We start from the raw sequence: 144,179 nt of genomic DNA, 5'->3' as shown, positions 1-144,179 counted from the left end.
CCCCTGCCCTGCTGGTCAGTCTTAGAGCTCCGAACTTGGACTATAAGCTCATTAGCTGAAAGGGTCAGATCGCTTAAGAGTATACCCCTCTGGGCGTGGAGAGCCCCTCCCTCACAAACCATTTCCCCTATGCGAAGGGCCCCAAAGAAGGCTATGGAATAAGCGGCCGAGAATAGGCGAGCTTCGTATTTTGACCAGCAAATTTCACGTAATTTTTTGTGTATCTGGGTCAAAATGTCGAAAGTTATGGGCCTCCTCCTGTCAGGGGTGGGGGGCTGAAGCCGGCGCCACCCTTCTAAGGTCTTACGCACTATAAATTTTGCACACGGGTCGGTGGCGAAAAAGGTTTTACAAAAATATGAAATCCCTGCGGAGTGAATATTAAGAGTCTTAGGTGCCCTGCCCATCTCTTTCAGGTGAGCTAAATAGTGGAGGACCTCCCTCGTTGAGGGAACAGATTTCTGTTTCGCGCTGGGAAATTTATTGCGGAACTTTAGGAAGTCCGCCCATGCTTTTTTGTAAGATCTCATTGTGGAAGGGGCGACTGCACCGAATACTCCCTTCATCACTTCTTCCTCCCAAGACTCCAAAGATGCTCCGGGAAAGGCATCGATGATTGTTCCGCATCCGGCGCTAATGAGCGGAAGCGCTCCATCTGAAAGCGAGACAGAGCATCCGCAATGTCGTTATTGATACCAGGTACGAATTTGGCTGAGAAATATATATTGTTCTCCAGACACAGGAGGACGAAGGACCGCAACAAGTTTCCCACCCTAGGGGTGCGCGCGGACTGCCTGGAAAGAACCGCTACCACTGCCTGGTTATCTGTGTTGAAACAGACCCTGTGATTGCGAAACTCCTCCGCCCAGAGATGTACTGCCACTAGGATAGGGAAAAATTCCAAGAATGTAAGATCCCGGGAAATGGGCTGGCCCTGCCACTCTTCCGGCCATTTTCTCGCACACCACTGCCCCCTGAAATAAACTCCAAAACCCAAGGACCCTGCTGCATCTGACTGAACTTGGAAGTCAGCATTGAGTGACATGGAGTCCTGTCACAGGGATATGCCATTGTATTTATCAAGGAATTGTAGCCAGACTTCCAAATCTGCCTTGACTTCCTTAGAAAGGCGGACCCTATGTTGCGGAGCTCGGAGACCAGCCGACAGCCTGGCCAGACGGCCACAAAAAGGTCGGCCCGGTGCCACCACCCTACAAGCGAAATTTAAGTGACCTAGCAGGGATTGAATTTGCCTTAGAGTCACCTTCTTTAGGGGCAGCAGCTGATGTATCAATTCCCTAAGGGCTGCCAGTTTTTCCTGAGGCAGTCTGGATGTTTGGGCTACGGTGTCTAACTCGATGCCTAGGTAGACCAATGACGTAGCTGGCCCCTCCGTTTTTTCCGCGGCCAGTGGCACCCCCAGCTCACCTGCCAGGGCCATGAAAGCCTCCAGAAGGGCGGAGCATCGTTGTCTGCTATCTGCCATCAAAATAAAATCATCGAGGTAATGCGACACGCCCGACGATCCTGTCCTGATGCGTTGGGCCCAATCCAGAAAGGTACTAAAGGACTCAAAAGCTGAGCAAGCCACGGAGCAGCCCATAGGCATTGCTTTGTCAATGAAATACGCCCCCTCGAATCTAAAGCCCAGCCAACGGAAATCCGCTGGATGGACGGGAAGAAGGCGAAACGCCGACTCAATGTCACACTTGGCGAGGAGTGCCCCACGCCCAAATTTGCGGATCATTTTTACTGCTTGGTCGAAAGAGGCATATTTCACTGTACACAGCTCCTGGGGGATCGCGTCATTGACCGAGCCTCCCCTTGGATAAGAGAGGTTGTGGATCATGCGGAATTCCCCTGGGGTCTTTTTAGGTACAATACCCAATGGGGATAGGTGAAGTCCTTCTACTGGCGGCTCGGCAAAGGGACCTGCTACCCTACCTGCGCTGATTTCCTTCTCTATCTTTTTCCTTACTATCTCTGGCCTTTCTCTAACTGATTTTTGATTTTGTGGGTCCCCGGTGTTAGGGGGAAAGGACACAGGGATTCTGAAACCCGTGGAGAAGCCCTCCCACAGGTACTGAGCGGATTTCCGATCGGGGTATTGATCCAGCAAGGTTTTGAGGGGCTGAAGATGGATAGGGGAGAAGGCCAGGCCAAGATGCAAATTACTGGCGGCTACTGGTCCCTTGATGGGAGGATCCGGGGGCGCCCCTGTTATTGTTGTGGAAGAACCCCCGGCCCCCACGAAAGGGCTGCTGTTTGTTCTTAAAGCACGCAGAGGCGGGGTGGTTGCCCCAGCACCGCTCGCATTCATGAAGATACTTACAGGAGGGACGTGAGCATACACCCCTGTTGTACTCCCAGCAGTGGCGGCGCCGTCTCGCCTCTGTCTTACCCGCCTTGGCTGAATCCTGGTTTTTCTTTTCAATGTAAGGATTGACGTCCTCGCCCCAGTAATTAGGATCCGTTAGATCCCATCGGGTAGAAGGCAGGAGAGAAGCATTTCTACGGAAATTCTCGTCATAAGTTAAGGCAGCATTTGGCCCAGCTAGCGCGTGTGCCCTCCTCACGTGAGCCAGATAGGCAACCAGATCCATGGAGCGCCGCGGATAAGCCGCGCAAACGACTCCCATGAAAACCTGGAACCCGTCCAGCCAATTCTCAAAAGTTCGCTCCGCCCTAGGGGTCCTATACCTCCGCTTACCGAAAGGGCGCCTCTTCTCACCTTTTCCTGTTAGCTTAGTCGGGGGGAGGAGGGTGAAGATGTCCACGTAGTCCCCATTGAGGATTTTATTCCTCTTCTTCTGGGACAAATGGTTCCCCAATATAAAGTCGGTGGACTGATTGGTGGCAACTTTTACATCCTCCACTAAAGCCCCATCTTTCCAGTCCAGCACACCATTAAAGGTCTTACGATGGGAATTAGCCCTCCTTTCATGCGCCCAAAGTGGGATCCCGTGATTCGATTCACCCAGACCCCAGTAGCTATCCATGGGGCCCTCGCTATCCGAATCCGAGGATGACGTACCTGAATCGTCCTCAGTCTCGGACCGCTTACTTCTTTTCTTCTTCGAAGAGGTGTGCTTTTTCTTGGCCTTTCTTTTCCCTCCTTGGGCCTCGACGTTGGCTGGGTTCACACTGTCGGCTGCCCGAGCCCTTTGAGGTTGCTCATGCTCCTCCTCCCAGGCGGAGCCCGCGCTGTCATCGGTAGAGCTGTGCTGATGCTGCTGCTCCTGGAATACACTAGGAATGTCTACAACCTGTGAAACCGTATTGCTACTGGTCCCTTTGGCTATAGCCTTCCCCCTGGTGTGACCTTTAACTGGTGCCTTGCCCTTTCCAGCGCTTTGGCTGGCTTTCTTATTAATGGCTGCCTGGGCACGGGTATTGGGGCGACATGCGTTTGAGGTTTCCAATTGTGCGCCACCCACTGCCGGAACTGTGATGCCCGGCTGGCACTGATTGTTGGGGGGGTGTCAGGTATTACATCCTGTGATGGTTCCGGGGCCGGAAGAGCCAGAGCCCCAGGCCTGCATTGCCTGTAAAATGTTTCAAACGCCCTAAAAAACTGAGCAAAAGCTTGAGGATCGCAGGGCATGGCCATAACTTGGGCGCTACTGCCACTTGTGGATGGTGCCAGCTGGTTGCCAGAAGTGGATGGCTGCTGGTCCCCGCCAGAAGCCATTGCAAGCTAAATCAAGGCCTGCTAAATCTCAAATTAACAACCCAACCAGGAATGCACCTGCTTCAAATCGGCACGCTGCTGCGGGTTTCCGGCTAGTTCAGTATTGTCTACACTACTTTAATGCACCTACTCAAATTAAGGCGCTGGCAAAGGAGTCTGCCTAGTTCAGTATTGTCTACACTGGTGAAGGCCCGCCAATGATTTAAGATGCTGTTAAAATTTCTAGAGGTTCTACTTATAAATTTACTCCCTCTGCTTATTTATTAATTCGCAACAACTACTGAAGAGTAGATGCAGCGGTTGACAGCCGCAACTAGAAGAAGGGCTATTGGGTGTAACTTAGATTAACATACAAGAGAAAGTAATTAATTGCTTCCCCTTTATTTATGTATTTTATTATTGCTATTATAATTATTCTTATTACAATGTTCTCTTAAAGAACAAGAGTAGATTGAATGGACTTCCCAGCCAAAGGCAGCCCAGTGGAAGATGCTGCCTCCTTGTCTTCTTTATTTGGCACCCCAAAGCCACCCAAATACGTGACCAATAATTAGCAACTCAAATGACAAAAAACCTATAGCTGATCTTTAGCGTTGTTATAGAGACCAAAATAATATAGCTATCCAATTATCCTCTATGCAAATAACTCCCTCTGCATCCAACCACGCTCACAGCAAATGAAAAGCAGCACAAAATTTTCAGGCACTCGGCGCTTTAACCCCCACCAAAATGAAATGAAAAACCTATAGCTGATCTCTGGCGTTGTTGTAGGGACCAAAGTAATCTAGCTATCCAAGTTATCCAAAATGAAAATAACTCCCTCTGCACGCAACAACGCTCCCAGCAATTTTATTCTATTTTATTTTATAACAGTCAAAAATCCGAATTAGCTTTCCGCTATCCACTGTTCCAGTAATTGCTCAAAATTAGGCTGCAGCTGAACCAAACCCCAGTGAGAACAGGCACTTATTTTCCCAGATGGCTATTTATTAACGTAATTGGTTATAGGCAAATCCTTATATTATATCTATTTTATTTTATAACAGTCAAAAAACAAAAAACAAACCAAAAAACAAAGAACAAATCCAAATTAGCTTTTCACTATCAACTGTTCCAGGAATTGCTCAAAATTAGGCTGCAGCTAAACCAAACCCCAGTGAGAACAGGCACTTATTTTCCCAGATGGCTATTTATTAACGTAATTGGTTATAGGCAAATACTTAATTATCCACAAAACCTTTACCTTCCTCTGAACCAAGCACTGAACCCCAGGAAGAGAAAAGTAACGTGAAGAGATTCAAGCACTCAGCACTTTAGCCCCAGCAGAATAATAAACCATGTACAATACAAGCAATAAACTCACACAGCCTTCTGTCCTACTGCCAAGAATAAACACACACTGATCCTGCTAAACTAAACAGCGAAAAGGAATAAATGCCTTAGTAGTTAGCAAATTATTCCCAGATTAACTAAGTCACGAGAACTAAATGAAATTAATTCAGCGTCCGTCTATCCTCTGCCCGATACGATCTGAATGAAAATGCGAAGCTTGCGTTCTTAATGTATTCCTGCCAGTGAGAGCCTCACCCAAAATGGCCGCCCGGGCTACTACACGTGGACCCTACCAAGATGGCGACCGCTATGCCCTCAACCAAAATGGCCGCTCCCGCGACTCCCACGTGCGCCCACAAAGATGGCGCCGACAATTTACCTTTATCAATGCCCTTTAAAGAAATGGACGCTGCAGCTTCAACCCACGCCTAGAGGAGGCGGGCAGCAGCTCTATCCCGGCAACCGGGCAAACTATACTGCAAGAAAAGCAAGCGAACCTGGAGAGCAGAAATGCGAGGACAGCAATGCAATTCAAGTCAAAGGCTAAGGTAAGAGAAGGCTAAGGAACGGGTGAAGGCAGCTCGAGGCTGGTGCTCTATGAGAGTCTAACTAAGGCTAGAGAGGGAAGAAAGGGGGGGGGGAGCAGCGAGGACGGCAGAGAAGGACTGCCGGGAGTAGAATCCCACACACCGCGAGGGGAAGGGAGAGGGTGCGAGCTTAGGGCAGGGGCGCTCCCCTCGGTTACTTTACCCCTCTTGAGCCTTGAGTACACTCGCGATGCTCCTCGTGGTATGGTTATTCAGCTGCGACCGCAGAGACTCAGAAACAAGAAACAAGAACAAAACCGCTCAGCTGGAAAGGGGGCAAAGAGGGCGGTCCCCGGCCGTGCCTAGTCTTAAATAGGCTAGGCTACGCCTCCCCGGCCCGCTGATTGGCGGGCCGGGTCGCTGACACGCCCGGGGATTCCCTAACCATGCGGGGGCAAGGGCCAGCCCCCGCGTGTGAGATGTGGGAGGGATTTCTGCCCGCAACCCCCTCTCCTCCCAGGTCGGAAATGGCTTTGCGGTATGATTTGGTTTTAACTCTACAGGATCCAGAAACCAGTGCATTAAAAGCACTGGAGATGATTCAGGAGTTTGGGCAACTGGTAGGATTTAAATTAAATAAGAACAAAACCAAAGTTTTGGATAAAAACTTAGATAATGATGAAAGAAAAATCCTTATTGAAAAGACAGGCCTGGTCTTTTCGAAAAAGGTTAAATATTTGGGTGTGAATTTAACGGCGAAAATTTTAAATCTATACAAGGATAATTATGGAAAAGTGTGGAATGAAATTAAAAGAGATCTAGAGATATGGTCAAATTTAATATTATCACTTATGGGCCGAATATTGGTGGTTAAGATGAATGTATTGCCGAAAATGTTGTTTTTATTTCAAACCTTACCTATTATTGACAATGTTAAATGTTTTAAAGAATGGCAGAAGGCGCTCTCCAAAGTTATCTGGCAGGGGGAAGAACCTAGAATTAAATATAAACTACTTACGGATGTAAAAGAAAGAGGGGTTTTTTCCCTGCCTGATTTGAAGATATACTTTGAAGCTGTGGCCTTCTGCTGGATTAAAGATTGGATTAAATTAGACAATGAAGATATTTTGGACCTGGAGGGATTGGACAATCAATTTGGTTGGCATGCATTGTTAGGATATTTCCGTTCCTCCTTAAAAAGGGAACAGGCTGTTGTGTGTCACATGCCTGTGTACTTCCTGCTCATTGGGAGTCTCCGTTTTGTATATAGCTTTTGTCCTTGCTGTTTTCCTCGACATGGATGCAAGCAGTCATGTTTTTCCTTTGTTGAATAATGTTGTAAATATGCTCTCCTGGGTGAATCTTCCGTTGTGGAAACTCTGCGAAAAGGGCGTTCATGGGTCTTGGAATGTGTCTGAGGCTCGTGTCGCTAATTGACTGATGCTGTTCTACAGGAGACCGAGAGATTGTCTGGAGACGACGTGTAGGCCTGCCTGATGGCCTTTGTCTCCCTGGCAGTATCCCAACAACAGGTTACAGGCCCAGATTCACAGCACTTACAGGAGAGTAAGACTGCGAGAGGTATGTGGGGAAAAGCAAGACTTTTCTGTGCCACGGCAGAGTCTTTGAAGTCTGGCAGACTAATTAGGCCGGAGGAGAGCAAGAAGGCCTCGTTGATTTACGAGCTGCCAAAGATAAGGAGCTTTTGAAGTGAATAAGGCTCACGGCTGAAGTAAAGAGCTGAAATGGAGCTTTTACAAGCCTCAGATGGTGCTCCGTGCCCAAAGCTCAATGGCCACAATTATCAGACCTGGGCAAGGTACTGTGAGGGCCAGATGAGAAGGCTTGGTGTGTGGAAAACTATTCCTGAGGACCCCCCAGCCCCTTTGACAGATGAATGGGAGGCACAGGATTCAAGAACCATGTGAATAATTTTGCTCTCAGTAGCTACTGAAGAGTTAATCACCCTGGCTGGAAAGGCCAGTGCCCGTGAGATGTGGGAAGGGCTTAAGGCCTGTCATCTCCGACAAGAAGCTGGGTCTGTGTTGCTTTACTTCAGAAAGCTGCACAAGAAGCGTTTGGAGCCAGGGGAAGACCTTAGAGCCCATGTTTTACATTTGCAGCATCTCAGACAGGAATTGACTCATAGAGGTTTCAATATGCCTGAGTCTCTGTTTGCAATCCTTATCCTGGACTCCCTGGATGAAAGCTATAATGTTGTGGCAAGCCAGCTGGCAACTCTTCCTGCGCAGGACCTCACTGCTACAAAGGTTTTGGCGACCTTGCAAAACGAATATGATAGGAGGAATGCAGCTGAGTCAGCTTGTGTGCTTCAGGGGGAGCAGTGTGGGACAGCAGTCCAGCCTCCAGGAGGAGCCAAGGCGTTGGCAGCTGTGAAGTGCTGGAACTGTGGGAACCAAGGGCATTTTCAGAAATTTTGCCCAAAGACTGGAAATAAACAAAAGAAGAAGCCTGCAGGGGAGGGCTTCCGGTCAAGATGGCGGCAGGCTAGGCAGGCAGCTCCAGAGCTCCACAAATTTTAACTGAGTTTTAATTGATTTTATCTCGTTTTAACTGCTTTTATTTTTCTTAATCACAACTGTTTCTTTTAACTTGGAGCTTGAGAGCAGAAGAATGTTGAGCTGTGAGCAGAGAAAGTGCCGGATGAGTCAGCGCTTTGCAGGAATAATAGACGACACCATTAATCTTGAAAGCCTGTGACTCCCACGGCAAAGGAGCTCAACAAATTGGTTTTAATTATTTGCGTAGAGCAGCAGCACCCTTGACGCTGCCCTGTCCGCCCGTCACTCGCTCGCCAGGTCTCTCCACAGTCTCACGACCACCTGAGACTGAAAGAAAGCGGCGAGAGTGGAAAGCTGTGAGGCTGCGAGGCTTCGGGTTGCTGCAATTACACTCTGAGAGGTGAAGAAGAAGTTTTCGGCAGAGAGGGGTGAAGAGAGAGGAGACGGAAGTTTAAATCAATCAAGCAAAAGCCTGGAAGTTCACAGAGCGGTGAGACCTTCTGTTCCAAGTAAAGCCTGCCTGCACTTTTCCCGGAGACCGAATAGGGGAGGGATGGGGGACTGGATAAAGATTCAAATTGAGAGCCCTTCCCTCGAACAATTGATCGTGAAGAGGGCTGAGCTGAGATGATCTACTTGAGCCCTCAACAGGGGTAAATCTTTATCGGAATTTGACTCTTAATATAGCTCTTCAACGAACTGTGGAGAAATCCCTGGAGTTAAATACTCAGCTGTATAGCTAAATCATTGACTGTGGTAGGAAGTCCCCTTCTTCTCTCCTGTATTATTTACATTATTTAGCTCATATCTACTGCAGCTATGGGCAAGAGGAAACGCCTCAGAGAAGCAGAGGAATTACTGCTTCTCCCTAGCCCTAAGCTACAAGCGAAAGAAAGAACAGACCAGTCAAATTTTCAAGCAGCAGTTACTACATACAATAGATTTCTTCCACTAAGTGACTTGGATGTAGCTAATAACATTCCCAAGTCCCAAAATACCACCTTACACACTTGTAATCTAATGAGCACTCCCATCAAGGGCGGGCCCGAGGTGGATGGGAAAAAGATCCAGGATAAAGAAAACCAGCTGGGAAATGAGTCCTCCCATTTACAACTAGTCATTAGGACACTGGACTGTATATTTAAAAAGATAGACTTTCTGACGTGCTCAATTTCCAAGCTAACGGAAAAAGTGATGGATATGGATGCCAAAATTGCCCTCAAAAATAACTACCAGAGGGGACCTCCAGTGATACCCCCACCAAACTCTGGGGTAAAGGGGATGGGAAAATACAAACTAAACAATCTCATGTGTAAGCAAAATCTAACATTGCAACCTAAGAAGATATGCCTAACGATAAGGTCTGAGATATGGGACTGGTCAAGCTTGGAAGGAGCTAAAATTGCCCTAAGTAAAATCCTGAGAATAAGCATAGTTCATATTGATCTTTATGCTTTACTTCCGCTAACTCAATCAAATGGCTCTTACAAAGTTATTTTAGCCTTCCATTCACTGAGACTACCCTTATTAATAATAAGACAAAAATGGAAATTTATAAAAATAAAAATCATACCCACAAGGGTTTTTGCGGACAGCATAGTAAAACCACTACTTGTGGAAAAAGAGAAAGAGATATTAGATTCAGAAACAAGCTCTACAAAATCGTCAGACAAAGAGATGTTGCTTTCCCCACAGAGAACGGAGGAGATTGCCTGCAGTCCACAACCAGGAACGAACTTGGGTGGTTCCAGAATATCCATTGATGAAAGCGACCTTATGAATTCATTCGACGAATTACAGTCACAAGAAAAAGAAAAAATAATAAATAAATTAGACAAATTAAGGGAGAAGATGTCTCAGGCCAAAAGCAAAATAGGAAACAAAGAAATTCAAACCAACAGGGCCATTGGAGGCTCAGTGGACCTTCTCAAATTTAGCCCACAGCCTCAAAATAGGTCCATAAAATCCAAGGCAACGATACAGACAACCGTCTTGCCACCCCTATTAGTTAATCTGGAACCAGCTCTTCCTGCACCTGCTGGAATGGTTATACCTGCTAAAGAACAGCAAAATGTAAACAAAATTTCGACACATTCCTCAATGCCTGACCTGGAGTCATCATTATCGGACGGAGAATCTCTAGCCGATGATTTAGAAGCTCAATCCGCTACCGATATGGACTGGACAGAAGACCCCTTGGGCCACATAAATAAGATGATATACCCACGGAAGGAAAATCCAATAATAGTTAAAACTTGTACTGACTTAATCTCTGCTCCCCTAGGTGATAAGCTCTCTGATAAAATAAGGGATTTCAGAGAGGAGACTAGACCAAACCAGGACACTACCCCTATAGGATCGGGCGAGCAGAGTATAATTACAAATAGCTCAAGAAGCACACCTGTGCCAAAAGGAGAGAAGTCATCTACTATTAGGCAAAGGAAAATTACTGACTTCTTTAAATTTGACAACCCACCAAGATCAGCGTTCCCCCCTTCTCCACTGTGACTACCCAAACCTCAGTCAAATCCTCTCCCGTTCTCCCTTTTAAGCTGGAACATAGCAGGCTGGAAGGGGAAAAAATTTGACCCGGACCTTGTAAAACTAATAAACTCACACCAAGTAATTCTCCTGCAGGAAACATGGGAAGAGGGGAGAGTAGATATTAATGGTTTTGATGTTACATCATTACCGGCATGCCCGTCCACTAAAGGAGGCCGGCCTAGTGGAGGATTAGTTATAGCAGTTTCCTTGAAAATACAGGCAAAACTCACGCTTGTAAATGCTTCCGCCTTTGCAATTACAGCCCTGATTACGGGGAAAAACTTCGAACTTGTTATAACAAATGTTTATCTTCCTCCTGGAGGCAACATTGCAGACTTATACAATAAATGGGGAATCTTGGAGGAACATCTTACTCTTTGTCACTCCAAATACCCCAATATACCCAATGTTATAGCAGGGGACTTCAATGCTCGCATTGCAACAAACTGGGAGTCCTTAATCAAAGCCAAATGGTGGATAACCCCAGAATTCATTAATGACCTCTCCCTCCATAATCAAAGACTTTCCAAAGACAAAAGGGTAAATGAAGCAGGAACCCTTCTTTACCAATTGGTACTACGTCTAAACTTAGTGATTTTAAACGGGAACTGCCCGCCCGACGTACCGGGTGAGTTTACACACATAAGCTCCTCTGCAAACAGTGTCCTGGATTATATGTTAGTATCTCATGACATATTCCCCAAATTTTCCCACTTTAAAGTTGAAAATATTCAACTGAGCGACCACCTACCGTTGGTCGCCACAATGATTATAGACTGGACCCCAGATGGAGATAGACACCCAACACATTTGATTACGAACTCAGCATTGCAAATCAAAAGTATAAAATGGTCCGAACTATAGGCCCAAAAATATTCAGCATATTTCCAACAACGACTAAAACAAGCGTACTCAGGCTTAATCGAGGATTATTATGATTATGATCAAACTCTAAGACTATTCTCGAACCTGTCGGCAGATCTAACGTCCTTTTTCTCTGTCCCGATGCATAAAATAAATCAAACACAAAGGAAGATAGGTGCACTGTGGTTCAATAGTGCTTGTAAACAGGCTAGACAACTTCTTGGTAACATATATAAAGAGTATAAAGCCTCCGGAGCAACGGTCCTGCCAAAAGAATATTTCCAAGCAAAATCGGCCTATAAGCAAATTCAAAAGGGAGCCAGACAGGAATGGCAAGTGAATCAATGGCGGGCAATCATAGAAGCCTCATCATCACGGAACTCCAGACAATTTTGGCTCCTGGTAAATAAAAGAACTAAAAGATACCCTTTAACTATTATTCCTGCCCCGGTTTGGGAATCTTACTTAAAAAACTACTTTGCCACAACTGACTGTATTGTTAACACAAGAGATGAATCTCAAGATCAGCTTCCTCTCTGGCCCCCCACCGATCCGGAAGACATCCATGACTTGATCGTTAAACTTAAAACAGGGAAAGCGCCTGGACCAGACCTGATCCCGGCTGAAGCTATAAAATACCACGCGGACTGGTGGGCCAAAGCCCTGGCAACCATCTTCGATGCCGTTAACAACTCTGGAATGATTCCGGAAGTATGGAAGGACGCTGTTATCGTTCCAATCCACAAAAAGGGCTCACCAGATGACCCGGGGAATTACAGAAATATCAGTCTGCTCTCAATAGTGGGGAAACTGTATGCCCGCTTCCTGTTGAACAGACTTATTCAATGGGCCGAAGAGAAAAAATTAATTGGGCCCGAACAAGCTGGATTCCGCCCAAAACAGTCAACAATAAATCATATTCTAATTTTACAGCATCTTGCCTGGAAATATTCCACCCCAAAGGGTGGCCAACTCTGTGTGGCATTCATTGACCTAAAGGCAGCATTCGATAGTATCTCCAGGAGCATCCTCTGGGAAAAACTCACCCGCTGGGGCATCGACAGAAGGCTTCTCTGGCTAATAATCAAACTCCATGAGAACTCAGCGGCTAGAGTGAGACTCACCCCGGAGGGTGATCTCACCAATTCAATTCCCATTAACAGAGGTGTCCGACAGGGTTGTATATTGGCTCCATTCCTGTTTAATTTGTTCATAAGCGACATGAGGACTCCCCTAATAGAGGCTCAAGAAAGGATTCATGCACCCCGCCTAGCACTTTATCGCTGCCCTTTGTTACTATATGCGGATGACGCAGTCATCCTTTCTTTTTCTAGAGTAGGTCTTATGAGGGCCTTAAAAATCTTTGGATCATATTGTAACGCAAATTCCCTTACAATTAATTATGAGAAATCTAAAATTCTAATTTTCTCAAAGAGCCGGAAACTCCATATTTGGAGAATTGATGGGAGAGTCATCGAACAAGTCTATAGATTCCAATACTTGGGAGTTTGGTTACAGCATAACCTTAGATGGAAGGCCCATGTAGCCTATGTTACAAATAGAGCCAAAGCTATCTCCTTGGCGATCTTGCGATTTTTCTTCGCCGATGGGGCCCTTCATATCCCATCGGCGTTGAAAGTCTTCAAGGCCAAGGTGATCCCGACAATTGCTTATGCCATCTCAATTTGGGGGACTTTTGTCAACTTATCCCACCTAGAGGTTATTCAAAATCAGTTTTTAAGAGTGATAATGAAACTGCCCAACTGTGTAAGTAATACAGCGTTACGCATGGAACTTAATATTGTATCCCTGGAAAACGCTCTGTGGAAGCACATACTTTGTCACTGGTTATCTCTGTGGCACAATCTCCCAAACTTGTACTTGATACAATGCATGTGGAGAGACGATTTCCAGAGCCCATGGGTAAAAAATTTACAACTGAAAATTACGGCAATGGGAATCTCCCCATCCAAATTACTAGAGCAGGATATAGTTCCAGCTAAAAGAACAGTAACCTGTAAACTAGAGGAGATGGACTTGCAGCAGAAAATGGTCTTGGGCAATGGTACCTGCTCACCTCTAAATCTTGGTTTATTACCCCTCTTAAGGCTCCCAAACTATTTGAGTTCCTTAACTTCTTCGGCTCATAGATATGCCTTTATAAAGGCAAGATTCAACACCTTCCCATCGAACGTGCTGAGAAATAGATTCTCCAATGGACAGATATCGCTCTTATGTGATTGTAATTGTGGGGCACCGGAATCGTTGCATCACATAATTTTTGATTGTGCATTTCACTCATCGGCCAGGAGCAAGTTTCTTGCTCAATATCTAAAGGGAATTGCCGATGATACGAATGAAGCCAAACTGAGATATCTATTAAATGATGATGACCCCCTAAGATCACTCATGGTTGCCAGATTCTTGATCAGCGTTCTATCCCTAAAGAAGAGAAACGGACTCCTGTGCGGCTCGGATAATCCCTCTAAACTATGATCCATGTTTTAGGATGTAATTAGGTGATATCACCATTGATGTCTTCTACTAATTTATGAGTAGAGGGCGATGTTTATGTTACAGATTTATTGTAATGTATGATGTTGGTCTGTTGTTTTTGTTTTGCTTTGGTTCTTGTCTGTTTTTTGTAGTTTTGGCGGTTTTAAATTTGGAGCTTTAAGTACATTATGTTGGTATGGGAAACTGTCGTGTGATGGGCCAATGGCCGTAATAAAGTTCAATACAAAGCCTGCAGATGGCCAGAAACAGAAGGGGGGTGGAAAGCCTAGGCCAGTGAAAAACAAGGCTTTGTTTGTTAGCACTGCTTCTCCAAAGGCCAAAGGAAAATTTGTCGTTGATTCTGGAGCGACAAGGCACATTATGAAGGATCGGCAGCTGTTTATTTCCTTCACGCCTCAAGATGGAGAGATCCAACAGGTTGATGGAAAGACGTTGAGAATTACAGGAGTTGGGACAGTGAAACTGGCAAGTCTGCACTCAACCATCAGCGAAGTACTTTATGTTCCAGATGCTGCAGACAATTTGCTCAGCGTCCCACAGCTGACTGGGTGAGGCTTTGAGATTTCCTTCAAGAAGAGCGTCTGTGTCATCAGGAAAGCCAAAGAGGACATTTCGCATGCAAAGTTTATAGATGGTTTGTTCTGTATAACTTATGATGACAATGGTGTTGCTGTGTCTAATGTTGAATCTTGTTGTGTTGCACAAACTAACAAAGTTCTTCATGCAGGATGTATTCATGAGGCGAACCAAAAATTTGGTCACATGTCTTGGCAGGCACTGGCCAAGATACCTGGGTTGGTTCAGGGTTGGAACATCAAGCCCTGTAAGTTTCACATGAAATGTTTATCTTGTGCAGAAAACAAGGTGAAGGTTGCTCCAAAAGGCAAGGTGTCTAGCAGGCAGGCTTCCAAGCCCTACCAGCTAGTCCACGCAGACCTGGTTGGTCCACTTGCGCCCTCTTTGGCTGGAGCAAGGTACTTCATGGTTTTAATTGATTCTTTTTCCAGGTACATTCATGTGTTTATGCTCCAGCAGAAATCAGAAGCGTTTCCTAAGTTCAAGGAGTTCTGTGCTTGGTTGGAAAATGCTCACAACAAACGCATTGGTTGTTTGTTTACTGATTGAGGGGGTGAATTAACTTCTCAGCAGTTTGAAACTTTCCTGACTGAGAAGGGAATCCAGCATAGCCTCTCAACTCCTAGATCTCCATGGATGAATGGACTTTGTGAGCGAGCAAACGAAACTTTGCTGCAAGGCCTAAAAACCTTGTTGCATGATGCCAATCTCCCTGAGAAGTTTTGGGGGGAGTCTTTGAACACGTTTGTTTATTCCTATAACAGGAGACTGCCATCACCTATTGGTTGTACTCCCTATGAGAAGATGTTTGGTAAGAAACCTTACATCAAGCACATGAGAATCTTTGGTTCTGACATGTGGGTCTACACCCCACAGAGCAGCAAGCTTGGGAAGCGTGGGGCACATGGTTTGTTCATGGGGTATGAAAAAGGTGCATACAGGGTATTCATGACTGACTCTAAGTCCAATAGGTTCACAAAGAGTGTTGAGTACAATCCTAAGTGGGGGGGAAATGTGGGAATTTTCCATAGTCACTAAAAGGAGGATGAAGATGATGTGAAAGAAGCAGATGTTGTTGAGGTAGAAGAGGAAGCTGAGGATGATGATCAGAGTTCGGATTCCAGCTCAGTGGGCAGCGCTGTTGCTGTTGTGTGGGAGTCATAAAGCCATGGCAGAGGTTTGTAAATACTGCAGGGTACCTCCGGACCTCATGACCAGCACTCTGAGCTTTACAAGGTATTGGAATGTAATGACCTTATATGGCATGGGCGCAATAAAGCCATGACCGGATGAGGTAACGTGAGACATTGGAATGCAGCCATGCGGCTGGGGAGAACAAAGGATAATAAAAGTGACCGGAGAGGGAGAAGAAGTCTGAATGAGCTGCCCTCCGTCCATGGAAATATTGCTGGCTCTCGGTGTCTTTATTTTATGCTAAACAAGCGCCATTTGTAACGGCTGGCTCCGACAAGTGGTGCCCCGTATGAGGCTGAATAAAAGGATACGGCTGAGGTTTTTAAAAGAGAAAAAAGAAGCAACTTAAAGCAAACAGTCTGAGGCAGACTAAGAGGATTTTAAAAGACACTGTGAGAGGATTTTCGATCCAAGCAGTGGATATCATCGGCTCACTACGTCCGGCAAGGGTTCCACAGCGCTGAAGCATCTTAAAAAAGATCCCAGTGAGTTCGATCCCTTTTCTTCTTCTTTTTTATATTGATTTTAGAAATATGGGCAGCTCCCTGTCTTTTCCCCAACAGAAATTTTTAAAAGACTTAAAATTTCTCCTCTCCTCCAACAAATTGGAAGTTCCAGAGGGTGATTTGATACAGCTCATTCTGGCCATCGATGAGCATTGCCCCTGGTTTCCTCAAGATGGAACTTGGGAATTAAAACATTGGGATAAGATCGGGACGCATTTTCATGGGCATCCCAGCATTGGTGTTCGGATTTTAAGTGCATGGTGCAAGGTTCGATATGCTATGGGTTCTTTATCACCAAAAAATATCTCCATGGCTGCATTGCCAATACAACCTTCAGCTTCTTTAATTCAGCCTGCTGTCCTGCCATGTGTTCCAGCCCTCGCTTTGCCTGCAGCCCCAGATCCCAAACCTCCGGACTACAGTTCCTCACCAGAGGACCCAATCCTGCAAAAATACCGTGGTCTGGCTGGAAATGACCCTGCTCTTTCAGCAGCAGAACCAGCTACTCCTTTTCAACGTGCAGTCCTTGCCTGTTCCTTATCTCAGGATACTATGGTATTCCCTGTTATTGTGCCCCCTGCTGGTGCTCCAGCAGAAACTCAAGCCCAGCTGTTGGTGCCAGATGACATCAAGCTTTTGGCACGTACAGTTTTGCCCCCATCAGCTGGTGTATTGTTTGCCCATGAATGGGAAATCGCCTGTCGTGCTTATGCTCCTGCTTTACTGCAACAAGCAAGAGGGAATAATCCTAATCTTACCCTCGCAGATGTGATGGATGCTATGATGGGGCGTGGGCCCTTTGCTCAGGCTTCAGTACAAGCCACACTGCTGCAGATCTTATTGAGGGATACTGCTCTTGCTGCTCAACAAGCAATGAGAAAAATCCCGGAACCCACCAGTATCCAGTCTAGGTGGGGTTCAATCAGACAAGAACCTAGAGAATCATATTCTTCCTTTATGGACAGGCTGATTACAGCAGTGAGTAGACAAATTGAAAATCCTGAAGCCAAACAAATAATTATCAAACAATTGGCCTTTGAAAATGCCAATGAGGATTGTAAAGCTGCATTACGACCGATTATACACCTTCCTGCCACTGACACAGCTACGATGCTACGCATTTGCCAGTCTGTTGGTACAGCCACCCACAAGGCTCATTTGCTGGCAGCAGCACTAAATAAAAACCAGCCTGTAGCCATCGATACAACGTTTCCAGCGTGGCAAACCAAGATCACCGATACCTCAGTGTGGGTAGAACAGTGGCCTCCACCAAAAGAAAAATCCGCAGCAATGTCACCATCTCGTTTCTGAACAGCTTATTTCTGAACAATTGACTTTCGGCCACATTGAACCATCTTCATCCCACTGGCTCCAGCAGACAGGAACGGCTTGCTTTTACATTGCCAGTATATAACAATTTGCAACCCACCCAGCGATATCAGTGGGTTGTCCTGCCTCACAGCATGCGGAACTCCCCTACACTTTGTCAGCATTTTGTGGATGAAGCATCGAAACCTTTCCGCATGCGCCACCTAGAGGTGCTGCACACGAACTGCATCTGGCAGTGTTTGCCTTCCTAACCATTTGCCTTGCCATCCTTTCCTGCACCGTTATACAAGGAAGAGAAGCAGATGACACAGACCAGTTGAAACCACCATATTTCACCTTATCGGCTGGCAAGCAGCTGTCGCCTGAATCCTACTCTGGCTGGCAGTATCCACGGCTCAGCCACTCTCGAACTAGAAGAACAGTGTTGTTGAATAAGACTTTTAGGGGTGAAAATTATCATAAGATATGGAGGAATAATATTTTTGTACAAGATATGATTAAGTTTACTAGTTTATTGCATGCTTCTAAATGTTGGTTATGTATGCACATGCCGCCCTTTGCCAGTCATTCAGGCATAATGCTTCATGGTGTGCCTGTCAATGGATCTTTTCAATTTACTAATATCATATCCCCTAAGCAAACTTTTTGGCCTCCAGTACAATTGACCCTCCATGAGCCTGCCCCCATTTGTTTTCAAATTAAAGAGGGGAAAGAATCATGGGGCATGTATCCAAACTGTCAATATACATTGAAATTCACTTTTAATAGCTCTTGTTCTCTTACAGGAACATACAGTGACCAATCTCAGTGCTATAGAAGCGACACCAGTGCATGGCTAATAAACTAGAAAGGAAGCCTACCATGCAGCTTGGAATCAGAATTCTTATATTCTTGGCTTCCGGATGGAAGTTGGCTTCGACATTTATTGATTATAGTGATTATTATAGTAGTTATTTGCATTATTTTGTGTTGCTATATACAATGTATTCCTTCTTTAATTTCTGTATGTACTGCATGGTTCTCCAGTCTCACAAGAGTCGCTTATCGTGCTCGACATAACCGTATTGGTACTGATATATATGGCTCTGATTAAAATATAAAGAAAGAGGGCATGTGGGAGTCATAAAGCCATGGCAGAGGTTTGTAAATACTGCAGGGTACCTCCGGACCTCGTGACCAGCACTCTGAGCTTTACAAGGTATTGGAATGTAATGACCTTATATGGCATGGGTGCAATAAAGCCATGACCGGATGAGATAATGTGAGACATTGGAATGCAGCCATGCGGCTGGGGAGAACAAAGGATAATAAAAGTGACCGGAGAGGGAGAAGAAGTCTGAATGAGCTGCCCTCCGTCCATGGAAATATTGCTGGCTCTCTGTGTCTTTATTTTATGCTAAACAAGCGCCATTTGTAATGGCTGGCTCCGACACTGTTGTCAGTGACAGTGATGACACAGCAAACTACAAGAGCGCAAAGGCCTCAGTCAGACTATCTGATGCGTCTGACACTGAACTGGAAGAACCACTGTTCACCATTGGTCACTTTTCTCCTAAGAAGGAGGAGATGAGTGCAGAAGACTTGCATCTAGTACGCAGATCTGAAAGGGCCACAAAAGGCAAACCTCCAAAGAGATTTACTGATGAGTTTGCTAAGACAGCAACTGCTGTTCTTAGTAGCTCAGAAAAGGTGTGGGAACCTTCAAGCTTCAAAGAGGTTCAGGAGTTAACCTCTAAAGATGCTGAGCCATGGCTTAATGCCATGAAGGCTGAAGTTGATTCCTTGGATAGGAACCAAACCTGGGAGCTAGTCCCAGTAGTCCCAGTAGTCCCAGGAATGAGACTGGCTGGCAGCAAATGGGTCTTCAAGGCCAAGACAGACCAGACTGGCAAGGTTGTCAGACACAAAGCCAGATTGGTTGCCAGAGGTTTTTCACAGGTACCAGGACAGGATTACCACGAGTCCTAGTCACTCACCGCCAAGTATGAGAGCATTATGCTAATGCTCAAGATTGCTGCAGAGGAGAAACTGCACGTTTCTCATCACGACGTGAAAACAGCTTTTTTGTTCAGGGTTTTGGGGGAGGAGCTGTATATGCTTCCACCTGATGGAATGCAGATACAGAAGGGAATGGTCTGTAAACTACGGAAGTCCTTATATGGTCTCAAGCAGAGTGCCAGGTGTTGGAACACAAAACTCACTGAGACATTGCTTTCTCTAGGTTTTCACCAAGGCAAAGCTGATCCATGTGTGTTTGTCAAGGAGGAGGGGCAAAACAAACTGTATTGTTTGTGTTTTGTTGATGATCTTCTTCTGTTTTGGAAGAATCAAGCTTTGTACCAAAGCACCCTAGCTCAGCTAAAGGAGCACTTTGACATGAAGGATTTTGGTGAGGTATCCAACTATCTTTCTCTGCGGGTGGAGAGTGACCAAGGAGGTAATTTTCTGGTACACCAAACACAGAAAATTGCTGATGTATTAACCAGGTTGAATTTGGTTGATGCAAACCCAGCAGACACACCGATGGTGACAGATTACCAGGTAGATAGTACTGCTGAAGCATTTTCTGACACCACACTGTACAGATGCATTCTAGGCAAGCTGAATTTCATTGCTAGATGTTCAAGACCTGACATAGCTGTAAGCACTAACCTGCTTAGCAGACATGCCAACAATCCTACTGGCGTCGGTCTCTACCACAAAGGGTTGAGAGGGATCAGGATGTTGCAAGATCAGCGCTCTCTGGAAACAGGCCTTCAACCCCTGAAATGCCTCCTCTGCCTCCTTGTCCCAGGAAAACGGCGTCTTGGGGCGCAGTAGCCAGGTCAACGGGGTGGTGCGATGAGCATAATCTGCAATGAAGGTCCGGTAATAGTTGGCGAACCCCAGGAAACGCTGTAGGTCCTTGCGGTTCTGAGGTGCCGCCCATTCCCGAACCGCTGCCACCTTCCCAGGATCCATCTGCACCCCATCTGGAGAGAGTCGGTGACCAAGGAAGCCCACTGACCGCTGATGGAACTCGCACTTGCTGAGCTTCGCATACAGGCGGTGCTCCCGCAAGCACTGCAGCACGGTCCGGACATGACCCTCGTGGCGAGCTGGGTCACGGGAGAAAACCAAAATATCATCCAAGTACACCACCACGTACTTGTCTAGCAAGTCCTGGAACACGTGGTTGATGTACCGTTGGAACACGGCGGGCGCGTTGCACAATCCGAAGGGCATAACCAGGTATTCGAACTGCCCGTACCAGGTCCCGAATGCTGTCTTCCACTCATCCCCAGCTCAAATCCGAATTAAATTGTAGCCCCCCCGGAGGTCTAGCTTCGTGAACACCTGCGGCCCTTGCACCCGCTCCAGCAACTCCGAGATAAGGGGCAAGGGGTACCGGTCTGGGATGGTAATTTTGTTCAGGGCCCGGTAATCATGGCAAAGGCGAAGCTCCACACATTTCTTCTTAACGAAGAGCACTGGCACAGCGGTGGGTGAGGTAGAAGGCCTAATGAAACCACGCTCCAGATTCTTGCGCAGGAAGTCCTGCAAAGCTTCGCGCTCTGGCTCTGTTAGAGAGTATAAGCGACTCACCGGTAGGGGCGCTCCGGGCTGGAGGTCTATGCTGCAGTCAAAAGTCCAATGCGGTGGCAGCTGGTCTGCCCCCCGTTCCTCGAACACGTCTTGGTAGTCCCGGTACTCGGCTGGGAGTGTGGATGCAGCCTCCTCAGTGGGTGCGGCTGCTAGCATCTCGGACTGAGCATGGGAACCTGGGTCTGGGAAGTGCACAGTCCATTTAACCCAGTCAATCTGAACATTGTGAGCCTCCAGCCAGTCCATCCCGAGCACCAGGGGGAACCGGGGCATGGAGGCAATGTCCAAAGTTCGCATCTCCCGGTGCTGCTGGAGACACAGGACCAAGGGCTGGGTCTCCTGAGTAACGGCACCTGAACGCAGGAGCCGTCCGTCAATTGCCTCCACCTGTACCTGTTCTGGCTTGTTCTGAAGTGGCACCTGATGATGGGCAGCAAAAGCAGCGTCCATATAGGAGCGGGTTGCCCCTGAATCTACCAAAGCATGGGTAAGAATCCAGGGCCCACCTGGAGGGTATGGACGTACTGGGACCATAAGGTGTTGCAATTCCATCGGTGTGGGCCCATTCTGCGCTGTTTGGGACCCCCGGTAGCCAGGGCCTTCAGCTACTGGGGTTGGTGGTTTCCCTGTGGCTGGCGTTTTTTCAGGACAGGACCGGGCGTAGTGTCCACTTCCGCCACAGTAGAGACATAGATTCCCCTCCCGACGCTGCGTCTTCTCCGCGGGGGAGAGGCGTGGCCGCACTGCCCTGAGCTGCATAGGCTCCTCCGATGACTCGGCTGTGGCCGTGGAGCTGCTGATAGAAACTGGCGCCGAAAACTGGAAGTGCCGGCGGCCCCGGGCCTGACGACGGTCCTCCAGCCGATCGTCTATCTGTAGACTCCGTTGAATGAGGGCGTCTAACGTGGTGGGGCGTTCCATTGTGGCCAGCTGGTCCAGTATCTCGTCTGAAAGTCCCTCGAGATACTGGTCCCGAAGAGCAGAGTCATTCCAGGTCAAGTCCTGTGCCAGCAGCCGAAATTCCGTGGTGTATGCGGCCACAGTGGACTTGCCCTGTTTCAACCGCCTAATTGCCCGGTTGGCTTGACTCCCCTTCTGGGGGTTGCCGAATGCGGCCTCCAAAAGATTGCAAAACCCCATATAGTCTGTCAGCAAGGGGGAGTCTTGCCTGAGCAGCGGCAACGCCCACTTGGTCGCCTGGTCCTTTAACAAACTAATCAAAAAGTGCACCTTGGTGCGGTTGTCAGGGAAGTTCCGGGCTCGCCCCTGAATATACAACTTGGCCTGGGCAAGGAACATGGGAAAGCTGGCCGGGGCCCCATCAAATTTCTCTGGCAAGGCCACTGGGTACTTGCCCAGAGCCGGGGCGTCGGCCCCAGGAGCCGGTAGGGCGTCCAACCACTGCTGAAGTGCTGAAACCGCATTGCTGAGCTGCTGCACGGTGTGAGTCAAGGCCTGGTTCTCCTGGGTCAATGCCACCAGCGTAGCTGCTTGGTCGGCCATGGCTTCTGGCTCTTCCCGAACGCACCCCAACGAAGAGGGAGTGCGGGTGTGGCGGGAGCAAACTGGGCCGGTGAAACGGGTGTCCAACTTCCGCGAAGGTCGAGAGGGGTGGAGGTGGCGAGTGGAGAGCCATACCAGGTCACCGACGTGGAGTTCCGGCCCCACCTGGCGGTGGCGGTCGGCCTGGGCCTTGTACGCCTCCTTGGCCTGGCGCAGTTGCTACATCAATAGCTGTTGCTGGGACTGGAGCTCCTGAAGCCACTCCGTCACCGCAGGGACCGCGGATGCCGGCAGCACATCTGAAAACAGCCATGGATGATAACCGTAACTGGCCTGGAACGGGGTCTGCATTCACCGCGTTGTTGTAGGCGAACACCGCCAATGCTAGGTGGTCGACCCAGTCATCCTGCTGGTAGCTGCAGTAACACCGGAGGGACTGCTCCAGCACTGCGTTCGCCCGTTCCGTCTGGCCATCGGTCTGTGGGTGGTAGGCTGACGAGAGACAGACCTCTGTCCCGAGGGTCTGGTGCAATGCTCGCCAGAACCGGGATGTGAACTGAACGCCCCGGTCGGACACCACACGCTCAGGTAGGCCATGCAGGCGGAAGACATGCTGAAGGTACAGCTGAGCAGTTTCCTTAGCTGTGGGTACGGATGGGCAGGGGGCACAGTGCACCATCTTAGTGAAATGGTCGGAGAAAACTTGAAGGCAGGTACAGCCACGAGATGGGGGTAAGTCCACTACAAAGTCCAGCGAAACCGTGTGCCAAGGACGTGGTGGGACTGGCAATGGCTGAAGTAGGCCGGGGGGTCGCCCGGTAGGGCCCTTGGCCCGCCGGCAGACATCACAACCAGCGATGTAGCGAGCCACGTCAGCCTTCAGGCGGGGCCACCAAAACTCACGGCTTACCAGATGGGGAATCCGATACCGCCCAAAGTGCCCCGCTGCTGGAGCATCATGGGTCATCCAGAGATCCTCAGCCCGCAGTGGCCCTGGCGGGATGTACAGGCGACCGTGGTGCAGCAGAAGGCCCTGATGCAAGACTACCCCCGGATACTGAGGGCATGACCCTTCGGCCAGTTCCCGGAGTCGTTCCTGGGCCCAAGCGTCGACCCGCTGCTGTTTCCGCACCCGAGCCTGCAGTGGCTCAGCCTCCTGGGTGGCCAGGAATGCAGCCGGTGGTAGGATCGTGGTGGGTACTGCCTGCTGTACTGTGTCTGCGTTGTCTTCAGGTTTCCGGGACAGGGCATCCGCCTTCTGGTTTTGGGAGCTAGGGATGTAGCGGATTCGGAACTGGAACCGGGAAAAGAACAACGCCCACTGGATCTGCCTTTGGTTCAGCTTGCGGGTGGTCTGGAGGTACTCCAGGTTCTGGTGGTCGGTTCTCACCTCCACCAGGTGTCGTGCCCCCTCAAGATGGTGGCGCCAGACCTCAAAAGCCACCTTGATGGCCAGTAGTTCCCGCTCCCATACAGTATAGTTACGCTCCGCTGGAAGGAGCTGGTGGGAATAGAAGGCACAGGGTAAGAGTGGCGCACCAGGTCCGTACTGCTGAGACAAGACGGCACCGAGAGCCGTACTGGATTGGATTGGAAAGCTCTGAAGCGCATAGCCCGCTATTTGAAGTGGACTTTGCACTACAGGCTGAGGTTCACCCGTCAGAAGACTGGAGGTCTTGAAATCTTTGCAGATGCTAGTTTTGGAAGTGACACCACGGATGGTGCAAGCACTTCTGGAGTATGCTACATGTACAACCACTGTCTGTTTGACTGGCTGCGCAAAAAGCAGACGACAGTAAGCCTAAGTTCCTGTGAAGCAGAACTCAATGCTCTGTCATTTTCACTCATGGATTGTGAATGGTTGATGCAACTGTTTTAGGATATCAGAATTTCTGTGAAATGTCCTATACAAGTGTATCAAGACAATAGATCTTGTTTGGCTTTGCTGAACTCGGAGAGTTGCAAGCAAAGAACCAAGTACTTGCAGATTAAGCTACATCGTGCAAGAGAGTGTATTCAGAAAGGACTCATTCAGGTGTCCTACATGCCAGGAAATGAAATCCCTGCTGATCTGTTGTCTAAGGTTGTTAACAGAGAACAACTTAAGGTTTATGTACAGAGGTTGCAATTGGGTTGAACCACAGGTACTACAGGTTACACGGAAAGGGGGAGGATGTTAGGATATTTCTGTTCCATCTTAAAAAGGGAACAGGCTGTTGTGTGTCACATGCCTGTGTACTTCCTGCTCACTGGGAGTTTCCATTTTGTATATAGCTTTTGTCCTTGCTGTTTTCCTCGACATGGATGCAAGCAGTCATGTTTTTCCTTTGTTCTGACCGACGTTGAATAATGCTGTAAATATGCTCTCCTGGGTGAATCTTCCATTGTGGAAACTCTGCGAAAAGGGCGTTCATGGGTCTTGGAATGTGTCTGAGGCTCATGTCACTAATTGACTGATGCTGTTCTACAGGAGACCGAGAGATTGTCTGGAGACGACGTGTAGGCCTTCCTGATGGCCTTTGTCTCCCTGGCAGTATCCCAACATGCATATCTATGGTATGATAAGATAAAGGCCCATAGTGGTTTTAAGAATCATATCATTAGAAAAGCGCTATACAATGTATGGAGGATCTCTTGGTATGAAAAACACCCAAATGGATTTCACCAATGGAAGCACAGGCCCAAAAAGAGCTAAATATGGAAAATAAATGGTTGAGATATTCAGATTTATTGTTAGAGGACAATGAAGGAGTTAAATATAAAACCATTTGAACAAATCAAAGATAACGTGAATTGGTTTCAATACTATCAAATTAATGAACTATTCAAGATTGATAAGAGAAATGGTTTTGCAACAGAAAAAACCAAATTGGAAACGGAGTTGTTAGACACTAATGTTAAGAATATGTCTAAAATGTATAATTTGTTGTTGGAGTGGCATACAAAGGATGAACAAGTTAAATCGGTTATGATTGACTGGGCACAAGATGTGGGACACAATATAATGATGGAGGATTGGGAAAAGTTATGGAAGAAAGGGGTTAAGACTCGGAAACTACAACTAATCCAGAATGCGGCAGCTAGACTGGTGACTGGGGGCGGCCGCCGAGACCATATAACACCGATCTTGAAAGACCTACATTGGCTCCCAGTACGTTTCCGAGCACAATTCAAAGTGCTGGTGTTGACCTTTAAAGCCCTAAACGGCCTCGGCCCAGTATACCTGAAGGAGCGTCTCCACCCCCATCGTTCTGCCCAGATGCTGAGGTCCAGCGCCGAGGGCCTTCTGGCGGTTCCCTCATTGCGAGAAGCAAAGCTACAGGGAACCAGGCAGAGGGCCTTCTCGGTAGTGGCGCCTGCCCTGTGGAACGCCCTCCCATCAGATGTCAAAGCGATAAATAACTACCTGACATTCAGAAGACATCTTAAGGCAGCCCTGTTCAGGGAAGTTTTTAATCTGTGATATTTTAATGTATTTTTGGTTTCTATGGAAGCCGCCCAGAGTGGCTGGGGAAACCCAGCCAGATGGGCGGGGTACAAATAATAAATTATTATTATTATTATTATTATTATTATTAAGTTTACTGCATGTACGATGTTAAAGGAAAATATTATGAAAATGATGTCTAGGTGGTACTTGACCCGTTAAATTAGCTAAGATTTATCATAACTGTGATAATTTATGTTGGAAATGTAAAGAAAAGGAAGGTACCTTTTATCACATGTGGTGGACCTGTCCCAAGGTGAAGGACTTCTGGGAAAAGAATTATAATGAATTTTTAAAAATGATGAAATATACATTTATAAAAAAAAACCTCAGAGGCCTTTCTACTTGGAATAATAGGTTTTGAACTACCCAAGAAAGATGTAAAGTTATTTTTGTATGCCACAACTGCTGCCCGAATTTTAATAGCCAAGAAATGGAAAACACAAGAATTACCAACTGTGGAAGAATGGCAGGTGAAAATGATGGACTATATGGAGTTGGCTGACCTTACTGGAAGAATCCGCGACCAGAAAGAATAGGAATACCAAGAAGAGTGGAAGAAATTTAAAGACTATTTGAATAAATATTGTGATATTAAAAATTAGAAATTGCTTGAAAGTACCAAATAGGCCTAGGATTAAATTAGGAGTTAATTAAATAAATGAGATCTAGAACTCTAAGAAAAGTTAAGAAATTGGACTTTAATTGGAATACTGTGTTTTAATAATGATATTAGAAAACTGCTACATTCAAATACAAGGAAATTCAGATGGGAGGGCCCAGAGGAAGTCCAAAATATGTTTATAAGGTTAGATGTTTAAACAACTAATTAATTTGTGTTGTTTATGTTGTTAGGTGTTTGTTGTTACGTTTTTATGTTTTTATTTTTTATTTTTGCCTATGTTTGTGATTCTGTTTCTTTTTTCTTTGTTGTAGTATGTGCTATATTTGTAAAAAACCTAATAAAAATTATTTTATTTTTTATTTAAAAAAAGATTTTACATACATGGCATCTGTGCCAAGATGCTGTTCAGAAATTTAATCCAGCAGAAAGACAGCCTTTAATTTCCCTGATGAATCCACCACCCACACCACCTATGGTATCAAAAATAAAGGTAAAGGTAAAGGTAAAGGTACCCCTGCCCGTACAGGCCAGTCTTGCCAGACTCTAGGGTTGTGCGCTCATCTCACTCTATAGGCCGGGAGCCAGCGCTGTCCGCAGACACTTCCGGGTCACGTGGCCAGCGTGACAAGCTGCATCTGGCGAGCCAGTGCAGCACACGGAACGCCGTTTACCTTCCCGCTGGTAAGCGGTCCCTATTTATCTACTTGCACCCGGGGTGCTTTCGAACTGCTAGGTTGGCAGGTGCTGGGACCGAACGACGGGAGCGCACCCCGCTGCGGGGATTCGAACCGCCGACCATGCGATCGGCAAGTCCTAGGCGCTGAGGTTTTACCCACAGCGCCACCCGCATCCCTGGTATCAAAAATAGTTTCTCCTAAATCAGATTTAGAACTTTCTGACATTAATCGTCAGATACCTCCTGGGCTTCAGCCTAAGATTTCTAGTAACAATCCTTTCCAGTTACTGGTACTAGAGATTTCTCACTCAGGCAGAAAAGGATCTGAGTTCCTTAAGGCAGGGAAGGAAACCCTCTCTGCCGTCCAGCACATGGTTAAAGAGGCAAAGGCATCTCCTCATTTAAACCTAGAGGAGCTTGCTGAACTTATTGAAGTTTGTCCCGTTACTTGGACACCAGATAATCAAGGTGGCCAGGTAGGCCACTGGGACAGCCTTCCCTATTCTGTAATTAGGGAACTCAGGAAATCAATGAATGGTTTTGGTCTAACCAGTACTTATGTCAAATGACTCTTGGAAGGCACGTCATCAGGCTTTGCATTAATTCCATTTGATTGGAAAGCCCTCATGAAAATGATTTTAAATCCTGGTCAATTTGTGATATGGCAGAGTGAATTTCACGAAACTGCCAAGCACCAAGCCACCATTCATGCAGCCCAGGGAGTCATTTTTATCATTTAGTAGGTGAAGGTCAGTTTGCTGCAATAAATATGCAGACCCAACTGCCTCAAGCCTATTTTCCTTTCATTTCTGCATGTGCCTTGTATGGCTTTAAAAAGGTTCCTGAAACTGGGAAACCTGCCAAGATGTTTGCCAGAAGAGAAGAAAAGAAATTATAAGAGAAAATCTTTTGTAATATTGAAATATTAATTGGAATACAATATGGCGTTAAAATTATGGACTTGGAATGTTAATGGAATGAACGATAAAAAAAACGAAATAAAATTGAACAATATTTAAAACAAAAGAATTTGGACATTATATGCCTACAATGTTAAAAAGACGCACAGAAAAATTTTGATAAATAAAAAATTAGGAAATGAGTTTGTTTCATCTGATAAAAGTAAAAAGAGAGGAGTGGTATTGTACATAAAAAATAAACTGGAGGCGCAACAAATATTTAAGGATGAAGAAGGGAGAATTATAGCAGTCCAAGTCAATTGGCAAGGCGAAAAAATGATAATCATTGGAGTTTATGCACCGAATGGAAATAAAATGGAATTCTTTAAGGACTTGGAGGAAAGATTATTTGAATATTTGGATCAAAAGATCATAATAATGGGTGATATGAATGGTGTAGTTTCGATGGAAATGGATAGACTATGGGCATCTGGGAAAACAAAAGAAGGGAAACTTCCAAAATCATTCTTTGAAATGGCAGAGACCTGTAATTTGATGGACATCTGGAGACTAAGACACTCATTAGAAAAACAATTCACATTTATTTCAGAAGCAAATCAATCAATGTCAAGAATTGATCAGATATGGCTATCCAATGAACTAACATCGAGAACCTTAAAGATTGAAATACAACCAAAAGTCTTCTCAGATCATAATGCAATTAAATGTATTCTAAAAGGATATGAAGAAAAATCTTTCAGATGGAGAATAAATGAAAACCTGCTGGACGATCAGAAGATAGTGGAAAGGGCACAGAAATGCCTAACGGACTACTTTGTAAATAATGTGAATAAAGGCACAAGAATGTGTACGGTGTGGGACGCTAGTAAAGCGGTGATGAGGGGTTTTTTTATCCAGCAAAATGCAATTAAAAACAAAATGAGAGAAAAAGGGAAAAAGGAAATCCTAAAACAAATTATGGAAAATGAGAAAAAATTAACTACTAGGCCCAAGGACGAAAAAGTGAAACAAAATATAAAAGTGCTTCAAACTCAATTTGCGATGATAATTAATAAGGAAGTGGAATGGAATATTTAAAAAATGAAGCAGAGGAATTTTGAATTTGCAAATAAGTCTGGAAAATGGCTGGCTTGGCAAATTAAAAAAAGGAAAGAGCAAAATACAATAAACAAAATAAAAGTGGAAGATCAAGATATTGAAAATCCGAAGGGAATTATGTTGGTACTAAAGGGTTAAGAGGTAACAAGTCGCTCTAATCACTGAGCAGCTGGAAGTCATTAAGCATCCAGGAATGTGAGTTAGTTTGTATAAATAGTCAGTTCACCCGTGTGTCCTTCCCCTTCCCCCCTTTGACCTGACTCGCAGACTCAGTTTGTGGCCATGGGCGTGTTTGCTGATATGAGTTAAGTTTAGAGTGAAGTTGTTTTTCTTTTTGCCAGAGATAAAAGCATGCGTGCTTTATCGCCAGGGTTTTTTTCTTTTGTAAATAAAGTTTTTCCTGAGTTCCAAAGTGCTTGCTCTAGGATTCTTCATTGAAAGGTACTGACTCTCCTGCCTTCTTCAACCGCTGCACGAAATTCTCTGCTGAAATAAGATTTATGGCGTTGGAAGCACACTGGATGTTTACTTAACATTAAACTAATTAAAGTTTAATGGACAAATTAGGAAAGGATTTGTAGATTTTTATAGAGAATTGTATAAAAGAAAGGGGAAAGGTAATACAAAAGAAATAGAGGACTATTTAAAGAAGAAAGAGGTGCAGAAAATATCGAGTTGCAATAAAAATAAATTGAATGAGCCAATCGAAATGGATGAAATTATAAATGCAATAAGAGAACTTAAAAGTGGGAAGACACCGGGACCAGATGGATTTAGTGCAAGATACTATAAAGAAATGAAACACACCCTGTCTGTACCATTAAAAGAAGTGATGAATAACATTTTAAAGGAGGAGGAAATACCAGAAACATGGAAAGAAGCCTATATAACTTTTATTCCCAAACAGGACTCAGATCTGACCCAAGTGAAGAATTACAGGCCGATCTCATTATTAAATAATGATTACAAAATGTTCGCAAACATTTTGGCAAATAGGATGAAAAGAATTTTAAAGGAAACTATACAGAAGGATCAAGCAGGTTTCCTTCCTGGTGGACAGATGAAAGACAACATAAGAAATATAATTGATATAATGGAATATCTGACTAACAGGAAGGATAAACAAGCTATGTTAATTTTTGTGGATGCGGAGAAAGCCTTTGATAATATTTCTTGGGAATTTATGTTAAAAAACCTAGAAGTGATGGATATGGGCCAATCTTTTCTAAATGGTATAAAGGCAATATATTCCGAACAAAGAGCAAAATTAATTGTTAATAACATAATAACGGAAAATATTGCAATAACCAAGGGTACAAGACAAGGGTGTCCTCTATCACCGCTGCTATTCATATCGGTCCTGGAAGTCTTATTAAGTTCAATAAGAAACAATGAACAGATAAAAGGGGTATCAGTTGGCCGTAATCAATATAAAGTAAAGGTGTATGCTGATGACTTGGTTATAATGATAGAAGATCCTATAAAGAGTATTAAAGAAGTACTAAAAGAAATGGAAGAATTTGGACAGGTGGCAGGGTTTAAATTGAATAAGAAAAAAACCAAAATAATGGTGAGAAACATAGACCAAGAAATTAGTGAAAGAATACAGCAACAGACAGAGATTGAGGTGGTAATGAAAGTGAAATATTTAGGGATTGTATTGACTTCCAGGAATATTGATTTGTTTCAAAATAACTATGTACCAGTATGGAATAAAGTTAAACGAGATTTAGAGGTGTGGGGTAGAATGAAATTATCATTTTGGGGAAGAATTGCAACGATAAAGATGAGTGTGTTACCGAAAATGTTGTTTTTATTCCAAGCAATTTCAATAATTAAAGGAGTAGCAATATTTAAAGAATGGCAAAAAGTAATTTCAAGATATATCTGGCAGGGCAAAAAGCCGAGAATAAAATTTAAGCTGTTAACAGATTTAAAAGAGAGGGGAGGCTTTGCCCTGCCAGATTTGAGGTTATATTATGAAGCATCATGTATATGTTGGTTGAAAGAATGGATGAAATTAGAAAATACAGCTTTGTTACATTTGGAAGGATATGATAATAGATTCGGTTGGCACGCGTATTTATGGTACGAAAAGAAACGAGTGCATAAAGGTTTTGAAAATCATATTATTAGAGGATCTCTGATCGAGGTATGGGGTAGGTATAAAAACCTACTGGAACCAAAAATCCCACATTGGCTATCACCATTAGAGGTGATGAGTGTTAAAAAGATAATAATAATAATAATAATAATAATAATAATAATAATAATAATAATAATAATAATAATAATTTATTATTTATACCCCGCCCATCTGGCTGAGTTTCCCCAGCCACTCTGGGCGGCTCCCAATCAGTGTTAAAAACAGTACAGCGTTACATATTAAAAACTTCCCTGAACAGGGCTGCCTTAAGATGTCTTCTGAATGTCAAGTAATTATTTATCTCTTTGACATCTGATGGGAGGGCATTCCACAGGGCGGGCGCCACTACCGAGAAGGCCCTCTGTCTGGTTCCCTGTAGCCTCACTTCTCGCAATGAGGGAACCGCAAGAAGGCCCTCGGCGCTGGATCTCAGTGTCCGGGCTGAACGATGGGGGTGGAGACGCTCCTTCAGGTATACAGGACCGAGGCCGTTTAGGGCTTTAAAGGTCAGCACCAACACTTTGAATCGTGCTCGGAAACGTACTGGGAGCCAATGCAGATCTCTCAGAACCGGTGTTATGTGGTCCCGGCGGCCACTCCCAGTCACCAGTCTAGCTGCCGCATTCTGGATTAGTTGTAGTTTACAAGTCACCTTCAAAGGTAGCCCCACGTAGAGCACATTGCAGTAGTCCAAGCGTGGGCAGGTAGGGTCTTAGCCTGCGTACCAGGTGGAGCTGGTAGACAGCTGCCCTGGACACAGAGTTAACCTGCGCCTCCATGGACAGCTGTGAGTCCAAAATGACTCCCAGGCTGCGCACCTGGTCCTTCAGGGGCACAGTTACCCCATTCAAGACCAGGGAATCCCCCACACCAACCCGCTGCCTATCCCCCAAAAACAGTACTTCTGTCTTGTCAGGATTCAACCTCAATCTGTTAGCCGCCATCCATCCTCCAACCGCCTCCAGGCACTCACACAGGACCTTCACCGCCTTCACTGGTTCTGATTTAAAGGAGAGGTAGAGCTGGGTGTCATCTGCATACTGATGAACACCCAGTCCAAACCCCCTGATGATCTCTCCCAGCGGCTTCATATAGATATTAAAAAGCATGGGGGAGAGGACAGAACCCTGAGGCACCCCACAAGTGAGAGCCAAGGGGTCTGAGCACTCATCCCCCACCACCACTTTCTGGACCCGGCCCAGGAGGAAGGAGCGGAACCACTGTATGACAGTGCCCCCAGCTCCCAACCCCTCTAGACGGTCCAGAAGGATGTTATGGTCGATGGTGTCAAAGGCCGCTGAGAGATCCAGCAGAACTAGGAAACAGCTCTCACCTTTGTCCCTAGCCGGCCGGAGATCATCAACCAGCGCGACCAAGATCAATATGACTAGGAGGTGGATAACATATGGGAGTTTAATCGAGAAAGAAGGAAGTAAGTGGAAAATGAAACCATATGAAGAAGTGAAAGAACATGTAAATGATTGGCTGCATTACTTTCAGATTAATGAAATGTTTAGAAAAGAGGTTGCAGAAAGAGGCTATTCATTAATTTTTTCTATTACAGCTATGAATTGTAGGAAAGTTGTACCCAGTAGCCATTTTTTCCCTATGATGTCAAAAAAATGTAAAATTTTGTTACAAGACATAAGAGGCCATTAAATCTTATAATTTGTTGAGAAAGAGCATGTCTTTGCAATAATTTTCACCATCAAAAACTTCTGATTCCATCGTGCCCACACGCTGGAAATTTAGGTTTTCTAAACCTAGTTTTTTCACCAAAAAACCTACATTTATACAATTTTTTAGGCATTTATACAAACTTTTGAGTGCTGGTGTATTTTTTCCTGAAATCCTCATCCTCTTATTAAGCTCTGTGTAAAATTTCAAAGAGATCTGATCATTGGTTATGGGGGGGGGGAATAAAATGTACAGAAGGCCCCGGCAGAATCCGAGACCAGGGAGAAGAGTCGGTGGAAGAAGATTGGAAGAAATTTAAAGACTATTTACAGAAATATTGTAAAATTAATGAATGCTAGAATGATGTTGGATAAAAAGTTAAGTGGTTTTTAGCTATAACGCTATAAGGAATATGAAAAAATGGATTACTAACAGGTAAAAATTTAATGTTACAATATTTTAAGATTAAAAACTAGGATAAACAAAGAGGGGAAGGATTTGCTGAACTAACAAATTGAATTGGAATACAAAAAGGGAGGTGTGAGGAGGTCCGGGAAACAAGCAATTGAAAGAAAGTGATGGAATTGTTTTTTAACTATTTTTATTTTGTATTTTTCTTTTTTTCTTTTTTCATTTTGTAATATTTTGAAAATTTTAATAAATATCATTATAAAAATAAAAAATAAAAATGTACAGAAGGCCGAGGTTCTCAAGAGGGAAAAAAAATTAAGGGGGTTTCTTTCTTTCAACCATAAGGGAAGGGTGTACACCAAGTTTCATCAAAATCCGAGATGGTGGGTGGCATGACCGCGTTGAAGTGACATGGAATGACCCATTAGGAAGAAGCCAGACATCACTCAGGGGCCACAGCTAGAATGGTGTTGTGTGCCAAGACAATGGAGAGCACTAACCCAGAGCAGAACGATTCCAGAACAGGGTGAGCTAGCTGGGAGGTGCAACAGAAGATGAGGAATAAGGAAATGGGCTGTGCGTCTAACTCAGCCGGGCTATAAAACCAGGCAAGGATGCTATAATTGACATCTTGGTGGAGTTACAGTTATGCAGGCTGGTGGAAAGCTTTTAACCGTGACTGGGTGTATGCTGCTTCACACTAGCACATTATTTGTCCATTTGACTTAATCTTGCTTGCTTGGACTGGCAGCTGCTGTCTATGGTCTCTAGGGAGAAGAAAGATGTGGGGTGATCCTGATAACACACTGAGGCCGAGAGAGGTTCACTGCAAAAGGGAGAATATAATAAATAATAATAATAATAATAATAATAATAATAATAATAATAATAATAATTTATTATTTGTACCCCGCCCATCTGGCTGGGTTTCCCCAGCCACTCTGGGCGGCTTCCATAGAAACCAAAAATACACTAAAATATCACACATTAAAAACTTCCCTGAACAGGGCTGCCTTAAGATGTCTTCTGAATGTCAGGTAGTTATTTATCGCTTTGACATCTGATGGGAGGGCGTTCCACAGGGCGGGCGCCACTACCGAGAAGGCCCTCTGCCTGGTTCCCTGTAGCTTTGCTTCTCGCAATGAGGGAACCGCCAGAAGGCCCTCGGCACTGGACCTCAGCGTCCGGGCAGAACGATAGGGGTGGAGACGCTCCTTCAGGTATACAGGGCCGAGGCCGTTTAGGGCTTTAAAGGTCAACACCAGAACTTTGGATTGTGCTCGGAAACGTACTGGGAGCCAATGTAGGTCTTTCAAGACCGGTGTTATGTGGTCTCGGCGGCCACCCCCAGTCATCAGTCTAGCTGCCGCATTCTGGATTAGTTGTAGTTTACAAGTCACCTTCAAAGGTAGCCCCACGTAGAGCACATTGCAGTAGTCCAAGCGGGAGATAACTAGAGCATGCACCACTCTGGCGAGACAGTCCGCGGGCAGGTAGGGTCTCAGCCTGCGTACCAGGTGGAGTTGGTAGACAGCTGCCCTGGATACAGAATTGACCTGCGCCTCCATGGACAGCTGTGAGTCCAAAATGACTCCCAGGCTGCGCGCCTGGTCCTTCAGGGGCACAGTTACCCCATTCAGGACCAGGGAGTCCTCCACACCAGCCCGCCCACTGTCCCCCCAAAACAGTACTTCTGTCTTGTCAGGATTCAACTTCAATCCATTAGCTGCCATCCATCCTCCAACCGCCTCCAGGCACTCACACAGGACCTTCACTGCCTTCACTGGTTCTGATTTGAAAGAGAGGTAGAGCTGGGTATCAGCCGCATACTGATGATCTCTCCCAGCGGCTTCATATAGATGTTAAAAAGCATGGGGGAGAGGACAGAACCCTGAGGCACCCCACAAGTGAGGGCCCAGGGGTCTGAACACTCATCCCCCACCACCACTTTCTGAACACGGCCCAGGAGGAAGGAGCGAAATCACTGTATAACAGTGCCCCCAGCTCCCAGCCCCTCTAGACGGTCCAGAAGGATGTTATGGTCGATTGTAGCAAAGGCCACTGAGAGATCCAGCAGAACTAGGAAACAACTCTCACCTTTCTCCCTAGCTCGCCGGAGATCATCAACCAGCGCGACCAAGGCAGTTTCAGTCCCATGATGAGGCCTGGGAAGGGATTGGAAGGGATCCAAATGGTCCGCATCCTCCAGGCGTGCCTGGAGTTGTTCAGCAACCAGGCGCTCAATCACCTTGCCCAAGAATGGAAGATTTGAGACTGGGCGATAGTTGGCCATACTGGCCGGGTCTAAAGATGGTTTTTTAAGAAGCGGTTTAATGACCGCCTCTTTCAGCGGATCTGGGAATGTTCCCTCACAGAGGGAAGCATTCACCACCCCGCAGAGCCCATCGCCCAGCCCTTCCCGGCTTGCTTTTATTAGCCAGGATGGGCAAGGATCAAGGAGACAGGTGGTTGGTTTCACGTGTCCAAGCAGCCTGTCCACATCCTCGGGGGTAACGGATTGAAATTGATTCCATGCAACTTGACCAGACAGAGCTCTAGCACTCTCCCGCCCAAGCCCTTCTCCCACGGTGGTGTCTAGCTCCTTCCAAATATGAGTGATTTTATCTGCAAAAAAACTTTGCAAAATCGTTGCAGGAGATCTTGGGGTCTTTACAAGGCCCCGGTGGTAAATGTGGTTCCGTTAAATTGCGAACCACCCCGAAAGAGTCTCCTGCTACTATTTTCTGCAGATGCAATAGAGGCGGTGAAGAAAGTCTTCTTCGCCGTCGCTATCGCCACTTGGTAGGCTCGAAGTTGAGCTCTAACCTGTGTCCGGTCAGATTCGGAGTGAGTTTTCTGCCACCGACGCTCTAGCCGTCTCAGCGATTGTTTCATCGCCCTCAGCTCCGAAGAAAACCACGGGGCTGTCTGGGCTCCATGCAATCGGAGAGGGAGCTTCGGAGCCAGACAGTCGCTAGCCCTGGTTAACTTCGCATTCCAGCGGGCCACCAGGGAATCAGCTGAAAGACCATCAACATGGGATAAAGCATCCCCTACCACAATTGAGATGTACCTCAGAAGCACTTGGACTTAACTCCACAGCTCAGCATGCCATCATACAAGATTCTCCTTCCCCCATTTAGCCCCACAGGGGAGGGCCAGAGTCAGCACACATTTTAACTCTCTATCAAGACCAGACAAGATTTGTGTATATGCACAGATACATGCTTAGAATACTGATATTAGCTCTGCCGTTTAAGGATATGGCAGGATAGACATACACAGTAATTTAATAAAAATCCACAATAGATCTTTTCAGACTCACAGATCGGACCTCCAAGATCCCTGCCCAAAGGGCAGGCCCTTAAATCAATACTACAATTTCCCAGGTCGGCTGGATTTTAATTGAGCTGGGAATTGAGAGCACAAGGCCTTCTACAATCCCCCATCAATTTTTGGCAAGGATCATGTCAGTCTGAATCAAACATCCTGCTGACAAGCAAGCCAAGTAGAGCTGGAAAGAAAAGCCTTTGCCAAAACTAAGGTGTTCCATATTGAACAGGAAATGCAATTACACAGATGAAAAGTGAACAGGGCTTTGCAGTGAACCTTCATCTCTGGCCAAAACAGATAATACACAAATAGTTCTCTTCGCCCTTTAAGTTCAATATTTACTACCAATATACTGACCATATATTGGCAGCTCAGTGGGAAAGAACCTGTGTTGCATGCAGAAAGTCCCAGGTTCAATCCCTGACATCTCCAGTAGCTCTCCAGGGTTCAGGCAGGAGACATTCCCTGCCCTACCTGGAAATGCCAGGGATCACACCTGAGACCTTCTGCATGCAAAGCAGGTTTCTCTACCACTGAACTACACTGCTCCCCCCCCCCCACACCTATTAGGAAGATTCCTTATTTCATGTCAGATTGTTGGTCCAGCTAACTGAGTGCTGTCTACACTGACAGGCAGCAGCTTCCCGGGTTTCCAGACCAGGGTCTCTCCCAGCCCCATGTGGAGATGCCAACTACTGAACACAGGACTCCTTGCATCCAAAGCGTAGGTCCAACCAATCATATACGCAAAGTGGGACAGTTTGGTAGCCTCTGCACTGCACACAGAAAGACCCAGCTTCAACACCCAGCTTCTCTAGGTGGGACGGAGAGAGGCCCTTGCCTGAAACCTGGAGAGATGCTGCCAGTCAGTGCAGATAATACTGATGGTCCACCCTGGCATGAGGTCTGTTTCCTACTCTCCTATGGCATGCTTTGAAGCGTTCCCAAGACTGCAGCCTTACAGAGCAATCCTAACCACATAAACAAAGATCTATCAAGGTGGAAATGCTGATGAGCAAAACCAAAAGATTGAAAAGGGAGGGCAAGGGGCACAGGTATGTCTTTTTGATCTCCAGTTGTGCATGTTGCTTGCCACGCCCTCCTTATCACTCTACACCAGCCTTCTCTGGCATGGTGCCACCCATACATTGTTGAATTCTGACTCTCATTATTCTTGGTCACTGACTGCTGGGAGTTCTGTAACACCTAGAGGGCACCAGGCTGCTCCATTTGCATTCAAGGTGTTTTAGGATAAGTGTTCTACAACCTTGGATCCTCGGGTGTTGCTGGACCAAAACTCCCCCAAAAAGCAAGCAAGCACCTACCAGCTGATTTTGTTCCTCTGTCTCCTTCTGGAGAGAGAGGCTCTGGCATCACCATCAGAGACCTCACACCAGGGTTTTGATTGACCATGTAAAAGGGGCAGAGGACTCCATCAGTTGACAGCAGCAGCAGGACCAGTGCTGGGTCCGTGGTTTTATCCTCACCTGCAAAAACGCCACAAACACACACACACCATGACCAGACATGTTCAGCAGTACCTCCACTTAGTAAGCAGCCCTCAGACCAAGTCCGGGAAGGGACCAGGAAGTTATGTTAGAATGGCAAGAGTTTAAAACTTTACAAAGGGAACTAAGTGCCCAAGATGACTTCTCTTGAATAATGCAACATGTATTACAACTCTGTTCCATGCATTTCTAGTCTACCCTTTTTTTCTTTTACTTATACAGGACACATTCCAGCCAGGCAAAAAACAGTGTCAGCTGGGGAGAGTCCCATGGGCCAGATGGAGGCCTGGAGGGTCACAATTGGCCCCGAGGTCGCAGGTCTGCCCACTCTGAATAGCCTCAAGAATCACAGTTAGAAGGTGGGAAAATAGCACTTCCAAGTATATTAATAGCATCTTCTCAGGACTAATGACCAGCACTAAAGCTCCCTCTACAGCAGGCGTGAAGAAGCTTTAGCCCTCCAGATGTTGCTGAACTACAACTCTCAGCATCCCTGGCCATGCTTGCTAGGGCTGATGGGAGACATGGTTCAGCAACATCTGGAGGGCAAAAGGTTCCCCACACCTGCTATAGAGAGCACTGTTGTTTGCTTTATGCTTAACCCAAGAGCAACATTCATATACTTACTAATGGTTATGGGCATGTTGCTGGTGTAATCAATGGCCACGCCTACGGGCAAAGCGTCATCGCTCTTATCTGTGACTGGAAGTTCTGCTCGCCTGGAGTCTTCCAGAACCCACAGCTCCCAGTTGTTCTGTAAGAAGGGTTAGTTTAATTAGTACTAGGAATCAGGATCTTGGTCTATCTAGCACATTATTAAGAGAGTCTGTGTACTGGTCCAGTAAACGCTTCCGCTGCGCCACCAGCAACAGTTCTCTTTGCAGAGCTTTAATTAAGTCCAGTGCAGAGATTCTTGTTGCAGTACAAGCTTCAAAGTCTCAGCAGCAAAGAAATAACGACACAGGGAAGCCTGTCTTTCCAAAGACAGGTTTATTGCAGAAAGATAACAGAAACACCTCCGGAGCTTTCAGACATTTTTGCTTCACGCCCCACAGGCAGAGAAAACAAACACTCTTTATATACTGAGCAACTTAACAACTTAACGAGCTTGACTACTTAAAGTCACATGACATTGCTAACTTGCCAGCGTCTTAGGTTTCACACCCTAACAATTATTGTCTACACTGACTAACAGCAACTCCCAACGCTACCTGGAAATGCTGGGAACTGAACCTAGGGCCTTATGCTTGCTAAAGAGATGCTCTGCTACTGAGCTATGGCCGCTCCTCAATGGCTCTGTGCTTTGGCAACCTCTGGAATCGTTCCAGCCAGGGAGGTCAACTTGTAGTAATAGGGGCTTTTTTCACTTTAAAAAAATCACTGTGGCACATGCAGTGGAGAGGAAAATTACTATTATTCCTTGGTTCATTTATAAAGATTTTTGTGTACAACCAACTCATATAAAGTATTGAGGCAGCACAGTGGTACCTCAGGTTACATACGCTTCAGGTTACAGACTCCGCTAACCCAGAAATAGTGCTTCAGGTTAAGAACTTTGCTTCAGGATAAGAACAGAAATTGTGCTCTGGCGGTGCGGCGGCAGCAGGAGGCCCCATTAGCTAAAGTGGTGCTTCAGGTTAAGAACAGTTTCAGGTTAAGAACGGACCTCCGGAACGAATTAAGTACTTAACCCGAGGTTACCACTGTATACAACAATATATACAAGTACAAGTGAAACATTATGAAATAAACATTTAAACAACTGGATAATAAAAAATGTTTAGGCAGTTGCATGGGCTTGTTGGCATAAAAAGGTCTTCAAGAGATGCCTTAAAGTCAAAAGGGTATATCTGGTCCACTATCATTGGCGGGGGTGAGTCCATGGTCCACAAAAGCAAGAGCCTGAATAATGTAACTGTTAGCAGGTCGGGCTTGGAGCTGGAAGCCCAGGGTTCAAATTGATCAAGTTCACTGGGCCAGTCTGTGCCTCTCAGCCTAAACTACCTCACAGGGTTGTTGTGGGGATTAAATGAGGGGGAGAACCATGTACACCACCTTGAGCTCCTTGGAGGAAAAAAGGTAGGGTATAAGTGCAATAAATAAATAATAATAATAAACGATAATAAATAAAATATTCTGTCCCAGTAAGTGCATGGGGGGGTTCAAGGTGACATGAGGCTTTGCTATTTCTTGCTGCAGCTGACTAATAATAACTACCCCTCTGGAACTCTCACTGGGACCTCTGATCTTCTTATAAGAGGCACTTGCTGGGGAAATAGGAAATGGGATTACCTTGTCTCCTTGCCTTGCGAGGATGCTGACCTCTGTGGAAGCAGCAGATGCTGCAAGGACCACATCCCTTGAGGAAGGAAACAACAACCACAAATCCATAACCCACTTCAAGCAGCATAAACACATTGCCCTGTTAGTTTCAAATAACAATCTTTAAATACACCCAGCCCTTTGCTCACCTAATTAATGTTAAAAGGGAACTATTCAGTGTTGTATGATCGCCATTACTCACCATTCTTCAACGTAGTTAAGGAAGTAGTGATGTAGCCTCTCAGAACAGCTGCCATAACAGGGCTCCATAAAATTCACAAACAGCTCAGGCCACTTGTCTTCCTTTTTCTGAATGGGGAGACAGAATGGGAAATAGTGTGTAAAATGGGAGATGCAACATATGAGAAAAAGCGCCTTAAGGGAGGGGCAGCTAACAAATGACCCTGCAGACGCTGGACTGTTTTAAAATGTTTGCATCATTTATAACATACATAACTGTTTTATGGTTGCAACTGTTTCATAATTACAAGGAGGGAGCCTTCATGATAGGGGCCTTCATGATAGCCTGCTCCCAGATTTTGTGGGTTCCTTCCTAGAGAAGCTAGACTGGCTCCTTCCTTGCTGTTCTCCCCTGGCACGTGAAGGCTGCCTTGTTCCCATGCGCTTTGGGGAACTGACTGCTTGTAAGGAAAGTGATTTGAATAGTGCTTTGCTATTTTTTGCTATCAATATTTTCATAATTTGTGTTTATATAGTTTTAATTCTATTACAGTTTAATTCTTTTTAAACTATTATCTTCTGTATATTTTAGCTTTCTGTATTTTGTCTGTTTCGCTTTAATTTCTGAAATCCGCCTTGAGCTACAGTGTAGAGAAAAAGCAAGATATAAAGAATGCATTATTATATAAAACAAACTGCCATCATTCCTGAACACAGGCCATGCTGGCTGGGGCTGATGGAAGTTGGAGTCCCTACAGTGTGTGGAAGGTCAAGGGTCCCACACCTCTGGCCAAAAGTATGATGAAATGTTTCAATAACCACAAAATGATATGCACTCCTAAACTGTTTTGCCTGGCTGGGATGCATCCTGGAATTCTGATAATGCCTCTTGATTGTCTGACTGGAGGACAGCAAGGACTATGATGAGTGTCCGTAGAAACTAGCCTACTATCCGGAGGCAAAATGTACATCCATTGCTCTGCTCGCTTTTGCCTGCAACCCTGCTGCTCACCACTGGCATGTGGTCCCTGGAAAGCTGCTCAGGACAGAACGTGGCCCTCAGGCAGAAAGAAAGTTCCAAACACACAAGTTAAACCTGTGCATCTAAGAGGTAGGCATCTAACACATGTTTGTATGGGGACTTGGCAAGCAAAACTGACACTCGCAGCAGAAGTGTGGAGGCTGCTGTGGTTGGTGAATGCTTCAATTTCCATGCAAGGTTTGACTAAATGGTTTCTATGAAGTGGGATTCTACATCTACTTTTTTTATCATTCCGAAGCCAGAGCCTAAAATGCAGGAAGACACAGCAGCACAAACCAGGGGCAAAGACCTAGCAAAATTGTGAGAATGACAGTAGCCAGCACAGACTTAGAAAGCAAACACAAGAGAAATAGAAGTTGCTTCCCCAGCGCTTCCTCTCTTCACATACAGGAAGCACAGCCATCACCACTTCTGGTGCAGTTTCCAAGATCCCATCCGCAGCCGCATATATGATAGTGAAGATGTAAGTGCTGACCCACAACACGTCCAAGACTGGAAAACAGAAATGTGGGTAAACTTGGGTTGTCGGGTTTTTTGCTTTTGTTTTTCTCAAGAGCCACTTATTATTATTATTATTATTATTATTATTATTATTATTATTATTATTATTATTACTATTACTTACACAGGAACATAGGGTTGTATGCAAGCGTGGTCCTACTCAGAGTAGGCCCACTGAAATAAATGAACCTGTGTAGAAGTCAGTTGGATGCATCCCACTGGAAGCTGCCTTATGTCAAGTCAGATCACTGGTCCATATAGCTCAATATTGTCTGGCAGGGATTTTCCAGGATTTCAGCCAGGAGACATTCACAGCCCCAGCTGGAGATACTGGGGGACTGAGCTTGGGACCATCTGCATGCAAAGCAGATGCCCTTCCACTGAGTTATGCTGCTTTCCCCTCATGCTAGGAAGCTTCCCAATATCATGTCAGATCATTGATCCAGGTAACTGAGTGCTGCCTACAATAATTGGCAGCAGCACTCCAGGGTTTCAGTCTCTCCCAGCCCCACCTGGAGATGAACATGGGATTTCTGGAGTCAAAAGCATATGTCCATCCAATGAGCTATATACAAAGAGGGACAAAGAGGGATATCTTGGTGGTACAGCACCTGCTTTGCATGCAGAAAGCCCCAGGTTGAATCCCCAGCATTTCCAGGTATGGCTGGGAGGCACCCCAGCCTGAAATCCCAGACAGTTGCTGCCAGTTAGAGTAAGCAATACTAAACTTTGTGGATTAACAGTCTGACTTGGTATAATGCAGCTGGTTAGTTCCTTTATGTGTTCCTTAACACTGTGTACTGCGTGAAGACAGAAGGATCTAGGACACTGGAAACCTTCCCTACAGAGGGCTGCATCCAGCAAAGTTCTTCTCAAGTAGACACACTGTAGTTAATCTGCCTAATTTAGTCATCTCCATCAATTTCAAAGGGGCTGCTGTGAGTACAACAGTTTTGTTGCTGTATTAATCTTAGGGAACATGACATATAAAGAGCTTCAAGTTTCAATTACAAATATACGAATTAAAAATTTAACGTAACAGATGTGATAATATGCCCAAGGACTGCACTTTTTTTCAAAAGAAAGGAAGGCATTATCAAATCTTTGCACTATAATTATGTAACTGTGCTGCATTAACAACCCTGACAACTAAATTACAGGAGATTAAATATTAATCCATACTGTAAATGGGATTGGTATAAAATACTACTTAGTATTTTGAGCAAAACACCTGCCAGATTTATTTTTCAATGACTAGTCAAAAACAAGCATCTCACATTCCACAATATGCCTGGATTTCATGGATGGGCAAATTCTAGGCACGTAAGTGAAACACTGTGATTACATGATCCATCTGTACTACTGTAATACCAACTGGTCAAAACGCCAAATTTTAGGAAACACAGTACCTTTGACAGGATTATCTGAATCATAGAATGGAGAACAGGGAATTGTTTTCTTCTCCTGCAGGTTCTGAAAAAATAGAAGAATGAGAGTGATTAGAATACCCTAAGTTTAATCATATGGGGGGTTTGTTTCTTCAAAGTATTCTATCTACAATGCAACACTTCATATCACACATGCAATAATAAAACACAAACACTCTGAATTTATACAAGAACTTTCAAAAAAATGTCCAAAGTGTTTCATCTGAAGCTACCATGGTTCAGTGATCTGATGACATGGTACATTTCACTCAGTACTGTCTGCTCTGTGGATGATGAACCTGAAGCCCTCCAGATGTTCTTGGACTACAACTCCCAGTTTCCCCTGACCATTGGCCATGCTAGATGGAGCTGATGGGAGATGGAATACAACAGGGGTCAGCAAACCTTTTCAGCAAGGGGCCGGTCCACTGTCCCTCAGACCTTGTGGGGGGCCAGACTATATTTTTTTGGGGGAAATGAACAAATTCCTATGCCCCACAAATAACCCAGAGATGCATTTTAAATAAAAGCACACATTCTACTCATGTAAAAACACGCTGGTCCGCGAACCGTCCGCAGGCCGGATTGAGAAGGCGATTGGGCCGGATCCGGCCCCCGGGCCTTAGTTTGCCTACCCATGGAATACAACAACAGCTGGAGGGCTATGAGTTCCCTATCCCTAATCTGCTCTCAATGGGAACAATGCTCCAAGATTTCAGGCACAGGCATTTTGTAGCCAAAGATCCCTCTAATGAGAGATTGTTGGCAGTCAAATGTGGGCACTCTTAACCTCCCGCTTAATTATGGGCATGGTCCCAACTCACTTATATCAGAGATGAACATCATCATGGGAGAGGTGTTTCCAGCAATCCCATCCTTTGCCCTTGGAAGCCTTATAAGCTGCTTATAAGCCTTATAAGCTGCTGCTACAGGAGAGGGACTGTAAGCAACATCATAGGAGTGGTGCTTCTAGGACTAAGGTGAAACTATGATGCTTCCTTGTTTTTGTTATTGCATGCTGCATGGTGCTTAAGTAATCTTGTTATATTTATAGTACTGAAATGTGGGGTTTTGGTATGATATATTTTTGTTGTGCTGTGTTATTATGAAGGTTTTAGTAGTGTTCGTTCGAAATGCATTCCTGTTTCTTTGTTGTAAGCTGCTTTGAGCATGATTTTTTTGTAGAAGAGCAGCAAACAAATAAAATGAAAGAAAATTGATTAATCTTAGGCCCAGGGATCAAATGCAGTCCTCCAAGCCTCTATTTTGTCCTCAGGGTTCACCTCAAGCCACACCCCTTACTAGCCCTCTTTCCCCCTTTGCGTTTTTGCCTGGCTAGGTGCACAGCCATGCATTCATAGCACATGGCTTATCGCTAAGAATCCTTAGAACCATAGTTTACCCCAACAGAACCACAGTTCCCATGATTCCTTGGGGAAGGGGGGGAAGAAATCATGTGTTTTAAATGTATGGTGCATATGCAGCCTTGTGCTCCTAAACTTCTTGATTGCCTGGATGGTGAATAGAGAGGAGTGTGAAGGCATGAACAAACTAGCTTATTATACAAAATCAAAATTCTCATTCTACCTGACGGTGACTGAACCTGGGGACTAGTGCATGCAAAATGGATGCTCAAGCTCTAGACTACAGCCATTCCCAGACATGTACTTCTGCTACCCTTATGCTTAAGACTCCATCTTCTGAACTGTGAATTGGGAGAACAAAACAGGAAAGAACCAAGAGGGAGAAGCAGGAGGAGGCAGATCATTATAGGCCAAATAGAACAAAACAGACTTACAGGCAGATACTGGACCACTGTGCCATTCTGCTTGCCTACAGCCAGCTGCTTTCCTTTAGGACTCCAACACGCTAAAGGGGGGGGGGGGAGAAAAGCAAGCAGGCATCATTAAGCAGCTGCAAAGGAAATAGCAACAACAAAACCAACCAGTGCAATTTGGCAAATGGCTTAAATTGCCCTCACAAGTGTTATTCAAACACGACAATCTCAAATTTGGAATGCAATAGAATGTCCATTCAGGGACTTCCGGGGTGGCGCCATCGGTAATGGCGGATTCCCTCCGAACTGGAGGGACAAGCTCTGCGGGAAACGGGTCCTTTTCCGCTACGGCGAAGCGGGGACCCTTTAGAAATCACAGGCGGGAGAAGCCTGTGAACATGGGACTCGGCGGGCACCTTTAGCGCCCCCCCCAACCCGCAAAGGAACCCACTAACGGGCTCCGAAGCGACGAGGGGGTAGCGGCGCGGTGCTGTGAGTCAACCTGCTTTTTCCGTGGAGCGAAGCCGCATAGCTGTTACCGGAGAGCGCTGCCTTTTTCCTGGGACAATTCGGCATCTAAAAGCATCATCCGTGAGTACGTGAAATTGGAACAATTGGATTTTAAATAAGGATTGGCCGGTAGAGAGGAATTGGACTTAAATTTTTACCTAATTTGGTACTGAAACGGAAAGGTCCAAACAGGAAGTCAGCCTTCCGTTTCTTTGTAGACCGTACAAAGCAAAGACAGAGTAATCTAGAGTCTTGAAAATTATTACTAAAAGACTGGACTTCATCATCTAAAAGGTTAGACCCCCCCTTTTTTGGCAGGAGAAGGGGGAGCTTTTCTTTGGAACGTTTAAACCTGCTGAAGTAAGCTTAAAGTAAAGTAAGCTTCCACCGTCCTAACCCTGGAGCGGGTGTCAGGACTGACGTTTGAAGCTCATTGACCAGAGACAGAAGCTTTGACAGCTAGCTAAATGAAGAGAAACATTGTGATTCCACTGTGTCCTTTCGCATTTTAAAGGAACAAATTTGGACAAAAGTAACAAAAAAACAAAACAAAACAAAAGTAACTTTGTGGCTGGATTTGCAATAGAAGTTTACCCCCTAGAGGGAGAACGTGAAATTGTAGCTGTTTACAGGGAATTTCCAGCTGCTGCAGATTATACTCGTGGGAATTTGACTGGTGTCCTTGAAAGCACAATGTATTCAGAAGCACTATTGTGTGTCTTCTTCAAAACAAATGCCCTACTGGAAGAATTGCATGAGAAAACGAATTTGACGACTGACTTGGTTGGAAAACTTAAGCAGACAGTGGAAAATTTGGACCAGGCAGTGGGAAAAAGAATGGAGCTTACCCAGGAATCAAGTCAGGAGTCTGCCTTAATAGAACAGATGAAAGAAGAGGAGGATGCTGAATTTTGGGAGCCAGAGATGGAGTCAGAGATGGAGGAAGTTACGGCCCAGCAGGAACATGAGCCTTTGGATTTGCCAATTGATTGTCGAAAAAATCAGACTTGGAAAGATAAAGTTTGGATTGGTCTGGAAATGGGGGGTTGGATTGACCCCCCTGAGCAGGAATTTATGGACTTTCCGAGTCTGGGAATGGGCCGTGAGAGGTCTGGAGATATGGGGGCTCCCAATTTTGGAAGGACTTTGAAATATGACTTTAAATCTTATATGGAGTTCAATATGGACTGTGGGAAAAGGGCTGATTTGTTGAAAAGGGTCAATACCATTACTAAGTTGGAGTCCACACGAGGGAAAGGAGATCCAGAAGAAAAATTGTGGAAGGGACAGGGAAGAGACTTAAGGGCCTTGGATATAAGGTTACCAGGTTAATGTGCTAGTTCTATGAGATAAAATGGACTGACAAATCCGGAACCAGGGGGAGGGGACGCTGGATGAAGATTGGATTGTTTTACTCTCTTTATTGGACTATTAGGACTGTTTTATATATTTGATGAACGTTAGAAGGATTTTTGAAAGGAAATTGTTTGGCTTTAGTATAAATGTTTAAAGGATTAGGTAAGAATATAATGGATATGAGAAGTTAGCAAAAATAAGTTTAAAGTTTTGAATTTTAAGGTTTTTCTTCTTTTTTTATGGTATAAGATAATGATGAAAATAGATTAAGACAATGTAATGAAAGATTAAGATAAGGAAAGTGGGAAAGGATTTGCTGAATTAACAAATTGAATTGGAATACAAAAAAGGGAGAGGCGAGGAAGTCTGGGAAATAAGTAAATAAAAGTTAAGTGAAAGAAGGTGGAATTGTTTTTAATTACTGTTTTATTTTTGTATTTTGTATTTTGTTTTTTGTCTTTTCTTTTTTTTCTTCTTTTTTATACTTTTTGTAATTTTTTGAAAATTTCAATAAACATGTATGAAAAAAATAGAATGTCCATTCAACATGAAGGTGCAGCCAACGATGGTCTCAGGAGAGCATACACTAGAGTAGGAGAGGGGAAATGTTGGCCCTCTAGATGCTGCTGAACAGCAGCTCCCATCAGCCTAGCAAGCACAGCCAATGGCCAGGGGTGGGTGGTAGTTGGAGTTCAGCAACATTGGGAGGGCCAAAGGTTCCTTATGAGATACCCTTGTTTGCAATAGTCCATATGGTGCAATCAGGCTTACTTTGAGCTGTACCTCTAAAATATATGTAAATCGGAACTCCAATTCAGCTGATTTATAACAGGAATTTTTTGCATCAGTCTAAAAGTCATGCTACTAACCTGATGTAACAGCCACTGAAGCAGGGAGAGTTGCATAGATCTTCACGGAATCTGCCACCTGCAGGACAGAGAGGCTTCCATCAGACAGACAGACGGCCAGCATGGAGGCATTCACTGGGTTCCATTTCAGGTCAATGACCATCGCCCCAGCCATCTTCGCAAAGGGGCGTTTTTGCTGCTTAGCCTATTAGAAGGAAATGGACGTTTGTTAGATCGTATCCATATGAGCAAAGACACCTGCCTTCAGTAGAGTCAAATCACTGGCCCACCAAGCTCAGTATAATAAATAATAATAATAATAATAATAATAATAATAATAATAATAATAATAATTTATTATTTATACCGCGCCCAACAAAACACTAAAATACATACTCTATACCATACTCTCCAAGACCTGAAGGAAAGAGATGTTTTCACTAGCCTAAGCTCCTATCAGTGGTAGAGTTCAGAAGTAATGATGAGCTACAGATTATTGTAGCACTGGAGGACCTTTTTATACAGGGGCCACATTACATTATGGACAACATTCCAGGGGGCACGTATCAGTAGTGGGCATGGCTTGAGGCAAACGCGCACAGAGTAATGGATATATACAGTGGGCTACATCCCAGCCATGCAAAAGTCAGAGCCTTTTACATGTGCTGCCCCCTGTATCTTCAGCCATGCAAGCAAGAGTCATTATCACAGTTCATGGACAACTTCCAGCCAGGAAAAAGCACTCAAGGAGAATGCTGAGCAAGGCTGGTGAGGAGTGTGGCCTGGGGAGAGCTTTGAGGGTCAGATAGAGAGGATATGAGTCACAGCGAACCTCAGCCTCACACACTTCATCCCCCCCTGCCGGCACAGCCACAAGGAAGAGACTGGAATCTTCTGCTCCCTTTTTGATTAACCGCAGTTTACTATCGCACATGAATACTACACTGTGGTAGTGTTCCTCCCAATTTTTAATTAACCATGCCATAGCATTACATCTGAATCCTTAAGTGTGGTTATGCTTCATTAGGGCTTGCTAAAGCTCTCCAGTTTCAAAACTCATAGCAAAGCACACCCTGGAGTGAGGGTTGTGGGGGGTTCCAAGTTTGTTTTTAAACCATGCAACTTACCTGATTCACAAAGGTGCGAACATCAAAAAAGCCAATGAAGGACCCAGCTTCACCGGAGGCCATGCAGACAGAGAGTGTGAGGTTATCACAGCTGAGTGCCAAGTGATGCACAAAGAACTTGGTGGGAACGAAGAGACTCTGGACATTCTCAACTTTAAAAAAATGAAGAGGAGCACCAGGGAGGGGGGAAAAACAATAAATTATTTAAAAGGTAGTTAGAGGCCTGAACTAATCCAATACTGCCCTATTCGTCTGTTAAGATCAGCTGGCGATGCCCTGCTTGTTATTTCAACCTGCTGGGCAGTAGAGCTGGGCGATATCTGGTTTTCAACATCGCAATATACCAATGTCTTTTTATTAAAAAACCGGAAGCATTTCTTTTAGGTATTGTTGGAAATGATATAAACAGGAAAGACTGTAAGTTGTTTTTATATGCAGTAACAGCAGCAAGAATATTATTGGCCCAAAAATGGAAGCAAGAAGAACTACCAACATTAGAAGAATGGAGGATGAAATTGATGGACTACGCAGAATTAGACAAGCTAACAGGAAGGATCCGAGACCGGCGGGACCAGAGGTTTACCGAAGACTGGACTAAATTTACTGAGTATTTGAAAAGTATTTGTGAAGATCAGATTACGTTTGTAGGACTACAAGAAGTTCTGTCAGGAGTAATTTAAGAAATATTGTAAAAATGGAAAGGGAGAAATGATTTGTTAGAAAAAGTAAAGGCAATATTAAGTTAAGAACTGCAGGAGAAATAATCAAACCGGAAGAGTATCAGAGATGCTGAAGGAAGTCCAAACAAGGACATATGTATAATAATTTGTGTGGTATGTCTTAAAAAAATTTGTATGCAAACAATTAATAAAAAATATTATAAAAAAAGGAAGGGATCTGGGAGTCTTAGTCGACCACAAGCTGAACATGAGTCAACAGTGTGATGTGGCAGCTAAGAACGCCAATGCAATTCTGGGCTGTATCAATAGGAGTAGAGTGTCAAGATCAAGCGAAGGAATGCTACCACGCTATTCTGGTTGGTCAGACCACACCTGAAATACTGTGTCCAGTTCTGGGCACCACAGTTGAAGAAGGATATTGTCAAGCTGGAGCATGTCCAGAGGAGGGTGACCAAAATGTAAAAGGTCTAGAATCCAAGCCCTATGAGGAGAGACTTTGGGAGTGGGATTTGTTTAGTCTAGAGAAGAGAAGATTAAGGAGTGACATGATAGCCATGTTTAAATATTTGAAGGGATGTCATGTTGAAGAGGGAGCAAGCTTGTTTTCTGCTGAATAATGGATTCAAACTATGGGAAAAGAGATTCCACCTAAACATTAAGAAGAACTTTCTGACAGTAAGGGTTGTTAGACAGTGGAATATGCCACCTTCGAGAGTGGTGGAGTCTCCTTCTTTGGAGGTTTTTAAGTGGAGGCTGGCTGGCCGTCTGTCAGGAGTGCTTTGCTTGTGTGTTCCAGCATGACAGGGGGTTGGACTAGATGGCCCTTATGGTCTCTTCCAGCTCTATTATTTTATGATTCTATGACACTAGCTACTACACTGCACTGTTCCATTTGATAGATATTGTTGCTATTTTTTTAAGCTAAAGGTTATGTATAGCTGCCATCTATTAGTCTTTGAGCCAGTATGGTGTAGTGGTTAAGAGCGGTGGACTCGTAATCTGGTGAGCTGGGTTCGCTTCCCTGCTCCTCCACATGCAGCTCCTCACAGGGTGTCTGTTGTGAGGGAGGAAGGGAAAGGAGATTGTTAGCTGCTTTGAGACTCCTTAAGGGAAGTCAAAGTCGGAATATCAAGTCCAAACTCTTCTTCCAAACTCTTTGTAATAGTGACATGTCTCATAAATATGCTGAGACACAACCAAATAATGTTATAGATTTCAATGGGATTCATGGAAGGGCCAAGTTTATTCTGCACTTTAAATGAATGGGGCATGGAAGTGCTTAGCTGGTTCTTGAGCAGGGCCAAAACCTGGGGGAAGGAATCTTCAGTCCCTGTAGCAAACAGCAGGCACAACAAGATTGTGTATGGAATGCAGAGCCAGTTCTTCTCATAAGCAACCAAGGGGAGCCCCTGAGGTGCTGGATGCACCACTAGAACTGGTGGCATGGTGTGAGTACCAAGTAGAAGTCAGGAGAAGGATGTGTTTCTTTTGGAGTCCCCACTGGTGAGAAAGGGTACTATAAATGAAGTGAAGGCCCCACAGACCTACACAGCAGCCAGTTTGGGCTGAGGCAAGCCCACTGAGGTGCTGGCACAATTCTACTGGAGTTTTGCTCCCTCCCTGCATGTATAGCTAAGAAAAAAACTTTGTCTCACCTTCCCACACATTTTTTGATTGCCAGCATGCCAACATCTTCATAGGTACATGCATGGGATGGGGGGCAGATTCGATTAGCCCTCCCCCAAAGGATCATCTTTTCTTTAGTTAACTCCACTCAGATGCTACAGTGGCTGTCTCATGTCAATGTCTGTGTCCATTTTAGCCACCCAACTGCGGGTGGTTTTTGGGGAACACCTGCATCATCTTGTGATCTAAGCATGATGCAGTTGTCGTTTTCCAGTCCTTGATATGATGTTTTGGGGAAGAGTGCAGTCCAAGTGAAGTATCTGTTGGTCCCACTGTGTAAATTAGTGCAATAATAGCAGCCTGAAGAGTTTGGACTTGATACACCGCCTGTCACTCCCTATAAGGAGTCTCAAAGCATCTCACAATCTCTTTTCCCTTCGTCCCCCACAACAGACACCTTGTTGTGACCTCCTGGTGGGAAAAGCACCACGGGGGCCAAATTTGGATTGGTACCACAGTGAAAGAGGAGAATGGGCTTCAGCCTTCGCCCTGGCCCTTTTTTTAAAAAAATAATAATTATAATAATAATAATTTTATTATTTATTAGATTTTTAAGCTGCTCTCCTCACCAAAGTGGGCTCAGAGCAGTGTGCAACATCAGAAATTCAATGAAACAGATAGATTAAAAGACAATTCGACTCCAATAACTGAGGCACCCTGATTACCAGCTACTAGTCCAGCAAGGGTAAGGATAAAAGGGGAAGAGGGAAAGGCCCAACAGGAAGAGGGAAAGAGTGAGAAGAAAATAAAAAGGGGAGGGGAAGGGAAAGGTAAAAATAAAACCATTGCTGCCCTCAACCTTAGGACTGGTGAAACAACTTGGTCTTACAAGCTCTACAGAACTGAGATCTTCTTCTTCTTCTTCGGCGATCCCTCATAGCCGATGTCAGGGAATTGGAGGCTGCTAAAAAGCTGAGGGGGGAGAGAGACAAGTACAGAGAGCCCAAGCAGGCAATCAGCAGTTTCCCTTCCACGTCAAAGGAGGAGGCTGGGCGGGGGGAGCCAAGGCCAGGACCCAGCCACTCACAGAGCAGAGGAAAAAGGAGGCATGAACTCAGAAAATGGGCCTGCTGGGGACGTCGTAAAAAGTCGCCAGACGACTCATCTGACTCGTAGAAGATGGATGTATGTTTTTGAACTCTTGTAACTGTTTTGAAGCTGAGCAATAAATCTTGTACAGAGATGGCTGCGTGCCCGGAGGTTTATCTTTGCTAGCTTATCAGCACACAGTCCCTTACAGCCGAGTAAGATTGTCTTCCATAAACACGGTTTTAACACTGAGTCCGCAAGTGACTGTGGAGGCCAATTCTGGACCTACATGTCCTTCCACAGTGGGGACATTGATTCCTGGGCGGGAGTTGATCACGGTGAGGATTTGACAAGTGTGCCTTCCTCTTAGCACGTTTCTCCCTTGTGTCCTGAGTTTGAGTGTCTTCAAAGTCCATGACACCTTTGGGAAAGGCTGTTCTGCAATTGGAGTGCTCTCAGGCCAGTGTTTCCCAGTTGTCAGTGTTTATACTACATTTTAAAAGATTTGCCTTGAGACAGTCTTTAAACCTCTTTTGTTGACCACCAGCATTACGCTTTCCACTTTTAAGTTCGGAATAGAGTAGTTGCTATGGAAGACGATCATCAGGCATCTGCACAACATGACCAGTCCAGCAAAGTTGATTCTGAAGAATCATTGCTTCAACACTGGTGATCTTTGCTTCATCCAGTACACTGATATTAATTCACCTGTCTTCCCAAGTGATGTGTAAGATTTTTCGGATACACCGTTGATGGAATCTTTTGAGGAGTTGGAGATGGCATTTGTAAGTGGTCCATGTTTCACAAGCATACAGTAAGGTTAGTAGTACAATAGCTTTGTAAACAAGCATTTTGGTTTCCCTGTGAATGTCCCGGTCCTCAAACACTCTGCACTTCAATCGGGAGAAAGCCGCACTCGCAGAGCTCAGGCGATGCTGGATTTCAGCATCAATGTTGACCCTTGTGGAAAGATAACTGCCTAGGTAGGAGAAGTGATTGACATTTTCCAATGTTACACCATTGAGTTGGATTTGTGGCACTGCAGAGGGGTTATTTTGTACTTGTTGGTGCAGCACTTTGGTTTTTTGGATGTTGAGGGACAGGCCGAGCTTTTCGTAAGCTTCTGTGAAGATATTTAGGATGGTTTGGAGGTCATCCTCTGAGCGTGCACACACTACGTTGTCATCAGCATACTGAAGCTCTATGACGGAAGTTACGGTAACCTTATTCTTTGCTTTCAGCCTGCTCAGATTGAAGAGCTTTCTTTCCATCTGTTCGATATATGATTTCTACCCCAGTGGTGAGTTTACCTTCAACAAAGTGTAGGATCATGGTAATGAAAATAATGAATAGAGTTGGGGCAATAACACAATCCTGTTTAACACCTGATCCCACTGTGAATGGTTCACTTTGAGAGCCATTGTTATCTGCGATTGTTGCTGTCATACTATCATGGAGGAGCCGAAAGATGTTTACAGATTCATCTGGGCAGCCAATTTTCAGAAGGACAGTCCACAGGGCATTACGATTTACAGTGTCGAAAGCCTTAGTCAGGTCGATAAACGCCATATACAGGGGTTGGTTTTGCTCTCTGCATTTTTCCTGAAGTTGCTGAGCGGTGAAAATCTTGTCCACTGTCCCCCTAGAAGGCCGAAAACCATTTTGGGATTCAGGAAGGGTCACCTCGGATATTGTTAAGAGACGGTTTGCTAAGATCCTTGCAAGAATTTTGCCGGCCACAGCTAATAGAGAGATGCCTCGATAGTTTCCGCAATCAGTTCTGTCACCTTTTTTAAAGAGATTGATAATTTTGGCATCCCTGAAGTCTGCTGGGATTGCTTCTCTCTCCCAGATTTTTTCGATGAGCTTGTGAAGTTGTTGTGTAAGTTCAGTTCCACCCACCTTGAAGATTTCAGCAGGTATCCCATCAGGTCCATGGGCTTTGTTGTTTTTCACTTGGTTAATAGCTGTACACAGCTCTCCCAGATTTGGAGATACTGCAAGCTCATCTCTAATTTGTTTTTGCGGGATTTGTGAGAGGACCTCAGCAGCTATGGGGGAGTTGTGGTTAAGGAGATGTTGGTAGTGTCCTTTCCAGCACAGTGCAATAGCTTCTTTATCTTTTAGAAGTGTGGTACCATCTGCTGAGCGTAGGGGGCATATGCCATGATTTATTGGTCCATAGACCGTCTTTGTGGCTTTAAAGAAACTCTGTGCATCATGAGTGTCGGCTAAGTGCTGGATCTCTTGAGGGGTTTTTTTATCCACCAGGTGTTTTTTAGTTCTCTGGTTCTTAGCATTGGCATAGGTTTTTTCCCCCTTAGTGGCACAGTTTCTATCTCTTAGCCAGATCTGAAATGCCTTCCTTTTCTTGTCAATCATGCATCCAATCTCACTGCCATTCTCATCAAACCAGTCCTGGTGTTTCTTGGTTTGGTATCCAATAGTTTGTTCACTATTGAACAATGAGTGTTACCCACTATGCTACATGAGCCCAAGTAGGTAAACAAACAAACAAACCCAGAGGAATCATTGTGGGGGACGGGGAACATATAAATCAAAAGCATATGCAGATGATCTTGTAGTAACAGTGGAGGACCCTAAGAACTCTCTGCCGAAAGTCTTAGAAAAAATACAGAACTTTGGGCAGGTGGCAGGTTTTAAGTTGAACAAAAATAAGACAAAGCTGATAGTGAAAAATGTACCAGAAAAGGGGGGGGGGATTACAGCAAAATATAGAAACAGAGGTTCATAAAAAAGTTAAATATTTAGGAGTTTGGTTGACAACCAAAAATATTAACATGCTTAAAGATAATTATGAAAAAAAATGGAATGAAATAAAAAGGAATCTAGAAGTATGGGGAAGAATGAATTTATCACTGTTAGGAAGTGATAAATATGAAGTGATCAATATGAACATATTGCCAAAAATGTTATTTTTATTCCAGTCAGTACCGGTTATAGGTAATGCAGCATGCTTCAAGAAATGACAAATGGATATTACAAAATTCATCTGGAAAGGGAAAAACCAATAATAAAACATAAATTACTTACAGACAGTAAAGATAGAGGTGGTTTTTCCCTTCCAGATCTTAAAAGTACAAAGGTGCAAAGGAAAGGTACAAAGATTTATTAGAACAGAAGACTCCATGGTGGTTGTCTCCAATGGAAGCAACATCGATTAAAAAAATAAATAGGAGAGGAAAATGGCTTACAAATAGAGATCTATTAATAGAAACAGAAGGGAAATTAAAAATGAAAGAATTGGAAGAGATCAGAGAACATGTTAATGACTGGTTACAATATTTTCAAGTAAATGAGGTCTTCAAAGAAGATAAAAAGAAAGGATTTAATTATAATTTATCTAGATTTCAAAGAGAAATTGTAGAGGATAATACCAAATTATTGAAGATGATGTATAATTTATTATTAAAATGGGAAACCAAAGATGAAGAGGTTAAATGTGTAATGACTAAACGGGCACAAGATGTAGGATATAACTTACAAATGAAAGACTGGGGAAAATTATGGAAAGTTGATTTAAAACTCACCGCATATACAACTTTGAAAGAGAATTATATGAAAATGATGTACCGATGGTATTTAACTCCTGTCAAACTGGCAAAAATGTATAGAACAAGTGCTAATAAGTGCTGGAAGTGTAAAGAGAAAGAAGGTACGCTTTACCACATGTGGTGGAATTGTAAAGTAATTAAAAGTTATTGGCAAATGATACATAATGAACTGAAGAAGATGTTTAAAATAACCTTTGTTAAAAAACCAGAAGCTTTTCTGTTGGGTATAATAGGACAGGAACTACCAAAAAAGCAGAAGAAGTTGTTTATGTATGCTACAACGGCAGCTTGGATACTACTAGCCCAAAAATGGAAGGACGACAAGATACCAATGAAAGAAGAATGGCAAGTCAACCTTATGGAATATGCAGAAATGGCGAAACTAATGGAAAGAATAAGAGACAATGATAATGTAGAATTTTAAAAAGACTGGGAACCTTTTGTGTTGTATTTACAGAAATACTGTAAAGATACGGACTCACTAGCAGGGTTTGATTAAACACTTACAAGTAAGAAAAGAAGATCAAAGGTTAAGTAAGGACAACATGGAATGAAATTGACTGTAAGATGTAATCATGAAGGAAAATTTGGTATAAAACTGATAAGAAAATAAGAGTATTAAGGTATAAAATTATAAAAATAAGATAATAATTAGTAGCAGTAAATGCCTGTTGTCTTTGTCCATGGAGTTTTCTTGGCAGGGTTACTGGAGTGGCTTGCCGGTTCCTGCTCCAGGATCACGTTTGGTCAAAACTCTCCACTATGACCTGTCCATCTTGGGTGCCCTGCTCGGCATAGTTCATAGCTTCTGTGAGTTATTCAAGCCTCTTCGCCACGGCAAGGCAGTGATCCATGAAGGGGGATCACTGCCTTGCCGTGGCCAGTGGCCAGAGGATTGAGAAGGTCTACATCCCAATCCCAAAGAAGGGCAGTGCCAAAGAATGCTCCAACTACAGCACAATTGCACTCATTGCACACGCTAGCAAGGTTATGCTTAAAATTCTACAAGGTAGGCTCAAGCAGTATGTGGACCAAGAACTCCCAGAAGTGCAAGCTGGATTTAGAAGAGGCAGAGGAACCAGAGACCAAATTGCAAACATGCACTGGATTATGGAGAAAGCTAGAGAGTTCCAGAAAGACATCTACTTCTGCTTCATTGACTATGTAAAAGCCTTTGACTGTGTCGACCATAGCAAACTATGGCAAGTTCTTAAAGAAACGGGAGTGCCTGATCACCTCATCTGTCTCCTGAGAAATCTCTATGTGGGACAAGAAGCTACAGTTAGAACTGGATATGGTTTAGCATCATGTCTGAAAAGATAACACAGTCTACTGAATGGTTCCTTGTTTTTGCTCATACAACTGATTTAGCAAACTTAGAAAATACCTAGCCCTTTAGTTTGTGATGATAAACTGTTCAAAATTCTAGATTTCTGTTTTATATTGACTGTTTCAGTTTTAAAGCTTTATCCTGTGGTTTAAATTTCCTCACTATAGGCTGTGTTTTGTCAAAATCAGATAATAGCTAAAGATGAAGGGCTTTCCCCAATGCTGCAGTTAGCACATAAATGGAGGCCACTAGCCTCTTACCATGCCAACTAAAAGCAACAACAGGCTAGTAACTTTTGGAAGCTCTTTTACAAGGCTGTCTTAGACATTGCTCCAATCTTCTCTTGGTAGAGCACTCAGAGCAACCTATAGCACAGAAGAAATATACTGGGGTGTGTGGAAATGAAATCAATACCTGAACAAATTTCTATGGTGTCAGGTGCTGGTGTGGTTGCTCGAGAGCAAACAGGCAAGACTCCAACCTGTCTTTTCCAGGCTTTATTATCTGTACAAAACTATTTACAGTGCAGAGCGTCGCAAGTCCATGTCTGCTCAGTCGCTAGCAGAATCTGGGAGTGGGCGGTCCTTATACCTTCCCCAGCATAACAGTCGTGTGACCCCCATCCTTCTCCTCCCCTCTCTGCGCCCAAACCTACTGTGCAGAGTGGGCGCTGGCAAAGGGGGACTTGCCTCCCCTCTGCTTTGCTCAGGCTCGGTGTTGAGCTCTCCCTAGCATCTTCTGATCCCTGCGCCCCTTCCCCACTGGAGGCGGGGCTTCCCTCCTCGCCAGAGGAAGAACTGCTTCACAAGATCTTCGGAGGCTCCCTGTAACACAACTGCCCTTCTACCTCTCGCCTCTGAGCTGATGGCAGTTCCCTGACATCTAGCCTTATTTACAAGGCTGCAATAATGAAACACTTATAGCTGTCTTGTAAACAGACCCACAGAACTTACTAGCCTGCCAATTATTTTACTAGTCTCTTGGGGCCTGGGCAGAGGAGAAACAGAGTGCAGTATTTCCAGTGGAAGTGAAGGGTATAAGAACATAAAACAAGCTGGATCAGGCCAGTAGTCCATCTAGCCCAGCATCCTGTTCTCACAGTGGCCAACCAGATACTCCAAGAGTTAATTGGTAAGCAGCACTTGATCACAAAAGCAACTATTCTCTTCTGTGGTTTCCAGCAACTGGTATTATGAGGCATAATGACTCCAGACAGTAGAGGTAGAACAGACACCATGGGTACCAGGCATTGTCCCTGATGCATTAGCCTGGTCTGCTTTCAAAGCCATCTAAGAAGGGAACTTTCCCTCCTCTAAAAGCTGTTTTGGTTTCTAAGCTGGGCATGCAGGAGAGGCACTTTGGCTGGTCCACGCCTTCAACTTCATGCCATTTCTGGTCACCTGCAGCAATGGCAGGGAGCCCACGTTGGTCCTGCAGGTGTTGCTGGGCTCCCACTCCCACCAGCCCCCAATATGCAAGGCCAGAGATGGTAGTAGTTGCAATCCCACAAGACACCTGTTTGGACGACCACATAAGTTCTCCATTAGTATCTGTACTGCTGAAGACATTTTCTTTTATTATTCTACACCTAGCTATTATTATTGAAAATAAATAAAAATATATATTTTAAAAATGTTATCCATTCCTGGATAGCGCTTAAATGCATGGCTGGTTTACATAACGTGCTCTGAATTTCCTGACACAGACACAATTTCAAAAATTAAAAAACTGAAACAGACTAAAATTACCTACGCTTTCTAAGCGTTCTGAACTTTCACAACATCCCTGTAAGGTAGGCCACTTATTTTAACGTAAGTACTGCCGGCAAAAACACAACAGGGTAAAATACAATATTAACATAACAGGTGCATAACAGGTTGCCCCCCCCCTTCCGACTCACCTTCATCTCCCTCTCAGGGATTACATCCATGTTGTCCCCCATGACAGAGCCTCGGATGAAGACTTACAACGAAGCCAACCGGTACGACAGGAGGACTTCACGTGCGCAACCTCAAATCACATTCCCTGCCTCTTATAAACCAGGATGGGAAGCGAAGGAGGGGAAACATCCGCTTTTGGGGAACAGATGAAGCCCACAACGGGCACTTCTGGCGACGTTCTAGGCGTGTACCTGCCGTCTTGGTTCCTTTGCTCGAAGCCTCTATGTCAAGAACGAGAGCAGGTGGGAAGTTAGGTGCAGAGCAAACATGAGTCTTTGCGCCCATTACCATGTTTTGGGAAGGCGCCCGGCCCGTGGGAGCTGGGGCTAAGGCACCGATAGCCTGGTCGGAAAGTGATGCAGTTCTGTTACCTCAATTCCGGTGACATATTAGGCCTGGTTTCAAACCTTCTTACCTTACAGTAACCATAGAAAAAGAAATTAGAGAAAGAAATTAGACTATAGACTCACACAGGACAGACAGGACTTCTGAGGCTCTTTAGAAGTCAGCTTCATATCTAAGGCGCAATGAAGAGCTGCCTATAGAAAGCTATGAAACCACGATTTGGCTGTTGTTGTTATAGCGCCATTGAATGAGTATTCCAAGGTCCCTGCCTTGAGGAACTTACAACATTTTCTGTGAAGATTTCGTTCACCTCTCCACACCCACAAATTATAGCAGAAAATATAGCAATTCCTACTCCTTCCAATATCATATTCACACTATATATTTAAAGCACATGACTCTTCCCCTAAAGAGTCCTGGGAACTGTTCTTTTCATATATACCCCCCAGAGCTACAGTTCCCAGCACCCTTTTTTTAAAAAAATATTTTTTATTAAGGATTTTCTTGTTTTACATAAGTGTAGTGCCTCGTATTTTTTCTTCTTCTTCCATGTAACATTTTTACAAATCCGTTTCATTTGTTGAGGCATTAGGGGGAGAAGAAAACAGAAAGAAAAAAGAAAGGGGGGTGGAGAGAGGGAAGATGGATGGGGGTGGGGTCGGGTGGCGCTGTTTCTATTATGTTTAATGTATGTAGAGTTTGGTGTCAGCGTTGCTTGTGTTGTTCACTTGTGTTCCTTTGGTGGTGAGAGAGGTTGGGGTTGGCCTAGGGTGTGATTGTTTGCTTATGATTGGCTGTGGTGATCTTTGTTTTCGTGTGTGAGTGAGGTGGGTGGGTGTTTTGGATCAGGTTAGCCATATTGATTTGTATGCTGTTGGTGGATTATTGTCATTGTCCTGTTGGGTTGTGTGAAGGCGTCTTCTTCTGTTTGTCCCCGTGTCAGTTTCAGTTTATTAGTTAATTTTTCTAGTAGGGCTGTTTCCCATACTATTTGGTACCATTGGTCCATGCTTACTCCTGACAGGTCTCTCCAGTGTCTGGTTATGGTGTTTCTGGCTGCTGAGAGCAGGTGGGTTATGAGTTCTTTGTGGTGTAAATGGGCATTGTTGTCTTGGAAGATGTTTAGTAGGGCCAATTCTGGGGTGATGTCTATTACTTGCTTAGTTATTTTACATATTTCTTGTATGGCTGTTGTCCAGATTAGTTGAATTTTGGGACACTCCCACCACATGTGGAGGTATGTGCCTGTGGAGGTGCACCCTCTCCAGCATTTTGGTGAGGTTCCTGGGTGTATTAGCGCTAGTTTCCTTGGTGTTAGGTACCACCTGTAGGTGAGTTTCAGTGTGAGTTCTTTTCTTTTCGTTGATATGGATTTAAAGGGGGGTTTAGACCACATTCTGGTCCATTGAGTGGGGTTAATCTCATAGCCTATGTCATTCTCCCATTGTTTTTTGATTGCGTCTAGGGGATTTGCGGGGTTTTGGAGTAGTATTTTGTATATTGCGGATACCGTCCCTTTACCGTTTCCCTTTGTTGTTAGGAGGAGGTTTTCGAAGGTTGTCAGGGGCCTAGTTGCTGCTGATTTTACTGTTAGGTTGTTTAAGAGGGCATGTAGTTGGTGTTGTGTTAACCAGGTCATTTGGGTGTCTTCTAGTTTGTCTTGTATTTCTTGTGTTGACAAGGGTTTGTTATTTTTATAAAAGTCTATTAGGCGATATAAGCCTTTGGTTCGCCAGGTTTTTATCTGGAGGTTTTGTGCTGCATGGTGGAATAATGGGTGGTACGCCAGGGGGATTAGTGGGGATGGGGTTGGGGATAGTTTGCCTATTTGTGTTTTCCATGCTTTGAGCATGGTCTGTGTGTACCTGTTAAGTGTTGTGGGAATTTTCTTTAGTTTGTTTGGGAGGAGTGGGTATGTTGTGGTGCAGGTGTTTTCAATTATGTCCCTCTCTAGGTGTACCCATTGTTTTGTCTCATCTTCTAGTATATATGGGATTATATGGCGTATTTGGTTGGCATTGTAATATGCTTCTATGTTGGGGATTCCCCATCCTCCTTCTGAGGTGGGGAGGTGCAGGTATTTGGGGCTTATTCTTGGTTTTTTATGTGAGAAGATGAAAGAGTGTAGTTTTCTCTACCAACTGCGAAGTTGGGTTGAGGGGATCCAGGTTGGGAGGGTTTGGAATAGGTAGGTTAGTTTTGGGAGTGTGATCATTTTGATCATGGCTATTTTGTCTGAGAGAGTGAAATTCATGTTATTCCATCTCTTTAGGTCTTTGTTAATTTGTCGCCACAGGGGCTTGTAGTTGTGGAGGTACAATTTATTGAGGTTTCTGGTTATTTGTACCCCTAGGTATCTGAACTTGGTGTGGCAAAGTTTTATTTTGGTGACCTTCATGAGTTCTTTTTGGGTGTGAGGAGGGGTGTTGAAGCACATAGCTTCTGACTTTGTAAAATTTACCTGTAGGCCCGACACCATTGCAAATGTGTTGAGTTCTCTGATTAGGGAGGTTGCTGTGCTTATGGGGTCTGGTGTTGTGACCATTAGGTCATCTGCAAAGAGCCCTAATTTATAGGTTCTGCCTTTTATTTCCACTCCCTTGATGTCTGTGGCTGCTCGGATGCGGATTGCTAGGGGTTCCAGAGCCAGGATAAATAAGAAGGGAGACAGTGGGCATCCTTGTTTCGTGCCTCTTTGGATAGCTATAGTATTAGAATACATATTGTTAGTTCTGCATTTTGCTGAGGCTTGGGAGTATATTTGTTTGAGGATTTGTAGGAAGTTGGGGCCAAATTTCATGTTAGTTAGTACTGCTAATATGTATTTCCACTCCAAGCAATCAAAGGCTTTGAGGATGTCTAGGGACATAATTGTCAATGGGAGTTTGGTTGCCTTGCTGTGTTCGATCAGGTTCAGTAGTTTCCTGATGGGGTCTGTTATATTGCGGCCAGGGACAAAGCCAGTCTGGTCTGGGGCTATTAACTTGTGTAGGAAGATTTTTAGGCGGTTGGCCAAGATTGATGTGAATATCTTGTAGTCTTGGTTAATGAGATTGGGCGGTATGATTCTACTTTAAGGCTATCTTTTAGTGGTTTTGGGATGGAGACTATTTTGGAGTGGGTCCAGGTTTTGGGGATGGGGCCCCCTTTTATGATGTCGTTGAATAGGCGGGTCATGTAGGGCATCAAGGGTTCTTTGAATTTCCTATAGAATTCTGCTGTGAAGCCATCTGGGCCCTGGGGCTTTGTGTGGTTTCAGGTTTTTGAAGACCGCATCTATTTCCTCTGGGGTGATGGGGCTGTCCATGAATTCCTGTTCCTCATCAGTTAGGGTAGGCATGGTCAGTCCTGCTAGAAATGTTCTGATTTCCTTCTCTGGTGGGTTATGGGAGGTGTATAGGTTGGAGTAGAATTCTGCAAATTCTGAGGTTATTTCTTCGGGGGAGAATGTTATGTTGCCGTCTTTTTTGGTGATGCAGTGTATTCTTGTTTTGAGTGCTTTTTTCCTACATCTATTTGCTAGTAATCTGGAGTTTTTCCCTCCATATTCGTAGAAACGCTGTTTAGAGTATAGAATGTTGATCATTGTTTTGTTAATTTCTAGGGAGTCTAGTTCTCTCCTTTTTTTTCCTATAAGTTTGAGGAGTTTTTTAGATCCTGTTTGTTTGTAGCGTGATGAGAGGGCTGTGATGTCTTGTTCTATTTTGCTAATTTTTGAGGAGGTTTGTTTTTTAAGGAATGTTTTCTCTTTTATGCAAGCTCCTCTGGTGACCGCTTTCATTGCGTCCCATAGGAGGGGGGTTGTTATATTGTTTACATCGTTTTCCTTGAAGTAGTTTTGGAGGGTTTTTGTGAGACTCTCTCTAATTTGTTTGTTTGTAGTTAGGATGGGACTGAAGGACCATGATGGGGTGGTTTGTGTTCCTTCTCCTATTTTAACGATGACTTCTACTGGGGCGTGATCTGTGATTTTAATGTTACCTATGTTTGTTGATTCTACTGAGGGGATCAGACCCTGTGTGAGTAGAATGCTGTCCAGTCTGGACACTGTATCATGGCGTCCTGATTGGAATGTATGGCTGATGTCTCCCGGGTTTTGCTCACCCCAAATGTCGTAGAGACCCCTGTTTTTTAGCATTTTTAGTAACTTGTAAGAGTTCCTAGTTGTTGGGGGTTTCCTTCGGAGGAAGGTTGCCCATGGGGTTGTGGGGTGGATATCTTTCAGGGATAAACCTTTCATGGGATGGAGACTATTTTGGAGTGGGTCCAGGTTTTGGGGATGGGGCCCCCTTTTATGATGTCGTTGAATAGGCGGGTCATGTAGGGCATCAAGGGTTCTTTGAATTTCCTATAGAATTCTGCTGTGAAGCCATCTGGGCCTGGGGCTTTGTGTGGTTTCAGGTTTTTGAGGACCGCATCTATTTCCTCTGGGGTGATAGGGCTGTCCATGAATTCCTTTTTTTTTATAAGATATTTATTAAAGTTTTAAAGATTTATATAAAATAGAAAAAACAAAAGAACAAACAGAAACAACAAAAATACATACAAAACACATACAACAACAAATATAATTTCAATCCCCTATATTCATAAAACTTACTTTCCCGACCTCCTCATACCTCCCCTCTCTGTATTCCAATCTCTAATTAGTTCAATTCAGCAAATCCTTCCCCTAATTTCTATATAGTTTTTGACCTTTCTTTTCTTAATTACATAATCATTACAGCTAAAAACCACTTAATTTCAAAATCAACATCGTTCTAACATTCAATAATTTTACAATGTTTCTTAAGATAGTCCTTAAATTTCTTCCAATCTTCTTCCGCCGTCTCTTTTCCCTGGTCTCGGATTCTGCCGGTCATTTCTGCCAGTCCCATATAATCTATTACCTTCATCTGCCATTCTTCCACGGTGGGTAGATCTTCTGTCTTCCAATACTTTGTGATGAGTATTCTTGCTGCTGTTGTAGCATACATAAAAAATGTTCTGTCCTTCTTTGACACCAATTGGCCGACCATACCCAGGAGAAAGGCCTCTGGTTTCTTCAAGAAGGTATATTTAAATACCTTTTTCATTTCATTATAAATCACTTCCCAGAAAGCCTTAATCCTTGGGCATGTCCACCAAAGGTGAAAGAATGTACCTTCAGTCTCTTTACATTTCCAACACTTATTATCAGGCAAGTGGTAAATTTTTGCGAGCTTGACTGGGGTCATGTACCACCTATAAGTCATTTTCATAATATTTTCTTTTAAGGCATTACATGCCGTAAATTTTATACCAGTGGTCCACAACCGTTCCCAGTCCTCAAACATAATGTTATGACCAATATCTTGTGCCCACTTGATCATAGCTGATTTAACTGTTTCATCCTGTGTATTCCATTTCAACAGCAAGTTATACATTTTTGACAAGTTCTTAGTTTTGGGTTCTAACAATTCTGTCTCCAATTTTGATTTTTCCACCTGGAAACCAATTTTCCTGTCTAACTTAAAAACCTCCATTATTTGATAATAATGACGCCAGTCTCGCACTTTATCTTTCAATTTCTCATAACTCTGCAATTTCAATATATCCCCTTCTTGTTCCAAAATTTCCCAATATTTCGGCCATTTGGACTCCATATTAAGTTTTTTCACAACCTTTGCCTCCATTGGTGACAACCACCTAGGAGTTTTATTTTCCAGCAAATCTTTATACCTGATCCAGACAGTATACAATGCTTTCCTGACAATATGGTTTTTAAAAGCTTTATGAGCTTTAACCTTGTCGTACCACAAGTATGCATGCCACCCAAAAGTATTATTAAACCCTTCTAGGTCCAAAATATCTGTGTTCTCAAGAAGCAGCCAATCTTTCAACCAGCAGAATGCTGCTGATTCATAGTAAAGTTTAAAGTCTGGCAGGGCAAATCCGCCTCTTTCCTTTGCATCAGTTAATATCTTAAATTTTATTCTGGGCTTCTTGCCCTGCCAGACAAATCTAGAAATATCTTTCTGCCACTTCTTGAAACAATCCATCTTGTCCACAATCTGCAATGTTTGAAACAAAAACAACATTCTAGGCAAAACATTCATCTTTATAGCTGCAATTCGACCCAACAAGGAAAGCTTCAAGTTTGACCAAATTTCTAAATCTTTTTTTACTTCTGTCCAGCATTTTTCATAATTATCTTTAAATAAATTCACATTTTTAGCTGTCATATTAATCCCCAAGTATTTCACTTTCTTAACCACAGTTAAACCTGTCTCATTCTGAAACCTCTCCTTTTCCATAGGTGTTAAATTTTTCTCCAATACCTTAGTTTTAGATTTGTTCAGTTTAAATCCTGCTACTTGGCCAAACTCTTGAATTAGTTCTAAAACCCTTTTGGTACTAGATTCTGGCTCTTGTAACGTAAGTACCAAATCATCTGCAAATGCTCTCAATTTGTATTGTTTAGCTCCGACCTGTACCCCTTTAACCAGCTGATCCCTTCTGATCATATTTAACAAAACCTCCAGGACCGATATAAAAAGTAATGGGGAGATTGGGCACCCCTGACGTGTCCCTTTTTCTATCTTGAACTCTTCCGTAACCACATTATTTACAATTAACTTTGCTTTCTGCTCTGAATATATTGCACCTATACCATTTTCAAATCCTTGGCCTACCCCCATCCCCTGGAGATTCTTCTTCATAAAACTCCAAGAAATATTGTCAAAGGCTTTCTCCGCGTCCACAAATATCAAGACTGCTTTGGTATTTATATTCACTTCTAACTTTTCCAAAATGTCTATTATATTCCTTACATTGTCTGACATATGTCTTCTCGGGAGAAAGCCCGCTTGGTCCCTATGAATCTCCTCCATCAAAACTTTTTTCAATCTCTTAGCCAAAATGTCAGCAAAGATTTTGTAATCCACATTTAGTAACGAAATAGGGCGGTAGTTCTTAAGTTGAGTCTTTTCAGTCTCAGTCTTCGGTATAAGTGTAATATAAGCTTCTTTCCACGTTTCTGGTGCCCTTTTCCCCTCCAAAATTTCATTGCAAACTTCCTTCATAGGTTGTAATAGCCACTCCTTCAACATTTTATAATATCTGGAAGTGAGCCCGTCCGGTCCCGGGGACTTGCCCAATTGCATGTTTTGAATGGCACCTTCTATTTCCTGCTCAGTTATTTTCTGATTCAAAATTATTTTACTTTCATGAGAGATTTTTTGTAATCCATAAGTCTTAAGAAATTTGTCTATATCCATTTCTTTCTGCAGCCCTTGTGTGTATAATTGTTTAAAATATCTCTGGAAGCAATTTCTGATCTCATTTGGCTTATATATGTTCTTTCCTTCCACTTCTAAATTTGTAACCGTATTTAATTTTTGTCTTTTCCTCATTTGCCAAGCCAATAGTTTACCACATTTGTCTGCTGATTCAAATGTCTTTTGTCTCATTTGTTTAATTTTCCATTCTATTTCTTGATTCATCAGTTCCATATATTGTGTTTGGTATAATTTGATTTCTCTCAAAATCTCTTTAGACTTTGGTTTTGATCTTAGTTTCCTTTCCCCTTCTTTTATCTTCTCCAAAATCTTATCTTTTTTCTCATTTTGGCTTCTCTTTTTTATTGCATTTTGTTGTATCAGAAATCCTCGCATAACGGCTTTACTTGCGTCCCAGATTACTCTTTTTTCAACATTAGTATTCATGTTTATTTCAAAATAGTCTCTCAATGTTTTTTGGGCCTTTTTATACACTTCTTCATCTCTAAATAAGGTGTCATTCATCCTCCATCTGAAGGAGCCAGTTGTTATTTGCTTCATCTCCATTCTTACTGCGTTGTGGTCGGAGCACGTTTTTGGGCAGATTTCCACTTTCTTTATCTTTTGATGCCATTCCTCTAGTAACCCAAATTTGGTCGATTCTGGTCCATGTCATTTTGGCTTCAGAAAAGAAAGTTCCCTCTCTTTCAAGAGGATTCTTTGTTCTCCAAATGTCAATCAAATCCATATTGTCAGTCATTTCAAAAAAAGTTTTTGGTAGTCTTCCATCCTTAGTAAGTACCTGTCTTTGTGCTTTGTCCATATTTGTAGATACAACTCCATTCATGTCTCCCATCAAAATTAAATTATAGTCCAGATAGTCCAACAAAGTCTCATGCAACTTCTTAAAAAATTCAGATTTCCCCTCATTCGGTGCATAAATTCCTACAATCAAAAATTTCTCTCCTTGGACTTGAATTTCAATTGCCAAGAATCTTCCTTGTTCGTCTTTAAAAATTAATTTCGGTAGCAATTTTTCCTTTGCATATATCACAACTCCTCTTTTTTTGACTTTGTCAGATGAAATAAATTCTTGTCCCAATCTTTTATTCACCAATATTTTCCTGTGTAACCTCATCACATGTGTTTCTTGTAAGCAAATCAAGTCCAATTGTTCTTTCTTCAATATATGAAAAACAGCTTTCCTCTTTCGAGGCATATTCAAACCATTACAATTCCAGCTTAGAAGTTGCAGAGCCATGATGAAACTATTTACCTCCTACTGCTCCAAGTAGTTGTTCTTCCTCTGTCGGTGGTTTCAACCCAAATGGCAAGTTTGATATGTCCAGTGTTCCTCCCAATGGCGTCTGTTCCTCCCCAGATTCCACCTCCTTCTGCAGATCCTCTTCGTGGTCTCTCAAGAATTTGTCTTTATCACTCAGTGTCCTTATTCTTATCTTCCTTCCTCTGTATTTAAAAGATAGGCCTTGTGGAAATTCCCACCTGAAGAATATCTTATTTTTTTTCAGTAAAACAACCAGATCTCTGTAGTAGGTTCTTACGTCCAAAATATGCTTCGGGATATCTTTAAAGATCTCCACATAAGAATTTTCAATCTCCATATTATTATTATTATTTATTTATTTACGGCTATTAGCCCATAAAATATGTACAAACATAAAAACACAGAGACATAAAAACCGATATATCCGACAACAGAAGGTGAACACCACGATGCAAGGGTGGGTCATTGAGCAGAGCCAAATGACAGCTTGGGGCCAGGAGAGCTCCAAGGGATGGATCACAGAAAAAGGAAAACTGAAGACGAAATCCGACATGCACTCTCATCAAAGCAGTCCAATTAGTTTTGATGTTGTTGTTGTTTTTTGGTGGTTTTTGAGTGTGAGATAACCGCATTCAGGAATCTCGCCACCTGCAGAGTTACAGAAGGATCTGTATCCTGCAAAAGCAGTGCGGCGTGTGACTCAACAGGCCTGCCAACCAAGCGCAGTAAAGCAGGACCCAGGAATTTAGTCCTGGCTATGCTATGTAGGGGACAGTTGAACATTATATGTGAAAGAGATTCAACAGTTTCCCCGTCACACACGCATAGCGGAGACACCAAACCCTTGGAAAATCTGTGGCTCAGCAGGTTCGATGGAAGGACATTGAACCTTGCACGAATAAATGCAAGTCGGTGTGGTACTGATGAAAGAGATGACATGTATGATGGAAGGCCAAGTGGTGGGGTTATTCCGTGATACCTGGGGGAGCAGACACCCCCACCCCTGGCGAGGTTATGTTGATTTTCAATGTCCGCTAATCTTTGCTCAATAAGGCTTTTGGCTGAGCGTAAGTTCATCTTTAAGGAGTCCGCTGGGGAAATTCCGATGCTCAGAAGTTTGGCATGGATTTTTCCTACCCACGGATTGACAAAGACGTCCCGCCAGAGGCACTGAAAAAGGTAATGGTCGGGAAGCCTATGCCAGCTGGACAGCCAATAGCCAAAGACTCGCTTCCAGATGACAGTCTCCAATGATGCAATCCTTAACTCCAGACGTATGGCTGCGTTGCTCACACACATGGGGAGTTTCAGAAGGCGACGGAGAAACTGATTCTGCAATGTCCCCAGCGATGTTAAATTGGACCCTGGGGCCCAGAGCGGGGCAGCATAACAGAGGGTGGAAACCACTTTTGCGTGGTATAGAGTAGGAAAGGATCGCTGCATCGTCGGCATATAGGAGCAAAGGGCAGCGAAAATCAGCTAGGCGGGGGGCATGAATGTTGGCTTGAGACTCATTCAGAAAGAGCTTCATATCGCTAATAAACAAGTTGAAGAGGAGTGGGGCCAAAATGCAGCCTTGGCGCACACCTCTATTTATTGGGAGCTCGTTGGATAGGTTTCCCGCCGGTGTGAGTCTCACTCTAGCCGACGACCCATGGTGTAATTGGGTTATAAGCCATAACAGCCTTCTATCTATGCCCCATCTCTCTAATTTCTTCCATAGGCAGTTTCTTGGGATACTGTCGAAGGCAGCCTTTAGGTCTATAAAAGCGACACATAGGCGCCCCCGACTCGGGGCAGAATATTTTCTGGCAAGATGATACATGATTACCATATGGTCAGAGGTCGAATAATTGTTCCTAAAGCCCGCTTGCTCATGGCCAATCAAATTTGAGTCGTTTGCCCAATGGGACAGCTTAGACAGCAAAAATTTTGCATAGATTTTCCCGATGATAGACAAAAGGCTGATGTTCCGATAGTTCTCCGGGTCAGCAGGGGGACCCTTTTTATGGACTGGCACGATCACGGCCTCCTTCCATGACCTAGGGATAAGCCCCGTAGAATTAATTGCATCAAAGACTTTGGCCAGAATTTCAGCCCACCACCTCGGTTGCGCAACAATAGCCTCAGCAGGGACTAGATCCGGCCCGGGGGCTTTGCCCGTTTTCAGATCTAATATCAAGTCCATTATCAGGTCTGGGTCGGTGGAGGGCCACAAAGGTAGATGGTCGGCTCGGAATTCCGTGGATGAGTTGGATTCCTCTGCCAAGGAGAAATATTTACTCAAGAATTGTTCCCATGTGGGCGCAGGGATAATCGTCAGTGGGTACTTCCTTCCTCTTTTGTTTATCAGAGCCCAAAATTCCTGTGGTCTGCGGGATCTCGAGGCCGCAATCAAGGCTCGCCAACGCTTTTGATACCACTCGCGTTTGGCCAGCTTTAAAGTCTGTTTGTATGCTCTTTTGGCTTGTAAATAGGAGGATGGTAGAGCCTGGGCATTAGAGTTTTTGTGTTCATTATAGATGGAGCGAAGAAGGGATCTTGCTTGTTTGCAAGAGGTGTTAAACCAAGGGGCCCCAGCACTGCAATGCGCCACTTTCGCCTTTTGAGGGGGTGATGTAAAAAAAGTGGTAAGGTTTGTTGTAAGAAGGTTAAAAAGTTTCAAAACCGAATTGGAATCTTGTAAATCAGTAGTTATTTGAGGTAAGTAGGCAGTGATTTCCCTATGGAAAAAAACCTGGTATTTTTGGGCCACAGCCTCCGACCATTTGATCCCTCTTATTTTGATCGATGATGAGGTTTACAGAAGGACTGGGTGTTTATAGTCATTCTGGCACCGGAACAATGACAAAGTGGTCACTATTGGGAGGTGATCACTGAAATGTTGGTTTTCAACTTGGAAGGAAAGTACATTAACGGCCAGATTTGCGGAGATCAAGAAGTAATCGATAACACTGTTAGATGTTAGTCCCAGGTGAGTGAACTCCCCCGGTATATCGGGGAGGAAGGTGCCGTTCAAAAATACTAGATTCAGGCGAATGGCCATTTGGTAAAGGGTCACTCCTGCTTTGTTTACTCTGTTGTCCTTTGAAGTTCTAATTCTGGCATGTTCCAAGTCAAAGTTGTCCAAACATGGGGGAGTCCACCATTTGGACTTGGTTAGTAGGTCCCAATTTGTGGCAATACGAGCATTAAAGTCTCCCCCAATTAAGGAGTACGAGTTAGGGCATTTGGTATGACATGACAGTAGGTGATTTTCAAATGATTCCCATCTCCAATCAAGATCAGGCGCTGAGCCTTCGGGGGGGAGATAAACATTAGTAATTAGTAATGAGGACTTCCCTTCTGTGATCAGTCCAGATAGAGCAAAAGGTGGGGAAGCCCATACCAGAGTGAATTTGGCGCGAAGTTGGAGTGAGATCCCAATCAAAATACCCCCTTTGGGGCGTCCACCTTTCAAAGAAGGGGAGGCTGGAAGTGTTAGAAGATCAAAGCCGTCTATGGTAATCTCTTCCTCATCCCATGTTTCTTGGAATAGAATGATTTTAAATGAATTTATGTACCATATTTTTCGCACGATTGGACGCACCGGACCATAGGGTGCACCTAGTTTTTTTGGGGGGAAATAAAGGAAAAAAAAATTCCCTTTATTTCCCCCCCAAAAGCAGGTCAGGGAAACCGAACCAGGTCGGGGAACAGCGGGATAGTGGCGCTGCGCCTCCCTGCTGTCCCCCGAGCTTGTGGGGCTGGCTGATGTCTGCCTGGCGCGAGGGGCACTCTGCTTCAGGGCGCCCCTCGCGTCGGGCGGCAGGCTGCTATCCGCAGCGTGGGGAGCCCTGCGGGGAACTCCTGCAAGGCTCCCCACGCTGCGGATGTGTTCCCGAAGCGCCGGGCGCTCTGCTTTCAGGGCGCCCGACGCTCCGGGAAGCAAGCTGCTATCCGCAGCCTAGACATCCCTGTGGGATCTCCCGCAGGGTTGCCTAGGCTGCGGGTGTCTTCCCGAAGCGCCGGGCGCTGTGCTTTCAGGGCGCCTGACGCTCCGGGAAGCAGGCTGCTATCCGCAGCCTAGACATCCCTGCGGGACCTCCCGCAGGGTTGCCTAGGCTGCGGATGTCTTCCCGAAGCACCGGGCGCTCTGCTTTCAGGGCGCCCGACGCTCCGGGAAGCAGGCTGCTATCCGCAGCCTAGACATCCCTGCGGGACCTCCCGCAGGGTTGCCTAGGCTGCAGATGTCTTCCCGAAGCGCCGGGCGCTCTGCTTTCAGGGCGCCCGACGCTCCGGGAAGCAGGCTGCTATCCGCAGCTTAGACATCCCTGCGGGACCTCCCGCAGGGTTGCCTAGGCTGCGGATGTCTTCCCGAAGCGCCGGGCGCTCTGCTTTCAGGGCGCCCGATGCTCCGGGAAGCAGGCTGCTATCCGCAGCCTAGACATCCCTGCGGGATCTCCCGCAGGGTTGCCTAGGCTGCGGGTGTGTTCCCGAAGCGCCGGGCACTCTGCTTTCAGGGCGCCCGACGCTCCGGGAAGCAGGCTGCTATCCGCAGCCTAGACATCCCTGCGGGATCTCCCGCAGGGTTGCCTAGGCTGCGGATGTGTTCCCGAAGCGCCAGGCGCTCTGCTTTCAGGGCGCCCGACGCTCCGGGAAGCAGGCTGCTATCCGCAGCCTAGACATCCCTGCGGGATCTCCCGCAGGGTTGCCTAGGCTGCGGATGTGTTCCCGAAGCGCCGGGCGCTCTGCTTTCAGGGCGCCCGACGCTCCGGGAAGCAGGCTGCTATCCGCAGCGTGGGGAGCCCTGCGGGGAACTCCTGCAAGGCTCCCCACGCTGCGGATGTGTTCCCGAAGCGCCGGGCGCTCTGCTTTCAGGGTGCCCGACACTCCGGGAAGCAGGCTGCTATCCGCAGCCTAGACACGGCTAGCGGAGCGCTAATCCCGAAGCTTGGGGCTGCGGAGCTCAGCGCGCCCCAAGCTTCTGGGTGCCGCTTGGGGCGCGCTGAGCTCCGCACGCCCCAAGCTTCGGGATTAATGCAGCGCTCCGCTAGCCGTGGGAGAGCTGGGTCTCCCACGGCTAGCGGATAGCTTCCTGAAGCCTGGCGAGCGAGAGGGGTCGGTGCGCACCGAGCCCTCTCACTTTCCAGGCTTCAGCGAAAGCCTGCATTCGCTCCATAGGACGCACACACATTTTCCCTTGCTTTTTAGGAGGGAAAAAGTGCGTCCTATGGTGCGAAAAATACGGTACTTCCTGAATTCGGGGTCTGATTTTTTGGTTCTCCAACCAGCAATGTTCCAGCTAAGTATTGATAATGTCAGGTCCTTGTGCTGTCCCGGTAATTGTCACTTTGAGTTGTTTAATGGGTTCTTGGAGGTAGAACGAGGACCCATAAGGAAATCGGTAATTTTAGTTTGTGCGGATAAGGTCTTCTTCTGTGTTAATTGTATCGATGATTTGGGAACATTAACAGGCAGGAAGGGCTTTGCCGGGAAGGAAGAATTAGGCAAAGTTGGTGAGGTCGGATGCTGTTCATTGAGGTGAGTAGTAACAAGTCTTTGATGGGCTACACTAGTAGATCCGTCAGAGTTATCAGTCTTAACCAGGGTAGCGCTAAGAGGTGTTCCAGCCATCACTTGTAGTTGCTGTGCAGATGGAGAAGAATTATCACGCAGATGTATTAAAGGACATGAATGTGAGGATGGCGCATGCATAGTCATTTCCTGGTGATCTTCAGGCAGGGTAGATTCTAGCTCAGGCATTGAGGCAAAGGAGTCATCAACTTCCATATTTTGATTGGGCATAAGGTCTGAGACGGGAGTATTGAGTTTATCGACTTCCTCCACGGTAGAATGGTGCTGTTGGTCAACAGGTGACTGCTGATTCAGATCAGTAGGGGGTAACAAGGTAGCAGGTTGAGAAATTATCAAGGCATTTGATGGAGACGGCATGTGGGACGTGGAGCGCCTGCTCTCCTCTCTCATCGGTATAGAGGGGTCCCCTTGCGATAGGAGTCTTTGTTTGAGTAGATCCAATCTATCGAGAATAGCCTGCTGTTCTTCTGAAGGGAGTTTTCCATAAGAGGAGATAAGATTTCTCTCTTCAGGGATATTCCAATCTCTGCTTGCAATTGGATCATTCCTCAACGTAACTAGATGGGCACTTGGGGTCGCAGGTGGAACAGGGGATACCCGGCTAGGTGTTTTTCCCGTTATTATAGGAACAGAAGAAGGAAACGAGCGTTCATTGCCAGTTAAGATGTTGGCAAAAAGAGGTTTAACACTTGTGTCCTTAAAGACTCTTGTTGTTACAATCTCCCAGGGTGCGAGCCAATCTTTTTGTCTTGCAAGAAGATGTGGGATCCTTGCAGACTGGAAGGAGAGCATAAATTTCCTTGGCCAGGGCGTGGCATTTAGGGGTGCTACAGATATAAGATCTATCTGGAAAAAAGGAATATTTAACAAATCATGTAGGTACCCTTTAGCCATCCTCAGGTTATTCCACCTAAGACTGGGGGCGTCACGGGGAAAAATGGATAAACATATTTTATTAGGTTGAAAAATCAAAGATTGCTTATTCCTTTGGAGCAGTGGCAGCCTGCATCTTAGGCCCTTAAGGAGAGATTTCTGATCGAGTTGTCTCTTTAAGGCACTTGCAAGCTGCACAGGAGATTGATGCAAATTAGATAGCTCAGTTGAGGAAGGTAGACGAGCCAGAAGGGCCCGTGAAAGTTTGTTCAATGACAAAGAAATCCCCTCCAATTCCTTGAAAATGAAGCTTAAAGTCCTGATTACCAGTTGTATTTGATCAGGTACTAATTCATGGGCAGTTTGCCCTAATGCTTCCCGTTTCAGTGACGGAGGGGTAATTAAGGTGTCGGGGAGGAGGGCTTCCCTATGGCTTCCATCCCCCGCTGGATCAGCTAGCTTTTCCAACTCTCCTTGATCATACAGAGGCCAGAAGCGGTTGTATGTTTCGACCGCAGAAACAATTACTTGCTCCATTTTGCTGTTATTGTTGTGGGGGATGGTGGGGGAGATTCAAGCTTTGACTGCTTTACTCTTGGAGGTGAACAACCTTTCTCAGCAGATCTTGGTCGCTTGCCATGACCCATTTGTCGCTGTCTCACTAACTACGGAGGTTCAAAGTAGAGGTAAACGGAGATAAAAGAGAACTTATCTTTTATGGACGCAACTCCTCTGCTACTCCTCCTCCACTGCTCAACATAACCCAGTCTTCAAGGCGGCGTTACTAATCAGCAGAAGGTTTGAATATCCTTGTTGATACCTATATTGGCCAACCATAGAAGTAAAACGATTAAAACTTCTAACAGAGGTAAAATGATTTAAAAGTCTAATAAAAACAGCTATAAAGACGGCTGTAAAAGGCTATAAAAGGCTATAATTCCACATAAGAATTTTCAATCTCCAAGGCTTTTTGGTAGTGCAAATTCAAAATTTTATCCCTTTCTTCTTTTGATCTTAATGTTATCAAGCAGTCTCTTGCCTTGTTCTTCCTTTGTCTTGTACCAAGCCTAAATGCACTCACTATCTTGAATTCATCGTTCTCCAGGCCCTGTTGCCAAAAGTCCAAAAATTCTTTTGTCAGGAAGTCCGCCAGATTATCTCTCTCGCTTTCCGGAACTGATCTGATCCTTAAGTTTCTCTCTTTTCTTTGCAATTCGATCATAGACAAAGTCAGATCATGATCCTCCAATTTCTTAATGACCGGTGGTATCCTCTCCTGGGTGGCAACAGCAATTTCCTTTGCTTCCTCAGCAATCTTTCGAGTTGTCGCTGAGTCCTCCAAAAGTCTTACAATAGTCTCTGTATTGGAATTTACCTTCCTTCCCAATTCATCAATACTTTTCGTATTCAAGTCAATTTTTACTGAGACCTCAGCCACTTGTTTATTAGTTTCCACAATTTGTTTATTAGTTTCTGCAACTTGTTTACTTGTCTCTGTTCCCTGCTTCGTTAAATATTCCAAAGATGCATTGATTTTACCAAGTGCCTGTGCCAGGGCGTCTTCTGTTGACATAGTTCTTACTTTTGTTTGAGAGGCAGCAGCTGCGCCCGTGCCTCCGGATGTTGAAGCTCTTCGCTGGTGGGAAATATCAGTCTTGTATTGTTTACCAGATCTTAAGCCTTTTTCTTCAAATTTCCCCTTATCTTTATCCATAACACTTTCATTCAGAGCCAAGGTCACATCCTACACTTGTACTTTTGTTTTCAAAAGGAAATTTCCACTGGCTCTCACTTCTGGTGGCTTAGTTGTTATTGTTACAACAAAGTCTCCACTAGGGGGAAAGATTCCACCTTCGCTTTGAAATTTTGTAACCAATGTCCCTTTAAAAAACCCCTTTTCTCCTATTAGCCACAGTTTCCAATTTGTCTTCAATACTATTTTATATAGAAGTCCATCCAAAGACACTGTATCTTTACACAGAGTTAATACTACAAACAATCCCAATATGCTGACAGTCCACCATTCAGTTTCCCTGTCAAGGCAGTCCGACTCCAGAGATCAAGGCAGCGGATATTCTTTTTAAGTTCTTTCCTTTCATGCAGGCATTAAAAAAAGTTCAATTTCCACTTCCCTCCGCTCCTGCCAAACGGTGGGGAGAAATGTTCATCCAAACGATAGATTACTAATTTCAGAAAAATGTTCACTCTTAAGTTACAGCTTACAGTCACTTTGCTTTAGATTATCTACAGAATGCAAAGGCAGACTTCCTTTTTGTACCTTTCCCGTGCTAGTGCCAAAATTCTTGATATTAATTTCAGTTTAAGTCCGTTAATCCTACTCACGAGTAGTTGCTTTTAAGTCCAAATTCTTGGGAAGAAATCAGCGCTCTCCAATCATGGCGATGCGGCTTCACTCAGCAGGCTGGGTAGACGACCCTCAGCACCGCGCCGCTCACCCGCTGCCGCTCCGAAGCCTTTAAAAAGGCTCCTTTGCGGTTTTGGGGGGGCGCAAAAGGTGCCCGCCGGGTCTCCTCGTTCACAGGCTTCCGCGCCTGTGATTTTAAGGGTCCCCGCTTGCCGTAGCAGTCAGGACCCGAACCCGCTGAGCAGACTTCCCCCGGAGCTCGGGGGGAAATCCGCCATTAATCGCTGGCGCTGACCGGAAGTCCAGGCTGTCCATGAATTCCTGTTCCTCATCAGTTAGGGTAGGCATGGTCAGTCCTGCTAGAAATGTTCTGATTTCCTTCTCTGGTGGGTTATGGGAGGTGTATAGGTTGGAGTAGAATTCTGCAAATTCTGAGGTTATTTCTTCGGGGGAGAATGTTATGTTGCCGTCTTTTTTGGTGATGCAGTGTATTCTTGTTTTGAGTGCTTTTTTCCTACATCTATTTGCTAGTAATCTGGAGTTTTTCCCTCCATATTCGTAGAAACGCTGTTTAGAGTATAGAATGTTGATCATTGTTTTGTTAATTTCTAGGGAGTCTAGTTCTCTCCTTTTTTGTTCTATAAGTTTGAGGAGTTTTTTAGATCCTGTTTGTTTGTAGTGTGATGAGAGGGCTGTGATGTCTTGTTCTATTTTGCTAATTTTTGAGGAGGTTTGTTTTTTAAGGAATGTTTTCTCTTTTATGCAAGCTCCTCTGGTGACCGCTTTCATTGCGTCCCATAGGAGGGGGGTTGTTATATTGTTTACATCGTTTTCCTTGAAGTAGTTTTGGAGGGTTTTTGTGAGACTCTCTCTAATTTGTTTGTTTGTAGTTAGGATGGGACTGAAGGACCATGATGGGGTGGTTTGTGTTCCTTCTCCTATTTTAACGATGACTTCTACTGGGGCGTGATCTGTGATTTTAATGTTACCTATGTTTGTTGATTCTACTGAGGGGATCAGACCCTGTGTGAGTAGAATGCTGTCCAGTCTGGACACTGTATCATGGCGTCCCGATTGGAATGTATGGCTGATGTCTCCCGGGTTTTGCTCACCCCAAATGTCGTAGAGACCCCTGTTTTTTAGCATTTTTAGTAACTTGTAAGAGTTCCTAGTTGTTGGGGGTTTCCTTCGGAGGAAGGTTGCCCATGGGGTTGTGGGGTGGATATCTTTCAGGGATAAACCTTTCATATTTAGATTGAGGTCCCCTCCTAGGATTGCTTCCCCTTCAGAGAAGGAGAGGAATTTGTTTAGTGTCTTCTGGAAGAATTCTAATTGTTTCGTGTTTGGGGCATATATGGAGCCGATTGTCAGTTTGATTTTGCCACCTACTGTCCCTTTAGCGAAAATGAATCTGCCTTTTTTGTCCTTGAGGACTGTTGTGGCAGTGAAGTTCAGGTCTCTACTGAGTATTATGGCTACACCACGAGCTTTCCCTGAGCCTTGTGCGACCCACTGTTGACCGAAGCGGGGGTCGCTCAGGAGTTTGCTGCCTTTGGGTGGGTTGTGTATTTCTTGTAGGAAGGTGATGTGTGGTTTCATGGTGTTTATGTATGAGGTGATGCGTTTTCTTTTGATGGGGTTTCCCAGCCCCCTCACATTTAATGTGATTGCTTTTAGGTTAGCCATCTTGCTTATCTATTATGTGGGGCAATTCCCTGCCAACCCGTTCGGGTTGTCGTGTCTCTCTCTTCGTGTTGTTTAAAGAACCAGTGGGGTTGCGCTGACCTAGGGTGTGGTGGGTGGGGGGGCTAGTGGGATTAGAGTGAGATTTGGGTTAAAGAGTAGGGGGTAAGTTGTAGGGAGTTTCCTATATGTAGTCATATAGGTGTTTGTTTGGGGTATTTTGGGCCATCTGGCATTTAGCTGGTTGGTCCTAGGTCTCAGCTGGTGTGGAAGGCCATGTTCAAGGACAGACCACCCCCCCCGTTGTCTGCGATAGGGGGTGATCAGCGAGACAGTGTGAAGTGACTTTGTAACGTCGCTGTCAGGTATAAGGTTCGTAAGCAATGTTGCCAATGTTATGAGCAACATTGTTGGTGTGTTGGGGTGGGGATGTGGGTGCTGGTACGCTCTGGTGCCACCATAGTGCGGGTTGGGTATCAGATTTTAGCCTGATTGTGGGTTGTGTTATTAAGGTTGGAGTTGTTTTTCCTTAGTATGGAGTATGAGGATGTTGAAGGTGTGGGTGATGGGGAATGTGGTTGAGGTCGTCTGGACTGGTGTTGGGGTGGGGATTTCTGTGGGGGTGCGGGGCTGGGGGGGATGTTGATGGTGTTAACTAAATCTATGTTTTGGGGGGTGAGAGAGGGGGAAGGGGGGGGAAATCACCAGTCCTTCAGTTTGTGGTTTCTCCCTGGTTGCTTCATTCAGCTGGGGTTGTTGTTGTTGTAGGGTTGTCCATCTGTGATGAATTGGTTTGGTTAATCTTGGTCTGGTTTCTTGTGTCGTATGGCCGGCGGGACGGTTCTGAGCATGATGCTTGCCTGTATTGGTTTGCGTTGTTGTGCCACTTCTGTTGTTTCTTTTTCTTCTGTACCGTCGTCCAGTTGTTTGCTGTTGTTTCCTCGTGGTTGGGGCTGTCACTTGGTGGGTTTGTCAGTTGCCATTCCGGTGGGAGGTCGAGTTCAAGGTTCTTTAGTAGTTGCAGGGCCTCAGGTATGTTGGTAGCCATGTGTTGTATTGGTTGTTACAATGAGGCGGAAGGGGAAGCCCCATCGGTATTTGATCCCTGCTTGTTGGAGACGCTGGGTGCATGGGCGCAGGCTTTTCCTCCGGTTTAGGGTATCCTGAGATAGGTCCTGTAGGGCCAGAATGGGGGTTTCTCCATATCGAAGGTTGCTTGAGTTTCTGAGGTGGTGCCATATCTCTTCCTTCTTTTTGTAGCGTGTGAAGCATACAATGATGTCTCTTGGGGGGGGGCATTGGGTTTTGGCATAGGTTTTAGGGCTCTGTGAGCCCTCTCTAAGTCATCTGCCTCAAGTTTCAGGCTTGGGATTGTGTTTTTCAGCCAGCGTATAATTAGGTCTGCTGGGCTTTTCTCCTCTGTTTTTTCAGGAAAGTTGCGGAAGCGGATGTTACAATGTCTATTGCGGTCTTCAAGGTCGGCTTGCTTAATTTTCATCTCTCTGCGTTCTGCTTCCATTTGGTTTACCAGTTCGTCCAGTTTCTTGTTCACACATGCGTTCTCCTCCCGGTATTGCTCTATTATTCTTTCTTGCATTTGGTTTTTGTTCTCTAGAGCTTCCACTTTGGAGGTTAGGTTGTTGATTAGTACCTGCATGGGAGCCATTGTGGCCTTCAGTGTTTCTTCTAATCGTGCTTCTAATCTTGCTTCCATTTCCCTCAGATCTCGTTTCGTTATTGGGTGGTCATCATCTTGAAGGGGAGTTACCATCTTAGCATTGTTTGCCATCTCCCTGGTTGGTGTCATCTCAGTCTCCCTGATAGTTTTGGTTTGAGGTTGGCTTGGCGTCCACTTGGGGTAGGGCGTGTGGTGGTTAGGAGTTGTGGCAGTGGTGATTCCTGAGTATTGTTGGGTTGCTGAGCTGATCAGGCTTTGGCTGGTGGCTTTTACAGAGCGTTTGGATTAGGTGGTCATTTGTGTCACTTCTAGCCTGTGTTTTAAGAACTTCTCTTGGGTTTTCTGTAGTTGCCTCAGGGATGCCGCCGAGGCTGGGGGGGAGGGCAGGTAAGCAGAGATGGGTAGACTAACGGACAGACAGTTCATATAAGGGGAGGGGGGTTAGCAGGTAGAGATGCAAGAGATTAGAGGGGTGGGGCCAGGGGAAATGTGTTTAGGAGGGGGTTGTATATACCCAAAAGGGGTACTGGGGTCCAGTTAAGGTGGAAATTGGGGTTGGGAGTGCGCTTAGAAACAGAGACAGACAAATAGGCTATATGTAAAGGGTGGAGGGAGAAAAGGGAAGAAGAAGAAGAAGAAAGAAAAAGAAGGGGGAGGCGGGGGGAGAGGGGAGATTGGAGTAAAAGAGAAGAGAGAGAGAGAGAGAGAGAGAGACAAAAAGAGAGTTGAAAGAGAGAGGGGAGATAGTACAGTAATATCAGCGGTATTAGTTTGCAGCAGTAGTTTTAGCTATAGTATGGGGGGGGCAAATTATGATAGGGTGATATGAATGTGTGTATGTGTTTCCTTTAGGGGAAGGGGGGATGGAGAGAGGGAGGAGGGAGAGAAAAGGAGAGGGGGAGGGGGAAGGGTGGGAGAGGGAAGGAGAAGAAAAGAGAGGGGGAGAGAGGAGGAGGGAGGGAGGGGGAGCTGCTGCAATGGTATGGGGGAAAGTCTTATTTTAAAAGAGGGGGTGGGGGGAAAGGGCTCCCCTCTCAAAAACAAACTGACGGACAGGCTAAAAAGGGGGGGTTGATTTTAAAAAATAAAAGGGATAGAAAACAAAATTGGGGATGGAAAATGAAAGGTGGGATAAAGGGAAAAAATGAGGAGGGGTGAAGACAGAGAGGGGAGAGCAAAAAGGGAGAGAAAAATAAAAGGGGGGGAGTTGAGGGGGAGAGTATCAATAACAATAGCAGTGATATAGAGGAAATGTTTGTTTTAAAAGAGAGTGGTGGTCGTAGCTGGGGGCGAAAGATTCCCCCCTCAAGAACAAGCCAACAAATAGAAAAGAAAGGGCTTTAAAAAGAGAGAGGGGGAAAAAACGTGTGGTTTTTTTTAAAAAAATAAATAATAATATTTTCCCCTAATTATTGTTATTATTTTTTGTTTGTAAAAAAGTAATTAAAAATGTACGGGTAAAAGATAAAAATGAGAATTAAAGGTAAAAAAAGGGGGGGTTGTCTTTAGATAGATAGATAGATAGATAGATAGATAGAGCTTTTTATTTTTATTTTTTAAAAAAATGAGTAAAGTATAGGTAAAAGAGGATAGGTAAAAGAGAGTGGAAAGTCTGGGGCGAAGTGGCAGTCCCAGGAAATGGCCTGTGATGGTTCAGGGCTGTTTTCTGGGTACTGCCATTTTAATTCTTAAGAGGGGAGTTTGAAGTGAAAATAAAATGAGGTTCAAATTGTGGGTGTGGGGGTGTGGAGAAGTGTGTCTTTAAATAGTGTGTAGAAAAGATAGCAATAAAAATAAAGATTCAAATAAAGGGTGGCTGCAGCAGCAGTGGCCCCTCTTTTAAAAAGAAAAATGATAAAAGTAGGTATATAGGGGGGGGGAATAAAAAAGAATTTCTTTTTAAAAAAGGGGGGAAAGGGAGAGGGGTAGGAAGGGGTTAAAAAAAAAGGAGAAAAGAAGGGGGTAGTTTCTTCCTTTCTGCGATCTCCTTTGTCATGCGGCTTTGCATGGAGGGGTAGGCTCCGGTCGTGCTTTTTCGGAGCCTCTTTTGCCTTCCCGTGCTCACCTACCTCCCCTCTTCTTTGTCGGCAGAGATGGGGGCAGCAGCGGTAAAGTAAAGTTAGGGCTCCTTTTTTCTTTCTTTTTCTTCTTCTTTCCCCCTTTTCTTTTTCTCCCTCTCTGCGTTAGCTCCACTGTCTTCCTGGATTTGGAGCTCCTCTCCGTGTGTGTGTGTGTGTGTGTGTGTGTGTGTGTGTGTTGAGAGAGAGAGAGCAGTTCCCAGCACCCTTAACAAACTCTGTTTTTTTCAAAAATAGAAGTTGAGGCTGCACTCTTTTGTGCACTTATGTGGAAATGAAGCTTCATTGAATGGAGTGGGACTTCTGAATAAAGATGGAATGAGGTTGTGCTGTAGACATTTACCCAGTAATTCTTTGAAAATTGATATATTCCTCTCATCAATTAGTAATTTACATTAACTTCTTTTTTGTAGTATTTTATCTTTCAATAGCCTTGACTTGAGGAATAACAAACAATCTCCTGGACCCTTGTACATTCTCATTCTTTCAGATCTGATTCTGAAGATTTTTATCAATGTCCATTATCAACTCTTCATCTTGGGCTCCCAACCATTTCACCAACTCTTGAATTACAGTGGTACCTCTGGTTACGTACTTAATTCGTTCTGGAGGTCCTTTCTTAATCTGAAACTGTTCTTAACCTGAGGTACCACTTTAGCTAATGGGGCCTCCAGCTGCCGCTGCGCTGCCACTACACAATTTCTGTTCTCATCCTGAAGCAAAGTTCTTAACCCGAGGTAATATTTCTGGGTTAGCGGAGTCTGTAACCTGAAGCGTATGTAACCTGAAGCGTATGTAACCTGAAGTGTATGTAACCCGAGGTACCACTGTATTTTGTTTTTGATGTGTTCATCCTGGATTCTGGTACTCCTCAAAGATGCAGTATAAGTTCTCTTTGGTGTATTTCAAGAATGGCTACCTGGTCCAATGTCTCCTCCTGAGCTTTCTTTAATTCTGTCATTTCATCTGTTATTATGTCCTGGTTTTTTTAGTTCCTTATTCTCATTTTGAATTTTATTGGTATTTCCTCTTGCTTACTAGACGTGCCTTTACATTCTTGTACTGATTTATCTAATTCCTTGTTTTTGATGGTCAACTTTTAACTGACCTGAAAGATCCATTATTAGTTTTGAATTTTGTTCTATCCTAATATCCATTGAGTTCAGTTTATCATTTATGGTCTTGTTCATTCCAACAATTAATTATCTCAGGTCAACATTTGGGTCTATTTCAGCTGTCGACTGTCACCTTCCTTGTAAACCTGCAGTGGTGGTTATTGTAGATTGTAATAATAATAATAATAATAATTTATTATTTGTACCCCGCCCATCTGGCTGGGTTTCCCCAGCCATTCTGGGCGGCTTCCATAGAAACCAAAAATACACTAAAATATCACAGATTAAAAACTTCCCTGAACTGGGCTGCCTTAAGATGTCTTCTGAATGTCAGGTAGTTATTTATCGCTTTGACATCTGATGGGAGGGCGTTCCACAGGGCGGGCGCCACTACCGAGAAGGCCCTCTGCCTGGTTCCCTGTAGCTTTGCTTCTCGCAATGAGGGAACCGCCAGAAGGCCCTCGGCGCTGGACCTCAGCGTCCGGGCAGAACGATGGGGGTGGAGACGCTCCTTCAGGTATACTGGGCTGAGGCCGTTTAGGGCTTTAAAGGTCAACACCAGCACTTTGAATTGTGCTCGGAAACGTACTGGGAGCCAATGTAGGTCTTTCAAGACCGGTGTTATGTGGTCTCGGTGGCCGCCCCCAGTCACCAGTCTAGCTGCCGCATTCTGGATAAGTTGTAGTTTCCGAGTCACCTTCAAAGGTAGCCCCACGTAGAGCACATTGCAGTAGTCCAAGCGGGAGATAACTAGAGCATGCACCACTCTGGCGAGACAGTTTGCGGGCAGGTAGGGTCTCAGCCTGCGTACCAGATGGAGCTGGTCCAGCTGCACTGGACACAGAATTGACCTGCGCCTCCATGCACAGCTGTGAGTCCAGAATGACCTGGTCCTTCAGGGGCACAGATACTCCATTGAGGACCAGGGAGTCCTCCACACCCGCCCATCTCCTGTCCCCCAAAAACAGTATTTCTGTCTTGTCAGGATTTAACCTCAATCTGTTAACCACCATCCATCCTCCAACCGCCTCCAGACACTCACACAGGACCTTCACCGCCTTCACTGGTTCCGATTTGAAAGACAGGTAGTGCTGGGTATCAGCCGCATACTGATGAACACCCAGCCCAAACCCCCTGATGATCTCTCCCAGCGGCTGCATGTAGATGTGGAAAAGCATGGGGGAGAGGACAGAACCCTGAGGTACCCCACAAGTGAGAGCCCAGGGGTCTGAACATTCATCCCCCCCACCACTTTCTGAACACAGCCCAGGAGGAAGGAATGGAACCACTGTATAACAGTTCCCCCAGCTCCCAGCCCCTCTAGGCGGTCCAGAAGGATGTTATTGTACTGGTCCCGGGGGGAAGGTTACCGTTGGCGTGGTCAAAGTCCGGTCCTGGGTCATGAGTCTGGAAACAGTTCACAAAGAGCGAGGCGGGGTCCGAAGCAGGAAGCCGGGCGGGGACGGGAACTCTGGAAGGACAGGTCTGGGTCTGGGCAGAAGCAGGTATTCAATGCCATTGCTCCCACAACCTGGCTGTTGTGATAAAGGCTGACTGGCCTTTATCTTCTCTGAGGCCAGGGGTGGTCCTGGCCCCCAGGAGACCCGCCTCTCCTGGCCTTAAAGCGAGCACTCCTCCTGGGAGAAACCAGTTCCCTCCGCCTCTCTGCCCTGAGCCTCTGCAGCTCAGGAGAGGCTGGAGGGTTACTGGACCCAGGGGGAGACTCAACTTCCCCTGACAGGGCTGGGAGAGGCGCACCTGTAGGCACTGTGTCCTCAATCACCTCCGGAGCCAGAGTGGAATCACCTGGTGCCTGCTCCTGAGGATCCGGCACAGGTGCAAGCGCTTCAGATCCAAGGCCCTGCCCAAGCTCAGCCAGCCCTGGAGGCAGGGACTCCTGTGCAGGCTGGGGTTTCTCCGGTTCAGCCTCTGAATCGGATTCCCAGGCCATCACAGTTATGGTCGATGGTATCAAAAGCCGCTGAGAGATCCAGCAGAACTAGGAAACAGCTCTCACCTTTGTCCCTAGGCCACCGGAGATCATCGACCAGTGCAACCAAGGCAGTTTCAGTCCCATTATGAGGCCTGAATCCCGACTGGAAGGGATCCAAACTAAAACTAAGGTTTTGGAGAAAAATTTGACACCTATGGAAAGGGAGAGGTTTCAGAATGAGACAGGTTTAACGGTGGCTAAGAAAGTGAAATATTTGGGGATAAATATGACAGCTAAAAATCTGAATTTGTTTAAAGATAATTATGAAAAATACTGGATAGAAGTGAAAAAAGATTTGGAAATCTGGACGAAATTGAAGCTTTCCTTGTTGGGTCGAATTGCAGTTATAAAGATGAATGTATTGCCTAGAATGTTGTTTTTGTTTCAAACATTGCAGATTGTGGACAAGATGGACTGTTTCAAGAGGTGGCAAAAAGATATTTCCAAATTTGTCTGGCAGGGCAAAAAGCCCAGAATAAAATTCAAGATATTAACTGATGCAAAAGAAAGGGGGGGATTTGCCCTGCCAGACTTAAAACTTTATTATGAATCAGCAGCTTTCTGTTGGTTGAAGGAATGGCTACTACTTGAGAACACAGATATCTTGGATTTAGAAGGGTTTAATAACATTTTTGGGTGGCATGCATATCTGTGGTACGACAAGGTTAAAGCTCACAAAGCTTTTAAAAATCATATTGTCAGGAAAGCATTATATAATGTCTGGATCAAATATAAGGATTTGTTGGAAAATAAAACTCCTAGGTGGTTATCTCCAATGGAGGCGAAGGCCGTGAAAAAACTCAATATGGGGTTGAAATGGCCGAAATATTGGGAAATTGTGGAACAAGAGGGGGACAAATGGAAATTGCAGAGTTATGAGAAACTAAAAGATAAAGTGCGTGACTGGCTTCATTATTATCAAATAATGGAGGTCTTCAAGTCAGACAGGAAAAATGGCTTCCAGGTGGAAAAATCAAAACTGGAGACAGAATTGTTAGAGTCCAAAACTAAGAATTTGTCGAAAATGTATAACTTGCTGCTGAAATGGAATACACAGGATGAAACAGTTAAGTCAGCTATGATCAAGTGGGCACAAGACATTGGTCATAATATTATGTTTGAAGACTGGGAACGGTTGTGGACCACCGGTATAAAGTTCACGGCGTGTAACGCCTTAAAAGAAAATATTATGAAAATGATTTATAGGTGGTACATGACCCCAGTCAAACTTGCTAAGATTTACCACTTGCCTGACAATAAGTGTTGGAAATGTAAAGAGAATGAAGGTACATTCTTTCACCTCTGGTGGACGTGCCCAAAGATTAAGGCTTTCTGGGAGAAGATTTATAATGAAATAAAAAAGGTATTTAAATATACCTTTCTGAAGAAACCAGAGGCCTTTCTCCTGGGTATGGTCGGCCAGTTGGTGCTAAAGAAGGACAGGACATTTTTTATGTATGCTACAACAGCAGCAAGAATACTCATCGCAAAGTATTGGAAGACAGAAGAACTACCCACCGTGGAAGAATGGCAGATGAAAGTTATAGACTATATGGGACTGGCAGAGATGACCGGCAGAATCCGAGACCAGGGAAAAGAGATGGCGGAAGAAGATTGGAAGAAATTTAAAGACTATCTTAAGAAACATTGTAAAATTGTTGAATGCTAAGACATTGTGGATTTGGAAAATATGAGGTTGTATGCTGTAATCATTATGCAATATGAAAAGAAAGGTCAAAATTATTTATTAGAAATTAGGGAGGGATTTGTTGATCAAAATTAATTAGGGATTGGAATGCAGTAAGGGAAGGTACGAGGAGGTCAGGAAAATAAGTTTTATGAAAATAAGGGATTGAAATTATACATGTGGTGTTTTTTGTGTTTTGTGTGTGTTTATGGTTTATGTTTTTGTTTTTTGTTGTGATATGTATGCTTATAATGTGTGAAAAAGTTAATAAATATCTTATATTAAAAAAAAAGGAATTGATTCCACGCAACTTGACTAGACATGACTCTAGCATTCTCCTGCCCCGGCCCTGCTCCCACGGTGGTGTCTAGCTCCTTCCGAATATGAGTGATTTTATCTGCAAAGAACTTTGCAAAATCGTTGCAGGAGATCTTGGGGTCTTTACAAGGCCCCGGTGGTAAAGGTGGTTCCGTTAAATTGTGAACCACCTGAAAGAGTCTCCTGCTACTATTTTCTGCAGATGCAATAGAGGCGGTGAAGAAAGTCTTCTTCGCCGTCGCTATCGCCACTTGGTAGGCTCGAAGTTGAGCTCTAACCTGTGTCCGGTCAGATTCGGAGTGAGTTTTCTGCCACCAACGCTCTAGCCGTCTCAGCGATTGTTTCATCGCCCTCAGCTCCGAAGAAAACCACGGGGCTGTCCAGGCTCCATGCAATCGGAGAGGGAGCTTCGGAGCCAAACAGTCAATAGCCCTGGTTAACTCCACATTCCAGCGGGCCACCAGGGAATCAGCTGAAAGGCCATCAACATGGGATAAAGCATCCCCTACCACTCTCTGGAAACCATTCGGATCCATTAAGTGGCGGGGGCGGACCATCCGAATTGGTCCCACCTCCCTGCAGAGGGGAAGGGTCACAGAGAAGTCCAGTTGCACCAGGAAGTGATTTGACGAAGGCACTTCCTTCCTTTCGCTTTTACTTAGTGTCAGATCACCAACATCCATAGAGGTGAACACCAGGTCCAAGGCATGTCCGCGGCTATGGGTTGGGCCAGACTTATTCAGGGACAACCCCATGGAGGCCATGCTTTCCACGAAGTCCCGAGCAGCCCCTTGTAAGGTCGTGTCAGCATGAATGTTAAAATCCCCTAGGACAACCAAACTAGATGTCTCCAGGAGAACATCCGCCACGACCTGAAGCAGCTCGGGCAGGGAATCCTTGGTGCAGCGGGGAGGTCGGTACACCAAAAGGAATCCTGTACTGCCCCTATTGCCCAACTTCCAGAACATGCACTCAGAGAACTGGGTCTTCCCAGTAGGATGCCTGGTGCAAACTAGTGACTTCCTAAAAATCACTGCAACGCCCCCTCCCCACCCCCAAGGCCTGGGTTGCTGTGCATAAGAGAAACCTGGTGGGCAAGCAGCGGCAAGGACAGGCCCATCTGCTTCATCCAACCACTTCATCCAGTGGTCTTATGAATCATTGACCTGGCATTGCACAGCAGCACCTTCAGGTCATGTGGGTATCCCTTGCTGATTCCAGTATCCGTCCGGTCAGGACCAGACCCGGAGGCAGGGATAGTTCTCAAACAACGACTAAACCTGCCTCCTCGGTAATGACATGGTCTGGTCTTAGCGTAACTCCTCCTCCTACCCGTGATCACTGAGATCGGTTGTCCCAGTGCATCTCCCCTGTGGAACCTGCCCCAGCCATTCTGTTGGCTGGGCCCCACTCCCCGGCAGCCCTGACCCCTCCCCTTAAGAACAAAATAAAACCTTTTTTAAAAAAAAACACAATAAAACAATACAAACAAAAAACTGTAAAAATTACAAACACATCAAAATCAAAACGAATTCCCGAACCCAACCAAACATCCATCCCACCCCACCCCCCACAAAAATTCAAAAGGGAAAAGAGAGAATTTTAAAACATTTTAAAAAGAACACTGTGCCGCTCCAAGTCCTCCTGGCCAGCAACAGCAGCAGCAACAACCGTCCTTATGAGGCCTGTCAGGCCCCACCCTGGGCCAGGTGGTGAGTGGCAGGAGCGGGGCCTGACAGGCCTCATAAGGACGGTTGCTGCTGCAAACTCCAAATTCCAAATTCCTGTGGGAAGGGAAGAAACCTAGGATTAAACACCTGATCTTAATAGACATAAAAGAGAGAGGAGGCTTTTTTCTACCTGACCTAAAACTTTACTACGAGGCAGCCTGGCTAAAAGATTGGTGCACGCTGCAGGATCCGGACCTCCTGGACCTGGAAGGTTTTGACAACCGTTGGGGATGGCACGCCTACCTGATATATGGAAAAGCGAAAATCCATAAAAAATTTACCAACCATATAATAAGAAAATCACTCTTTGCTGTATGGGAAAAATATAAAGACCTGATGGAGCCTAAAGTCCCATGGTGGACTTCTCCAATAGAAGCCATAGCAGTAAAACGGAAAAATACCCAGGAAAGTTGGCCAACATATAAAACTCTTCTAAAAAATGAACCAAATAAAATTAAAAAACTTTGAGGAAATAAGAGAATACATCTCAGACTGGTTTCAATACCATCAGTTATTTGAAAAATTTAAATCTGACAAACAAAAGGGGTTCTCAACAGAAATTTCCCGATTCCAATCTGATCTTGTAAATTCTAAAAGAAAAACTCTTTCCAAAACTTATCGACTCCTCCTTGACTGGACAGTCAAGGAGGAGGAGGTAACAGTGGCAATGGTGAGGTGGTCCCAGGATTTTGGCCATTCAATAACCATGGCCCAATGGGAAAATTTATGGAAGATCAATTGGAAATTCACAAATTGTTACACGATTAGAGAGAACTTTCAAAAAATGCAACATCGATGGTATCTAACACCATGGAAACTTTCAAAAATGTATAAAAATGTGTCAAGTAATTGTTGGAGATGCGGGGATTCAGGAACATTCTACCCTATGTGGTGGATATGTAGGAAAATACAGGTATTCTGGGAGAGTATCCATGCAGAACTGCAAAAAATGCTAACGATCTCTTTCAATAAAAAACCAGAGGCCTACCTCCTGGGAATAACAGATTTGGATATTCCACAAAAGAGGAAGGGTATCTTTTTATATGCGACGGCGGCAGCAAGTTTTGATCACAGCAAAATGGAAGAGTAATGAAATCCCCTCTATACAAGATTGAATCCAAAAGCTGACAGAATATGCCGAATTAGATGGTTTATCAGCAAAAAATAAAAAATAAATCAAAACAGGAATTTGTTTCAAAATGGGAGGTTTTCAAAGAATATCTGAAAAATAAATATAGTAGTTTAAATTCTGTTGCAGCATTCGAGGAACTTCAATAATCGTTGCAAGGTAGATATAAGAAATTAGATTTATTAAGAATAAGTTTAATTATAACAAAAGTGTGTATTGGCAATAAGTAATATGAATTTGAAATATGGAATAGACGGGAGGTTGGGTCTTTAGTGTTAAAACCAATAGATGTTTTGGGGGGCCACCAGGGGGCGCATTGGAAGATGGCCAACAATAACATCTCTCCGACCCACACGAGGTAATTAAGAGGCTGATATGGGAGTATGCAGCCTCCCTTGCCCCCCAAGGGAATGGGGGGCACTGCCTTGCCTGCTGTGTCCATAATTCACCCCTGGATTCGAAAGAAGGGAGTGAGGGCACTAGGCACGAAGCCCTCGGGTGGGGTCGGCTCTCCCGGACGCTGTCTCTGATCGTGCACTGGTTTACATCAAGTCGAAATATATAATTGGAAAAAGAAGCAAATGCACATACTTCAAGTGAAGATCGGGAGTAAAGACTGCTGATTAATGGGATCTCTGTGATGCGGAGCGACGGGCTGGACAATAAATTAAGTGAAGACTCATCATTAAAAGAACGGTATGTCGGAGTGAAACGGAAAGGGGGGGAGGAAAAAACTTAAGATTAAGAACTGTGTGGAAATGAATTACTGATCAAAGAGAGGACTGGTGGGAATCATCGGGAATGGAAAGAAAGCTTTGTGACGCAGTTACAAATGGAGATTCGTTAAGACAGGCCTGCCCACAGGAGGACGAGGGGGAGGAGGACCATGGTCATCGGAATGTGAATGTATGGTTATCGGAATGTGAATTTGACCTGGCAGGGCCCCCTGAGATACAGATTGGCAGGCCTGTGGAAATCAACGGACAGACTGTGGGAATGTTCTTTACGGAGGTGTGGAAATGGCGTCTGTCCTTTATGTGATATGGCTCTTGGAGAGTGTAAAATCCACACAGGATATGTTTGTTTTCAACCCGCTTGTGATGATTATCAGAGATCACAAAGAAAGGAATATATGATAACAACAAGAAGATGAGGAAAATAACAAAGAGACTATCTGGACAGAACTGGACAGAACTGTGTAATTAAAGCAGCAGCAAGAGTGATGTTTGGATCCCTTTCGGAGCTCGAAGTATGGGTACCCCCAACAAAATTTTAAAAATTTGGCTGTATAATTTGGAACTAATGTGATTTGGAATTAATGTGATTTGATTGGCCTGTTAATAAAAATTATTTTTTTAAAAAAAGACCAATAGATGTTTTATTATTTGCTAAGAAAATTATGTGTTTATGGTTATTCTTGTGTGTAATTTGGTATTTGTGTTCTTTTTCTTTTTTCTTGTTGTATCAATAAACTTTATTAAAAAATTTAAAACAACAACAACAACAACAAACTTACATATTAGCAAAGGCTATTCACCAGGGTTGCCAGTTCAGGAACATTCCAGACCCTTTCATTTCAGGTGTAACAGGGAGTCCTTGGAGCACAATCACCTAACCTTGACTCCCATAGTTTCAGGTCGAGCGTCACAAGCAAGAGACTTTAGCCAGGTGATAGAAACAAAACAGCAGTCCTGATCTTTCTTGATGCAACAAGAGTTCCCACTGCCACAAAGACAAAGCAGCCAGAAGCCCCGATCAATGGTTACATCCGTATTTTAAAGTTTCCCATAATACATCTCAGGATGCATCATCAAGACATCATAGATATGTCACAGAAAAAGTGTGGTCTCAGGTAGAACCTGAGATCCAGGCATACCCATCACGCAAATATAGTCTTTCACATTTGCTCCCATCCCAGTACAAAGGAAAGTATTTGCAGCTCCTTGGTCCCTGAGTCAAATCAAATACACCCCTTTGTCTTGTCTGGCTTCATCCCACTATGGGGTGGATAGGCATTGTGATTGAGGTGGTTATCTGTCTGACACTCTTAGGGCAGGATATCACTGGTCATGACTCCTTGGAAAGGCCCTGCAGATGTGACGGTACATCTCAGGAATTATGGTGGGCTCACTCACCCCTCCCCTTATACCTCACTTCCAGGGTCTTAAATGCCATTGGAACTGAGAAGACTGATACAATGAGTGATTTCCTATGAATTTCTAAAGTTTTCCCATTGAGCCAGTGCATAAATACATTTATCAGTGAATTCCCCCAGTCCCTTCTTTCCTGCTCCCAAGAGCTGGGACTCATGATTTAACAGCTTTTAAATGGAATTATGTATTGACAAGACACTGGCTTTTTCTGCCATCTATTAATTCCAACTCTGGGGAGTCCAACTTTCCCTCCCACACTTTTTCAATGTCATGCTGGAGGAATATGTTGACCTGATTGATATTTTGGGAAACGGTTTGCCCATTTGCCCTTTATACAATTGGACAACTCTCCATCTATAATACCAAACTTGGCATGAGGGTTCCCAGGGTGGGGCGGCAGACCTTATTGCTGTTTGTATGTTGGGTGCCATTTTGAATCAAGATGGCAGACTGAAATCTCAGGATGGCAGACTGAAATCTCAGTTTGGCATGACTTTGCCCATTTTGTGGCATATGTTAAGCCACAAGTAGAGACATGATTGCTAGGTTGAGCCCAAGAGTGTTCAAGGTGAGGGGGGGGGCTCTTCATTGATGTTTGGATGTTGGGTGCCATTTTGAATCCTGGACAGTGCCTGTGTGTGGGTTATTAGTGTGTGGGGTGTTAGAGGAGAGGTAGTACCTTTGGTGGAGGACACACCATGCTCCTTCTGTGGTAGTTTGTTCTCAGGGAGTCAGCCAGCAAGAAATCATACGGAGTAAGTGAAGTTAACTCTTTATTAGAAGAAAAAAGGCCTACTTGCTCCCTTTATCAGGGCGAGGAGTCAGACATGCTCTTGCGAGTGAGTCAAGTCTGAGGCCTTCTTCCGACATTAGAGCTGCAGAGGAGTAGAAATAATTACTCCCTCCACAGTCCCAAACATGGTTAGAAGCCTACAGCTTGCTTTAGTTCTGCACTTGCTGGGTGTGAACAGAGAGCCAAAACAAACCTCTGTCTAACCTTTCTGGCTGAGCTGGAGGAAGATGATGCAGGTGCAGAGACAGGGAAAGATACCACACCCTTGCATCTTTGTCCTTCATCTTGCACTGTGTTCCAGTGGTGCAGCAGGCCCTTTGTAGCAAGGGCATGTTCTGGTGACCACAAATTTTGAATTGGCTACCCAGGCCACACGAACTTTATAAGCTGGTTATAGGACATTGTAGAAAAATCAGCAATGCTTCTGTTCACTGATTCCTGCAACTTTCTTGAACTTTCTTTGTCCTTCATCTTGCACTGTGTTCCAGTGGTGCAGCAGGCCCTTTGTAGCAAGGGCATGTTGATGCTTTTGAATTATGGTGCTGGAGGAGACTCTTGAGAGTCCCATGAACTGCAAGAAGATCAAACCTCCCCATTCTGAAGGAAATCAGCCCTGAGTGCTCACTGGAAGGACAGATCGTGAAGCTGAGACTCCAGTACTTTGGCCACCTCATGAGAAGAGAAGACTCCCTGGAAAAGACCCTGATGTTGGGAAAGATGGAGGGCACAAGGAGAAGGGGACGACAGAGGACGAGATGGTTGGATAGTGTTCTCGAAGCTACCAGCATGAGTTTGAACAAACTGCGGGAGGCAGTGGAAGACAGGAGTGCCTGGCGTGCTCTGGTCCATGGGGTCACGAAGAGTCGGACACGACTAAACGACTAAACAACAATAAAAGTTTGTTCACAGGATGCAATAATGGATGTTTTTAGCTTGGTCCAGTGTTCCTCGATGTTATCAGGGAATTCTGAAAGCAGATGGTCCTTAAGAGTCGTTTGGAAGCAATCCCGCTTAATGGGATCTTGAAGGGCTTGAGTGTTCATTTTGCGCCTTGGTTTCCTTCCTTGAAGCCTGCGTTGAGGTATAATCTTGATAGCCATCGTGGAACGTATTAGTCGGTGATCTGTCCAGCAGTCGTCGGTGCTCATCATAGCTCTGGTAAGGAGCACATCACGTTGATCTTTAGCACAGACAATAACATAGTCTAAGAGATGCCATTGGTTTGACCGAGGATGCCTCCATTAAGTTTTAAATTTATTTTTCTGTCAAAAGAGTGTTTTGGTAATAACAAGGTTGTGTGCTGCACATATCGTCAAAAGTAAGATTTCGTTCTGGTTGCTGTTGCCAACTCCTTCTTTCTCAATAGTCCCAGGCCACAGATCGAAATCTTGCCCAACTCTTGCATTAAAATCACCTAGGAGGATAATTTTATCTTCCTTAGGCGTCTGTGATAGGATGGTATCCCGCTGAGAGTAAGAATTTTCTTTAATGTCTTCATTGGCATCCAGTGTTGGTGCATAAGTGCTTATAATAGTAGCCTGTTGGTTTTTTGTGAGCTTTATTCGAAGGGTTGAGAGTCGCTCATTAATGCCAGTAGGGACTTCTGACAGGAGCTACACAAGGTCATTTTTTCATAGCGAAGCCTACCCCATGTATTCAATGTTCTTGTTCAGATAGACTTTTCCAGAAGAATGTGTAGCCCCCTTTTTTTCCTTCAGTTGTCCCTCGCCCACTCTTCGAGAGTCTTGAAGCGCTGCAATATCGATGTTAAAACGTTGCAGCTCTCTAGCAATGATGGCAGTTCTGCGTTTAGGACGTTCGCTGTATGTGTTATCTGACAAAGTCCATATATTCCATGTTCCAAAGTTCAATTGTCTTTTACGACCCCTGGGTGGTGACCCCACCGGGCGTGGTAATCCAGTCAGGGAAAAAGGGAGGAGGACTATGTTTAGGGCACCGTTTCCAGCCCCTCGCCCTTTTCGGGGTGAGCAGAGTGGATCCTAAAAAGGGCTGCTCAGTCATGGATACAGCTGCCGAGCTGCTCAACTGCCTCGTTCCTTGAGTCAGAACGACTGAATCTGTATCCACCGCCCATGTGCTGGTTCATGACTAGAGGCTTCCAGATTTCACATTCCTGCCCCCGTAACCATTTGCTGATCGCCATGGCACTTTTGGGGGTTTGGGTTGGGTTTTTGGAAGACACCTGTGAGTGAATTTGTTTTATGTGTGTAGATCAGTGCACGCCGACCAACGCACAGTCTTCGCAGTAGGGCTCTGTTCTGATGGCATGAGTAGTCACGACGAACTGGTGGATCCTATCTGCTGCAGCCTTCATCCGCCTTCACAGCCGTTGTAACACACCACTTGTTATCATCTGCCTGTTCTGCTGTGGAGGACTTCTTGGATCATTCTTTGTCTAGCTCCTTCCCTGTTATCAGTGGCGTAGCGTGGGTTGTCAGCACCCGGGGCAAGGCAAGTAATTTGCGCCCCCTAACCCGTGGATATGCCCTAACCCCAGATGTTGCGCCCGGTGCGGCTGGCCCCCCCTGCACTCCCCACGCTACGCCACTGCCTGTACCTAGCATGGCCTCTGATCCAAAGGCTCAAGGATGGTAAAGCAGATGTGGAAGGGGAGAATGCTTTGCATCCCAACCAACTCTGGCCATGAATTTCCACGCATTTTATCCTCAGTCTGGAACATGCTTGTCAGTTTCAGGTCACATGTCTCGGTAAAGCAGCGCGTATTAATTTCCACTGAGCAGGATTAAGCAGCTTAACTCATTACAGCTCATTTAGTGAGGCTTAATGCATTTTTAAAAATTATTTAGCTTTTAAATAACGATAATAATAAAGGTGCTCCGTTCTATTGGCCTTAATCTTCAGCAGAACGTCTCATACACCCAGCCGCTGCCACCCGGCCTTAAACATATTTATCAGCTCGCACATCCCTTTGATTTTAATAGAATTTTTTATTTCTAAGAAAACATGCTTAGGACCACCACAATTTTCGAAATAAATAAATACACAACTTGAAACAAAGAGAAGATTTGTCTGTCCCCTCTCAGCTTGGGAAATGGAGCAGGTCTCTCACTGTGCCATCTTTTTAAAACGGTGACAAGAGCACCATCACAACAGGATCTTTTGCTGTTCTCAAGCACCATAACAACTTTTTGACATTTATTTGAATTCTCTCTGCCTCTGAAGCTGGAGGCCTCCTGTGGCTACTGCCTGACTCCATCAACGTTCACAAAAATTGTCCAGTTCCTTTTCATACGTCATCCGCAACAGCACCACAACTAGCCTTAAGAGAGAGGAAGTTGCAACAACCGTGCCTCCTAATCTACGTGCTTCTTGCCTGTGGTACTAAACTCCACATTCGCCAAGCCTTAGATAGGCTACACACTTGCCATTCCATCTCCACCAATGAGGGGGAAGGTCATCATATTTGATCAGTTTGCTGTGACATTTTGATAGGTTGCTTCCTGCCGAAATGGGCAAACCCTTTTGAATATTATTCTATAGGAAAGCAACACAGAAATAATTCGAAAACATAAATGACCCCTGCACTGATTTCCCTTCTAATTATCCCAAAGCAAGCAGGCCTCCAGGCACTGCTGAACTACACTTCCCATCACCTGCAACCATTGCCTATGGGAGCCAGAGTGCAGTAACTTCTGGATACCTTCAAGTTCCTCATCGCTTCTGTAAAAATCACTAGGAAGTTAACCATTGAACTTAGTGGGACTTGCTGCTGAGTAAGCACACATAGGTTGTGTCTCTAAGACACTCCCCTTCATACCCAGACACACTTTAAAAAATAAAATAGGGGTGTTGATCAAGCAGAGAGCAGACCTTACTGGGTCCACACAAACCAAACCTATTTAATCCTGGCCTCGCGTCAAGGCTGGGTAGACAAAAGAAAAGGAGCAGGGACAGCCTCCCCCTTCCCTCCGTCCCACAAATCTGGCCCAAATAAATCCCGATCGAGGACACGGATGACAACACACACACACACACACACCCCGATGCTCCGTACCACAGCCCCCAACAGAGACTTTGCATCACATTCAAGATGACCACCCTCCTTCCCCCGGCTGCAATTCCTGTCCGAGAGGCCGTGGCTCGCTTCGCCTGCTTTCGAGGGCTGGCGCTTGGCCTTCGCCTGGCAGAAGCTCAAGAGAAACAAGCCCTCTCGGGACGAACAGGGCACACGGGGCAGCCGTTTCTGCAGCCAGCTTTAAAAAGAAAAGTCGAGTCCCGGTGGCGCATTCAAGGGGAGTGAGTGACCTCATCGGAGAGGAGACGCGCCCGAGTGTTACGGCAACCGGCCCCCGTCGGGGGACGCGGGGCTGCCTCCCCGATCCCTCCGGAGCCGCCACTCCTCCCTCTTTCCCAGCTGACCAAAGTTGATAAGGGAGAAGCACAGCCCATCAGCGCCACCCCCTTCCCCAGCATCTGCTTACCGAGACTTTGCCGCTGCTTCTGCCACTGCCGTCGGATCCCCTCTCCTTGCAGCTGCCTTCTTGCCCATGCCTGCTCTCCAGCTAAGTGAGGAACCCTGAGACGCCGGCGGAGGGGGTGGGGGGGGGAGAGAGAAATTTCCCTCCGGCGAGCCTCGGCAGAATAGGGTTATTTTAAAGCTCCTTATTTGGGCAGTGATGTCAAGGGAAGTTGTTCAGGCAGCACCACCCACTTTCCTCTCGCGCGCGTCCCTTCCAGTTTTTTCCTCCTCCTCCTTCGCCCTATTCACTACACATTTGTTTCTTGTGGTCCGGCAGCGGCTTTCGCTACGGAAAAAAAAGGACTCATTCGATCAGCCCTTGTTGTCCAGCGGTGGCGGCGGGGAGCCCGGCGGAGGAAGGAACTTGTCCCTTCCCTCTGGACTCGCGCCCCCCCCAGATGTTGCGCCCGGTGCGGCCGGCACCCCTGGCACCCCCCACGCTACGCCACTGCCTGTTATGCACTAACCTTGGATCCTAGAACAATAGACAAGTAGGATCCTAGAACGCAACAACTGATTGGCTTGCAGGAAAAGACCAATCAGGCTCTAGGAGGGAAGTAGAATCAGCCAGTCAGACAGGACTCATTGTGAAAATAATGTATATAAAAGCCTGAGGTTTTGGGGAAAATTCAATCACTGTTTTACAAGCTGCAATAAAAAGCATGAAATCACTACAGGACTCCAAGTATATTTCATTTTCTTTGACCTTAGCGCCTTGTGTGACCCTGCTGGGAGTAAGAGATTCCCGACGGCTTCACTCGCAAAGGTCATAGGAATGTGCAAGCTCACTCACAATGACAAGGTGATGATCCAGCGAGTGAGAGAACTGAGATAGATTGCACTGAGCCCTGGTCTCTTCAGACAAAGCGTTCCACCAAAAAGGCTCTGGCTCTGGTTGAGGACAGCTGGATATGTTTTTAACCAGGGACCACCAGTAGGTTGCTGTTAGATGAGCGTTACACTCTTTGGGGGGTGTATTGGAAGATAATTCCCACAGATAAAAAAGGTCATAGCTGTTTAGGGCTTTAAAGGTTAGCACCGAAACCTTGAACCCGATTCGATACTCCACCTGGAGCCAATCCAGCTGATGAACAACCAACTGAATGTGGGCTCTCCACAAAGTCCAAGTAAGAACTCATGCATCTGCATTTTAGACCATTTGGAGTTTCTGGAGCAGTCTCAAGGGTAGCCCTGTGTATCTATCTATCTATCTATCTATCTATCTATCTATCTATCTATCATCTATCTATCTATCATCTATCTATCTATCTATCTATCTATCTATCTATCTATCTATCTACAGTGGTGCCCCGCAAGACGAATGCCTCGCAAGACGAAAAACCCGCTAGACGAAAGGGTTTTCCGTTTTTCGATGTGCTTCGCAAGACGATTTTCCCTATGGGCTTGCTTCGCAAGACGAAAACGTCTTGCGAGTCTTGCGATTTTTTCGCTTCCCCCCCCTTTTTCTAAGCCGCTAATAGCCTTTTAGCCGCTAAGCTGCTAAGCCTTTAATAGCCGCTAATCCGCTAATAGCCTTTTAGCCGCTAAGCCGCTAAGCCTTTAATAGCCGCTAAGCCGCTAAGCCGCTAATAGGGTTGCTTCGCAAGACGAAAAAACCGCTAGACGAAGAGACTCGCGGAATGGATTATTTTCGTCTTGCGAGGCACCACTCTATCTATCTATCTATCTATCTATCTATCTATTGCATTTATACCCCGCCCTCCCCGGCTCAGGCGTAGAGCAAGTTAAAGTAGTCTAGTCTGTAGGTGACTGCTGCATGGATCACCATGGCTAGGTTGGAAAGGGACAGGTACGGTACCAATCGCCTAACCTGACAGATTAAAAAATGCCAGTTTGGCTACATTTGTGACCAGTGCCTCCATAGAGACAGAAGCGTTCAGAATCACACCGTGACTCCTGATGGCGGCTACAGGTGACTATTGTGCCCCATGAAGAGCTGGGAGCTTGCAAACCGAACCGAAATCACTCCGGCCCAGCCATTGGACCCCCATTTTTAATGGATTGAGAATCAGCTGACTCCGTTTCCTCCATCCCAGCACACCCACCTAAAAATGGGCCAATATATCCAGGGTAGCATTTGGCCAGGGCCACGAAGCAGTAGATCCATGAAGTTTGTGGTCAGATCTGTGGTTATGTACAAGATATTTGAATAAAGGGTGAATTTGGGGTTCCCCAATGCAAAAAGTGTGAGGATCCATGAGGATCCGTACTTCAGAACCATGTTTTTTGGGCCGCGGTATGGCCAGGAAGCCGTGGATCCTAGTTTTTTGTGGTGCAGGCTGTGCCCCTGGCTATGTCGTGTGATTTGCCGGTGAGTCTGGGGTGGCCCAATGCAAAAAGCGTGAGGATCCATGCTTCAAAACCACGTTTTTGGGCCATGGAGTTACCAGAAAGCCATGGATCAGAGTTTTTTGTGGTGCAGGCTGTGCCCCTGGCTATGATGTGTGATTTGACAGTGAGTTTGGGGTGGCCCAATGCATAAAGCGCGAGGATCCATGAGGATCCGTGTTTTTTAACCATGTTTTTGCGCCATTGTGGCCCCACAAAACAATGGATGCGTGGTTTTTTTGGTTTTGCCTACAGACTAAGATGTGGTTTAGAGTATCATGGTGTTTTTATTTTGTTACAGTATAAAAATCTCATGAATTCATGAGGATCCATGCCTCGGATCCATGTTTTTGAGGTGCTGCAGCGCGGCAAAGTGTTGGATCCACGTTTTTTATAGTCCAGTCTGTAGGCGTGCCTTCCATGTGTGATTTGACACTGGATTTGTTGGAGTAATTTTTTTAAAAGTGGAGGATCCATGAGGATCTGTGTAGATCCGCCTTTAACCCAGACCCTTAAGCATGTAAGAAACAGTGAAAACACAAGGCACTTCGGTTTCAGCTGAATGCTGGCTCTGCTCAGAGTAGGTCCACTGAAATGGGTGGGCATAACCAACGCATAGATTAGTCGAATGCAACCCACCGTCTCCTATTTCATCCTTAACTGGACGAAATCCTGCCCATTACATCATCACCAACAACCGTGTGTGTGTGTGTGTGAGAGAGAGAGAGAGAGAGAGAGAGAGAGAGAGAGAGAGAGCAGGAACCTTGCTGGCTCAAAGACGCCTAGCTCAGTTGAACTTCGCCTCTCCCTTAGCGCCAAACAGCACGTATTTGCAGACAAAGTCCTCTTCATATGCTCGGAAACACCCTTAGCAAGCCTGCACACTGTCGGAATTCAAGCCAAAAGAGCCTCCAGCTTAGCTCTTAGTCCAGAGGAATTTGGCCACCCTCCAGGTGCCCGGCTTGATTCCTTATGACCTCCCGTCTGCGACTCCCGGCAAGATCAAAGGAGGTCTCCAATCGGCGATTCTCCTCAACGTGAAGGAGAACACACCACTCCTCCCCCACCTCCATTCCCAGGGGGGGGGGGGAAGAGACAGGCAGAAATATATTTACATGTCTTTATTTCTGTCTTTCAGCAGTACAGAGAAACATGTCTGTACACTTTGCTTCCCAACGCAGAGAGAGAATAAACTCCACCCATGTACTTCCAGTACAGGGTCATGTGCTGCTCTGAGGTAACATCCGGCTCTCAGAGCACTTTACAAACAGTCCCTGGTTCCCATGATACAATCCAATAACACCCACATCCTGTTTACCATTCCAGCCACCTGGTGCTTGCTTCTGCATTGCTCCTTTTTCGTAACACACACACACACACACACCCCAGCTCCACATACAGCTCTAGTCCCCTCACACAAACCTCCATGCCCACAGCCCCAACACACGGACAGAAAGACACACGCACACCCCGCATTCTCACCCTCCCGTCGGAAGTTGGAAGGCCTCGTCTTCTTCATCCATGTCCCCTAACATCCTAACAGCCCCTCGGCTCAGCCCAAGCCAGGAGGCGAGTGCCGCAAAGTGCGGGGCTGCAACTTCTCGGCCGTGGCGCAAGCGCTAGTCTGTGGAGGCGAAACTAGGAAGCAAAAGCGGCTGGCATGGGCATGGTAGGCCAATTGGTGTCAAGGAAAGATAGGACGTTCTTTATGTACGCTACAACAGCAGCAAGAGTTCTTTTAGCAAAGTATTGGAAGACACAAGAACTACCCACGCTGGAAGAGTGGCAGACGAAGGTGATTGACTATATGGGATTGGCTGAGGTGACTGGCAGAATCCGTGACCAAGGAAAAGAGACGGTGGAAGAAGACTGGAAGAAATTTAAAGTTTATCTTAAGAACTGTTGTAAAATTAATGAGTGCTAAAATGTCATGGGTAATGTAAAACAGAATTGCAGCGGTAAATGATTGGGTAAGAGAAAAAGGATTAAAGAAAGTGGATTAGAAGTAATTGAAATTAGGGGTTGCTGAAAAAGTTTAAAACAGGGATGCAGAAAAGGGAGGCATGGGGAAGTCGCTGAAATTAGGCTTAAGAAAAAGAGGTTATGAAATTATACGTGTTTATATGTTTGTTTGTCTATGTATTGTGAGTTGTAATGTGTTTTAATTCATGTTGGAAAATCAATAAAAATTTATATATAAAAAAAACAAAAGCGGCTGGCGGCATTACCGGTCACCAAACGGCCCAAACTTCCAAGCGGAAGAAAAAACCGCGTCCAATGGGGCGCTAAAGATCCACTGCTGCTGCTGCCGCCACGATTTTAGCGGCGGGGCTCTTATGTATGGCGGAAAGGGAGAGGGACACGGCTAGACCAATGGGAAGCTGGTTTCTGGAAGAGGGAGGCGGGAGGGTGGGTGACGCTCGCTTGATGCTGGCCAGTGAGGTGGCGCTTCCGCTCGCTGGGCGAAGGAGGGACACGTCTGAGGAGGTCGAGGGAAGGAGGAGAAGGCGAAGAAGGAGCAGGTAGCTAACTTCCGATTCTTCTCATTGTGCTATTTACACTTTGTTATACAAAACACATTTCTTCTTATTTAGCTTTCTCATTTTATATCAATAAGCTTTTACTATGTACATTCTAGATATTCCAAGATTCATTCTAGGTCAGTCAGGAGATTAACATTGCCACTAATTTTTAAGATATTCCTTAAATGTTATCCAATCTTTATTAACTTTTTGTATTGAATTTCCTCTTATTCTCCTTGTTGTTCTGGAAAGTTGTAGATCTATCATTTTTGCTTGCCAGTCCGTTTTTGTGGGGATGATATCACTGTTATAGAACTTATGACATCACCTTTCCAATTCCTTGCTATTAAAATCCTGGCTGCTGTGGTTGCATACATAAAGAGGGGTATGTGATTTTTCTTAATTTCCAAACGGAGGGCGCCAATTTACTTCCAGATTCTGGAGGAAGCTTATGAGTCTGCTGGAAGTTGAAGTTAGTTTCTCGACGGCCAGGCACCCAGAGACCAACGGACAAGCAGAAAGAGCTAATAGCATACTTCAACAGTATCTACGCTGCTACGTCAACGAAAGGGAGAACGATTGGGTGGACAAACTAGCGCTGGCTGAATTTGCATACAATAACGCGGAACATGTGTCCACGGGGATGAGTCCATTCATGGCCAATTACGGGTGTCATCCCAGGGCCTTCCCAAGGGAGGAGGGGGGTAGGTGGAGTGTACCGGCAGCCGAACAATTTGTGGAAGAAATGCAGGCTTTACACCAACAACTTAAGGTTAACCTGGAGCGGGCGAAGGAAGCGTACAAGAGGCAGGCAGACAAGCACCGCAGAGAAGGGGAAACTATAAGAGTGGGGGACCAGGTGTGGTTGTCTACCCAAGGGTTACCGTTCAAAGGGGGGTGTAAGAAACTACGACCAAGGCGTTTGGGACCTTTCGAGGTCACACAACAGGTTAATTCGGTGACCTTTAGACTCAAATTGCCCACCAACATGAAACTGCACCCGGTGTTCCACCGGTCCTTACTCTCACCGTACAGGGAGGGATTGATGGGACAAGAAAGAGAAGCTCCCAGGCATCCCCGGGTAGAGGAAAGGGAACTCAGTGGTCATGCAGCTGAAATTCTCGATTCGAGGTGGAAAGGGAGGAGGGTGGAATATTTGGTGGCGTGGGAGGGGGAACCCGAATCAGAGAACACGTGGGTTCCGGCAGAAGAGATCGGGGATGAGTATCTGCAGGAGGAATTTCACCGCAGGTTTCCAAGGAAGCCTAAACCCTTAGGGAGGTTCTGGGAGGAGCAATTTGGTGACACGGAGGATGAAGAAGAGTTTGTGGGATTTCCCGCCTCAGAAGAGGAGGAAGGGGAGAGATCCGAGGAAGAGGAATCTGACTGGGGAGATTGGGCTGAGGAAAGAGAGAACAGCAGGTGGAGAGCGGTGTTGGAATCATCGGAGGAGGAGGATAGCTCTTTCCGGGGCTTTCCCGCTTCACCGTCCCCGGGACGGGAGGGGGAGGGGGAGGGGCCTGGGAGGGAGGTGGATGTCAGGGAACTGACATCAAAGATCAACGGAGAGGGAAGTCGCTCCGAGGATGCAGGGGAGGGAACCAGCAAGGAGAGAGGGAGAGCTTCCGCTGGGGAAGGAAACCAAGGTGACACCAGGAAGAAAGGGGAGGCTGAGAGTACTTCGGAGGGAAGGCTCCAAGACTCTTCCAGTGAGATCAGTGGGGAGAGCGCAGGACCTCCGCTTGGCACGCCTACTCTGCGCAGAAGGCTTCCGCGCAGAGAAGCTAGGCGGAGATTGGGGGTCAAGGAATTTTTATGTTGGAAGAAGTTCAGGAAACGCCCACTGACGGATTCTGGCAGTGATTAAGACAGTCGCGTTTGCAAGGCGCTGTCAAACCAGGGAAAGTTTGAGCTATATAACCTGCTTGGAGCAGTTTGGAGTTTTACGCATGAGCAACACCATTTCCCATTACAGAACTCAACTAAACCAATACGAGTTATACCTGTACAAGGGGAATTCTGTGCACATAAATCATCAGAGGCAGCTGATTCTACCATGGTAGGCTCTTCTCATTGCCACTATACTTGGGATTATATTAAGAATAGTCAAACCTGGGCAAACGGTACTACCTATCAAACTCGGAATACCTTGCCCTGTGCTCCTCCTTTTATTCATGCATGGAAAATGGTGTGGAACATAACTATGACAGAAAAAGGCAATCTAACATACTGCACTGTGAACTCTGTACCCCTTTTGATATTTCGCCTTATGCACTCCACATACCAAAAACCTCAGACCCGATGGTTGTGGTGGATATGTGGAGAATGGGCATACAAGAAACTCCCTTCCAAATGGAGTGGGACTTGTTTCCTGGGATGGGTATTACCACCAATGTGGATTATGCCCACTAGTTCGGCCAAGCGTACACGAAGAAACGCTGATATTTCTCATATAGCAGGAGGAAGTACCCAAAGTTGGAGCGATACTGATGATTGGCCACCAGAGCGCATTATAGCCTATTATGAACCTGCCTCCTGGAATCCTGATGAGCTCATACAAGGGGCACAGGATCCTATTTATAATCTAAACAGAATAATTCAATTGCAAGCAGTAGTGGAACTTGTAACCAATGCAACGGCCCAGAGTTTGAGACTTATTGCACAACAGTTGGATGAAAGTAGAGCCGCCATTTTGCAGCTGAAAATGTGAATGGATTATGTACTTGCCAGGCAGGGAGGCCTATGTGGAGTCTTGAACTTGACAGGGAATGCCTGTTGCTTTAACATTTCTGATAATGGTGAGGCAATCCGTGTGTTGGCCACAAAGATGGAGAGTATAGCACATGTCCCAGTACAAACATGGGAAGGATGGGATATGGGATGGCTCATAAACTGGTTACCTAATGTTACGGGACTCAAAGGGATACTATTGTCTTGCTTGTTTTTCTTGACGGTAGTAGTAATGGTTTTATGTATGGTGCCATGTATCATTTCATGTTTTAGAAGTACAATTAGCAAGATGATTTCAAATGAAACTTTACCTCATATCATGGCCCTATACAGAGCTTTACCTCAGGAATATGATGAAGGTCAAGCTATCAAGGACACTTGGGATGAAGGTCCTTGAGCTTGAAAGGGGGGGATGAGGCATCTGATCATAGCCTGCATTTTAATCAAGGCTTATATTTTGATCAGATTCCTGTATTCTAAAAATGAGCTTAAATTCACAAATGTTTCTTTCGAGGCAGGAAACCAGCAGGCAAGGTCTTTGTCAGAGGCCCCTTTGGTTTATTGCGGTCATAAAAAAAAAGCTGAGAGCAAAAGGTCACTGACCCTACATATTACAGAATATAATTAAGCTGTAATAAAGCAGCTAAATTAAGAATTAGTAAATAGTAAAAGGTTTTGCCATTTGGCCTCTCATCATACAAAGAGTCATTTGCCTAAAGGCCAAAAGGTCAAAGCATCTGGCTGGCAAGAGGGGGAGTAAAGAGCCGTTTTTTAAGCTGTTCCTTGTTCCTTTTAAATTGAGATCCTTTTACTCTGCAAAGATTTCTTTTCCTTTTAAAAGGTTATTTATGTTATGTATAATATGATATTCTGTTGCCTGAATGCAGTAAGCATCTAGAAAGTAAGAAATGTTAGATTCTTATTTCATAGAATCATAGAATCATAGAAGAGTTGGAATAGACCACAAGGGCCATTGAGTCCAAACCCCTGCCAAGCAGGAAACACCATCAGAGCACTCCTGACATATGACCTCCAAAGAAGGAGCTCTTTCATAGATGGTGTGTGAGAAGGTGAACAAAAGATCTGTTCAGATAAAATTAGCCACCATCTGTTTTGGAGTGAATAGGGCAATAGGGCAAAAGGTGAAATGTTAGTTAAGGCGCCTAGTTTAGGGCAAAAGGTTATCTGGTAATTAAGGTGCCTTGTAGAGGTTAATGGCTACTTGTTTGCCAATTATAAATAGAAGGAAATATAGCTCTTTGTCTCCAATAAAAGGTAATAGGAAATGGGTGTATCTTTTATGATTGGTTCTAGCAAACAGCCAATAGGAATTTCAACCAGGCTGATTGGACAGAGGCAGCCAAAGGAGGAGCAAGGGGGCTGGGCTGAGGGAATATAAGTGCTGGCCATAATGGCAGGAGGGCAGGCCAGAGCTTGGTAACCATATACCACTGTGCCTCTCATTTATTTGTCTGACAAATAAATTATTATTTTAATTTCTCTATTGCTGTGTTGAATATTTCATTCCAGCTAAGCGTTAACCACAAGCAGGGTGCTACAGTTTCCCAGGCTCCAAGAAGTGTAAAGGTGGCACCTAGAGCTTCTCAGGAAACCGTTTTTGCAGGTGTAGTCTAATTCATTCTGCCCAGAAATGCACCCTTAGTTATCTTCTTCTGTGCCTCAGGTTCCATTTCTGGGCTGTTGTCCAGGATCTCCTGGTTTAGAATGCCTTTGTCTGGAGAGTTGGCTAGGCATGTTCCCAGAATAATTAAGAACTGATTTTAAAAAAGCTTTTACACTCTTGGAGATTAACTTTGTAAAACAAAACACAAAAAAAATCCTTTCTGTAATAAGAGTTTCTCTCAAAATGTGATTTGAAACTTGAGAGTTTAGAAGCCAGCTGTATTTTCCCTATCAATTGTGTCTTTGAAAACTGCATCACCAGAAACAGCAGATTAAAGTTCTTTGTACTCATTCAATCACTCATTCAAATGTTGGTTAGATCGGACAAATAGCTGAAGAGGAAACTGAGCTGGTGTAGCCAATAATGTGGGATTTAAGAGGTTTGGTGATGCATCTTACTCTCAACATCCATGACTCTTGCATTGAACAAGTGGTGTGCCTTTCATTCCCACATACTGCTCTAGTAATGTTTGCAGCTGAAGCCTACATTTCAAGAAAGTTGCAGGAATCAGTGAACAGAAGCATTGCTGATTTTTCTACAATGTCCTATAACCAGCTTATAAAGTTCGTGTGGCCTGGGTAGCCAATTCAAAATTTGTGGTCACCAGAACATGCCCTTGCTACAAAGGGCCTGCTGCACCACTGGAACACAGTGCAAGATGAAGGACAAAGATGCAAGGGTGTGGTATCTTTCCCTGTCTCTGCACCTGCATCATCTTCCTCCAGCTCAGCCAGAAAGGTTAGACAGAGGTTTGTTTTGGCTCTCTGTTCACACCCAGCAAGTGCAGAACTAAAGCAAGCTGTAGGCTTCTAACCATGTTTGGGACTGTGGAGGGAGTAATTATTTCTACTCCTCTGCAGCTCTAATGTCGGAAGAAGGCCTCAGACTTGACTCACTCGCAAGAGCATGTCTGACTCCTCGCCCTGATAAAGGGAGCAAGTAGGCCTTTTTTCTTCTAATAAAGAGTTAACTTCACTTACTCCGTATGATTTCTTGCTGGCTGACTCCCTGAGAACAAACTACCACAGAAGGAGCATGGTGTGTCCTCCACCAAAGGTACTACCTCTCCTCTAACACCCCACACACTAATAACCCACACACAGGCACTGTCCAGGATTCAAAATGGCACCCAACATCCAAACATCAATGAAGAGCCCCCCCCCTCACCTTGAACACTCTTGGGCTCAACCTAGCAATCATGTCTCTACTTGTGGCTTAACATATGCCACAAAATGGGCAAAGTCATGCCAAACTGAGATTTCAGTCTGCCATCCTGAGATTTCAGTCTGCCATCTTGATTCAAAATGGCACCCAACATACAAACAGCAATAAGGTCTGCCGCCCCACCCTGGGAACCCTCATGCCAAGTTTGGTATTATAGATGGAGAGTTGTCCAATTGTATAAAGGGCAAATGGGCAAACCGTTTCCCAAAATATCAATCAGGTCAACATATTCCTCCAGCATGACATTGAAAAAGTGTGGGAGGGAAAGTTGGACTCCCCAGAGTTGGAATTAATAGATGGCAGAAAAAGCCAGTGTCTTGTCAATACATAATTCCATTTAAAAGCTGTTAAATCATGAGTCCCAGCTCTTGGGAGCAGGAAAGAAGGGACTGGGGGAATTCACTGATAAATGTATTTATGCACTGGCTCAATGGGAAAACTTTAGAAATTCATAGGAAATCACTCATTGTATCAGTCTTCTCAGTTCCAATGGCATTTAAGACCCTGGAAGTGAGGTATAAGGGGAGGGGTGAGTGAGCCCACCATAATTCCTGAGATGTACCGTCACATCTGCAGGGCCTTTCCAAGGAGTCATGACCAGTGATATCCTGCCCTAAGAGTGTCAGACAGATAACCACCTCAATCACAATGCCTATCCACCCCATAGTGGGATGAAGCCAGACAAGACAAAGGGGTGTATTTGATTTGACTCAGGGACCAAGGAGCTGCAAATACTTTCCTTTGTACTGGGATGGGAGCAAATGTGAAAGACTATATTTGCGTGATGGGTATGCCTGGATCTCAGGTTCTACCTGAGACCACACTTTTTCTGTGACATATCTATGATGTCTTGATGATGCATCCTGAGATGTATTATGGGAAACTTTAAAATACGGATGTAACCATTGATCGGGGCTTCTGGCTGCTTTGTCTTTGTGGCAGTGGGAACTCTTGTTGCATCAAGAAAGATCAGGACTGCTGTTTTGTTTCTATCACCTGGCTAAAGTCTCTTGCTTGTGACGCTCGACCTGAAACTATGGGAGTCAAGGTTAGGTGATTGTGCTCCAAGGACTCCCTGTTACACCTGAAATGAAAGGGTCTGGAATGTTCCTGAACTGGCAACCCTGGTGAATAGCCTTTGCTAATATGTAAGTTTGTTGTTGTTGTTGTTGTTTTAAATTTTTTAATAAAGTTTATTGATACAACAAGAAAAAAGAAAAAGAACACAAATACCAAATTACACACAAGAATAACCATAAACACATAATTTTCTTAGCAAATAATAAAACATCTATTGGTCTTTTTTTAAAAAAATAATTTTTATTAACAGGCCAATCAAATCACATTAATTCCAAATCACATTAGTTCCAAATTATACAGCCAAATTTTTAAAATTTTGTTGGGGGTACCCATACTTCGAGCTCCGAAAGGGATCCAAACATCACTCTTGCTGCTGCTTTAATTACACAGTTCTGTCCAGTTCTGTCCAGATAGTCTCTTTGTTATTTTCCTCATCTTCTTGTTGTTATCATATATTCCTTTCTTTGTGATCTCTGATAATCATCACAAGCGGGTTGAAAACAAACATATCCTGTGTGGATTTTACACTCTCCAAGAGCCATATCACATAAAGGACAGACGCCATTTCCACACCTCCGTAAAGAACATTCCCACAGTCTGTCCGTTGATTTCCACAGGCCTGCCAATCTGTATCTCAGGGGGCCCTGCCAGGTCAAATTCACATTCCGATAACCATACATTCACATTCCGATGACCATGGTCCTCCTCCCCCTCGTCCTCCTGTGGGCAGGCCTGTCTTAACGAATCTCCATTTGTAACTGCGTCACAAAGCTTTCTTTCCATTCCCGATGATTCCCACCAGTCCTCTCTTTGATCAGTAATTCATTTCCACACAGTTCTTAATCTTAAGTTTTTTCCTCCCCCCCTTTCCGTTTCACTCCGACATACCGTTCTTTTAATGATGAGTCTTCACTTAATTTATTGTCCAGCCCGTCGCTCCGCATCACAGAGATCCCATTAATCAGCAGTCTTTACTCCCGATCTTCACTTGAAGTATGTGCATTTGCTTCTTTTTCCAATTATATATTTCGACTTGATGTAAACCAGTGCACGATCAGAGACAGCGTCCGGGAGAGCCGACCCCACCCGAGGGCTTCGTGCCTAGTGCCCTCACTCCCTTCTTTCGAATCCAGGGGTGAATTATGGACACAGCAGGCAAGGCAGTGCCCCCCATTCCCTTGGGGGGCAAGGGAGGCTGCATACTCCCATATCAGCCTCTTAATTACCTCGTGTGGGTCGGAGAGATGTTATTGTTGGCCATCTTCCAATGCGCCCCCTGGTGGCCCCCCAAAACATCTATTGGTTTTAACACTAAAGACCCAACCTCCCGTCTATTCCATATTTCAAATTCATATTACTTATTGCCAATACACACTTTTGTTATAATTAAACTTATTCTTAATAAATCTAATTTCTTATATCTACCTTGCAACGATTATTGAAGTTCCTCGAATGCTGCAACAGAATTTAAACTACTATATTTATTTTTCAGATATTCTTTGAAAACCTCCCATTTTGAAACAAATTCCTGTTTTGATTTATTTTTTATTTTTTGCTGATAAACCATCTAATTCGGCATATTCTGTCAGCTTTTGGATTCAATCTTGTATAGAGGGGATTTCATTACTCTTCCATTTTGCTGTGATCAAAACTTGCTGCCGCCGTCGCATATAAAAAGATACCCTTCCTCTTTTGTGGAATATCCAAATCTGTTATTCCCAGGAGGTAGGCCTCTGGTTTTTTATTGAAAGAGATCGTTAGCATTTTTTGCAGTTCTGCATGGATACTCTCCCAGAATACCTGTATTTTCCTACATATCCACCACATAGGGTAGAATGTTCCTGAATCCCCGCATCTCCAACAATTACTTGACACATTTTTATACATTTTTGAAAGTTTCCATGGTGTTAGATACCATCGATGTTGCATTTTTTGAAAGTTCTCTCTAATCGTGTAACAATTTGTGAATTTCCAATTGATCTTCCATAAATTTTCCCATTGGGCCATGGTTATTGAATGGCCAAAATCCTGGGACCACCTCACCATTGCCACTGTTACCTCCTCCTCCTTGACTGTCCAGTCAAGGAGGAGTCGATAAGTTTTGGAAAGAGTTTTTCTTTTAGAATTTACAAGATCAGATTGGAATCGGGAAATTTCTGTTGAGAACCCCTTTTGTTTGTCAGATTTAAATTTTTCAAATAACTGATGGTATTGAAACCAGTCTGAGATGTATTCTCTTATTTCCTCAAAGTTTTTTAATTTTATTTGGTTCATTTTTTAGAAGAGTTTTATATGTTGGCCAACTTTCCTGGGTATTTTTCCGTTTTACTGCTATGGCTTCTATTGGAGAAGTCCACCATGGGACTTTAGGCTCCATCAGGTCTTTATATTTTTCCCATACAGCAAAGAGTGATTTTCTTATTATATGGTTGGTAAATTTTTTATGGATTTTCGCTTTTCCATATATCAGGTAGGCGTGCCATCCCCAACGGTTGTCAAAACCTTCCAGGTCCAGGAGGTCCGGATCCTGCAGCGTGCACCAATCTTTTAGCCAGGCTGCCTCGTAGTAAAGTTTTAGGTCAGGTAGAAAAAAGCCTCCTCTCTCTTTTATGTCTATTAAGATCAGGTGTTTAATCCTAGGTTTCTTCCCTTCCCACAGGAATTTGGAATTTGGAGTTTGCAGCAGCAACCGTCCTTATGAGGCCTGTCAGGCCCCGCTCCTGCCACTCACCACCTGGCCCAGGGTGGGGCCTGACAGGCCTCATAAGGACGGTTGTTGCTGCTGCTGTTGCTGGCCAGGAGGACTTGGAGCGGCACAGTGTTCTTTTTAAAATGTTTTAAAATTCTCTCTTTTCCCTTTTGAATTTTTGTGGGGGGTGGGGTGGGATGGATGTTTGGTTGGGTTCGGGAATTCGTTTTGATTTTGATGTGTTTGTAATTTTTACAGTTTTTTGTTTGTATTGTTTTATTGTGTTTTTTTTTAAAAAAGGTTTTATTTTGTTCTTAAGGGGAGGGGTCAGGGCTGCCGGGGAGTGGGGCCCAGCCAACAGAATGGCTGGGGCAGGTTCCACAGGGGAGATGCACTGGGACAACCGATCTCAGTGATCACGGGTAGGAGGAGGAGTTACGCTAAGACCAGACCATGTCATTACCGAGGAGGCAGGTTTAGTCGTTGTTTGAGAACTATCCCTGCCTCCGGGTCTGGTCCTGACCGGACGGATACTGGAATCAGCAAGGGATACCCACATGACCTGAAGGTGCTGCTGTGCAATGCCAGGTCAATGATTCATAAGACCACTGGATGAAGTGGTTGGATGAAGCAGATGGGCCTGTCCTTGCCGCTGCTTGCCCACCAGGTTTCTCTTACGCACAGCAACCCAGGCCTTGGGGGTGGGGAGGGGGCGTTGCAGTGATTTTTAGGAAGTCACTAGTTTGCACCAGGCATCCTACTGGGAAGACCCAGTTCTCTGAGTGCATGTTCTGGAAGTTGGGCAATAGGGGCAGTACAGGATTCCTTTTGGTGTACCGACCTCCCCGCTGCACCAAGGATTCCCTGCCCGAGCTGCTTCAGGTCGTGGCGGATGTTCTCCTGGAGACATCTAGTTTGGTTGTCCTAGGGGATTTTAACATTCATGCTGACACGACCTTACAAGGGGCTGCTCGGGACTTCGTGGAAAGCATGGCCTCCATGGGGTTGTCCCTGAATAAGTCTGGCCCAACCCATAGCCGCGGACATGCCTTGGACCTGGTGTTCACCTCTATGGATGTTGGTGATCTGACACTAAGTAAAAGCGAAAGGAAGGAAGTGCCTTCGTCAAATCACTTCCTGGTGCAACTGGACTTCTCTGTGACCCTTCCCCTCTGCAGGGAGGTGGGACCAATTCGGATGGTCCGCCCCCGCCACTTAATGGATCCGAATGGTTTCCAGAGAGTGGTAGGGGATGCTTTATCCCATGTTGATGGCCTTTCAGCTGATTCCCTGGTGGCCCGCTGGAATGTGGAGTTAACCAGGGCTATTGACTGTTTGGCTCCGAAGCTCCCTCTCCGATTGCATGGAGCCTGGACAGCCCCGTGGTTTTCTTCGGAGCTGAGGGCGATGAAACAATCGCTGAGACGGCTAGAGCGTTGGTGGCAGAAAACTCACTCCGAATCTGACCGGACACAGGTTAGAGCTCAACTTCGAGCCTACCAAGTGGCGATAGCGACGGCGAAGAAGACTTTCTTCACCGCCTCTATTGCATCTGCAGAAAATAGTAGCAGGAGACTCTTTCAGGTGGTTCACAATTTAACGGAACCACCTTTACCACCGGGGCCTTGTAAAGACCCCAAGATCTCCTGCAACGATTTTGCAAAGTTCTTTGCAGATAAAATCACTCATATTCGGAAGGAGCTAGACACCACCGTGGGAGCAGGGCCGGGGCAGGAGAATGCTAGAGTCATGTCTAGTCAAGTTGCGTGGAATCAATTCCTTTTTTTTTAATATAAGATATTTATTAACTTTTTCACACATTATAAGCATACATATCACAACAAAAAACAAAAACATAAACCATAAACACACACAAAACACAAAAAACACCACATGTATAATTTCAATCCCTTATTTTCATAAAACTTATTTTCCTGACCTCCTCGTACCTTCCCTTACTGCATTCCAATCCCTAATTAATTTTGATCAACAAATCCCTCCCTAATTTCTAATAAATAATTTTGACCTTTCTTTTCATATTGCATAATGATTACAGCATACAACCTCATATTTTCCAAATCCACAATGTCTTAGCATTCAACAATTTTACAATGTTTCTTAAGATAGTCTTTAAATTTCTTCCAATCTTCTTCCGCCATCTCTTTTCCCTGGTCTCGGATTCTGCCGGTCATCTCTGCCAGTCCCATATAGTCTATAACTTTCATCTGCCATTCTTCCACGGTGGGTAGTTCTTCTGTCTTCCAATACTTTGCGATGAGTATTCTTGCTGCTGTTGTAGCATACATAAAAAATGTCCTGTCCTTCTTTAGCACCAACTGGCCGACCATACCCAGGAGAAAGGCCTCTGGTTTCTTCAGAAAGGTATATTTAAATACCTTTTTTATTTCATTATAAATCTTCTCCCAGAAAGCCTTAATCTTTGGGCACGTCCACCAGAGGTGAAAGAATGTACCTTCATTCTCTTTACATTTCCAACACTTATTGTCAGGCAAGTGGTAAATCTTAGCAAGTTTGACTGGGGTCATGTACCACCTATAAATCATTTTCATAATATTTTCTTTTAAGGCGTTACACGCCGTGAACTTTATACCGGTGGTCCACAACCGTTCCCAGTCTTCAAACATAATATTATGACCAATGTCTTGTGCCCACTTGATCATAGCTGACTTAACTGTTTCATCCTGTGTATTCCATTTCAGCAGCAAGTTATACATTTTCGACAAATTCTTAGTTTTGGACTCTAACAATTCTGTCTCCAGTTTTGATTTTTCCACCTGGAAGCCATTTTTCCTGTCTGACTTGAAGACCTCCATTATTTGATAATAATGAAGCCAGTCACGCACTTTATCTTTTAGTTTCTCATAACTCTGCAATTTCCATTTGTCCCCCTCTTGTTCCACAATTTCCCAATATTTCGGCCATTTCAACCCCATATTGAGTTTTTTCACGGCCTTCGCCTCCATTGGAGATAACCACCTAGGAGTTTTATTTTCCAACAAATCCTTATATTTGATCCAGACATTATATAATGCTTTCCTGACAATATGATTTTTAAAAGCTTTGTGAGCTTTAACCTTGTCGTACCACAGATATGCATGCCACCCAAAAATGTTATTAAACCCTTCTAAATCCAAGATATCTGTGTTCTCAAGTAGTAGCCATTCCTTCAACCAACAGAAAGCTGCTGATTCATAATAAAGTTTTAAGTCTGGCAGGGCAAATCCCCCCCTTTCTTTTGCATCAGTTAATATCTTGAATTTTATTCTGGGCTTTTTGCCCTGCCACACAAATTTGGAAATATCTTTTTGCCACCTCTTGAAACAGTCCATCTTGTCCACAATCTGCAATGTTTGAAACAAAAACAACATTCTAGGCAATACATTCATCTTTATAACTGCAATTCGACCCAACAAGGAAAGCTTCAATTTCGTCCAGATTTCCAAATCTTTTTTCACTTCTATCCAGTATTTTTCATAATTATCTTTAAACAAATTCAGATTTTTAGCTGTCATATTTATCCCCAAATATTTCACTTTCTTAGCCACCGTTAAACCTGTCTCATTCTGAAACCTCTCCCTTTCCATAAATTTTTCTCCAAAACCTTAGTTTTAGTTTTATTCAATTTAAATCCTGCTACTTGACCGAACTCTTGGATTAATTCTAAAACCCTTTTTGTACTAGATTCTGGCTCTTGTAAAGTAAGTACCAAATCATCTGCAAATGCTCTCAATTTATATTGTTTTACTCCGACCTGGATCCCCCTAACCAACTGGTCACTTCTAATCCTATTTAGCAAAAGCTCCAGGACCGATATAAAAAGTAATGGAGAGATTGGGCACCCCTGACGTGTTCCTTTTTCTATCTTAAATTCTTCTGTAGTCACATTGTTCACGATTAATTTGGCTTTCTGTTCTGAATATATTGCACCAATACCATTTTCAAATTCTTGGCCTACCCCCATCCCCTGGAGATTTTTCTTCATGAAACTCCAAGAAATATTGTCAAAAGCTTTCTCCGCATCAACAAATATAAGGACAGCTTTAGTGTTTATGTTCACTTCTAGCATTTCCAAAATGTCAATTATGTTCCTTACATTAGCTGACAAATGTCTTCTCGGGAGAAAGCCCGCTTGGTCCCCATGGATCACCTCTGTCAAAACCTTCTTCAGTCTGTTAGCTAAAATGTCAGCAAATATTTTGTAATCCACATTCAACAGCGAGATGGGACGATAGTTCTTGAGCTGAGTCTTTTCTGTCTCCTTCTTTGGTATTAGTGTGATGTAAGCCTCTTTCCACGAATCCGGTGCCCTTTTCCCCTCCAAAATTTCGTTGCAAACTTCCTTCATTGGTTGCACAATCCACTCCTTCAACATCTTATAGTACTTGGAAGTAAGTCCGTCTGGTCCTGGAGATTTGCCCAATTGCATCTTTTGAATGGCTCCTTCTATTTCCTGTTCAGTTATTTTCTGATTCAACACAATTTTATGTTCCTGAGAGATTTTTTGTAATCCATACTTTTCAAGGAATTGGTCTATATCCTCTTCTTTCTGCGGCCCTTGTGAGTATAGTTGTTTAAAATATCTTTGAAAACAGTTTCTGATCTCATTGGGCTTATGAATGTTCTTTCCTTCCACTTCTAGACTTGAAACCATATTTAATTTTTGTCTTTTCCACAATTGCCAGGCCAGAAGTTTACCACATTTATCAGCTGATTCAAATGTCTTTTGTTTCATTTGTTTAATTTTCCACTCTATTTCCTGATTCATCAGTTCCATATATTGTGTTTGGTACAACTTAATTTCTCGCAAAATCTCTTGGGACTTTGGTTTTAATCTTAATCTTCTTTCTCCGTCCTTTATCTTCTCCAAAATCTTATCTTTTTTCTCATTCTGCATTCTCTTTTTAATTGCATTTTGTTGTATCAGAAATCCTCTCATTACGGCTTTACTTGCGTCCCAGATTACTCTTTTTTCCACATTGGTATTCATATTTATTTCAAAATAATCTCTCAGGGTTTTTTGGGCCTTTTTGTAAACCTCTTCATCTCTAAACAAGGTGTCATTCATCCTCCATCTGAAAGTGCCAGTTGTTGTTTGCTTCATTTCCATTTTTACTGGATTATGGTCGGAGCAAGTTTTGGGGCAGATTTCCACTTTTTTTATCTTTGATGCCATTCCTCTAGTGACCCAAATTTGGTCAATTCTGGTCCATGTCGATTTGGCTTCAGAAAAGAAGGTTCCCTCTCTTTCAAGAGGGTTCTTTGTTCTCCATATATCAATTAAGTCCATATTGTCAGTCATTTCAAAAAAAGTTTTTGGTAATCTTCCATCCTTGGTCAGTATTTGTCTTTGAGCTTTATCCATGTTCGTAGAAACTACCCCATTCATGTCTCCCATCAATATTAAGTTATAGTCCAAATAGTCCAACAAAGTCTCATGCAACTTCTTGAAAAATTCCGATTTCCCCTCATTAGGTGTGTATACTCCAACAATCAAAAATTTTTCTCCTTGGACTTGAATTTCAATTGCCAAGAATCTTCCTTGTTCATCCTTAAACATAAATTTTGGTGACAGTTTTTCTTTTGCATATATCACAATTCCTCTTTTTTTAACTCTATCAGATGAGATAAAATCTTGTCCCAATCTCTTATTCACTAATAATTTCCTGTGTAACCTTGTCACATGTATTTCTTGTAAACAAATCAAATCCAATTGTTCTTTCTTCAAAATATGAAAGACAGCTTTCCTCTTTCGGGGCATGTTGAGACCATTACAATTCCAGCTTAGAAGTTGCAGAGCCATGATGAGACTAATTAGTTCCTCCTACCGCTCCGAGCTGTTGTTCTTCCTCTGTCGGTGGCGGCAGTCCAAATGATAAATTAGCTATGTCCAATATTCCTTTCTCTGATGTCACCAACCCTCCTCCAGATTCCACCTCCTTTTGTAGGTCTTCTTCGTGGTCTCTCAAAAATATATCTTTTTCACTCAATGATCTTATTCTTATCTTCCTTCCTTTGTACTTAAAAGATAGGCCTTGTGGGTATTCCCACCTGAAAAATATCTTGTTTTTTTTTCAGTAAAATGGCCAGGTCCTTGTAGTTCGCCCTTACATCCAAGATATGTTTCGGAATGTCTTTGTAAATCTCCACATGGGAGTTCTCAATCTCCAAAGATCTTTGGTAATGTAAATTCAGAATCTTGTCTCTTTCTTCTTTAGTTCTTAATGTTATCAAACAGTCTCTTGCTCTGTTTTTCCTTTGTCTTGAACCAAGTCTGAATGCACTCACTATTTTGAATTCTTCCTGCTCCAAATCCTGTTGCCAGAAGTCCAAAAATTCTTTTGTTAAAAACTCCACCAGGTTGTCCTTCTCATTTTCTGGAATAGATCTTAGCCTTAGATTCCTTTCTTTCCTTTGTAACTCGATCATAGATAAAGTCAGGTCATGATCCTCCAATCTCTTGACAACCGGTGGTATCCTCTCCTGGGCTGCCACGGCAATTTCCTTCGCTTCCTCTGCAATCTTTCTAGTTGTAGCTGAATCTTCCAAAAGTCTTGTAATAGTCTCAGTGTTAGAATTCACTTTCCTTCCAAGATCATCGATGCTTTTTGTATTCAAATCAAATTTTTTTGCAAGCTCAGCCACTTGTTTATTAGTTTCCACAACTTGTTTATTAGTTTCCACCACTTGTTTACTAGTCTCAATCCCCTGCCTGGTCAAATTTTCCAAAGATGCATTTATTTTATTAAGTGCCTGGGCCAGGGGATCTTCTGCAGACATTGCTCTAGCTTTTATTTGAGAGGCAACAGCTGCTCCTGTGCCTCCAGACGTTGAGGCCCTTCGTTGATGGGAACTGTCAGTTTTGTATTGTCTACCAGATCTTAGGCTTGCTTTTTCTTCAAATTTCCCCTTCTCTTTATCCATAACACTCTCATTCAGAGCCAAGGTCACTTCCCACGCTTATACTTTCGTTTCTTGAAGGAAATTTCCACTCAGCTTTACTATAGTGGCTCAATTACTAGTATTGCTGTCAAACGTCCACTAGGGGGTAAAGACTTCAGCTTCCCTTTATATATTTTTATAATTTGTATCCTATAATAGTCCCCCTTCCAGTTTGCCACAATTTCAAGCTGTTTACAATGCTATTTTGTATTAAAGTCTCTCCTGAAGCAGTGTATCTTATGCAGAGTTAATGTAACAGTTGTTTCTAGTGCACTGACAGCCCTTCATTAATTCCCTTGTCTAGGCAGTCTGACTCCAGAGGATCAAGACAGCGGTATCTTTTTCCCTTTAAGGTCGTACCTTTCTTGCAGATACACAAAAGTTCAATTCCCCCCCCCCCTTCACACCTGCCCAACAGGGGGGGGGGTATTCTTCATATGGTAGATTTTCAACTTTAAAAGAGATCTTATCTTTAGTTGCAGCTTACAGTCCCTTTGTTTAACAACTTTACAGCAGGGAAAGGCAGACTTCCTTTCTGTACCTTTCCCGTGTTAGTTCCGATTTTTTTTAAGAGCAAAATTTTTGCAGGTTCAATCTGCTAATCCTACTCACGAGTAGTTGCTTTTAGTCCGAATTCCTTAGAAGAAATCAGCGCTCTCCGATCATGGCGATGCGGCTTCACTCCACAGGCTGTATCTGACCCTCAGCACCGCGCCGCTCTCCCGTTGCTGCTCCAAAGCCTTTAAAAAGGCTCCTTTGCGGTTCAGGGGGGGCGCAAAAGGTGCCCACCGGGTCTTCTTGCTCACAGGATTCCGCTCCTGTGATTTTTAAGGGTCCCCGCTTCGCCGTAGCGGCAGGACCCGAACCCGCGGAGCAGACCTCCCTCGGAGCTCCGAGGAAAATCCGCCATTAATCGCTGGCGCTAACCGGAAGTCTCCGCGTGGAATCAATTCCAATCTGTTACCTCCGAAGATGTGGACAGGCTGCTTGGACAAGTGAAACCGACCACCTGTCTCCTTGATCCTTGCCCATCCTGGCTGATAAAAGCGAGCCGGGAAGGGCTGGGCGATGGGCTCTGCGGGGTGGTGAATGCTTCCCTCTGTGAGGGAGCCTTCCCAGACCCGCTGTAAGAGGCGGTTATCAAACCGCTTCTTAAAAAACTATCTTTAGATGTTGCTAATATGGCCACCTATCGCCCAGTCTCAAATCTTCCATTCTTGGGCAAGGTGATTGAGCGAGTGGTTGCTGAACAACTCCAAGCATGCCTGGAAGAAGCGGACCATTTGGATCCCTTCCAGTCGGGATTCAGGCCTCATAATGGGACTGCAACTGCCTTGGTCGCACTGGTCGATGATCTCCGGTGGCCTAGGGACAAAGGTGAGAGCTGTCTCTTTTCCCTGGTCTCGGATTCTGCCGGTCATCTCTGCCAGTCCCATATAGTCTATAACTTTCATCTGCCATTCTTCCACGGTGGGTAGTTCTTCTGTCTTCCAATACTTTGCGATGAGTATTCTTGCTGCTGTTGTAGCATACATAAAAAATGTCCTGTCCTTCTTTAGCACCAACTGGCCGACCATACCCAGGAGAAAGGCCTCTGGTTTCTTCAGAAAGGTATATTTAAATACCTTTTTTATTTCATTATAAATCTTCTCCCAGAAAGCCTTAATCTTTGGGCACGTCCACCAGAGGTGAAAGAATGTACCTTCATTCTCTTTACATTTCCAACACTTATTGTCAGGCAAGTGGTAAATCTTAGCAAGTTTGACTGGGGTCATGTACCACCTATAAATCATTTTCATAATATTTTCTTTTAAGGCGTTACACGCCGTGAATTGTATTGAACTTTATTACGGCCATTGGCCCATCACACGACAGTTTCCCATACCAACATAATGTACTTAAAGCTCCAAATTTAAAACCGCCAAAACTACAAAAAACAGACAAGAACCAAAGCAAAACAAAAACAACAGACCAACATCATACATTACAATAAATTTGTAACATAAACATCGCCCTCTACTCATAAATTAGTAGAAGACATCAATGGTGATATCACCTAATTACATCCTAAAACATAGATCATAGTTTAGAGGGATTATCCGAGCCGCACAGGAGTCCGTTTCTCTTCTTTAGGGATAGAACGCTGATCAAGAATCTGGCAACCATGAGTGATCTTAGGGGGTCATCATCATTTAATAGATATCTCAGTTTGGCTTCATTCGTATCATCGGCAATTCCCATTAGATATTGAGCAAGAAACTTGCTCCTGGCCGATGAGTGAAATGCACAATCAAAAATTATGTGATGCAACGATTCCGATGCCCCACAATTACAATCACATAAGAGCGATATCTGTCCATTGGAGAATCTATTTCTCAGCACGTTCGATGGGAAGGTGTTGAATCTTGCCTTTATAAAGGCATATCTATGAGCTGAAGAAGTTAAGGAATTCAAATAGTTTGGGAGCCTTAAGAGGGGTAATAAACCAAGGTTTAGAGGTGAGCAGGTACCATTGCCCAAGACCATTTTCTGCTGCAAGTCCATCTCTTCTAGTTTACAGGTTACTGTTCTTTTAGCTGGAACTATATCCTGCTCTAGTAATTTGGATGGGGAGATTCCCATTTCCGTAATTTTCAGTTGTAAATTTTTTACCCATGGGCTCTGGAAATCGTCTCTCCACATGCATTGTATCAAGTACAAGTTTGGGAGATTGTGCCATAGAGATAACCAGTGACAAAGTATGTGCTTCCACAGAGCGTTTTCCAGGGATACAATATTAAGTTCCATGCGTAGCGCTGTATTACTTACACAGTTGGGCAGTTTTAATATCCCTCTTAAAAACTGATTTTGAATAACCTCTAGGTGGGATAAGTTGACAAAAGTCCCCCAAATTGAGATGGCATAAGCAATTGTCGGGATCACCTTGGCCTTGAAGACTTTCAGCGCCGATGGGATATGAAGGGCCCCATCGGTGAAGAAAAATCGCAAGATCGCCAAGGAGATAGCTTTGGCTCTATTTGTAACATAGGCTACATGGGCCTTCCATCTAAGGTTATGTTGTAACCAAACTCCCAAGTATTGGAATCTATAGACTTGTTCGATGACTCTCCCATCAATTCTCCAATTATGGAGTTTCCGGCTCTTTGAGAAAATTAGAATTTTAGATTTCTCATAATTAATTGTAAGGGAATTTGCGTTACAATATGATCCAAAAATTTTTAAGGCCCTCATAAGACCTACTCTAGAAAAAGAAAGGATGACTGCGTCATCCGCATATAGTAACAAAGGGCAGCGATAAAGTGCTAGGCGGGGTGCATGAATCCTTTCTTGAGCCTCTATTAGGGGAGTCCTCATGTCGCTTATGAACAAATTAAACAGGAATGGAGCCAATATACAACCCTGTCGGACACCTCTGTTAATGGGAATTGAATTGGTGAGATCGCCCTCCGGGGTGAGTCTCACTCTAGCCGCTGAGTTCTCATGGAGTTTGATTATTAGCCAGAGAAGCCTTCTGTTGATGCCCCAGCGGGTGAGTTTTTCCCAGAGGATGCTCCTGGAGATATTATCGAATGCTGCCTTTAGGTCAATGAATGCCACACAGAGTTGGCCACTCTTTGGGGTGGAATATTTCCAGGCAAGATGCTGTAAAATTAGAATATGATTTATTGTTGACTGTTTTGGGCGGAATCCAGCTTGTTCGGGCCCAATTAATTTTTTCTCTTCGGCCCATTGAATAAGTCTGTTCAACAGGAAGCGGGCATACAGTTTCCCCACTATTGAGAGCAGACTGATATTTCTGTAATTCCCCGGGTCATCTGGTGAGCCCTTTTTGTGGATTGGAACGATAACAGCGTCCTTCCATACTTCCGGGATCATTCCAGAGTTGTTAACGGCATCGAAGATGGTTGCCAGGGCTTTGGCCCACCAGTCCGCGTGGTATTTTATAGCTTCAGCCGGGATCAGGTCTGGTCCAGGCGCTTTCTCTGTTTTAAGTTTAACGATCAAGTCATGGATGTCTTCCGGATCGGTGGGGGGCCAGAGGGGAAGCTGATCTTGAAATTCATCTCTTGTGTTAACAATACAGTCAGTTGTGGCAAAGTAGTTTTTTAAGTAAGATTCCCAAACCGGGGCAGGAATAATAGTTAAAGGGTATCTTTTAGTTCTTTTATTTACCAGGAGCCAAAATTGTCTGGAGTTCCGTGATGATGAGGCTTCTATGATTGCCCGCCATTGATTCACTTGCCATTCCTGTCTGGCTCCCTTTTGAATTTGCTTGTAGGCCGATTTTGCTTGGAAATATTCTTTTGGCAGGACCGTTGCCCCGGAGGCTTTATACTCTTTGTATATGTTACTAAGAAGTTGTCTAGCCTGTTTACAAGCACTATTGAACCACAGTGCACCTATCTTCCTTTGTGTTCGATTTATTTTATGCGTCGGGACAGAGAAAAAAGACGTTAGATCTTCCGACAGGTTCGAGAATAGTCTTAGAGTTTGATCATGATCACAATAATCCTCGATTAAGCCTGAGTATGCTTGTTTTAGTCGTTGTTGGAAATATGCTGAGTATTTTTGGGCCTGTAGTTCAGACCATTTTATACTTTTGATTTGCAATGCTGAGTTCGTAATCAAATGTGTTGGGTGTCTATCTCCATCTGGGGTCTAGTCTATAGTCATTGTGGCGACCAACGGCAGGTGGTCGCTCAGTTGAATATTTTCAACTTTAAAGTGGGAAAATTTGGGGAATATATCATGAGATACTAACATATAATCCAGGACACTGTTTGCAGAGGAGCTTATGTGTGTAAACTCACCCGGTACGTCGGGCGGGCAGTTCCCGTTTAAAATCACTAAGTTTAGACGTAGTACCAATTGGTAAAGAAGGGTTCCTGCTTCATTTACCCTTTTGTCTTTGGAAAGTCTTTGATTATGGAGGGAGAGGTCATTAATGAATTCTGGGGTTATCCACCATTTGGCTTTGATTAAGGACTCCCAGTTTGTTGCAATGCGAGCATTGAAGTCCCCTGCTATAACATTGGGTATATTGGGGTATTTGGAGTGACAAAGAGTAAGATGTTCCTCCAAGATTCCCCATTTATTGTATAAGTCTGCAATGTTGCCTCCAGGAGGAAGATAAACATTTGTTATAACAAGTTCAAAATTTTTCCCCGTAATCAGGGCTGTAATTGCAAAGGTGGAAGCATTTACAAGCGTGAGTTTTGCCTGTGTTTTCAAGGAAATTGCTATAACTAGTCCTCCACTAGGCCGGCCTCCTTTAGTAGACGGGCATGCCGGTAATGATGTAACATCAAAACCATTAATATCTACTCTCCCCTCTTCCCATGTTTCCTGCAAGAGAATTACTTGGTGTGAGTTTATTAGTTTTACAAGGTCCGGGTCAGATTTTTTCCCCTTCCAGCCTGCTATGTTCCAGCTTAAAAGGGAGAACGGGAGAGGATTTGACTGAGGTTTGGGTAGTCACAATGGAGAAGGGGGGAACGCTGATCTTGGTGGGTTGTCAAATTTAAAGAAGTCAGTAATTTTCCTTTGCCTAATAGTAGATGACTTCTCTCCTTTTGGCACAGGTGTGCTTCTTGAGCTATTTGTAATTATGCTCTGCTCGCCCGATCCTATAGGGGTAGTGTCCTGGTTTGGTCTAGTCTCCTCTCTGAAATCCCTTATTTTATCAGAGAGCTTATCACCTAGGGGAGCAGAGATTAAGTCAGTACAAGTTTTAACTATTATTGGATTTTCCTTCTGTGGGTATATCATCTTATTTATATGGCCCAAGGGGTCTTCTGTCCAGTCCATATCGGTAGCGGATTGAACTTCTAAATCATCAGCTAGAGATTCTCCATCCGATAATGATGACTCCAGGTCAGGCATTGAGGAATGTGTCGAAATTTTGTTTACATTTTGCTGTTCTTTAGCAGGTATAACCATTCCAGCAGGTGCAGGAAGAGCTGGTTCCAGATTAACTAATAGGGGTGGCGAGACGATTGTCTGTATCGTTGCCTTGGATTTTATGGACCTATTTTGAGGCTGTGGGCTAAATTTGAGAAGGTCCACTGAGCCTCCAATGGCCCTGTTGGTTTGAATTTCTTTGTTTCCTATTTTGCTTTTGGCCTGAGACATCTTCTCCCTTAATTTGTCTAATTTATTTATTATTTTTTCTTTTTCTTGTGACTGTAATTCGTCAAATGAATTCATAAGGTCGCTTTCATCAATGGATATTCTGGAACCACCCAAGTTCGTTCCTGGTTGTGGACTGCAGGCAATCTCCTCCGTTCTCTGTGGGGAAAGCAACATCTCTTTGTCTGACGATTTTGTAGAGCTTGTTTCTGAATCTAATATCTCTTTCTCTTTTTCCACGAGTAGTGGTTTTACTATGCTGTCCGCAAAAACCCTTGTGGGTATGATTTTTATTTTTATAAATTTCCATTTTTGTCTTATTATTAATAAGGGTAGTCTCAGCGAACGGAAGGCTAAAATAACTTTGTAAGAGCCATTTGATTGAGTTAGCGGAAGTAAAGCATGAAGATCAATATGAACTATGCTTATTCTCAGGATTTTACTTAGGGCAATTTTAGCTCCTTCCAAGCTTGACCAGTCCCATATCTCAGACCTTATCGTTAGGCATATCTTCTTAGGTTGCAATGTTAGATTTTGCTTACACATGAGATTGTTTAGTTTGTATTTTCCCATCCCCTTTGCCCCAGAGTTTGGTGGGGCTATCACTGGAGGTCCCCTCTGGTAGTTATTTTTGAGGGCAATTTTGGCATCCATATCCATCACTTTTTCCGTTAGCTTGGAGATTGAGCACGTCAGAAAGTCTATCTTTTTAAATATACAGTCCAGTGTCCTAATGACTAGTTGTAAATGGGAGGACTCATTTCCCAGCTGGTTTTCTTTATCCCGGATCTTTTCCCCATCCACATCGGGCCCGCCCTTGATGGGAGTGCTCATTAGGTTACAAGTGTGTAAGGTGGTATTTTGGGACTTGGGAATGTTATTAGCTACATCCAAGTCACTTAGTGGAAGAAATCTATTGTATGTAGTAACTGCTGCTTGAAAGTTTGACTGGTCTGTTCGTTCTTTCGCTTGTAGCTTAGGGCTAGGGAGAAGCAGTAATTCCTCTGCTTCTCTGAGGCGTTTCCTCTTGCCCATAGCTACAGTAGATATGAGCTAAATAATGTAAATAATACAGGAGAGAGGAAGGGGACTTCCTACCACAGTCAATGATTTAGCTATACAGCTGAGTATTTAACTCCAGGGATTTCTCCGCAGTTCGTTGAAGAGCTATAATAAGAGTCAAATTCCGATAAAGATTTACCCCTGTTGAGGGCTCAAGTAGATCATCTCAGCTCAGCCCTCTTCACGATCAATTGTTCGAGGGAAGGGCTCTCAATTTGAATCTTTATCCAGTCCCCCATCCCTCCCCTATTCGATCTCCGGGAAAAGTGCAGGCAGGCTTTACTTGAAACAGAAGGTCTCACCGCTTTGTGAACTTCCAGGCTTTTGCTTGATTGATTTAAACTTCCGTCTCCTCTCTCTTCACCCCTCTCTGCCGAAAACTTCTTCTTCACCTCTCGGAGTGTAGTTACAGCAACCCGAAGCCTCGCAGCCTCGCAGCTTTCCACTCTCGCCGCTTTCTTTCAGCCTCAGGTGGTCGTGAGACTGTGGAGAGACCTGGCGAGCGAGTGACGGGCGGACAGGGCAGCGTCAAGGCTGCTGCTGCTCTAGGCAAGTAATTAAAACCAATTTGTTGAGCTCCTTTGCCGTGGGAGTCACAGGCTTTCAAGATTAATGGTGTCGTCTATTATTCCTTATCTGCAAAGTGCTGACTCATCCGGCACTTTCTCTGCTCACAGCTCAACAGCTCGCAAGCTCCAAGTTAAAAGAAACAGTTGTGATTAAGAAAAATAAAATACTTGGTCTAAAGCAAGTTAAAACGAGATAAAATCAATTAAAACTCAGTTAAAATTTGTGGAGCTCTGGAGCTGACTGCCTAGCCTGCCGCCATCTTGACCGGAAGCCTTACACGCCGTGAACTTTATACCGGTGGTCCACAACCGTTCCCAGTCTTCAAACATAATATTATGACCAATGTCTTGTGCCCACTTGATCATAGCTGACTTAACTGTTTCATCCTGTGTATTCCATTTCAGCAGCAAGTTATACATTTTCGACAAATTCTTAGTTTTGGACTCTAACAATTCTGTCTCCAGTTTTGATTTTTCCACCTGGAAGCCATTTTTCCTGTCTGACTTGAAGACCTCCATTATTTGATAATAATGAAGCCAGTCACGCACTTTATCTTTTATAATAATAATAATAATAATAATTTATTATTTATACCCCGCCCATCTGGCTGAGTTTCCCCAGCCACTCTGGGCGGCTCCCAATCAGTGTTAAAAACAGTACAGCGTTACATATTAAAAACTTCCCTGAACAGGGCTGCCTTAAGATGTCTTCTGAATGTCAGGTAATTATTTATCTCTTTGACATCTGATGGGAGGGCGTTCCACAGGGCGGGCGCCACTACCGAGAAGGCCCTCTGTCTGGTTCCCTGTAGCCTCACTTCTCACAATGAGGGAACCGCCAGAAGGCCCTCGGCGCTGGATCTCAGTGTCCGGGCTGAACGATGGGGGTGGAGACGCTCCTTCAGGTATACAGGACCGAGGCCGTTTAGGGCTTTAAAGGTCAGCACCAACACTTTGAATCGTGCTCGGAAACGTACTGGGAGCCAATGCAGATCTCTCAGAACCGGTGTTATGTGGTCCCGGCGGCCACTCCCAGTCACCAGTCTAGCTGCCGCATTCTGGATTAATTGCAGTTTCCGGGTCACCTTCAAAGGTAGCCCCACGTAGAGCGCGTTGCAGTAGTCCAAGCGTGAGATAACTAGAGCATGCACCACTCTGGCGAGACAGTTCGCGGGCAGGTAGGGTCTTAGCCTGCGTACCAGGTGGAGCTGGTAGACAGCTGCCCTGGACACAGAGTTAACCTGCGCCTCCATGGACAGCTGTGAGTCCAAAATGACTCCCAGGCTGCGCACCTGGTCCTTCAGGGGCACAGTTACCCCATTCAAGACCAGGGAATCCCCCACACCAACCCGCTCCCTGTCCCCCAAAAACAGTACTTCTGTCTTGTCAGGATTCAACCTCAATCTGTTAGCCGCCATCCATCCTCCAACCGCGTCCAGGCACTCACACAGGACCTTCACCGCCTTCACTGGTTCTGCTTTAAAGGAGAGGTAGAGCTGGGTGTCATCTGCATACTGATGAACACCCAGTCCAAACCCCCTGATGATCTCTCCCAGCGGCTTCATATAGATATTAAAAAGCATGGGGGAGAGGACAGAACCCTGAGGCACCCCACAAGTGAGAGCCCAGGGGTCTGAACACTCATCCCCCACCACCACTTTCTGGACACGGCCCAGGAGGAAGGAGCGGAACCACTGTATGACAGTGCCCCCAGCTCCCAGCCCCTCTAGACGGTCCAGAAGGATGTTATGGTCGATGGTGTCAAAGGCCGCTGAGAGATCCAGCAGAACTAGGAAACAGCTCTCACCTTTGTCCCTAGCCCGCCGGAGATCATCAACCAGCGCGACCAAGGCAGTTTCAGTCCCATGGTGAGGCCTGAATCCTGATTGGAAGGGATCCAAATGGTCCGTTTCCTCCAGGCGTGCTTGGAGTTGTTCAGCAACCACCCGCTCAATCACCTTGCCCAAGAATGGCAGATTTGAGACTGGGCGATAGTTGGCCAAATTGGCCAGGTCTAAAGATGTTTTTTTAAGAAGCGGTTTAATGACCGCCTCTTTCAGCGGGTCTGGGAAGGCTCCCTCACAGAGGGAAGCATTCACCACCCCGCAGAGCCCATCGCCCAGCCCTTCCCGGCTTGCTTTTATCAGCCAGGATGGGCAAGGATCAAGGAGACAGGTGGTCGGTTTCACTTGTCCAAGCAGCCTGTCCACATCCTCGGAGGTAACAGATTGGAATTGATCCCATGTAACAGGACCAGACAGAACTCTAGCACTCTCCCGCCCTGGCCCTGCTCCCACGGTGGAGTCTACCTCCTTCTGAATCTGAGCGATTTTATCTGCAAAAAACTTTGCAAAAGCATTGCAGGAGATCTTGGGGTCCCTACCAGGCCCGGGTGGTACAGGTGGTTCCGATAGATTGCGAACCACTTGAAAAAGTCTCCTGCTGCTGTTTTCTGCAGATGCAATGGAGGCGGCGAAGAAGGCCCTCTTCGCCGTCGCCATTGCCACTTGGTAGGCTCGACGTTGAGCTCTAACCCGTGTCCGGTCTGATTCAGAATGAGTTTTCCGCCACCGGCGCTCTAGCCGTCTCAACGATTGTTTCATCACCCTCAGCTCCGGGGAAAACCACGGGGCTGTCCGGGCTCCATGCAATCGGAGAGGACGCTTCGGAGCCAGACAGTCAATAGCCCTGGTTAACTCCGCATTCCAGCGTGCCACCAGGGAATCAGCTGAAAGGCCATCAGCTTGGGATAAAGCATCCCCTACCACTCTCTGGAAGCCAATTGGATCCATTAAGTGGCGGGGGCGGACCATCCGAATCGGTCCCACCTCCCTGCAGAGGGGAAGGGTTGCGGAGAAGTCCAGTTGCACCAGGAAGTGATCTGACCATGGCACTTCTTTTGTTTCGCTTTTAGTTAGTGTCAGATCACCAACATCCATAGAGGTGAACACCAAGTCTAAGGCATGTCCACGGCTATGAGTTGGGCCAAACTTATTCAGGGACAGCCCCATGGAGGCCATGCTTTCCACGAAGTCCCGAGCAGAGTTAGTTTCTCATAACTCTGCAATTTCCATTTGTCCCCCTCTTGTTCCACAATTTCCCAATATTTCGGCCATTTCAACCCCATATTGAGTTTTTTCACGGCCTTCGCCTCCATTGGAGATAACCACCTAGGAGTTTTATTTTCCAACAAATCCTTATATTTGATCCAGACATTATATAATGCTTTCCTGACAATATGATTTTTAAAAGCTTTGTGAGCTTTAACCTTGTCGTACCACAGATATGCATGCCACCCAAAAATGTTATTAAACCCTTCTAAATCCAAGATATCTGTGTTCTCAAGTAGTAGCCATTCCTTCAACCAACAGAAAGCTGCTGATTCATAATAAAGTTTTAAGTCTGGCAGGGCAAATCCCCCCCTTTCTTTTGCATCAGTTAATATCTTGAATTTTATTCTGGGCTTTTTGCCCTGCCAGACAAATTTGGAAATATCTTTTTGCCACCTCTTGAAACAGTCCATCTTGTCCACAATCTGCAATGTTTGAAACAAAAACAACATTCTAGGCAATACATTCATCTTTATAACTGCAATTCGACCCAACAAGGAAAGCTTCAATTTCGTCCAGATTTCCAAATCTTTTTTCACTTCTATCCAGTATTTTTCATAATTATCTTTAAACAAATTCAGATTTTTAGCTGTCATATTTATCCCCAAATATTTCACTTTCTTAGCCACCGTTAAACCTGTCTCATTCTGAAACCTCTCCCTTTCCATAGGTGTCAAATTTTTCTCCAAAACCTTAGTTTTAGTTTGGATCCCTTCCAGTCGGGATTCAGGCCTCATAATGGGACTGAAACTGCCTTGGTTGCACTGGTCGATGATCTCCGGTGGCCTAGGGACAAAGGTGAGAGCTGTTTCCTAGTTCTGCTGGATCTCTCAGCGGCTTTTGATACCATCGACCATAACTGTGATGTCCTGGGAATCCGATTCAGAGGCTGAACCAGAGAAACCCCAGCCTGCACAGGAGTCCCTGCCTCCAGGGCCGGCTGAGCTTGGGCAGGGCCTTGGATCTGAAGCGCTTGCACCTGTGCCGGATCCTCAGGAGCAGGCACCAGGTGATTCCACTCTGGCTCCGGAGGTGATTGAGGACACAGTGCCTACAGGTGCGCCTCTCCCAGCCCTGTCAGGGGAAGTTGAGTCTCCCCCTGGGTCCAGTAACCCTCCAGCCTCTCCTGAGCTTCAGAGGCTCAGGGCAGAGAGGCGGAGGGAACTGGTTTCTCCCAGGAGGAGTGCTCGCTTTAAGGCCAGGAGAGGCGGGTCTCCTGGGGGCCAGGACCACCCCTGGCCTCAGAGAAGATAAAGGCCAGTCAGCCTTTATCACAACAGCCAGGTTGTGGGAGCAATGGCATTGAATACCTGCTTCTGCCCAGACCCAGACCTGTCCTTCCAGAGTTCCCGTCCCCGCCCGGCTTCCTGCTTCGGACCCCGCCTCGCTCTTTGTGAACTGTTTCCAGACTCGTGACCCAGGACCGGACTTTGACCACGCCAACGGTAACCTTCCCCCCGGGACCAGTACAATAACATCCTTCTGGACCGCCTAGAGGGGCTGGGAGCTGGGGGAACTGTTATACAGTGGTTCCATTCCTTCCTCCTGGGCTGTGTTCAGAAAGTGGTGGGGGGGATGAATGTTCAGACCCCTGGGCTCTCAATTGTGGGGTGCCTCAGGGTTCTGTCCTCTCCCCCATGCTTTTCCACATCTACATGCAGCCGCTGGGAGAGATCATCAGGGGGTTTGGGCTGGGTGTTCATCAGTATGCGGCTGATACCCAGCACTACCTGTCTTTCAAATCGGAACCAGTGAAGGCGGTGAAGGTCCTGTGTGAGTGTCTGGAGGCGGTTGGAGGATGGATGGTGGTTAACAGATTGAGGTTAAATCCTGACAAGACAGAAATACTGTTTTTGGGGGACAGGAGATGGGCGGGTGTGGAGGACTCCCTGGTCCTCAGTGGAGTATCTGTGCCCCTGAAGGACCAGGTGCGCAGCCTGGGAGTCATTCTGGACTCACAGCTGTGCATGGAGGCGCAGGTCAATTCTGTGTCCAGTGCAGCTGGACCAGCTCCATCTGGTACGCAGGCTGAGACCCTACCTGCCCGCAGACTGTCTCGCCAGAGTGGTGCATGCTCTAGTTATCTCCCGCTTGGACTACTGCAATGTGCTCTACGTGGGGCTACCTTTGAAGGTGACTCGGAAACTACAACTTATCCAGAATGCGGCAGCTAGACTGGTGACTGGGGGCGGCCACCGAGACCACATAACACCGGTCTTGAAAGACCTACATTGGCTCCCAGTACGTTTCCGAGCACAATTCAAAGTGCTGGTGTTGACCTTTAAAGCCCTAAACGGCCTCAGCCCAGTATACCTGAAGGAGCGTCTCCACCCCCATCGTTCTGCCCGGACGCTGAGGTCCAGCGCCGAGGGCCTTCTGGCGGTTCCCTCATTGCGAGAAGCAAAGCTACAGGGAACCAGGCAGAGGGCCTTCTCGGTAGTGGCGCCCGCCCTGTGGAACGCCCTCCCATCAGATGTCAAAGCGATAAATAACTACCTGACATTCAGAAGACATCTTAAGGCAGCCCAGTTCAGGGAAGTTTTTAATCTGTGATATTTTAGTGTATTTTTGGTTTCTATGGAAGCCGCCCAGAATGGCTGGGGAAACCCAGCCAGATGGGCGGGGTACAAATAATAAATTATTATTATTATTATTATTACAATCTACAATAACCACCACTGCAGGTTTACAAGGAAGGCGACAGTCGACAGCTGAAATAGACCCAAATGTTGACCTGAGATAATTAATTGTTGGAATGAACAAGACCATAAATGATAAACTGAACTCAATGGATATTAGGATAGAACAAAATTCAAAACTAATAATGGATCTTTCAGGTCAGTTAAAAGTTGACCATCAAAAACAAGGAATTAGATAAATCAGTACAAGAATGTAAAGGCACGTCTAATAAGCAAGAGGAAATACCAATAAAATTCAAAATGAGAATAAAGAACTAAAAAAACCAGGACATAATAACAGATGAAATGACAGAATTAAAGAAAGCTCAGGAGGAGACATTGGACCAGGTAGCCATTCTTGAAATACACCAAAGAGAACTTATACTGCATCTTTGAGGAGTACCAAAATCCAGGATGAACACATCAAAAACAAAATACAGTGGTACCTCGGGTTACATACACTTCAGGTTACATACGCTTCAGGTTACATACGCTTCAGGTTACAGACTCCGCTAACCCAGAAATATTACCTCGGGTTAAGAACTTTGCTTCAGGATGAGAACAGAAATTGTGTAGTGGCAGCGCAGCGGCAGCTGGAGGCCCCATTAGCTAAAGTGGTACCTCAGGTTAAGAACAGTTTCAGATTAAGAAAGGACCTCCAGAACGAATTAAGTACGTAACCAGAGGTACCATTGTAATTCAAGAGTTGGTGAAATGGTTGGGAGCCCAAGATGAAGAGTTGATAATGGACATTGATAAAAATCTTCAGAATCAGATCTGAAAGAATGAGAATGTACAAGGGTCCAGGAGATTGTTTGTTATTCCTCAAGTCAAGGCTATTGAAAGATAAAATACTACAAAAAAGAAGTTAATGTAAATTACTAATTGATGAGAGGAATATATCAATTTTCAAAGAATTACTGGGTAAATGTCTACAGCACAACCTCATTCCATCTTTATTCAGAAGTCCCACTCCATTCAATGAAGCTTCATTTCCACATAAGTGCACAAAAGAGTGCAGCCTCAACTTCTATTTTTGAAAAAAACAGAGTTTGTTAAGGGTGCTGGGAACTGCTCTCTCTCTCTCAACACACACACACACGGAGAGGAGCTCCAAATCCAGGAAGACAGTGGAGCTAACGCAGAGAGGGAGAAAAAGAAAAGGGGGAAAGAAGAAGAAAAAGAAAGAAAAAATGAGCCCTAACTTTACTTTACCGCTGCTGCCCCCATCTCTGCCGACAAAGAAGAGGGGAGGTAGGTGAGCACGGGAAGGCAAAAGAGGCTCCGAAAAAGCACGACCGGAGCCTACCCCTCCATGCAAAGCCGCATGACAAAGGAGATCGCAGAAAGGAAGAAACTACCCCCTTCTTTTCTCCTTTTTTTTTAACCCCTTCCTACCCCTCTCCCTTTCCCCCCCTTTTTTAAAAAAAGAAATTCTTTTTTATTCCCCCCCCCTTTTATCATTATCATGATACTTTTATCATTTTTCTTTTTAAAAGAGGGGCCACTGCTGCTGCAGCCACCCTTTATTTGAATCTTTATTTTTATTGCTATCTTTTCTACACACTATTTAAAGACACACTTCTCCACACACACACACACACAATTTGAACCTCATTTTATTTTCACTTCAAACTCCCCTCTTAAGAATTAAAATGGCAGTACCCAGAAAACAGCCCTGAACCATCACAGGCCATTTCCTGGGACTGCCACTTCGCCCCAGACTTTCCACTCTCTTTTACCTATCCTCTTTTACCTATACTTTACTCATTTTTTAAAAAAATAAAAATAAAAAGCTCTATCTATCTATCTATCTAAAGACAACCCCCCCTTTTTTTACCTTTAATTCTCATTTTTATCTTTTACCCGTACATTTTTAATTACTTTTTTACAAACAAAAAATAATAACAATAATTAGGGGAAAATATTATTATTATTATTATTTTTAAAAAACCACACGTTTTCCCCCCCTCTCTCTTTTTAAAGCCCTTTCTTTTCTATTTGTTGGCTTGTTCTTGAGGGGGGAATCTTTCGCCCCCAGCTACGACCACCACTCTCTTTTAAAACAAACATTTCCTCTATATCACTGCTATTGTTATTGATACTCTCCCCCTCAACTCCCCCCCTTTTATTTTTCTCTCCCTTTTTGCTCTCCCCTCTCTGTCTTCACCCCTCCTCATTTTTTCCCTTTATCCCACCTTTCATTTTCCATCCCCAATTTTGTTTTCTATCCCTTTTATTTTTTAAAATCAACCCCCCCTTTTTAGCCTGTCCGTCAGTTTGTTTTTGAGAGGGGAGCCCTTTCCCCCACCCCCTCTTTTAAAATAAGACTTTCCCCCATACCATTGCAGCAGCTCCCCCTCCCTCCCTCCTCCTCTCTCCCCCTCTCTTTTCTTCTCCTTCCCTCTCCCACCCTTCCCCCTCCCCCTCTCCTTTTCTCTCCCTCCTCCCTCTCTCCATCCCCCCTTCCCCTAAAGGAAACACATACACACATTCATATCACCCTATCATAATTTGCCCCCCCATACTATAGCTAAAACTACTGCTGCAAACTAATACCGCTGATATTACTGTACTATCTCCCCTCTCTCTTTCAACTCTCTTTCTCTCTCTCTCTCTCTCTCTCTCTCTCTCTCTCTCTCTCTCTCTCTTCTCTTTTACTCCAATCTCCCCTCTCCCCCCGCCTCCCCCTTCTTTTTCTTTCTTCTTCTTCTTCTTCCCTTTTCTCCCTCCACCCTTTACATATAGCCTATTTGTCTGTCTCTGTTTCTAAGCGCACTCCCAACCCCAATTTCCACCTTAACTGGACCCCAGTACCCCTTTTGGGTATATACAACCCCCTCCTAAACACATTTCCCCTGGCCCCACCCCTCTAATCTCTTGCATCTCTACCTGCTAACCCCCCTCCCCTTATATGAACTGTCTGTCCGTTAGTCTACCCATCTCTGCTTACCTGCCCTCCCCCCCAGCCTCGGCGGCATCCCTGAGGCAACTACAGAAAACCCAAGAGAAGTTCTTAAAACACAGGCTAGAAGTGACACAAATGACCACCTAATCCAAACGCTCTGTAAAAGCCACCAGCCAAAGCCTGATCAGCTCAGCAACCCAACAATACTCAGGAATCACCACTGCCACAACTCCTAACCACCACACGCCCTACCCCAAGTGGACGCCAAGCCAACCTCAAACCAAAACTATCAGGGAGACTGAGATGACACCAACCAGGGAGATGGCAAACAATGCTAAGATGGTAACTCCCCTTCAAGATGATGACCACCCAATAACAAAACGAGATCTGAGGGAAATGGAAGCAAGATTAGAAGCACGATTAGAAGAAACACTGAAGGCCACAATGGCTCCCATGCAGGTACTAATCAACAACCTAACCTCCAAAGTGGAAGCTCTAGAGAACAAAAACCAAATGCAAGAAAGAATAATAGAGCAATACCGGGAGGAGAACGCATGTGTGAACAAGAAACTGGACGAACTGGTAAACCAAATGGAAGCAGAACGCAGAGAGATGAAAATTAAGCAAGCCGACCTTGAAGACCGCAATAGACATTGTAACATCCGCTTCCGCAACTTTCCTGAAAAAACAGAGGAGAAAAGCCCAGCAGACCTAATTATACGCTGGCTGAAAAACACAATCCCAAGCCTGAAACTTGAGGCAGATGACTTAGAGAGGGCTCACAGAGCCCTAAAACCTATGCCAAAACCCAATGCCCCCCCCCCAAGAGACATCATTGTATGCTTCACACGCTACAAAAAGAAGGAAGAGATATGGCACCACCTCAGAAACTCAAGCAACCTTCGATATGGAGAAACCCCCATTCTGGCCCTACAGGACCTATCTCAGGATACCCTAAACCGGAGGAAAAGCCTGCGCCCATGCACCCAGCGTCTCCAACAAGCAGGGATCAAATACCGATGGGGCTTCCCCTTCCGCCTCATTGTAACAACCAATACAACACATGGCTACCAACATACCTGAGGCCCTGCAACTACTAAAGAACCTTGAACTCGACCTCCCACCGGAATGGCAACTGACAAACCCACCAAGTGACAGCCCCAACCACGAGGAAACAACAGCAAACAACTGGACGACGGTACAGAAGAAAAAGAAACAACAGAAGTGGCACAACAACGCAAACCAATACAGGCAAGCATCATGCTCAGAACCGTCCCGCCGGCCATACGACACAAGAAACCAGACCAAGATTAACCAAACCAATTCATCACAGATGGACAACCCTACAACAACAACAACCCCAGCTGAATGAAGCAACCAGGGAGAAACCACAAACTGAAGGACTGGTGATTTCCCCCCCCTTCCCCCTCTCTCACCCCCCAAAACATAGATTTAGTTAACACCATCAACATCCCCCCCAGCCCCGCACCCCCACAGAAATCCCCACCCCAACACCAGTCCAGACGACCTCAACCACATTCCCCATCACCCACACCTTCAACATCCTCATACTCCATACTAAGGAAAAACAACTCCAACCTTAATAACACAACCCACAATCAGGCTAAAATCTGATACCCAACCAGCACTATGGTGGCACCAGAGCGTACCAGCACCCACATCCCCACCCCAACACACCAACAATGTTGCTCATAACATTGGCAACATTGCTTACGAACCTTATACCTGACAGCGACGTTACAAAGTCACTTCACACTGTCTCGCTGATCACCCCCTATCGCAGACAACGGGGGGGTGGTCTGTCCTTGAACATGGCCTTCCACACCAGCTGAGACCTAGGACCAACCGGCTAAATGCCAGATGGCCCAAAATACCCCAAACAAACACCTATATGACTACATATAGGAAACTCCCTACAACTTACCCCCTACTCTTTAACCCAAATCTCACTCTAATCCCACTAGCCCCCCCACCCACCACACCCTAGGTCAGCGCAACCCCACTGGTTCTTTAAACAACACGAAGAGAGAGACACGACAACCCGAACGGGTTGGCAGGGAATTGCCCCACATAATAGATAAGCAAGATGGCTAACCTAAAAGCAATCACATTAAATGTGAGGGGGCTGGGAAACCCCATCAAAAGAAAACGCATCACCTCATACATAAACACCATGAAACCACACATCACCTTCCTACAAGAAATACACAACCCACCCAAAGGCAGCAAACTCCTGAGCGACCCCCGCTTCAGTCAACAGTGGGTCGCACAAGGCTCAGGGAAAGCTCGTGGTGTAGCCATAATACTCAGTAGAGACCTGAACTTCACTGCCACAACAGTCCTCAAGGACAAAAAAGGCAGATTCATTTTCGCTAAAGGGACAGTAGGTGGCAAAATCAAACTGACAATCGGCTCCATATATGCCCCAAACACGAAACAATTAGAATTCTTCCAGAAGACACTAAACAAATTCCTCTCCTTCTCTGAAGGGGAAGCAATCCTAGGAGGGGACCTCAATCTAAATATGAAAGGTTTATCCCTGAAAGATATCCACCCCACAACCCCATGGGCAACCTTCCTCCGAAGGAAACCCCCAACAACTAGGAACTCTTACAAGTTACTAAAAATGCTAAAAAACAGGGGTCTCTACGACATTTGGGGTGAGCAAAACCCGGGAGACATCAGCCATACATTCCAATCGGGACGCCATGATACAGTGTCCAGACTGGACAGCATTCTACTCACACAGGGTCTGATCCCCTCAGTAGAATCAACAAACATAGGTAACATTAAAATCACAGATCACGCCCCAGTAGAAGTCATCGTTAAAATAGGAGAAGGAACACAAACCACCCCATCATGGTCCTTCAGTCCCATCCTAACTACAAACAAACAAATTAGAGAGAGTCTCACAAAAACCCTCCAAAACTACTTCAAGGAAAACGATGTAAACAATATAACAACCCCCCTCCTATGGGACGCAATGAAAGCGGTCACCAGAGGAGCTTGCATAAAAGAGAAAACATTCCTTAAAAAACAAACCTCCTCAAAAATTAGCAAAATAGAACAAGACATCACAGCCCTCTCATCACACTACAAACAAACAGGATCTAAAAAACTCCTCAAACTTATAGAACAAAAAAGGAGAGAACTAGACTCCCTAGAAATTAACAAAACAACGATCAACATTCTATACTCTAAACAGCGTTTCTACGAATATGGAGGGAAAAACTCCAGATTACTAGCAAATAGATGTAGGAAAAAAGCACTCAAAACAAGAATACACTGCATCACCAAAAAAGACGGCAACATAACATTCTCCCCCGAAGAAATAACCTCAGAATTTGCAGAATTCTACTCCAACCTATACACCTCCCATAACCCACCAGAGAAGGAAATCAGAACATTTCTAGCAGGACTGACCATGCCTACCCTAACTGATGAGGAACAGGAATTCATGGACAGCCCCATCACCCCAGAGGAAATAGATGCGGTCTTCAAAAACCTGAAACCACACAAAGCCCCAGGGCCCAGATGGCTTCACAGCAGAATTCTATAGGAAATTCAAAGAACCCTTGATGCCCTACATGACCCGCCTATTCAACGACATCATAAAAGGGGGCCCCATCCCCAAAACCTGGACCCACTCCAAAATAGTCTCCATCCCAAAACCACTAAAAGATAGCCTTAAAGTAGAATCATACCGCCCAATCTCATTAACCAAGACTACAAGATATTCACATCAATCTTGGCCAACCGCCTAAAAATCTTCCTACACAAGTTAATAGCCCCAGACCAGACTGGCTTTGTCCCTGGCCGCAATATAACAGACCCCATCAGGAAACTACTGAACCTGATCGAACACAGCAAGGCAACCAAACTCCCATTGACAATTATGTCCCTAGACATCCTCAAAGCCTTTGATTGCTTGGAGTGGAAATACATATTAGCAGTACTAACTAACATGAAATTTGGCCCCAACTTCCTACAAATCCTCAAACAAATATACTCCCAAGCCTCAGCAAAATGCAGAACTAACAATATGTATTCTAATACTATAGCTATCCAAAGAGGCACGAAACAAGGATGCCCACTGTCTCCCTTCTTATTTATCCTGGCTCTGGAACCCCTAGCAATCCGCATCCGAGCAGCCACAGACATCAAGGGAGTGGAAATAAAAGGCAGAACCTATAAATTAGGGCTCTTTGCAGATGACCTAATGGTCACAACACCAGACCCCATAAGCACAGCAACCTCCCTAATCAGAGAACTCAACACATTTGCAATGGTGTCGGGCCTACAGGTAAATTTTACAAAGTCAGAAGCTATGTGCTTCAACACCCCTCCTCACACCCAAAAAGAACTCATGAAGGTCACCAAAATAAAACTTTGCCACACCAAGTTCAGATACCTAGGGGTACAAATAACCAGAAACCTCAATAAATTGTACCTCCACAACTACAAGCCCCTGTGGCGACAAATTAACAAAGACCTAAAGAGATGGAATAACATGAATTTCACTCTCTCAGACAAAATAGCCATGATCAAAATGATCACACTCCCAAAACTAACCTACCTATTCCAAACCCTCCCAACCTGGATCCCCTCAACCCAACTTCGCAGTTGGTAGAGAAAACTACACTCTTTCATCTTCTCACATAAAAAACCAAGAATAAGCCCCAAATACCTGCACCTCCCCACCTCAGAAGGAGGATGGGGAATCCCCAACATAGAAGCATATTACAATGCCAACCAAATACGCCATATAATCCCATATATACTAGAAGATGAGACAAAACAATGGGTACACCTAGAGAGGGACATAATTGAAAACACCTGCACCACAACATACCCACTCCTCCCAAACAAACTAAAGAAAATTCCCACAACACTTAACAGGTACACACAGACCATGCTCAAAGCATGGAAAACACAAATAGGCAAACTATCCCCAACCCCATCCCCACTAATCCCCCTGGCGTACCACCCATTATTCCACCATGCAGCACAAAACCTCCAGATAAAAACCTGGCGAACCAAAGGCTTATATCGCCTAATAGACTTTTATAAAAATAACAAACCCTTGTCAACACAAGAAATACAAGACAAACTAGAAGACACCCAAATGACCTGGTTAACACAACACCAACTACATGCCCTCTTAAACAACCTAACAGTAAAATCAGCAGCAACTAGGCCCCTGACAACCTTCGAAAACCTCCTCCTAACAACAAAGGGAAACGGTAAAGGGACGGTATCCGCAATATACAAAATACTACTCCAAAACCCCGCAAATCCCCTAGACGCAATCAAAAAACAATGGGAGAATGACATAGGCTATGAGATTAACCCCACTCAATGGACCAGAATGTGGTCTAAACCCCCCTTTAAATCCATATCAACGAAAAGAAAAGAACTCACACTGAAACTCACCTACAGGTGGTACCTAACACCAAGGAAACTAGCGCTAATACACCCAGGAACCTCACCAAAATGCTGGAGAGGGTGCACCTCCACAGGCACATACCTCCACATGTGGTGGGAGTGTCCCAAAATTCAACTAATCTGGACAACAGCCATACAAGAAATATGTAAAATAACTAAGCAAGTAATAGACATCACCCCAGAATTGGCCCTACTAAACATCTTCCAAGACAACAATGCCCATTTACACCACAAAGAACTCATAACCCACCTGCTCTCAGCAGCCAGAAACACCATAACCAGACACTGGAGAGACCTGTCAGGAGTAAGCATGGACCAATGGTACCAAATAGTATGGGAAACAGCCCTACTAGAAAAATTAACTAATAAACTGAAACTGACACGGGGACAAACAGAAGAAGACGCCTTCACACAACCCAACAGGACAATGACAATAATCCACCAACAGCATACAAATCAATATGGCTAACCTGATCCAAAACACCCACCCACCTCACTCACACACGAAAACAAAGATCACCACAGCCAATCATAAGCAAACAATCACACCCTAGGCCAACCCCAACCTCTCTCACCACCAAAGGAACACAAGTGAACAACACAAGCAACGCTGACACCAAACTCTACATACATTAAACATAATAGAAACAGCGCCACCCGACCCCACCCCCATCCATCTTCCCTCTCTCCACCCCCCTTTCTTTTTTCTTTCTGTTTTCTTCTCCCCCTAATGCCTCAACAAATGAAACGGATTTGTAAAAATGTTACATGGAAGAAGAAGAAAAAATACGAGGCACTACACTTATGTAAAACAAGAAAATCCTTAATAAAAAATATTTTTTTAAAAAAAGGGTGCTGGGAACTGTAGCTCTGGGGGGTATATATGAAAAGAACAGTTCCCAGGACTCTTTAGGGGAAGAGTCATGTGCTTTAAATATATAGTGTGAATATGATATTGGAAGGAGTAGGAATTGCTATATTTTCTGCTATAATTTGTGGGTGTGGAGAGGTGAACGAAATCTTCACAGAAAATGTTGTAAGTTCCTCAAGGCAGGGACCTTGGAATACTCATTCAATGGCGCTATAACAACAACAGCCAAATCGTGGTTTCATAGCTTTCTATAGGCAGCTCTTCATTGCGCCTTAGATATGAAGCTGACTTCTAAAGAGCCTCAGAAGTCCTGTCTGTCCTGTGTGAGTCTATAGTCTAATTTCTTTCTCTAATTTCTTTTTCTATGGTTACTGTAAGGTAAGAAGGTTTGAAACCAGGCCTAATATGTCACCGGAATTGAGGTAACAGAACTGCATCACTTTCCGACCAGGCTATCGGTGCCTTAGCCCCAGCTCCCACGGGCCGGGCGCCTTCCCAAAACATGGTAATGGGCGCAAAGACTCATGTTTGCTCTGCACCTAACTTCCCACCTGCTCTCATTCTTGACATAGAGGCTTCGAGCAAAGGAACCAAGACGGCAGGTACACGCCTAGAACGTCGCCAGAAGTGCCCGTTGTGGGCTTCATCTGTTCCCCAAAAGCGGATGTTTCCCCTCCTTCGCTTCCCATCCTGGTTTATAAGAGGCAGGGAATGTGATTTGAGGTTGCGCACGTGAAGTCCTCCTGTCGTACCGGTTGGCTTCGTTGTAAGTCTTCATCCGAGGCTCTGTCATGGGGGACAACATGGATGTAATCCCTGAGAGGGAGATGAAGGTGAGTCGGAAGGGGGGGGCAACCTGTTATGCACCTGTTATGTTAATATTGTATTTTACCCTGTTGTGTTTTTGCCGGCAGTACTTACGTTAAAATAAGTGGCCTACCTTACAGGGATGTTGTGAAAGTTCAGAACGCTTAGAAAGCGTAGGTAATTTTAGTCTGTTTCAGTTTTTTAATTTTTGAAATTGTGTCTGTGTCAGGAAATTCAGAGCACGTTATGTAAACCAGCCATGCATTTAAGCGCTATCCAGGAATGGATAACATTTTTAAAATATATATTTTTATTTATTTTCAATAATAATAGCTAGGTGTAGAATAATAAAAGAAAATGTCTTCAGCAGTACAGATACTAATGGAGAACTTATGTGGTCGTCCAAACAGGTGTCTTGTGGGATTGCAACTACTACCATCTCTGGCCTTGCATATTGGGGGCTGGTGGGAGTGGGAGCCCAGCAACACCTGCAGGACCAACGTGGGCTCCCTGCCATTGCTGCAGGTGACCAGAAATGGCATGAAGTTGAAGGCGTGGACCAGCCAAAGTGCCTCTCCTGCATGCCCAGCTTAGAAACCAAAACAGCTTTTAGAGGAGGGAAAGTTCCCTTCTTAGATGGCTTTGAAAGCAGACCAGGCTAATGCATCAGGGACAGTGCCTGGTACCCATGGTGTCTGTTCTACCTCTACTGTCTGGAGTCATTATGCCTCATAATACCAGTTGCTGGAAACCACAGAAGAGAATAGTTGCTTTTGTGATCAAGTGCTGCTTACCAATTAACTCTTGGAGTATCTGGTTGGCCACTGTGAGAACAGGATGCTGGGCTAGATGGACTACTGGCCTGATCCAGCTTGTTTTATGTTCTTATACCCTTCACT

Source organism: Podarcis raffonei, chromosome W (assembly GCF_027172205.1).
Source record: "Podarcis raffonei isolate rPodRaf1 chromosome W, rPodRaf1.pri, whole genome shotgun sequence".
NCBI classification, from domain to species: Eukaryota; Metazoa; Chordata; class Lepidosauria; order Squamata; family Lacertidae; genus Podarcis; species Podarcis raffonei.
Note: the sequence above shows the minus strand (reverse complement) of the source record.